This window comes from Euphorbia lathyris, chromosome 1 (genome assembly GCF_963576675.1).
Source record: "Euphorbia lathyris chromosome 1, ddEupLath1.1, whole genome shotgun sequence".
Classification (NCBI taxonomy): domain Eukaryota; kingdom Viridiplantae; phylum Streptophyta; class Magnoliopsida; order Malpighiales; family Euphorbiaceae; genus Euphorbia; species Euphorbia lathyris.
In genome coordinates this window covers 26,963,023-27,107,201 of record NC_088910.1, presented here as the reverse complement: position 1 = coordinate 27,107,201, position 144,179 = coordinate 26,963,023, and the positions used below count along the sequence as shown (strand labels likewise).

Below are 144,179 nucleotides of genomic sequence, written 5' to 3'. Positions count from 1 at the left end.
TTCACTAATTTTCAGATAAAAGACTGCGGTTTACTTTTTGTCAAAACGAGGATTGATGTTTTTAACTTTAACAAAATAAGGACTTTTTCGATTGATACTATTAAAATCACCTTTGACGACTTTAAAAATGACATATTTTAAGAAGTACTAATATTTTAAGCAACTTTAATTCTTCAACTTTTTTATTTTGAGATTGTTTAGATGATGTTTGGTAAAGAGAGAGAAAGTTAATGTTCAGAGAGAGAAAGTTAATGTTCAGAGAGAGAAAGTTCCAAAAAAGATGATTTTTCGAAAATCGAAAATGCAGTTCCATAGAAAATATGACATTGAACAACTTTAATTCTTGAAAATTTTCATTTTCAGGTCGTTGAAGATGGTTTTAATAGCATTAATCCAAGTTTGAAACCTCAATCCTTGTTTTGACAAAAAGTAAACCATAGTCCTTTATCTGAAAATTATTGAAACCACAGGGGTTTTATTTGAACTTTACCCTTTCTTTTATTATAGTTTCAGTGTGCTCTACTCTGCTTGTCTTCATTTTAGCAACTTTATATTCTTAATGCTTTTTATTATTACTATTTTATTCATTTACTTACTATACAAAAAAGGAATCAGCTTCCTATAATGGATATTATAATTAGGAGAAGTTCTACTATGGATCAGGATTAATACTGGTCCTTCCACTCAGATAATACCACATCAGCACTTAGACTGATGTGATATCATATGAGTAGATATGATGTCCTCACCATTGTAGAAATTTTCATATGATTACTTAGAGGGCACAATTACTCAATGTTTATATTATAGGTTAAACATGACCTTAATAGCATTGCCTCCATTAGCACTAGTTTCAAAGGCCTCTTCTACTTCCTCCTGTGAGAACTTATATCTGTGAGTTATCAAAGGCTTAACATCAATCTTCCCAGTCCTCAATAGTTCAAGGCAGAGCGGCCATGTATTCCGGTAACGGAATATGCCAACAATGTCAACCTCCCTGCAACCAACAACACAACTTGTTCAACATCTGAGTTGCTTAGTGTGGTGACATTCCAAGTCAAAGTTAGATGCTTTCTTGCACAATTGAATGCATTAGAATTAATTACCTCGCAGCAGCAGGAGTAAGAGGGAGAGTCATCTCGCTCGATGCCAATCCGACTAGGCAAACTTTCCCACCTGAACGTGTAGCATTCAAAGCTGTAGTAGTAGTTTTATCATATCCTACACAATCAAAGCTCACATCAATTCTTGATCCCATAGCATTTTGTATCTTTCTCACTTCTTCACCTATGTCCTGCAATTCTCAGGCAGGGTGGAAGATATTAATTCGGGTTTAGTTAACGAAACAAATAAGAGATTTCTCTAGTATAGGCAACCTCAATATTCTTGGAGACTTGCAGAATCTTATCTGCACCAAGCTTCTCTGCAAATGATAAACGGCGAACATCAACATCAGCAATGACAACTCTAGGAGCACCAAATGCACGAGCAGCTAACAGGGTGACGAGTCCAATTGGTCCTGCTCCCATGATCAAAACGGTTGTATCAGGACTAATTTCAGCACGACGACACGCATGAACACCAACACTGAGTGGTTCACACATTGCTCCTTCTTCTAAGCTCACATTTTCAGGCAATTTGAAGCACAGATTAGCAGGATGCACTACCTGGATTACCAAAATTTCAGGTGTTGAGCAACAAAAGAGACAAGTTGAGGATATTGCAGCAAGATATAGGGTTACCTTATTGGCAAGAGCACCATTAGTTGGTGGAGATCCGAAGAACTTCATTTGAGGGCACAAATTGTATTGACCATGTTTGCAAAGACTGCAACTTTGGCAACTAATTCCAGGCTCCAAAGCTACACGGTCTCCTACTGCTAAAGTCTTGACTTCACACCCTACTTGTTCTATGATTCCAGCACATTCATGGCCTATGACCATAGGCTTTTTCACTATAAAATTTGCGCATCTCATTGTCTGACAATCAATTGGACATTTTTACCAACAAAAAGGATAAGTAATCAATGCAAGTAAGCTATTATGAGATAGTTGAACTTGCAGGAATTAGGGAGGTTTTCACCTTGAAGTGATGAACATCACTTCCGCAGATACCAAGAGCCTTAATCCCAACCTTAACATCATGAGGACCTATAATAACAGGAACAAGAATATTCTAACAATCAAAGGGTTTAGCACTATTTATACATGAGAACTAAAGAAAAGCTAGAAAAAAAAAGTGAGACATGAACATGATCGACTATTATAGGTAAATTACACCTAAGGTGTAACATCCTAGCCCAATACCATGTAGATATTGTCCGTTATGCCCAAATCCAATGGCTTGGACCTCATGGCTTTAAAACGCGTTCACATATATTGGATTCTCATTTTTCTAATAAGCCCCGGTCACTCTCTCTCTCTCCGTTTCCGATATAAGATTTAGTTCATCTCTGAACCCATCGACATCCCTTAGGCCACTCCTTGCTCAGCCCTTCTACCCCGGTGCCACCCACTCCAAACACGGTCCTTACATGTGGCACCTAAATTTTGGCTTTATTTTCCTTCTAGCTGTTCAAAAAGTTTCTGAAGTTTTTTCATAATGAAAGTAAATGAATTCGAAATGTCTAAAATTTAAAGTTATTTAGAAGCAACCAGGTTGTCAATTTTTCAAATTACTGCTTTGTCTCTCTAAACAACAACTTGCTCTATACTCAACAAACAATATCTAGATGATCCCAAAACCTGGAGAATTATATACTATTGGAGGGTCAAAGGTAATAAAGGGCAAAATCCATCGACTTTTATATCCAATTTTGAAATTAAGAGCTTATAAAGCCAAAGTTGAGGGGCTGCATATAATTTACCCACAAAACGAATGATGAAAAAGCAGATAAAAGGGGGGTTAGCATAGCATGGCATACCAGGAGGAGGAAGGTGATAAGGTTGAATCCGGAGAGTTTTGATCCCAAGAAGCCAAGCAGCTTTGTTCTCTTCTTCTTCTTCCATAGTATTACCAAAACATGCCATCTCTATCAACTGGATGGATTTCTTTTGGAATTTCCAGAGATAACATTCGTGTTAATCGACTTAAACTGATAAATTCCCATGACTTGACTTGAAATAAAACCCCTCCCCACTACAAAACAAACTAAAAAACAAAAATTCCTTATCTTATCTAACCCAACCCCAGAAATTGTCACCTTCCGGAAATCATTTTCACCATGCGAATTTCCATGCCCGTCGGATCATACTGCTGCTGCTACGTGTTTCTATCCAACGGTGGCACTGACACCATTATTATGTATAGGACACATAAAATAACAATAGAAAGGCCCAAATTCATTTCGCTGAAAACTAACGGGAGCCCACTAGTCATGGCACACCCTTGCCCATTGCAAACCGCCATACCTAATAGGGGTTTGTAAGACAAACAGAAAAATTTTGTTTAGAATCAGTTCTTTTTTTTTTTTATGCAGAAACAAGGCCGCAATGCTAAGAGGCTCGAGTGTGGTTGTAGCCAACTCGATCCTAGTGCAAAATATCAACGAGGCTTACAGGAGGCACACTACAATCGTGATGTCTTAATGGGAGAGTCCCTACGAATTTCGTCATCTAATCAGTTACACGATTACCCTCATGAAAAATATGTGCGAAGACTACTTCCTAATTTCGATCCCTTAGAACACGACACCAGTTAATCAACCACGCAAAAGGATGGGAGACGGAGGAATCCCGTTGCATGAACCCAATTGAGGCAGTCGAGTTCAAAGACGACCTTCCGACAACCCTTCGTCCAAGCCAGCTCAAGACCATAGTAGAGCCCTCATAGCTCGGTAAGAAGAGCATTACAAATCCCAATATTAAGAACAAATCCACTAATCCAATTACCATGCGCATCCCTCAGGACGCCACCTGCCGATGCCGCCCTAGGGTTCCCTTTTGAAGCCCCATCAGAGTTGAGCTTAACCCATCCAAAATTAGGAGATTGCCAAGAGACAGAAAGCCTCTGATTGCGAGGAGGGACCCCGATCACGGTGTATTGCTGTAGCTGATGGACTTCAGCCACACGGCACAAAAGGAGGTTGAGCTTGTCCCAAGTTTCTTCCTTACCCTCAATGACCCTGGCGCAGCGCCACTTCCAAATCCACCAAATACATATAGCACAAAATAGTGGCCAAGGAAGCCACGAAACTGGAGATGAGAGTTGATATTCCCTTGCAGCCATTGTGATAGTGAGGTTGAGAAAAAGATGGGTTGCCATTGGGTCGGGACGTAGTGAAGCCAAATATACCTCACCGCCGAACAGTCACGTAGCACATGGATGGTCGTCTCCTCAGATAAGCAGAGTGTAAAATCGCTGACATTAGTAAGGTGGCAACATTTCTGGTTCCAGTTACAAAGCAAACTATCGTGACTCGTCATCTAGAGAAAAGACTGGATTTGTTCCGGAACAGCCAAGTCCCACATAATCCTTCAAGGGCTTTCAGGATCATGTAGGGAGATAACAGAATCGATCTGAGAGGGGCTAGTGCGTAGAGCATTGTAACCCAAACTTACAGTATATATACCAGACGCAGAGGAGGCCCAGAACCACGAGTCTTCTCGGTCTGTCCCGGGAAAATGACAACTGATGCTAGTTTTAGAAGGGAAGCTTGCGGCAAGAGAGGCGAGAGGAGAGACCAGTTCCAGCCGATTCCGTCAATCCAATACTCAGCTACAGCTTTACCACATACGTCATTTAGAACTAGACCGTGCAGAGTCGATGAGAGCGGAGTTAAGTCGCACCACTTATCATTCTAAGAAGAAGTTGTTTTCCCATTATTGATCAGCTTGTTTGCTCCGATTTTTAAAACTTTTGAACCTTGTACAATGCCTCGCCAAGTGGAGAGATCATAATAAGTTATACGTATTTATTTTTTTATCATTATCCAAATCAAAATAATATCATTTTAATTTAAATCTAGTTGTAGCTAAAACCATATACATGTAATTTCACTTATTTTTATTATATTTATCTCATCATTCATTACATCACCAACTTACCATTCTCTTTATACAAATCGCTGTTGACTATACATCTTTCTCTTTCCTAGATATTGTAATCATTTTTCTTCCTTTACTTTATTAAGATATCAGAACAGAAAATTGATTTTCTATTGAGCTTCTTATCTCTTCCTTCTTCTTCTTCAACGACTAACCTAACTTATGGTAGTCCATTAGAAGCTGCGAATGAAACTCCAGTTCTTTGTCTTGTTTCGCAGGTTCTCTTTGGATCTAACTATCATCGATGGTCTAGATCATTGAAGGTTACTTTAATGTCCAAACACAAGTTTGGATTTGTAGACGGAACTATTCCAACACCAGATAGAGATGATATTATGTATTAAAATTGGCAAAGATGTATTACAATAGTGGTTCCCTAGTTTCTTCATGTTGTTTCACAACAAATGACTCAAAGTGTGATATGGATTAACAAGGCTAGTGATATCTGAACAGATCTACATGGTTGTTTCTCGTAGGGGCATTGATTGAGAATTTTAGAGTTAAAGAAGGAGATCCATGGTTTCAAACAAGGTGAACTTAGAATTATAGGGTATTACAAAAAAACTGAAGATCGTGTATGATGAATTAATAATTCTGCGACTATTACCAAGTGCAGTTGTAATCCAGCATGTAGATGTGGAGTAATTGTTACAATTCATAAGCAATTTGAAGCGGATCGTGTAATTGCCTTCCTCGAGTGATTAAATGACTTATATACCACTATTTGTTCTCAAATCTTGTTAATGGAACCCTTACCATATTTAAATCGAGTTTTTGCTTTAGTTTCTCAACATGAGAGGCAATTAAGTCAATCGAATCAACCATTAAACACCACAAAAACTACATCTTTTACTGGAATGGCTAACTTCCAAAACAAATCCTTAAATAACCATAAGCCTAATCAGAGAAGATTCAATAACAATAAAACCAAGCCTTATTGCACATACTAGGAAACACCAAGGCATACAGTGGAAAGTGCTTTAAAACACATGATTATCCACCAAACTATTTGAGTAGAAACAAAAACAACACTAGATCTAGTGACAGGGGAAACCGGGTTGCTGATCTTGCAAATTTTGTGAATGTTGACAATGATTATAAAAATAACATTAAACAGCTTGCCACATGTTCCTCAGATCGACAACAATTCACTCTCACCAAGGAGAAGTATCATCAACTAATGAACTTGTTGCTATCAAGTTCAAATCACAACATCAAAGCTCGTATGCATAGTAGTGCAAATGTCAGCACTAGTCACAATCACTCTAATATTACTTAGTGTTCTAAAAATCAGCCAAGGCGGCCGCCTAGGCAGGGATTTTTAGAACACCGTCCCAATTTCCAGTAATCGAGCAGCATAAATCGGTTGACCGATTTTTGGCATCCTAGACGGTCTCAAGCGGCTCCCAGGCGGCCTTTTTGAAAAAATTGGTCCTTAAATTTTATGTCAATTTTTTTAACTTAAAAAAAATATTAAATAACAAAAAAAAAAAACTTAAACTATTAGATTTATTTTTAAGAATATTAATTTTATTTTATTTTGACACATTTTGTTATAAATGTTATTTTATTGATCTATTTGTTATTTTTTTAAGGACATTAATGTAAATAATATTAAAATATGTATTCTATCCTAAATATTTTATATTATTATTTTTACATAGTATAATTCATATATTAATTGCATTTATATAATACTTTATTTAATAATAAATAAATAAATACAAAAAATACAAATCTGATTAATCCTGATTAATCTTCGACTAATCCCCGATTAATCAGTAAGGGTCATGTCCGCCCGACTAGCGCCTAGCGTCTTTTACAACCTTGCTATTACTGTATGAACAACCTTGAAATACTCTACTGTTAATACTTGGATAGTGGACACAGGTACCATAGACCATATATAACTTGTGATTTAAATTTTTTCAAATGATACAAATCAATTGAAGGTTGTAAGGTTCGATCTGTGACAGTTTCATACATTGGCACAATTGTTCTTCAATATGTCCTCTATGTGTCGATGCTTAGCTACAATCTGATCATGTTCTGATTTTCGGAGCTTGTAGAACCTTTATTCCAGTTGTAGCTTTTTCCCATTTTACCTTTTTTCTCTTCCTAGCTGTTGTAACTGTTTTTCTTCCTTACTTTACTATATAAGTATTAGTTGTGTTAATCTTTTCCGTCAATGTAAGAAAGAGCTTCATTTTTCATTCAGTTTTATTTCATAAATGTTAAAATAATACATAACACGTCATTTATTGGAGTGCAATCAATAGTTAACAAATGAAGATAAGGGTGGACAGGGCCGAAACCAAACAACATAAAAACCATAATATTATATTTACTTTTACATTAAATATTTGAACATGATTTAAAAATAATAATTGAGATAGTATGAAAGTAAAATATATAAAAAAATAATCTATTAAGATTTTTTTTATTAGTTCTATGCTTTATGGAGTTGAATATAAAAATAAGGTAAGATTTGCTTTGCAAATTAGAATAAGAAAAATTTATGAATTTAAAAAATTTAGAAAACGGTAGATGCAGGCTATCCTCACTTTGTTACAAAACAAAGTACGCGTACTTTATATCTTAGACCGTTCATAGAAAAAGAAATCCATCTGGTTCCTTAATTATAGGGTAAATAATTTATCAGTCCTTATGTTAAATACCTAACATATTGTTTGGTTCTCGTATTTTAATAATATATTGTTTAGTTCTTATTTTTTATTTTGATCAACAGTTTTGACACTTAAATATTTAAATTATTGAACAGATTAGTCCCTCTATAAGTGACTAAACTGTTGAATTGAACTAAAATTAAGGACTAAATAATATATTATTAACATATAATGATTAGATTAAAATATAAGGACTAATAAATTATTTACCTTGTAATTAATAACCTTTAAAATTTCCATAATTAAATATTATCTGCTATAGCAGGTTACTTTTTTTATTAATTTTAATTAACATTATTTTTATCAACACATATTCAATTATTACTGGATACTATAACAAAGTATGGTTACTTTGTTTTCCAACAAAGTAACCATAGAATTTACCTATATCTCTAATATAAAAAATGATAAAATTTTATTATTAATGTTTTCCACTTTCAATAATTTTAGACCTAAATCATGAATGTAAAGCAATTTCAGATTCTAATAATAAATTCAAACAAAACTTTTATCTAAACTAAGAAATAAAGACACAAGATACAAAAGTGTGAATACATTACTAATACCACCTCTTATAGGAGTGGTTAAGCACGGTTTCTATAATTGTTTATCTTCCATCTTTATTTAGATGTCGATACATTTTATTAGACAAAAAGATTATACATCTTTTTTTTTATATATATGCTTCATGTTAGAAAGGTCGTAGATAAAATTTTACAATTTGTTAAATTAATAATAGAATAAAAAAAGAGGTATTAGTATATTTGCAGTGGTCTAAAAGGATTAGGAAAAAATTTAAACCAAATCCATTAAGATAATGGTAAAGATATCGGAAATCCGAAAATTGCTTCTTAGTTTAGTTTTAAAATCCACGTAGATGCCAAATGGATGTAATAAAAAAAGAATCTAACAGTGTTTATGCTAAAAATAATAAAAGATCGACATAAAAAGAGACAATATCCACCCAAATAACTTACTGTCTCAACCGATAATTACAGGATATCCTCTATCTTCTTTCTTTATTACTCTGATTATTTCCGATTCCCTTTCTACTTTAAATACAACAACTTGCAAGCTCTCCCCTATTTCCTCATCACCTTGCTCTTCTAAATTTCTGGTGAGTAGCAAAATGGGAAAAGGAGGTATGTCAGTCGGAGATCATAGCAAAGATGAACAACAAGAAAACATGGCTGCTTGGCTTCTCGGTGTTAACACCCTCAAGATTCAACCTTTTCAGCTTCCTTCTCTTGGTACTTTTACCTATCTCTTTCTCTTTTTTCTTTGATCAATTATATCAACATATTCAAATTGATTCTATTAACCAAACTGCTAATTAATCAATCAATCTATGACTTGTTTATCTGAAAACCCTTTTGATCAATTCAGTGAAACTGATACTTTATTTGTTTAATTAAGGACCCTATGATGTCAGAGTAAGGATGAAAGCTGTTGGTATCTGTGGAAGTGATGTTCACTATCTCAAGGTAACATAATTAAACAGCTTATGTGCATTTAACCCCTAATTGTCTGTGATGATGAATGAATTAGGCAGACATGATCATCAAAATTGAATGCGTCATTGTTTTCTTAATATAATCATGTCTTTGTGGTAGACCTTGCAATGTGCACACTTTGTAGTGAAGGAGCCAATGGTGATCGGGCACGAATGTGCTGGGATCGTTGAGGAGGTTGGAGATGCAGTCAAGAATCTGGTGCCAGGCGACCGCGTGGCATTAGAACCAGGCATCAGCTGCTGGCGATGCAGCTTTTGCAAAGACGGTCAATACAATCTATGCCCTGATATGAAGTTTTTTGCAACTCCCCCAATTCATGGTTCTCTTGCCAATCAGGTACACAAGCATAGGTTGCATCTTTGTTTAGAGCCAGTGCTAAGGGTTGCATCTTTACTTAGAGCATGAGCTAAAGGTTGCATCTTTGTTCTTAACAGGTGGTGCATCCTGCAGATTTGTGCTTTAAATTGCCAGACAATGTGAGCTTGGAAGAGGGGGCAATGTGCGAGCCATTAAGCGTCGGTGTCCATGCTTGTAGAAGAGCTAACATTGGTCCAGAAACAAATGTGCTAGTGATGGGTGCTGGACCAATAGGCCTTGTCACAATGCTGGCAGCTAGAGCTTTCGGAGCACCCAGAATTATCATCGTCGATGTGGATGACTATCGTTTATCAGTTGCCAAGGATCTCGGAGCTGATGGGATTGTTAAAGTTTCAACAAATATTCAGGTTTCCATATTTTGAACAAAACTTATCATTTGTTGGTAAAACAAAGTTCTAAAATCAGATGTTTTTCAGGACATAGCTGATGAAGTTGTGCTGATACAAAAAGCAATGGGGGGAAGTGGAGTAGATGTTACCTTTGATTGTGCAGGCTTTAACAAAACAATGTCAACTGCTCTAAGTGCTACTAAGTCTGGTGGCAAAGTTTGTCTTGTGGGAATGGGCCATAATGAGATGACTGTCCCTCTTACACCAGCTGCAGCAAGGTACCTTCTTTTTTATGCCTTTTGGTCATCGTGCTTGGTTGGAAAGCCAGAGGCACGAAACTACCCTGCTCTAGATTATGAATGAACGCCTCTATGTATTGTTTCGTTTTTGCAGGGAGGTTGATGTGGTTGGGGTGTTTCGATATAAGAACACGTGGCCTCTATGTATTGAATTCTTGAGGAGTGGTAAGATTGATGTGAAGCCTCTTATAACACATAGGTTTGGGTTCTCACAGAAGGAGGTTGAAGATGCATTTGAAACTAGTGCTCGTGGGGGTACTGCAATTAAGGTCATGTTTAATCTGTAAAGGCATTTTACATGGTTTTGATTTAAAAAGAATGTGGCTTAATGTTAAATGAACTCAGCATGGATTGTTATAGTTGAAAAGTGAACTTGAGATATGGTTAATAAATTATGCTTGTTGAAAAAGCTTGTTTCAAGTTACAGAGAGATGCATGGTTAAAATTTGTTTGGCCAAAAGCCTACATTTCCTTTGCTTGAATGAATGCAAACATGATTTGCTAATGCAAAGAAAACTAAATATTGCATTTTCTAGCTTATTGCGTCTTAGATTCATACACCCAATTCAAGGCTTAAATTGTGCTCTGGTAATATTTGGCAACATTAGCCTCTTTACCCCCTTAAAATTGTTGAGATCTCAGCTTTGATAAATTTATCAATTAACATAACTGTTAACTTATCATAAGATTTAACCAATTTTTAGATGATGAGACAAATATTATTAAATAATAGGTCAACAAACAAAGAACAACATTTTAAATAAATTTAAGAGGTAAATATCATGAAATGACTAGATTAGATTAAGAAACAAAGACGTAGATCAAGTATTAAGTGACCAATAGTGCTTTATTAAACCCCAAGTCAATCATATGGAATCTTCCATGCACATTTTTTAAGTTTGGCTTATCTTACTTTCACGCAATTTACAGAGTTAAATTGCAGTTTACAGAGTTAAATTGATATTTCACGATCATGTATCGTATTAAGGATCGTCATAATTAAGGTACCGAAAGACAGTAGAAAAGGTATCTCTAGTCACACTCCAAGCCATGTTACAGCTTCAAAAAATCAGAATGAATACTTCAAATACTTTTTTTTTTTAAACAAAGAGAACTTTCATTAATGGAAATCAAAGTACAAAGTATGTTTAATAAAATCTGCAGGACACATAATCCATTCCAAACATTCTGGCATAGAATGTTCTGCTCAAGCTAATAACGAGCAACATCATTCGCAGAACGCCAATAAACGTGATAGCCACATCAGAAAAGGAGTCACAGAGATTTGCAGTCATCAATAATAAGACTATAAGCAGACCGAAAACTAGACTGCCCGTCAAACCTCTTCTTTTAAGCCAACTAAGGGCTTCCCATATGCCAAACCTCTTCAAAGCATTGAGCGTATATTGATATTAGTTAAGTGTTATAATCTCAGTAAATAAGAGTTATAGTCGAGTGAGATAGACAGTCTAGTCTGTCAACTGTGAAAAAACTTTGGTACAAGCCACGTAACTCTTCCTTCTATATAATAAACTACTATTGCACAATCTAACTCTAGGAGCCCAAAACTGGCATTCTTATCTTATTACTCCTTCCTCAGACTATAGAAAGACCCCAAGAAAAGAATAAATTTAAGGAATCTAATAAAAAGGCCCAAAACGATACGTGGAGAAAGGATCTATCAGGCTGTGGGAGTTGGTTCAGCTACACATTTCCACACTCTCACTTGACCAGTTCCATCTCCAGTAAAAAACAAACCGGCAGGACCAGTCTGAATTGCACGAATCTCCTGTTTAGCAAATATTTTACCCCGTTCTTGAAACCTATTTGAGAAAATGAGGGAACAAAAGTATTAGAATAACGCATAATGATAATCAATAGACACTAACCTTCAATTGCTGAAAACTTACGATGGTAGATCAAATAGTCGGACTGAGTTATCATTACAAGAGCATAGCAATATCGGCTTCCCTTCGAAATCATGCAGCCCACACAAGGTAAGCAGGCCCTGCAACATGCAAATCATAGATACTAATCACAATAATATATTTGACATTTCAAAAAATGCAGCCGCAATGGAGATACTGAATCTACCTATACTCCAAGCGACCAAATGGATTAGCCACATCGATTAGACAGTCATAAGCCATAATACTAGAAGCAGACAGTTCACATCTGCCAACCATTAACATAGTTCTACAGAAAACTAATTTAACAACCTTTAAGGCATAGTCAACAGCACAGCAATAACCATCATTCCCCCAATATAGATTCGGATAGAATGCCAACCACCAATTTTACTAGAGGAACTATGTTCAAATTCCATACCACTGCTTACATATAACAAACTAGAAGCAAGGAATGCATTTGATAAAATGAGTACGTGCAAATAAACACTTTAATAGCTAGAAAGAACATAAAATATCTACTAGACTCCAACATCATCCAAACTTCAAGCTTCCCTCTAGTTCAACAATACACTTCATATCAAATGTTATCACTGCTTTTGTCGCATTTCATTCTAGACCAATCAATTAATTTAGATGATATACATGAAAATGTATGCATTCTATATTCATGTTCATGACATATACGGCATCTCACAACTTGCACTTGGAACTGGAGGATATACCAAGATGACTTAAGAGAAGTTCAAAAATTAGAAACAAACCCATATCAAAAGCATAACAGTTGAAAGTACGCCTAAACTCAAATTCATTAGCATTTCAACAAATTAAATTAACAGCACCGTTCAAAATGCTATATGCATCTCAGATTTTATGAAATAAAAAAAACTTACATGCTCTTCTTTGTGAGTGTATGTTACTTCCAAGTTCCCACTCTCCGTAGCAGCCCATACCTTGAGAAATGTACAAATAGGACCAAATGAATAATATCATCCCAATACCAAATAACAAAGAGCAACATATGAACCGGATGTTATACAAACCTTAATTGTTTGATCCAATGAACATGACAAAAGAAATTGATCCCAACAAAGAACAGACATAACAACTGAAGAGTGATCTGTGAGTGTTTGTACACATTGCAGCGTTTCAAGATTCCACACCTAATAGAAGAAGCGGCCATTAAAAGAAAAGCATGAAACATATTAATCTTTAAAAAATAAAAAATAAAAGAAGCATGAAAGCATATTAAGGAAAAAACTAAGCATAGTAGCATAGTTTACTATAAAGAGCATTTCAGATATTATATCAAGTAGTATGCTTGAATAGGAAGATGTGATGAATGATGATGCCACCAGCTTACCTTAATAGTCTTGTCCATGGAACCAGAATAAAGTCTATTAGCTCCAACAACTAATGAGACAACTGAAGCGGTGTGACCTGTAAGTGATGCAGCTGGTTCAAAATTGGAGGTAGCTGGATTATATTTCCATGCCAATATTGATCCATCCTGCATAAAAAAACATGTAACTAATAAGGGTGAAATGCTGTTTTTGAAACAAGAAAGGAATATCAAGCACAAACAATTTTCATATGCCATAAAACCATGAACATATTTCATACGATGGCAAGGCTAGATAAGTGGAGTTTTTCTTTGTCAGAAATTTGTATCTAAAAACTTTGGTAATAAGTAATATTTAAAAAAAAAAATGCTTTTACATGAACAGCTTACCTGTGTACCCGCAAAGAGCAAGTCATTACCCACAACCAGAGCATAAACTTGTCCTACAGGTCCAGTAAGACTTAAATCAGCGTTAGTTTGTGTATTCCACGCCTGCAAAATCATCATTTAAATCCAAATCAATGACAGAAAAATCATTCCACAAAGTTTACGCCTGCAAATCGATGATTCATGACATAAATATCTCAATTATAATCTATAAGAGCCAATATATATGAGACAACATATCATTGCTATACAAGAAAGTGAAGGTATTTAGCCTGTAACCAACCTTAACATGATATGGTACACCAACAAAAATCCAAGGACCTTCACTTATCATGCAACCGACATCGCCTCCGAGCTGAATAACACCCATACACTGTGGAGAAAAAACCAGTCAGATAGACATAACTTGCCTTCGTCGAGATACAATTGATAAGGCATAGAAAAACTCAAGAGAGAAGAGAGAGAAAGATCCAATCAGAATAATGAAATACTATGAGCCATAGTTGCTAAATCGAGATTCGACTCGTGACTCGAAATCATCATTTTGTGAATCTGGACTCGTGAATCGAACCGAATCGTAAGATTCAGATCAAATTCAAAATATTATAAAAAAGTAAAATATTAACCATTTTTAACTTTAAATACAACAACAACAACAACAACAACAAAGCCTTAGTCCCGAAATGATTCGGGGTCGGCTAACATGAACCATCATATAAAACCGTGAAAATCAAGTCGTGTCAGCGACACAGATTCGCTCCCTCCACTCCGTCCTATCCACTACCATATTTTCCTCAATTCCCAATAAACTCATATCACTCTCGATCACCCTCCTCCAAGTTTGCTTAGGTCTTCCCCTACCCCTCACCACTACATCCCTTTGCCACTCTTCGGTTCTCCTAACCGGCGCATCAAGCGCTCTACGTCTCACATGGCCAAACCACCTTAGTCGGTTTTCTCTCATTTTATTCTCAATAGATGTAACCCCTACTTTTGTCCTAATTATTTCATTACGCACCCGGTCCTTTCTCGTGTGACCACACATCCATCTCAACATACGCATCTCCGCCACCGACATCTTATGGATGTGGCAGTGTTTCACTGCCCAACACTCCGTACCATATAACAATGCTGGTCTAATTGCCTTCCGGTAGAATTTTCCCTTCAATCTATTAGGCATGCCGGGATCACAAAGGAAACCCGTAGCACTCTTCCACTTCGACCAACCAGCTTTAATCCTATGGGCAACATCTCCATCTACTTCTCCATCCGTTTGGATAATAGATCCTAAATACCGGAAGCAATCCGAGGCCTGAACAACTCTCCCATCTAGGGTGATTGTCCCTGCCTCCCTACTCCTACGGCCGCTAAACTTACACTCCAAATATTCTGTCTTACTTCGACTCAACTTAAAGCCTCTAGATTCTAGAGTTTGCCTCCATAGTTCCAACTTCATCTCCACTCCTTCTTTCGTCTCATCAACCAACACAATATCATCTGCAAACAGCATGCACCATGGTATACCATCTTGAAGTGAACTTGTTAGTTCATCCATAACGATGGCAAAAAGAAATGGGCTTAGTGCGGAACCTTGATGCACTCCAATCGTAATAGGAAACTCTTCAGTTTTCCCAACACTAGTACGTACACTCGTGCATACTCCCTCATACATGTCCTTTATGATGTCAATATATTTCCGCGAAATGCCTTTCCTTATCAAGGCCCACCAAAGTACTTCCCTTGGTACCTTATCATATGCTTTCTCCAAGTCAATGAAAACCATATGCAAGTCTTTCTTCTTATTTCGATAGTGCTCCATTAATTGTCTCATTAGATGGATGGCTTCCATAGTTGATCTTCCCGGCATAAAGCCAAACTGGTTTTCCGAGATCTTCACCGTCCTCCTTAGCCTTTGTTCAATCACTCGCTCCCAAAGTTTCATAGTGTGACTCATTAATTTGATTCCCCGATAGTTGGCACAATCTTGGACATCGCCTTTGTTCTTATACAAAGGGATTAAGGTACTTTTCCTCCATTCTGATGGCATCTTATTGTTTCTCCAAATTTTGTTGAAGAACGTCGTCAACCATTCGATTCCTCTTTCTCCCAAACATCTCCAAATCTCAATAGGGATGCCATCAGGTCCTACTGCTTTCTTCAACTTCATCTTACTTAATGCCATTTTGACTTCACCCTTTTGAATTCTCCGCAGGCATTCATGATTTATCATATCGTGATGGATACTTATATCTCCAACATCTTGTTGGCGATCTCCATTAAATAAGTCATCAAAATAGGACCTCCATCGTTCCTTGATATCCTTATCTCCAACTAGGACTTTCTGGTCCACATCCTTCACACATTTAACTTTTCCGAGATCTCGCGTCTTCCTATCTCTCATCCGAGCAATTCTATATATGTCTCTTTCCCCTTCTTTCGTATCCAATCTTGTATACAGATCCCGATTCACCTTTGCTCTAGCATCTCGTATGACCTTCTTTACTTCCCTTTTAGCCTCTTTGTATTTTTCGTAGTTCTCGTCACTCCTACATTTCCCCAATAGTTTATAGGATTCTCTCTTACTCTTTACTGCTTGTCGTACTTCTTCTGTCCACCAAGATGTGTCCTTACCCGGTGGCATGCTACATTTTTAACTTTAAATATTAGTCTAAAAATGCAATTTTAATATCCAAATAGAAATTATATCAAGTTATCAACCAAGCAGTTAAAATTCAAATCTAATGCCATCCTAATAAAACTAATTTCCAAAGAATTCTTCATCAGAGATAGAAAGTTGAAGAGAACAAAAAGAATAGAGAAGGACAGTTGAGAAGAAAGAAAAAACGAAAAGAAAAGAAACAGAGAAAAAAGAAGGAAAGAGTTGGAATTTGTAGAGCCTAAAGAGTCCCCTACTTGTATTCCATAACTTCTTAATTAGTTTTAGTTCTGCACACACGTCTTTTACTCTTTAAAAATTAAAACGGTTTTTTTTAAGGGACAATTACAAAACTAGCACCTTTTAAGGTGTTAGTTTTCTTTTCTAACTCCTTTTGAAAAACTAACCAAAACTAACACATTTCAATAAGTAACTTCCAAGTTTACCCTCATCTTCTTCCTTAATATAACTGTCTTTGTCTTTCCCCCTCTCTCTCTCGCACTCTCTCTCTCTAAAGAACAAAACAATCTATAGAACGACTACGAATACTACAACAATCAATCCAACCGACAATTCCTATAACAAAATTTCTATAATCATATAAGTTTTTCATTGGGTTTTAGTTTTATTGAAAAGATTTAAAGCTTAGTACATTCATCATTAAGGTGAACGACGAACGGCGAACGGAAGAGGAGGAAGAAACGACCATTTTTTCCGGCAATCTCGTCCCAATATATATTGTTTCTCTTCCCTTTTCATGTTTTTCTTGATCGTGCGAATCCAAAAAACAGTGGCATTGTTATCTGAAAATGGATTTGAGTTGGAATATCAATTTCAGATTTTTTCCCCGACAGCTGTAGATATTTATCTGTAGATATTTGTCGATATCTGTAGATATATCGACAACACATATCTACAGATATCTACAAATATATACAGATATCTACACATATCGACAGATATCTACACATATCTATAGATATCTACAAATATCTACACATATCGACAAATATCTACATATATCGACACTATCGGGGGAAAAATCTGAAATTGATATTCCTACCCAAATCCATTTTCAGATAACAATGCCACTGTTTTTTGGGTTCGCACGACCAGGAAAAACATAAAAAGGGAAGAGAAACAATATATATTGGGACGAGATTGCCGGAAAAAATGGTCGCTTCTTCCTCCTCTTCCCTTCGCCGTTCACCTTAACGATGAATGTACTAAGCTTTAAATCTTTTCAATAAAACTAAAACCCAATGAAAAACATATATGATTGTAGAAATTTTGTTATAGGAACTGTGGGTTCGATTGATTGTTGTAGTATTCGTAGTCGTTCTGTAGATTGTTCTGTTCTTTAGAAAGAGAGAGCGCGAGAAAGAGGGAGAGGGGGAAAGACAAAGACACAGTTATGTTAAGGAAGAAGATGTGGGTAAACTTGGAAGTTACTTGTTGAAATGTGTTAGTTTTGGTTAGTTTTTTAAAAGGAGCTAGAAATGTAAACTACCCCTTAAAAAGTGCTAGTTTTGTAATTCTCCCTTTTTTTTAATGGAGTTCATGAATCGACTGAATCGATGGACTCGGCCAATTCATGTCCGATTCTGTATGATTTTGAGTCGTCCCATATATACGACTCGAAATCGGATCGAATGGTACGTGTGGACTCGTACCATTCTAACAACTTTGCTATGAGCATATCAACTTATGCAAATACAATATTTTGATATAAAAAAAGATAACTGTTATCAGAGCAAATAAAAGCAAGAACATGGATAACAAAAAGAGGGGGGCATGACATGCCCACAGCGAACAGACTTAGAAGTAACAGCTCTAGCTAGAGTATGGGCCGCCCCATATTTGCTGAAAGCTAAACAAAAGATATAGAACAGTCGGTCTAAATATTTTAACAGACTAACACAATCTTCAATACCATCATGAAAATACTATAAATATAGTTTCCATAACTAGTTGAAGTACACACTTCTGCACAAAAAGATATTGAAGCAAAATTCCTGCAGTATCTTGTTTATATACCAACTCTATTACTAAAGCTAATCAATAACATGAATTTAATTCATTCAATTAATATAAGGTGAAAACTTAAAATACTATGCAAACTTCATTTGTGTCCATTAGAAAACATTGACCTTATTGTGTGTAAATTACAGAAATCTTAACTACACGAACTTATGTTCTATTTGGATGAGAATTAAATGCAAACATGACTAAAATTTAAAGACAAAGCAAATAAAGCAACCTGGCCAGATTGGCAATCCCAAACCCGAACAGTATCATCACTGCTCCCAGAGTAAAGCTTATCGGATCCAGATGGCAAAGCAATTCCAGTTACAGCCTGCTCATCAAAAATTCCATTTGAATCATCTAAACTTAACAAAGATGCGCAAAAATTAGCAATTGAAACTGAGAATGATGATTTTGGAATCTAAATCATCCAGCATACAGACCTTCTGGTGACCATCAAGCTGTGTCAACGACGTAAAACTGTCGCCCATATTCCATGAATGCAAGAACTTGCACTTATCGCCATAAGCACATTTTCCTTGAACCCAAAAATTACAAAGTTTCTCTGTCTTCCTCAAAACCTTGTTGCCCCCTCGTCCCCAAGTTGAAGCGTTATTAAAATTGCCAGTTCTCCTTGTTCCAGACGAGCCAGAAAACCCCGAATCCTTAGCGAACCCACGCTTCGATGTATTCCCATTGGAGCCAGAAGACGGCGGCTGCGGCAATTCTCTGTGAAGGTAGGGGCAAGAGAACCGAGTGCACTTTCCCGCCCGCCAATGGTGACATACCTGTTGTTGCCTATAGTTGTTTCCTGATTGACCGCCTAATCGCTGGAAAACGCGACTGTTGCCTCCTTGAGCATCTAAATCCATGGATTGAAGTGATATAACAGTATATGTAATTCAAGAATTCGAAGAACTTTCTTGCGCTCGTAATTTAAGGAACTGAGGATGCTAGAATCCAATCCGATCATGAAAATCCAGTGCAAAACCCTTAAGTATCTGAGATTTGTCGATGGCAGAAATTTTCCCTCTTATACCGGAAATTGAATATAAGCTACTACTTAGAGTGGATCGAAACCCTAAATAAAAACTCAGTCTTTCTTGATTTAATTTGGAAATTTCCTTTCCTCCTCCATGAGAGGTATAACCAGTGAGAGACGGTAGCGGGACAATATTGCGTCAGCTATCCGACGATGTCTATATTACATTTCTGCCCTCGTCATAAGGTATAAATAACCGCTTACTCCACTCTAAACGCCGCACATGAGTTGCACGGGAATGCCATAGCCCAGGCCCAAGTATTAACTCTTTCATGAATCATGATAGAGTACTGAAAAGAAAAAGGGGAAATTATCCTGTATGTCCTATTTTATGATTTTATTCTATTTCATATTAGACTTAATACATCATTTGCCCCCTAAACTTGTCCAAAATGATTGATTGGCCCTCTAAACTTTCAAAGTGTCTCGATAGCCCCTTGAACTTGTATAAAATATTCAGTTAGCCCTCTAAACTTGCATAAAATGTAATCAATTAATCACTCGGTGGTAAAAAAGTAAGTTAAATGCGGAAGATATGTTGCACGCATGTTAAAAAAATAAAACGACCAAGATTGGGGTATGCAATTATAATATTAGAGAAGAAAATGTGTTATAGTTGAATAAGTAAGAAATTCTTTTTTAACATGTTTTAATATATTTTGTGAAGTATGTAATAACATTCTAAGGCACGTATAACATATCTTCCGCATTTGACTTGTTTTTTACAATCGAATGATTAATTGATTACATTTTACGTAAGTTTAGGAGGCTAACTGAACATTTAATACAAGTTCAGAAGACTATCGAGATATTTTGAAAGTTCAAGGGGTCAATCAACCATTTTGGACAAGTTTAAGGGGCAAATGATATATTATGCCTTCATATTATCAATCAAATAGGATGTTGTTTTTTTTTTATAATACCATGTGATTCAAGTGGCTATTTCTAAAAATCAATTATTTTCTTGAAAGCTACTATTTTTATTTGGGTTAAGGTGCAAAAATACCCTTAACGTTTTGGGCAGGAGCAATTTTACCCCTAACGTCTAAAATGGTGCAATTTTACCCCCAACGTTTATAGCCAAGAGCAATTTTACCCCTAACGTTGATAAATTGAGTCAATTTCAGAAATAATTCATCAAGCTGTCTTCTCGGTCATGAATCTTATCATCTACACTTCATATGTACGTCATTTTATTAGTAACAAATCATAAACATATGTTGGGATGTGAAAAAAATAATAAAAAAATATACTGTCTTTTGTACGAATTAGACAAAAAAATTCAAAAAATCCACCGAATTTATAAATATTAATCTCCAATTCTATTATTAAATTATAAAAAACATGAAATCCTTTTTTTAGAATGAATTGATATTCAATTTGTGCAAAATAATGAATAAAAATATCTGTGTTTTATAATATAATAGTGTCTAAAATTGACCCAAATTATCAACGTTAGGGGTAAAATTGTTCTTGGCTACAAACGTTTGGGGTAAAATTGTACCATTTTAGACATTAGGGGTAAAATTACTCCTGACCCAAAACGTTAGGGGTATTTTTGCACCTTAACCCTTTTCATTTTGTCATTTTCTTATCACAGACTGCTTTTTCTTCTCTTTACTTTTCATTAAGGCTACGGTTTTCTTTTTGGATTTTCTTTGTTGGCTGTGTAAAACTTTAGAAGATTGCAGCCACCTCGAGTTAAGGAATCAACTTTTTCATATTTTTCCAGGACAACTACTCTAAAGTCATGCCATATTTCTATCTTTGATATCTATGATGAAACTGTTTATCACATTCTTATGATTTGCTCGATTGTTAAATAAATATGGAGTTTTTCATCAGGCAATATCATTCCTCTTTTCTTTAATAGGATGGATTTCGTCTTATATTTTGGAACATAAAAATATCTCTAATTTTGCAATGGTAGTTGTTCTTAATTCGGGGTTTTGGCAAAATAGAAATCAAATGGTCCAACAAAATCATCCTTCACCGGCAAGTGTGATTTTTAGTTCAACATTGATCTCCTTTCTCGCTGGTCTCTTTACTATTCAGGGTCCTCTCCAACTTCTCCAATTAAATGGTTTCTGCCTCCTTATGGCTTGTTTAAGTGTAATATTGACATTGCTCCTTTTCCGCTTTCTTAACGAGTTAGTTATGTTTTGTGCTAAGAAACTATGCTGGTTTTATTCACGCACGAAAATGGCAGTCTACCTTTTATGCCTGATGTGCTTATCACTTAGTGCCTTAGTGTCCAAAAAGCTTTGAGCTGGTTGAAAGATAATGGTTTTCAAAATGTCATTATGGAATCAGATTCTCAACTTTTAGTCAATACTATCAACAATTAAGAGAGTGTGAATTCTATGTTATGCCTTATTATTTATGATTGTAAATCCCTTATAAGGGAAATTCATGAGTACTATGTTCAGTTTGTCAAGAGATTTGAGAATCTAGTATCTCATACTTTAGCTAGGGCGGCTAATTCTATGTTAGATTATGGAGATTGAGGTGCTTTATCCCTCCCTTTCTTGTATCGGTTTTGAGAAGTAATTTCTTTTTTTCTTTTAAAAAAAACATAAGAACTCTATGTAAGATTCGTGTAAAAAATAATAGATAAATTGAAAAATATTCTTGTGTATATTACATATTAACTAATAAATTTACACATATTAACTATTGACTATTGACATTTATTTACACACGTCTATTTATATTATAAATGTAACACTCTCCTTCAAGTTGAAGCATAGACATTTATCATGCACAACTTGTTCCAGAAATAGTTTACTCTGATCTCATTTAAGGCGTTAGTGGAGATATCTCTAAGCTACCCATTGGTGTCATTGTATGCCGTAAAAATTATTTTTTCTTCTAGTTTTTCCCGAACAAAATGGCAATCTACTTCAAGTGTAGTCTAGTTATCTGTTAGAAATTGTATCTTATGCCAATAATGGATTGTATCATAATGGTTGTTCTAATCTAATAAAAAATTATAAATTATCATAAGTGTTTACATGTTAGCTTTATAATAATATCCATGAATAACAGTTAGTTATTTGAATTTCTGTAGTCACTTATTATTGTGGGGATGACAATAAATTAAGACTAGTATGTGTGTTAATTAATGTCCATGAGATGAACATAGTGAATGGAGATACAAATCAAAGATTTATGAACAAAGTAATAGACTGGCCACTATGAGATCGCTACCTAGGTTAGTGTCATAAGTGATCTCAGTTATAGTAGTGTCTTTGAATCTTTAAATTTGAGGTCACCATAGATTCCTACATGAAGAGTAATATGTTTTTATACAATCAAATATTGTCTTTAGCCGCATGAATATAAAGGCTGTGATTTGACATTGTACGATTCATGCAAAGAAAGATGAGTGACAGATATTGAATTTGTCCCTCTCGATATGAGAGCGATATCAATGGGCCCCTCGATAAGTAAGATTATGAAATGCATGGTAGTGCTGAAATAAATTGATAAAAATATCAGTTAATTTATTTTAAAGTCTACTTAGAGATCGATGAACTATATGATTGAATAAGATAAGGATGACAATGATCATACCTTATGTTCAATCTAGATATCATGAGACAAATGGATCATGACATAAACTATCAAATATGTTATATTGGATTATCTCATTTTATATAAATTGGGTAGTCATAATGTGTTGTTAGAGATCATTTATAATTTATAGAACAAAATGGTATTTGTCGTATTACTAACATTATATGAACCTACGAGGTCACACACAACGAAATTGACATGTACAGAAAATGACTATATTCATAATATCTGGATTGTGACCAGATTCGATGAATATTGTTTGATTAGATATACAAAATATTATAAGACCCGAAACTAAATTAAATATAAGATAGTTAATTATAAAATTAAGTCATCTACTTTGAAATGAGATTAGTTAATTACAAAATTTATGTTTAATTATGTAATGATGATTCTTAAAATAGTCTCTCCATCTCCTGTGAGAGTTGTGCATCTCTCCGTCTCTCCATGAGGAGTCTCTTTTGTTTTTGTCTTTGGTGTTTATCTATATTGGTCTAATGGAACGAGACATGGAAAATCTGAGCATTGTTGATGATGATCATGAAGCTTGGGATATTTTCAATGCGGGGTAGACTTCGGAGAAGTTGAAGAGCTTGGCATGCTCCTTGTTCGTTGTTTTCTCTCTGATAACCAATAAACTATCAAGCTATGGAGAATAAGATGGTTATCCTATAACGTCTGGAGCGCAGGATTGCTATTAAAGAGCTCGCTAATAATTTGTTTTCTTTTAAATTCTTCCATGTTGTCAATAAAGTGTGGGTTCTCTCCGAGTTGTTCGATACTATAAACATATGACCTCAAGTTCACTAACAAGGAGAAATACAATTGTTTATCACCCTCTCTGAATGTACTTTCTGCCCGTTCTTTATCGACTACAAGTAAGATTTCCAATTTGTATTATTTTTCATGTACTTAATTGCTTTAATTTAAAATTATTATCTGTTTCAATTGATTATTCCCAGAAAACGTATTTTATAAGAATATGACTATTCTGGACCATTTAGTAACAATATGAATATTCTATCCATGTAAAGACAATAATATATTTATCTTTTTATTACTTGTATCCAGTACCTTTATCTTATCTAAAGAGAGAGAAAATACTCCAATTAAAACTATTTGGATATTTAATATATATAAATATATAATAACAACAATGAGAGATAGGATATCCATAAGAGATTGGAAGTGGAATGAGCCAGAGACAACATGAATATTTTCTACACAAATTAATAATTAAGAAAAAAAATAAACAAAAAACCACTGGAGAAGAAATAAATACACATCTAGACTATAATAAACTAAAAAAATATTAATAAATTTAAAGTAAAAAGGATAAATAGATAATTAAAAACATTAATATAAATGATTCAAAAAAAAAAAAAAAAACATTAATATAAATTTTGGTGAAATCCCTTGCCAAAGTAGATTGTTTCTGGTTCAGTCCATATGTCTAATTTTGTCCTCCCATTAGTTACTATGATTCGTTGTTCCATCACTTATTAAAATTTTAATAAAATCTCAACCAATGTGGATAATAAGTCTAACGGTTATATTAAATTTGGATTAAGATTTTGAGGTTATATTAAATTTTAAACAATTCCATTAAATCTTTATGGATCATATTTTCTAACCGTTTTGTTACATTTTTATGAATAGGATTTCTATTAGGTAGGTTAAGGTTTTGACAAATCTATTAACTTACTATCTACATTATCGAGATTTCACTAATTTTAATGATAGATCAGAGAAAAAAGACGATGTCGAGCGCCGCTGATGCGAATCCTTCCTCTTCCTCGCCAACCTCGCCACCGCCTCCCCCGCCCACGCCGCCGGACCCCTCACAACCCAACCAGAAACCTAAAAGCCCGATTCGTTCCTACCGTGACACCGTGGCTGATGAAGTTATGCAAGAACCTCGCCGAGCTCCGATTGATCTCCGAGTAGCCGGGAAAGGCCGTATTGACTCTGTGGATGGTAATCCCCTTTTCCCTGATATCTCTATTGAACCGTCACTTGTGGAGGAGTGGTCGGAAGCCTGGTCCGATGCACTCATTATTAAGGTCCTAGGAAGAAACGTTGGTTACATAGCTTTGAGAAACAGAGCTGCTGAAATTTGGAAAACAGAGGGAGACTTTAATATGATGGATCTCGGGCATGGGTTTCACCTTGTGAGCTTTGATAAACCGACAGACAGGGAGCATGTCGTTCAGGATGGTCCGTGGACGGTTCAGGGGCACTACCTTACTGTTCGAACTTGGGCACCTAATTTTGTCCCTTCTACTGCTACTGTGGACTCTACGTTGATATGGGCAAGGTTTCCCGAGCTTCCGCTTCAATTTTATCAGGAGGATGCTCTCATGCTCATTGGGAATGCTGTAGGCAAGGCTGTTCGCGTGGATAAGAATACGGCGGGTAAGTCTAGGGGAAAATTTGCAAGGGTCTGCGTGGAAATTGAGCTTAACAAGCCCCTAGTAGCCCAATTTCGCTTGAATGGTCGTGTGCTTCACGTGGAATATGAGGGGTTGTATGTAGCCTGCACGAACTGTGGACGGTACGGGCACGGAAAGGAATCTTGCTCCAATCCAAGTGTGTTCCGAGCTCAACCAGCCGGCTCACCATCTTCTGATAGCACCCTGCAGCCAGTCCAGGCTCCATTGGTCAATAGGGAGACAACAAGAGTGTCTCAAAATGGTTTGCAGCAAAGAGAACAGCAAGTTGGGAATGACAGTACTCGATCAACTGAATACGGTGAATGGATGTGCGTCCCTAAAAGAAAATACACCCCGAGATTGAAGAAAGTAGACTCCAACCCCTTGAAACATGTTTCACCTACACCTCCTTCGGCTTCCAAGTCCCCTGCTGAAGCACCAGCACGAACCAGTAAGAATCCCCGGGGCACCATAACTGAAAGTAGTGATCAGGGATATCCTCCAGGGTTCACATTCCTCGCCTTATCCTCGAGTCACCAAACGCCACCTAGAAACCGCACCCTTGACAGTAAAAGGAATGGGAACGCGTTTGGTTGTCTCCTCAACGATGTTACAGACTCAAACCTTGATATGGTAAAGGCAAGCATGGGCAAGGAAAACTTCATTTACACGGAAGGTCCCCCGAATAGAAATAAGCGCAGCAGGCCAGCTCTTCTGATCCGGGAACCGTTGGCTGTTCAGAATACTAATGTGATGCATCTTGAAGCAGGGCAGTCCGCGATGGCGGAGCAATAATCTCCCTTGTTCCCTCTCTACTCTGTTTTTTTGCTGATGTTTATGTCTTGGAATTGCTTTGGGGCCGGTGGTAATGAGTTTCACCGGGCCCTCCGTCATATGATCTCTGTTTTTAAACCTGCTGTTCTAACCCTTCTTGAAACCAGATTACCTGCTTCTCGTGCGGAGGACATTCGCCGCAAGATTAACTTCTCGAATGTTGAGATAATTGACACTGAAGGATTTAGCGGGGGCATTTGGCTGTTTTGGGATGAAACCAGAGTCTCGATTTCCATCCTTGCTAGAAACAGACAATTCATGCATACCAAGGTTACGATCCAGGATGGTTCGCCCCAGGGAAGATCCTTCCTAGCCTCTTTTGTCTATGTTAGACCCCAACTTGGCTTTAAACGGGTCTTCATGGATACTCTTCTTGATCTTCAAACTTCTATTCATCTTCCTTGGGTCTTGCTAGGGGACTTCAATTGTATCAAGAGTGCTGAGGAAAAACAGGGAGGAGCTCCGGGGGTGTTTGACCGTTGTACTCAGTTTGCTCAGTGGATTAATGACATGAATTTGATTGATTTAGGCTACTTGGGGCCTACTTTCACTTGGCACAGAGGTTCCACGGTCCGCACTCGTATTGCTTGCAGGTTGGATAGAGCTCTTTGCAACATCAGCTTTCGCACTCAATTCCCGGAAGCTGTGCTTAAGCATCTCCCTCGTAATCGCTCGGATCACTCTCCAATTCTGTTGGACCTAAGGCTCTCCGATATCACTCCTACCAGGAAGCCCTTCCGTTTTGAGGCGGCTTGGCTCCTCCATGTTACTTTCCCCCATTTTTTTCATGCGAATTGGGACAGCAATGGGGATCTCTCGAGCAGCTTGAAAGCTCTTGCTCTGAACTTGCTTCGTTGGAACCGCCATGTGTTTGGCAACATTGGTTACAGAAAGGAGAGGGTTTTCCGCAGACTTGCTGGGGTCCTGAGATGTCTTGCTTTCCGGGTAACCCGTGGGCTTATTCGTTTGGAGAAGAAGCTCCTTGCTGATCTCAATGCTATCCTGCTTCAAGAGGAAGCTCTTTGGTACCAAAAGTCTAGAATCAACTGGCTTCGTGCAGGTGATATGAACTCGTCCTTCTTCCACACTTCTACCATTATTCGAAGAAGACGGAATAAAGTTGAGGGTCTTAAAAACGATGATGGAATCTGGATTTGGGAGCCGAGCTTGGTTCAGAGAATGGTTGTGGACTACTATGCCGCTCTCTATACGGAGGATTGCCCCTCGCGGCCGCTTCTGCATACTGAGTGCAGCTTCCCTAGGACCGCCACTTCAGGTATGCCAAATCCTGTTGTTTTTACTGATGCTAACATACGAGATGCTGTGTTTGGGATGGGTCCTTTCAAAGCTCCTGGGCCTGACGGCTATCCAGCAGGCGTCTTTCAAAGGCTATGGGATTCTATGGGGGATCGGCTTACTCATGATGTTCGGCAAGCGCTTACTTTGGGAGAAATCCCAACTTCCTGGAATGAAACTTACTTAACAGTTATTCCCAAGACCGCCCACCCGGAATCTATCTCGCAATTCAGGCCAATCAGTCTCTGTAATGTCATCTACAAAGTGGTGACTAAATGTGTGGTGAATATCCTCAAGCCTCTCCTTCGCTCTACTGTTGGTCCTACTCAGAGCAGTTTTGTCCCAGGAAGGCAGATTTCTGATAATATCATCCTTCTCCAGGAGACCATCCATTCTTTCAAAAAGAAGATAGGAAGACGTGGGTTTATGGTGATTAAACTCGACCTTGAAAAAGCTTATGACAGGATTTCCTGGGCCTTCTTAAAGGATACTTTGCACCTTCTTGGCATTGATGAGCACCTGATAAAAATTATTATGGCCTGTGTCACTGGGTCAAGGATGCGGGTCTTGTGGAATGGGGAGCCGTCTAGTGAATTCACTCCAACTAGAGGCCTCCGTCAGGGCGACCCTCTCTCACCCTACCTTTTTGTCTTGTGCCTTGAGAGGCTGGGGCACCTTATGCAGGATGCTGTGAGTAGAGACCAATGGCATGGGGTTAAGCTCTCCAGAGGTGGGCCTGCCCTCTCCCACATATTTTTCGCCGATGATATCATTTTGTTATCCGAAGCTTCCTCAGACCAAGCTTATCTGATCATGGATATCCTCTGTGACTTTTCTGATTGTTCTGGCCAGAAAATAAACCTCGCTAAATCTAGAGTTTTATTCTCCTCTAATGTCGAAGAAAACGTGAGCCGTGAAGTCTGTGGAGTCCTTGGAATTGCAATGACTTCGAATCTTGGAAAATACTTGGGAATGCCAATGATCCAGTCTAGAGTTACGAAGGATACTTACGGGTTTGTGGTGGACAGGGTCAATGCCAAACTGTCAGGTTGGAAGGCAAAATGTTTGAATTTCGCTGGCAGGCTCACTTTGGTCAAATCAGTCATGACTTCCATCCCTAATTACGCAATGCAAACTGCTTTGTTGCCAAAGAGTATATGTGACAGGCTGGATAGATATAACCGCGGGTTTCTCTGGGGATCTAGTGGCTCTGATCGGAAAATCCACCGGGTAAATTGGAACTCTGTTTGTAAAACAAAGAAGCAGGGAGGTCTTGGGATCAGGCAAATGCGGCTTGCTAATCAAGCCATGCTTGCCCGTCTCAGCTGGGGCCTTTTAACTGATCATGACTCGCTATGGGCGAGAGTGATGCGTGCTAAGTATGGGGGCTCACGCGTTGGGTTGGATATCTTTCAGATTCAGGGAGCGCCTTCTAGCACTTGGCGCGACATAGTTGCAGGCGGCGAGGTGGTAGCCAAAGGGGCTGCCAGGGTAGTGTTTAACGGAGGATCAACTAATTTCTGGCATGACCAGTGGTGTGGCTCGGACCCTCCTCTTGCAGCCTCCGCTTTATCGATGCCCTCGGATAACCGGAACGCTACTGTTGGGCAGTATTGGCACCAGGCGACCAACTCGTGGAAATGGGATGACCTCTCTCCTTTCCTACGGCCTGATCAAATTCAGAAAGTCGCTGCTCTAGCCATCTGGCCGGCGTCGGAGCTGGATGATCAATGGTTCTGGCCAGCCGCCTCCTCCGGGAAGTATACTGTCACCACCGGGTACAAGCTCTTATCAGATAGTGACCAAGAAGTGACTTTCGACCGCTATTGGGATCGAATTTGGAAGTTAGAGGCCCCGGAGAAAATAAAATGCTTTATCTGGCTCACCTTGAACCACGGGTTGCTCACTAACTCTAATCGGGTCCGCAGACATCTTGCCTCTGATCCGCTCTGTTGCATCTGCAGGTTGGAGGAAACGAAATTGCACACCCTCAGGGATTGTCACTTAGCTCGGCATATTTGGATTCATCTGGTTCCTCGGAGACTTCAACCCGCCTTCTTCCATGCCAATCTCGCTGATTGGATTTGGACGAATCTTGGTAACTATTCTACCGTTCAAGGGTATCACTGGTCTTCTCTGTTTGCTTTCGGCCTGTGGTGGAATTGGCGCTGGCGGAATAACCAAACCTTCACTCGAACTCCGCCTCCGCCTAATCGAACTGAATTTGTGAAAAATCTTGTCTCAGAGTATCAGCAGGTCCGCCTCTCTGGTTTGGATCGGAATAAAGGGATTAGCCGCTGCCTCTAGATTAGATGGAAACCGCCTGAAAGTGGATGGGTTAAGCTCAATACAGATGGGTCCTGTAAAGGCAACCCGGGAGCTGCTGCAGCGGGGGGCTTAATCCGTGATGATAGGGGAGATTGGTTAGGAGGATTCGGTGTGAATATTGGGTGTTGTACGGTGACGCTTGCGGAAGTTTGGGGTCTGTATTACGGCTTATACTTGGCCTGGGAAATGGGCTTCAGACGAATCATTGTCGAACTGGATTCTCAAACCGCGCTTCATCTTATTAATCAAGTGCTTGAACCACATCACCCTTATGGTTGGCTAATTATCCGTTGTCAGGAGCTTCAGAAGCTGGATTGGATCGTTAATTTTGTTCATGTTTACAGAGAAGGCAACCGTGCCGCTGACTGGCTGGCGAACTTCGCAGGTTCTTGTCCGTTGGGTCATCAAGTGTTTGATGCGCCTCCTGCAGGCCTCCAGGGAATCCTCTCCGCTGATGCTAGGGGGGCTTTACTCAGCCGGGTTGTCCGGATTTAATTTTCGGTTTTTAGTTTCTTGTTCTCTTTTCCCTTTCCCCTGTTCGGGCCTTGTGCCTTCTTTGCTTACCAAAAAAAAAATGATAGATCAGAGACAAAAACCAACAGTTTGACAATACATGAGCAGTAAACCGAATAAACTGATCCTTTGCATATTCCACTCACTAATCAAGTTGTTAGGATGGCTATCTTCTTTCAAACCAATTCAAATATTTCATAAACTTAGCCAAAAGAGTTGAGCTCTATCAGTTTCTCACATAATATTAATACCTCTGTCATTGCAAGCAAATAATGCTTTCCTACTCATATTTTCATTCATTTTGCGGATGCTTATTCTAGAGAAAAGTAAGAAGTTCCGACCTCGGTTGAGGAATTAGGCAGCCACCGATGAATCCAGGATTTCGCCGACAGGGTGCTTGGGGGTGCTCAATTGATAAAAATTTTAGATGTTTTCTGCAAAAACAAATTAAAGCTACATACACAACTTCCATAGCATTTTCCAGCTACCAGTGGGTGTTCAAGCCCCCCAGGCCCCCCTTGGATCTATCACTATAGGCAGAAATAACAACCATTGGAGGCAGTGGCTGTCTCCGGAAGCAGATTAGATGGTTGAGGAACAAAGGAACATCCACACACACGGAGTTGAAAACAATAATAACAAACATGGCCTTAATGAAAAAAACCTCAGAAATGATGTTGGAAAAAGCATCAGAAAGCAATACACATCAAACATGAGAGACAATAGAACTAGAAAAATGATCTTTCAGGGCTTATAGAAACATGAAATGGAATAACTTTACAGGATTCAGTTCCTCTAACAAATGTAGCAGTTTAACTAGCTAACTTGAATGCATCAATGAACAGACCATAAGTGAAACCCATCTTGAAATTGTTGAGAAGAGCAATAGGAAAAGTTACCTTAGGACGGCTGTAATAAAACCTTGTCACGTACTCTGTCAAAAGAACACAAATCACTGCAGCAATAACATCATTTACTCCTAAAGCACCAAATGATAGAGAGATTGTTTGTGCCACATAAAATCCACCCAACAATGAAATTCCTCCAAAAAGTGCTCTTCTTGAAGGACTTCTGAAGTAGTTCCTAGACAGTTCAGGCACAATTCTGATTATATCAACAAGTCTCCGAGGCGCCCCATCCTGCTGCACGGCTCGGACGCGAAGAGCTCCTCTCGATGATCTCGAAACAACTATACCGTATTTCCCACTAGAAACTCTCCTCTGTGGAACAAAGCACAAGTTGAGGGAGCCTGTATTGATTAAATTTGCAGACTGTGCCATTGGAGATGATAATATCCACAAGCTTCAATAAAAATTACCTATACTGAAAAACCAGGAGGAGTTTCCCATCAATTTTTAATAAGAATATATAAGTTAAACATCCAAAGCAACAAATAAACATGGTGATAAAGATTTGAAGGGAAAAAGGGAAAGTAATGCTGGTGAAGAACCAAAACAAAGGCAGAAATATGACCATTTGCAAACTCAATTTTGTTTCAGAAGGAAAAAAGAGCATTGCTTGTGACATTAAATGAAAATAAACCCTACAGTAGATAAGAAGCAGAAATGACAAATTCACAGTATGAATTCAAATTGTTTAGGATTTTAAGCCAATCAGGTGTCTATTGAAAGTTGTGGCCTCCCTTACAGCAGCATGTAAATCAAATTACACCATTATATTATTCAATCAAGCACGAATTAAACCGTTTTATTCAATCAAGCACGAATTTTAAAGAATTAGAGAATAAAAAAGCAAACGAGGGGAAGAAGGTAAGTTAATGTATGAGAGAAAATGAATGGCACAGTTGTGAAAGCCGAAATTGAAAACAATTTAGAGGTTGATTTAGCATATACCAAGTTCCACAGGTAGAAATTTCAATAGCAGTAATAAACCAGCCGCTTAAAATGAGGGTTTTTGAAATTTGAAGTATGATTACCTGCAAATACAAACCATTCTGGCACATCTTCACTAAGATAGAGAGAGCCAACTCGGTAGTAGTAGACGAAGGGATCGATGAATCACTATCAGCTACGCAAAGATTAACGTTATCGACCACATACCGTTTCCCCCTCTTCCAGAGAGACGACAGAATCAAGATAGCTTACAGTCTCTTTCGCACCGGAACGACATGTCGTCCAGCTTTTCTTTCATTTTGCTCTTTTCCTTGGCTAACATATCAAACTACACCGTATTATATTTGAGTGACACCAAGTAGAGACAGACTATAGAGTCTCTGCATTCAGGCCAAGTTTTAATTAGACGTTGTATATTTAGTGCAATTTCTCATTTTTGTTTTTAAACTTCAATTTTCACATATTTCATTTTTGTACAATTATATTTTTATATATAAAATTTGGTTCTTTCAACAAAATTTAGCTTTTATATCAGTTAATAGAATAAGGATTTGTTTAATAATAGTATATTTCAGCATTTAAAATTAGTACCTTAAGTTGGTCGTCTAATTATTGACAATGTTATTTCAGCTTTCGAATCTATTCACTTGATGAAGTGTAAGCATAGAGGTAAAATATGGTTCTATTGTGGGGAAGATTGACATTCGTAAAGCTTATAATAGTGTTCGATGGGATTTTTTGCAAATTATGATGGATAAATTGGGTTTCCATCCTTCTTGTGTTGAGTGGTTGATGATGTGTGTGACTTCGGTTTCATATATGATTTCGATAAATGGAAACAAGGTAGGCCAATTATTTCGGAATGTTGTCTTCGACACGGCGATCCTCTCGTCTTATCTCTATAGCATTTGTGTTGAGGTCTTTCTCAACTATTAAATCAGGCTCAATTATCAAACACTTTATTAGGTTGTCAGGTTACATGCAATGTTATGTCTCTGTCGCATCTTCTATTTGCAGATAACAGTTTGCTTTTCTGTAGGGCTCGTGAACAGGAGGTTATTTTGTTAGAAGCAATTCTGGACAAGTATGAGGCGGCCTCGGAGCAAGTGATTAACTACCAAAAATTGAGCATCTTTCTTAGTCATAAGGTTTTCAAAGGGGGTGTGATTGCTCTCCGTAATATTTTAAAGACCATCAAATTCTATATATGAGTCGTTACTTGAGTTTTCATGCTATAGTGGGTCGAAAAAAAAGAGCTACTTTTAGCTATTTCAAAAATTGGTTGTGTTATAGAATCTTTGGCTGGTATGGTGATATGCTCTCGCAGTCAGGTAAGGAAGTTTTAATGCACAAGTGATTCGTACGTTTTGTATGAGTACGTTTCTAATCTCTATTTCTTTATGTGAGGAGCTGCAATGGATGATGAATTCGTTTTGGTGGGGTTCAAATCCAAAGGGGGGGAAACAAATTCATTGGACTTCTTAGGAGAACTTGTATCACTGAAAGGAGTATGATGAACTTAGTTTCAGGCATCTCCGCTCGTTTAACTTACCAATGTTGGCTATGTTGGTCCTTTGTAACGTTACAAGTATAGTTCCAAGGGGGGGGGGGGGGGTTAGGAACTATTTAAACTTTTTGAAACTTAGGGCAGACTTCTTTTCTTAAGAGAAAAGGTTTTAACATCGGCGCTGAGTAAACAGCAAGATACTGGCTTAGTCAACTGGTGACTAGGTCAGTTTCTTGACTTGAGTCAGGAGATAGCATTTAGAGTCTATTCCTGAGCTCAGATGTTTGATGCGCACAACTCAGCTTGACCTCTTTACTTGGTCAGTTTTTGGTTATTTAAGCAAGCAATATATATAAGGAGTTTAAGGTAAGAAATACGTTACTCAGCAGATTTATCCAGGTTCGGCTTCTTAGCCTACGTCCTGTCCCCGGAACACGTTCCGAGTTTTCGAATCCTCTACTGAGCTCTTTAAAGGTAGAGCCTCAAACCTTTTACAATCTTAGCAACTGAGTATAACAAGAGTACCTTCCCCTATACCTCTACTCAATCCTAATCTCTCGCTGAGTACTATAACCGAGTACTCAGCCTCTCCTTTCTAATCTCTAGAAATGATAAGTGTTTGTCCTAAACAATGATTGCTAAGACACCTTAGATGATTGAATAATCACTCTAGACTTTTACACAAAAGATATGAAATATAGTGTAAGATTGCTTTGCTTTTTGCTTGCAGAACTTGCGTAGAAATTTGGTCAGCGTAATGGCTTGATCAAGTTCTGTGTTGAATGAAGCTTCTGATGGCACTATATATAGAGACGTCTTGAGGCATCGGTCATTTTGAATTTCGAAATAACCGTTGGAGGGAAACGGCTTCCTGTCGTTGTCATCCTGACTTGCTCAGAGCTCTCGGCCAATCAGATTTGAGTATCTTCTGTCCTCGGTCAGCTTTTGGTCAGCTCGGCAGAGTGTCTCTCCAATTATGGTAATGTCAACTAGACAGCATATTGTGTCGTCTGAACTTTACCCAAAGTGGAAACACTTTGTCTGGAAGTTTTCCTTAGCCAGCTGCTGTCTTGTACGCTTTGTCGAATCAACTCAGCAGCTTCGTTCCGAAGTTGTTCCCTAAAGGTCTTCTAGATCCTTCTTCCGCTGAGTTGCGTTTTGTCCACATCGACAACGTTTTGAAATTCATGGGCTGAGTTGCCTTGAACAGTTTGACTTGGGCTTTGACTCTTGTATTGAGCTTGGGCCTTTTAATCCTTATGTCTTATAAGCAATTTTTAACTCAACATTTGAACAAACACATTAGTAGAATTAAATCAAAGCATTTAAACTTAGTGTGTTTAGAATATGTTTTTAATTATAGTTAAACAATTTTGTCAAATCAAAATTATGTGGAAAGGTGTTTCAACAAACTCCCCCATTTTGATGTTGGCAAAACTATTCAGCGAAGAACTCAGTATTGAGCTCCCCCATGATAGTTGACCTAATATAACTTAGCAAACTCCCCCGTAAGGGTTGAGCTACTGACTTAGTTTTACTCTAAACAATTGAAGGTTTAATTGAGTAAGTCTAAGGTCAGTTTTCAGATATAGGTCAGCTCATGGAACATATTCTATATTACTCAGTGTTAAGCGGAAGGTTTTAACATTCAGAGAGCGCTGAGTAATTTGTTGTTCAATGAGTTTTATAAGACAATGTTTTATAATCATATAGGTCAATGTCAAACATGTTATCAGCATTTGGTTTAATCAATAAATTTTATAAGCATTAAACATAGCTGATTTCAATTGAAGATACATAATGACATAATACACAGCATCGCATAAAAAACAATTCATAACTCAGAATTTGAACAGAAGATGCAAGTATTGATATTTCATATAGGTAGTCAGCGTTTACAAACAAAAGTTCAAGACAGGCATAGACATAGAGACTACATACTTAGCCTATACTGAGCTAGCCTATATCTATTTCTTTCTCTTTTGTTTGGACTGACTAGACTCATGATGTGTTCTCGCTTGTTCTTTCTCCCCCGTTTTGTCAGCATCGGGAGGAGGAATCCTAAAGGCATCGGTTAAGACGGCTCTGGTCAGTTCTGTGGACAGCGCTTTAAGTCTATCGGCGCTTTCATTGACACCATCAAAAATAGCCACTCCATTATCTGAGACCTCGGTAGGTATTTTAAGCTCAGCAGCGCTGATCATGCTGATTGTGAAGGCTAAAGATTTGCCTATCCATGTAAGTGCATCGGTCAGACCAGCAATGACTTGATGGAATGTTTTGAGTAAGTAGGTGTCATAGTATTGACGCTGAACATTGCTGTGATGTATGTGGTTGAAGGTTTGTCTGGTGATAGACAGCATTTCATTTTGCTTCATAGCATCAGTATCCATCTCTTGCTTGTTCAGATTCAGCAGTCGAACGGCCTCACCAATTTGCTCCACTGAGCACTGAGAATAGGAGACCATTTGCTCGTTGGTTTTGATTTGCTCGGTGTGAAGCTGAGCAAAGAGCATTTTAACTTCATCAGAAGTAGCATAGCGTGTGTTCGCAGCTGACAAAGTCTGAACTTGTTCGTGAAGAGCATTGAGATGTTGAACTGTTGTCAGCTGGATCTCAGCCAGCTTTGCAATGGAATCCTGCTTAGCTTGCTGTGCTTGAAAGGTAATGATGACATTCAGCAAATCCTTGAATCCCTTAACTTCGTTGAGAAGCTGAGTGACTTGGGAAAGCTGAGTTGTCTCAATAGTGGAAGACCCAGCAGTAGGAGGAGTAGTTTGTTGAAGGTCGTTGATCAATGCTTGCACTGAGTCGATTATTCTTTTGCCAGACTCAGTGGCATTTAAGTAGGTTCGAGAGCCTTCATTAAGTTATCCAGTGACATCAGTATGACCTGTTGGAAGAGGAGTCAAGGGAATGACGTGGTCAGTGACTGGAAGTGTGGTTCCAATCTGCACTTGAGGTTCTGGTAGAACTGATTGATCGGCAGATATGTTGAGTGGAGAAGAGGTAATTCTTATGCTGTCAGTGCTGACTTGAGCAGGAATGTCCTGAGTTAGTGGAATGCTTGTGGTAACAGCATTGACAGGAATCGGCTCAACTTGACTTGTTGAGTTTGCGGAAGCATTCAATTCAGCGTGTTCCTTTGGTGAAGAAACAGAGGCTTGCTTTTCAATGGAAGCCGATGTAGTAGAAGTTGGTTGTCCTTTGAAAAATTTCAGCTTGAGTTTAGAAGGGTCTTGGGTTGGCTTCTGAATAACAAAGTCAGGAAGGGTTGGTGGTTGAACAGGAATGTCACTGACTGTCTTCTGACTTGCCTTAACCAATCTTCTTCTGTGAGGAGGAGGAGGTTCAGCTTGAATAGACTCTCCTGAGTGAGATGGAGAAGTTTCTTCTTGATCAGCTTCTTGATCAGCATTAAGCTGGTCAGCTTGTTCTTGTACATGATCAACATTGTGTTGGTCATGTTCTTATTCTTCTCCAGCAGCCAACTCAGTATTGGCTTGCTCAGCTTCAACCTCACTGGTTGTTTCCTCATTGTCCTCAGCGTCATCTTGACCGCTGGCCTCTTCTTCTTTTTCGTCATCTTCTGAACTGTCACCATCTAGCTCTTCCTCAACTTGTGCAATGAACTGATCGTCCAAATGCACCTCATCTTCTTGATGCTCAGCTACAGTTCCTAGACACTGTGTGTAGTGAGAGTCACCAGGAACAATGACGTCAGAGTCAGTGAAGAAGACTTCTGCTTCTTTTGAGGCAGCACATCAGCATCTTGTCTTTCCTCAATTTCAGGCTCATCTTGCCTACTCCTTTTCTCAGCTGACTTAGGTCTCTCCTGACCTGATTCAGCAACTGACTTAGGCTTCTTTGCCTTAGGCTCTGCTTTTTTTGAAGTGGTCTCAACAGCTTTCCTCTTGCGGGCAGCTGGAGCCTTAGTTCTTCTCCCTTTCTTCGGGACAGCTGTTTCCTCAGCTTGTTGTTCACCAGCAGTAGCAGTTTTTCCTTTCTTCAGAGGCTGATTGAACTTCAAAGCCCTCAGCGAAGCTGCTGTGATTTCAGATCCTTTAGCTTTAACTTCATCAGTTAGGTCTATTTGATGATCAATGGGGATCCTGGTGATGAGCGAGCCCAACCTTAGAGTTCCAGTGCTTCGTAGGAACCCAACAATCAGGAATACTAGCATGTTGATCGGTTTGTATGTCAGCATATGCCATATGAAGCATTGCTCAAAGTTCATTGCTGAGGTGGTGCAGTTGATCTTAGGATAAATGAAGTAGGACAGCAGATAGTGAGCCATCTTTTGATGCTGACCCATAGAGGAACTGGAGACTTCTCCTGAGTGACCTTCAGGTTTACAGAAGGTGACTTCGTACCCAGTACCTTCATGATCTCCATATCTTCTCAACTTTGCTCCTTCATTTTTCAACTTCAGCAAATTCGCCAAATAGGCGGGATTGATGAAAATCGTTTTGCCCCTTACTATTGTTGCCAGACAGTCCTGGTTATCATCAGCGACTTAGAGGTTCTTGTAGAATTCCCTTACTAGGTCAGGATAGGTGTGATCCCTAATAGAGAACAGCTCGGTCCATCCATTTTGCGATATCCATTCGCAGAAGGGTTGCTCGGAAGTTACGAAGGACTCAGAGACCCATCGAGAGAAGTCCACTTTCCATTCGCTAATATTATCGAAAACCTTGGTTTAGGTTCTGGTTTTGGTCGATTTTCCTTTGGAGGAGGTAGCTTGCCCAGTTTTTCCTTTACTCGGCGTAGTGACCTTGGCAGTTTCAGGCACAGAAGTTTGCCTGGAGGGTTCATCGGAGCTGGTCTTAAGGTGACCGGCACCGGAGATGTTGATGGAAACTTTAGTCATAGTTTCAGAACAAGTTTGGGAAGCTTTGAGAGTTTTTAGAGAGAAAGCTTTGCTTTAGAATTCGATAGGTGTAAAGAAAATAAAGAATGGGGATTTACCCATTATCTATAGCGGTGAAGAGTGGATCTTATCGAATCCATGTGTCAGTTTTTCCTTGGGATTGTCAATCGATAAAGATCCTGGCTTTTATGACACATTCGGCGCATACGTCATCCTAGGTGGCTATACGCGTGCTTTTGCATTTAATGCAATGGATCTAACACTCAGCGTTTAGAATACTAAGCATTTTGGATTCTGAGTGGTCAGTAGTATATGAAAAGATGATTTCTCAGTTTAAGATTATTACTCGGTGTGCATATAGACTCAGTATTGATGTGTATTTTGTGTTAAGTACTCAACATAACAATCACTCAGCATGCATTTGCATAAATCATTCAGCATAGTAATTCACTCAGCATAAATTTACATTTTAGAACAGGAATTTACTGAAGAGGATTAAACATACCAATGGCTTCTCTCAGTATACTGAACTGTTCACGAGCCAGTGGCTTTGTGAAGATATCCGCAAGCTGCTCATCCGTTGGGACGTAGGTCATCTTTATCTCACCCTTGAGTACATGGTCTCTAATGAAGTGATGCCTTATGCTGACATGCTTTATTCTGCTGTGTTGGATTGGGTTCTTTGATAGATCAATTGCACTTTTGTTGTCGCATTTGACCTCAATTGTCTTTGTTTGAACACCATAGTCTTCAAGCTGTTGCTTAATCCATAGGACTTGAGCAACACAGTGACCAGCAGCAATGTACTCAGCTTCAGTGGTAGACAAGGCTACTGACGCCTGCTTCTTGCTGAACCAAGATACAAGACAGCTTCCTAAGAAATGACATCCTCCAGAGGTGCTTTTTCGTTCTAGCTTGTCTCGACCATAGTCAGCGTCAGTGTATCCAACGAGTGTAAAGCCATGTGTGTTGGGATACCATAAACCTGCGTTCACTGAGCTTTGCAAGTATCTAAGGATTCTTTTTACAACTATGTAATGAGATTCCTTAGGGTTAGATTGATATCTAGCACAGTAGCATACTGAGAACTAAATGTCTGGTCTACTAGCTGTTAAGTAAAGGAGAGAGCCTATCATACATCGATACAATTTGCTGTCTACTGACTTACCATTTTCGTCAGCGCAGAGGACAGTGTCAGTGCCCATAGAAGTGGATATTGGCTTGCAATTTTCCAAGTCATATTTCTTTAATATCTCCTTGGCATATTTAGCATGACTGATGAAGATGCCATTCTTTCCTTGTTTTATTTGAAGTCCGAGGAAGAAGTTGAGTTCTCCCATCATCGACATTTCAAACTCAGTCTGCATTTGTTTGCTAAATTCCTTGCACATTGATTCCTTAGTTGCACCAAATATTATATCATCAACATAAATTTGAGCCAGCAGGGTATCTTTACTCTTTCTCTTAATGAATAAGGTTGTATCAGCTTTGCCCCTGACATAATTTCTAGTCAGCAGGAAACTGGTCAGCCTCTCATACCAAGCATGTGGTGCTTGCTTGAGGCCGTACAGAGCCTTTTTGAGCTTATAAACGTGGTTTGGGAATTTAGGATCCTCAAACCCTGGAGGTTGATTAACATAAACTTCCTCGTTTATAACTCCATTAAGAAATGCACTCTTAACATCCATTTGGAATAATTTAAAGTTCATGTAAGATTCATATGCACATAAGATCCTAATAGCTTCTAGCCTTGCCACTGGGGCAAAGGTCTTACCGTAGTCAATACCTTCTTGCTGACTGTAGCCCTGAGCTACAAGTCTTACTTTGTTCCTGACTACATTTCCTTGCTCATCCAGTTTGTTGCGGAAGACCCATCTTGTTCCAATGGTCTTCTGACTCCTTGGATGTGGCACTAGCTCCCATACATCGTTTCTTCTGAATTGGTCAAGTTCCTCTTACATTGCGCTCATCCAGAATTCATCTTCCTCAGCATCAGCGAAGTTCTTAGGTTCCTGAACTGAGAAGAAGGCTACATTGCTGAGTTACCTCCTGAGTTGATTCCTCATCATCAGGGTATTCCTAGCAGAATCAAGGATTGCACTCTCTGAGTGCCCTCTTGGAATCCTTATCTCTTTAGGTAGATTGATGTCTTGTGCTGTCTGTGTTTCAACAATCTCTGCAGAAGTAGACTGGTCAGTGAAAGTAATCTTAGGTTCACTCTTACTCTTGGTCAGCCTTTTAGTGAATGACTCAGCAGCTGGTTCTTGGTCAGCGGTTACTGAGTGTGGATCATCCTCGGTCAGTGGCTGGTATCTACCTGCAGGGTTAGTCTCGTCGAACGCAACATGTACTGACTCTTCTAAAACTTGAGTTCGTTTATTGAAAACTCTGTATGCTTTGCTGTTTGTTGAGTAGCCTAAAAAGATAGCCTCATCAGCTTTTGAGTCAAACTTTGCTAAGCTATCTTTGGTATTCAAAATAAAACATTTACAGCCAAAGGCACGAAAGTATCCAATATTGGGCTTTCGTCCTTTCCAAATTTCATAGGGGGTTTTATTTAATATAGGTCTAACTAGAGCCCTATTAAGAATATAGCACGATGTGTTAACAGCCTCTCCCCAAAAATACTTTGGAAGCCTATGCTCATCCAGCATTGTCCTGGCTATTTCAACCAGAGTTCTGTTCTTCCTTTCAACAACGTCATTTTGTTGAGGTGTTCTAGGAGCAGAAAAATTGTGGTCAATGCCGCTGGCTTCACAGAATTCAACAAACTTTTGGTTTTTGAATTCTCCACCATTATCACTTCGGATGTGAGCCAATTTTAGGTCTTTATCATTTTCAATTTTTCTAACCAAATTTGAAAATGTCTCAAAGGTCTCATCCTTGCTACTCAGCAAGATGACCCAAGTGTACCGAGAGAAGTCATCTACAATGACCAAGGAAAATCTTCTTCCACCCAGACTCAGCGGCTGGAGTGGACCGAAGAGATCCAAGTGTAGTAATTCTAACGGACGCTTAGTTGAGACAATATTTTTGCTATGAAAAGATTGTTTGGTTTGTTTTCCAGCTTGGCAAGCGTGGCATAATTGATCTTTTTCAAATTTAAGTTCAGGCAGTCCCTCAACCAATTGCTTTCTTGCTAATTTGGCCAGGAGGTCCATGCTTACATGACAAAGTCTCCTGTGCCATAGCCAAGAATTTTCTTCCTTTGATACTAAGCATGCAGTTTTTGAAAACTTTTTCTCTAAGTCTAGCATAAAGACATTATCTATGCGATGGGCAGTTACAATTAACTCATTTGATTTACCCTCATATATTTTACATCCAGTAGCATCAAATATAACTTTTCTATGTGACAGAGCTACGCTGAGTAAGTTATATTTGAGTCCACTGACTAGGGAGACTGACTCAATAGTAGGATTACCTCCGATGGTTCCTGACCCTACTATCTTACCCTTTTTGTTGTCTCCAAAACTTACACTTCCTCCTCGTTTACGCTCAAACGTGATGAACTGAGTTTCATCACCAGTCATATGCCTCGAGCATGCGCTGTCAATATACAACATCTTTGACTTCTCAGCACATCTCAGGCTTACATGCATTGTAACTAGTTACTTTTAGGTACCCAATTCTTTTTTGGTCCTTGCTTGTTAGGTGCGACAGGTAAAGCATCAAATTTTATTTTATGGCGACATACATAGACAGTATGGCCATTCTTTCCACAGAAGTCACAGCTGACCTTCTGTTTAGGTTGTCTCACTGACTGGTCAGCACCCCAGTGCTGAGCATGCCAGCACACCTTTGTGGTGTGACCTTTCTTCCCACAGAAGTCACACTGGACATTCCGCTGGGGATTCCATCTCTGCTGAGTACCTTGGTACTGAGTTCTCAGAGGAATGTTTCTTTTATTTGGAACCTTTAATTGGTTCTGGATAGTTGTGACGTCCTTTCTCAGTTTCTTCGAAACTGATTGGACTTCAGAGACAGACTCATGCATGATCTTCATGTTATCATGCAAAGTTGAGTTGTCCTGAAGAAGGTATCTGAGGTCACTCAGCTTGACCTCTTCAACCTCATCACAGCGCCTGCTGAGTGCTCTAATTTTCTTATTACACTTTTTGACAAGTGTATAGAGATCACTCAGGGCATTACCCATTTCGTTTCTGAGCTGGGAAAGTGGTATTACCTCATTTGATTGCTCCTCATCGTCAGATGCAACGGAGGGGTCAGTGTGCTCAGAGACGCACGGCTCAGCAAGTTCGTCAGCCATGAAGCATATCTTCGCTGACTCGGTGGCCTCAGCTTCTATTGATGAAGACTCATCACTGTCGCTCCATGTAGCCACCATTGCCTTTTTGCCGTTCTTCTTATCTTTCCTCAGCGTGGGGCAGCTTGACTTTATGTGGCCAGTTTGATGACATTCAAAGCATGTAATAGGCTTTGAGTTGTCTTTCTTGTATTTGCTGTCGCTGGACTCAGCTTTATACTTATCAAACTTTCTATAGGGCTTCTTAGAATATTTGTCATTTTTCCTGAACAGCCTTTTCATCTTCCTTGTGAACATAGCCATCTCTTCATCATCTGTTGAGCTCCCATCAGTGGAGTCAGCTTTCATGACAAGAGATTTCTGCTTCTTGTCTTCAGACTTTTCCTTCACCTCGAAGTTTTTCATTGATATCTCATGGGTCAGCAACGAGCCGATGAGTTCGTCATATTTTTAGGTGGTTAAGTCCTGAGCTTCCTCAACAGCGGTCTTCTTTGCTTGCCAGTCTTTAGGAAGGCTCCTGAGTATCTTTTTGACTTGTTCTTCCTCAGTGAAGATCTTCCCAAGTCTCTTGAGCTCATTTATGATGTTGGTAAATCTTGCATTCATGTCAGATATGCCCTCATCATTGTTCATCTCGAACAGCTCGTACAATCTCATCTGCCGGTTCACCTTGGACTCCTTTACTTTGTTGGTTCCTTCGTAGGTGACCTCCAGCTTCTTCCAGATCTCTTGCGCCGACTCACAACCTGAAATTTTATTATATTCTGCAGCATTGAGCGCACAGTGAAGCATATTAATAGCCGAAGCGTGATTTTGAAGCTTCTTGAGATCATCCTCTGTCCATTTGGCCTCAGCTTTTACAACTGTTTGGCCAGCCACAACTTCGACACGTACAAATGGGCCTTGCACTATAGATAGCTAGGCACTCATATTTGTAGCCTGAATGAAATTTTTCATCCTATTCTTCCAGAAGGTATAGTTAGACCCGAAGAATAGGGGAGGTCGAGTGATGGACAGCCCCTCAGGCAATATCTGAGTTGTTTGGTTTCCTGGGAGAAACCGAGTACTGTTTTCGCCCATAGTGGGGATCAGCTCAAGGTTGTTAAACCTTTTACAGTGAGCTTTTAGGCTCTGATACCACTTGTTGGTCCCTTATAACGTTACAAGTATAGTTCCAAGGGGGGGGTTAGGAACTATTTAAACTTTTTGAAACTTAGGACAGACTTATTTTTTTAAGAGAAAAGGTTTTAACAGCGGCGCTGAGTAAACAGCAAGATACTGGCTTAGTCAACTGGTGACTAGGTCAGTTTCTTGACTTGAGTCAGGAGATATCACTTAGAGTCTATTCCTGAGCTCAGATGTTTGATGCGCACAACTCAACTTGACCTCTTTACTTGGTCAGTTTTTGGTTATTTAAGCAAGCAATATATATAAGGAGTTTAAGGTAAGAAATACGTTACTCAGCAGATTTATCCAGGTTCAGATTCTTAGCCTACGTCCTGTCCCCGGAACACGTTCCGAGTTTTCGAATCCTCTACTGAGCTCTTTAAAGGTAGAGCCTCAAACCTTTTACAATCTTAGCAACTGAGTATAACAAGAGTACCTTCCTCTATACCTCTACTCAATCCTAATCTCTCGCTGAGTACTATAACCGAGTACTCAGCCTCTCCTTTCTAATCTCTAGAAATGATAAGTGTTTGTCCTAAACAATGATTGCTAAGACACCTTAGATGATTGAATAATCACTCTAGACTTTTACACAAAAGATATGAAATATAGTGTAAGATTGCTTTGCTTTTTGCTTGCAGAACTTGCGTAGAAATTTGGTCAGCGTAATGGCTTGATCAAGTTCTGTGTTGAATGAAGCTTCTGATGGCACTATATATAGAGACGTCTTGAGGCATCGATCATTTCAAATTTTGAAATAACCGTTGGAGGGGAACGGCTTCCTGTCGTTGTCATCCTGACTTGCTCAGAGCTCTCGGCCAATCAGATTTGAGTATCTTCTGTCCTCGGTCAGCTTTTGGTCAGCTCGGCAGAGTGTCTTTCCATTTATGGTAATGTCAACTAGACAGCATACTATGTCGTCTGAACTTTACCCAAAGTGGAAACACTTTGTCTGGAAGTTTTTCTTAGCTAGCTGCTGTCTTGTACGCTTTGTCGAATCAACTCAGCAGCTTCGTTCCGAAGTTGTTCCCTGAAGGTCTTCTAGATCCTTCTTCCGCTGAGTTGCGTTTTGTCCACATCGACAACATTTTGACATTCACGGGCCGAGTTGCCTTGGGCTTTGACTCTTGTATTGAGCTTGGGCCTTTTAATCCTTATGTCTTATAAGCAATTTTTAACTCAACATTTGAACAAACACATTAGTAGAATTAAATCAAAGCATTTAAAATTAGTGTGTTTAGAATATGTTTTTAATTATAGTTAAACAATTTTGTCAAATCAAAATTATGTGGAAAGGTGTTTCAACAGGCTAAACAGGGACGGACCCTCGTGTCTAGGTCGGATACTTTATTTTGTCCGATTCTCAAAGCTAAATACTTCTCTAGGGAAGATTTTTTGTCATCTCGAGTAGGTTCGAACTCAAGTTTGATATGGTATGGTATCTGGAGCTCAAAGGACGTGTTAATGTGTGGCATAAGGTGGCGGGTTGGCAACAATCTACAAATAAACATTTGGCATGATCCGTGGTTAGGAGACTTCCTGAACTTTCTGCCTTGGACAACAGTAAAAATGGTCACCGATTTTTTCCAAGCCTTGGATCTTTGAATGGAAGACTTAAGGGATTGGGATTTGAGGAGATCTTTGTTTGATGATGATGATGTTCGGTTACCTTACTATTATTAGGATGTGGAAGTTAATGTCAAGCTAATTTGACATTTCGATAAAAAGGGGACTGTATTCGGTCTATTTTGGCTAGTGTGTTGTATGAGAAAATGGTGTTGGTAGAGGGGCTGCACAAGTTTTGGCTTGGATGAGGATGTGGTCGTTCGCGATTCTGCCATGGATAAAACTATTTTGTTTGGAGGGTCTGTCAGGTTTTTTATTCCAATTAAAGATGTTCTAAGCAACAAAGGTTTGCTGAATGATAATGTCTACAGCCTATGTAAATCTGTGGGTGAACATTATCTCCATTTATTTATGGACTGTGTTTATTCGACTAGGTTCTGACATTTTTTGGGGGTAAATTACATACGTGGTGTACAACGTTTACCCTTTTTCACACTTTGGTGTACAACATTCAATTTTGCACACAAAACTGTACAACCTTTTGATAATCTTCCACTAAAGTGTAGAGCCTGTAATTGTGATCGGTCAACCCAAAGTCAATGCACCACGTTAGCATTTTTTTAGGGTGTTGTTAAACCCAGCCCCAAATTCCCACCCCTAGCCCTGTGAAAGGACAAAAATGCCCTTTCATGGGTTTTGGGGAGGAAAAAAGCTTTTTTTTTTCAATCCGACACGCGGGCGTGTGGATATCACGCCTCACCGCGTGGTCGGGCGTGATAGCCACACGCCTCACCGCGTGGTCGGACGTGATAGACCAACGCCTCACCGCAAGGTCGGGCATTTGGCTATCACCTCCGACCACGCGGTGAGGCGTGTGGCTATCACGCCCGACCACGCGGTGAGGCGTGATATCCACACGCCCGCATGTCGGATTGGCAAAAAAAATAGCTTTTTAAACCCGTCAATAGGCCGTTTAACCCATAAATATGCCGTTTAACCCGTAAATAGACCGTTAAACCCGTAACTACAGAATTGTACTTAAAACCTAAAAATACCATACAATTTTAACTAAAATCAGTAACAATAATATAAGTTAATGAATAAATATTATTAATTACAACATATAAAACTAATATAATCTAGTCCAAGCCTCTCTCCTTTCAGCGTATAGATTGTCCAAGTGACGAACACTCGGATCATGAAATATATGCCATTGGGTGGCAATGGGAGGCACTGGAAATGCAGGATGTAAATAAAGACGTATGTAGTGATGATAACTCCCCAAATGACAAATCACAATCTCTCGCTCTAGTGGTCTTCCATCGTCCGAACACATCGGCAGTATAGTGCAACATCCTAACTGTGATGTAGTAAAAAGGAATATTACTGCATTCAAAACAGATGCAGCAGCATATAAGTCATCCAGACTCACCATCCAGTGGGACTCACTACACCCCACTCTTGCCCATTTAATACGCGTGAGGGCAGCATCAAATCCGTTCCCGTACACTGGCGCATACAGATCACGGTTTGCCCACATCTCATTCTCTATGAGCACTCTCATCAGCTTCCACTCCTCCTGGTTATAGGTGATGGCATCGGCTAGAACACGAAATCCACAGTTGCCATCTGCTACAACATCATGGAATCCAGTAATAAATGGTACGATGAGACCTTGAACCCGATGTAAATGGTGGTAACCGGCGATATCCACATCAAATCCGACTGAAAATATAAATATATGAAATTCATCAATAAAAATATATTTACTTTAACTTCAACATATATATTAATAAAATAAAAAATACCCGACATCTCGTTGTTATGCACAGATGAGGAACGGCCTCGACTATGACTACTCCTCGAACCTGAGGACCGTGCTCGACCTCGTGGTGCCTGACTGCACTCCCATGCACTCGGATTTTGTTTGGTTGATGAATTCCCCTTTAGTCTACCCCTAACAGTGTCTTTGACCTCAGGTTCTTTGAAGCCACTTTGTTCCGGGTTTATCTGATCATGAATCATCATCGATATGCTACGCACCATTGAAGGATCTAATTTTTCAACCTTTTCCACAAGAGAGTGAAAATCCCGGTGATCCTCAGACCCGTCAGCATGTACGGGAGCAGTAACTGGTATGTCACTCAACCCTTCAAAACACAAGAGATCTCCAAAAAGGATGGATGCGGTCAGCACGGACCGATTCATCTGTGTCAATATACGTTTTAAGCTCCATGCACACTGAATGACATGAGTCATGGGCAACACGCATCCGCATTCACTTACCACATCCATACTCAATATGTGCATACGCTTGAGCTCCTCATTTAGTACACGCAAGCAGTAATGTGAAACGTATAAGTCGAGATACTTGAAAGGTGCTCCATAGTGAGCCACCGCAGATCTTCTTCTCGAGTCCTCGAGTGAGTATCTGATTATATATAGTAAAGGATTACAAAACTAATGTATTACACTTTAAAAGATTAAAGCAAATAACAGAATAAATGTCTTACTTGATCGCCTCGATCTGAGCCTCAATGTCCTTGTGCACCTTCGCCCACACTGTATCGAGTGCACAAGTAGATGAATTCAACCACTGTTTCAACTGTGCATGTGAACTCTCCACTCGATAGGTTGTGGTGTTTCCTAAGTGTAACACCTTGTTCGTCCATGCTCGACAAAACTTCTCTTTATACACTAGCCATGTGGTCTCCACGTACTCTATATGACACGAGGCCAGTTGGCAGTAGTATCCTTCATGGCATCCATTGCCGCCTCATATTCGGCTACTGTCGGGGCTTCAATTATACGTTTTCATTTGGAATTCTTAAAAACTTCACCAAAACTCTTCACTCCACACAACTTGCCTACTCTATCCTCCACATCTTTATTAATATGCCATGTGCACAATAAATGATGACTATGAGGAAATACCTCACGAACCGGCCTCATCAGTCCTAACTCCCGGTCTGTAGCAATGGTTGTAGGATGCACATAAGGTTGGAGCAAAAGCTTCAATTTTTGTAACACCCACATATAACTTCCCTCAGTTTCATCCTTCATGATTGCATAGGCGATCAAGAAGTTTTTGTTTGAAGGCGTCATTCCAATGATCTCAAAGAATGGCATCTTATACTTGTTTGTTTTCTATGTTGAATCCATACCAACAAACAAGTAATAAAATCGGAACAGTGTGATCGATGTACCATGTGCCATAAATAAGTGAGTCACAACATTGCTGCCCGGCACCGCTTGCGTCCAATATACATATTCCTTATTTATAGCAAGCTGATAAAATTGGCCGATTACATCCCGGCCCTCAAAGCTCTCAGTCCTAATTTTCTCCCTGTAGTTATAGATATGTCTTTGTGTTGGGCAATCCTCCGGATGTTTTTCTTTGATTGCAGCAAAAATTGCACAAGGCTTAGCTTGAGCTGAACTCATTTCACGAACAAGTTTTTTGGAACCCGGGCTTAGTCCGCTCATTTGTCTATAGCCCTGACGATATACAGCCAACTGATGACAGTGATGTCCTCTATCTCCAGCAATCCCATTCGCCACCCAACCGCCTAATTCAGCGATTTCCAGAATCTTTATCTGGAATTTGCAACCACGGTACTTTGTTTTTGTATCCCTCCGTAGTATAGCATCCGTACCCATATCCTTTTTCCTTCTATAATTCTTAATACCACGAGCACATTTAACCAATATCCACTTTGACTTGCCCCTTGTCTTGTGCGACGCTGTGGTTAACTCGAAGCCGATCCTAATTGCCGTCTGTTTTGCCCAGTTAACAGCTTCATGATATGTTTGAAACGTTTGTTTGGGAAAAAACTGCAAACTGTAATCAATGCCGTTTTTGCCAAATTCTTCCCATGAAACCACCTGCAAATGATAAATAACGAATATTACATGCCAAAACGCGATATTTCTATAGCGTTTCGGTGTCTAAACCCGAAAAAGCAGCCACAAATATGCTCGGGCGTGTGAGCATCACGCCCTACCATGTGGTGGGGCGTATAAGTATCACGCCTCATCATGAGGTGGGGCGTATGAACATCACGTCCCACCTCATGGTGGGGTGTGTGGCTATCACGCCCCACCACATGGTGGGGCGTGCCGAAACCAGCGTTTTTTTTTTAAAAAAATTTACAGAAATCAAATGAAGTTCAATCGGAAAAATACCTCAACTTCAGACACAGCATCACTCCCGTCTCTTCCCGGTGATAATGGATTGCTCTCCATCAAACGTGTTATCTTTGATTTTGGATCAAAATGTATTTGGGAGAGTTTGGGAGGGTTTGGAATTTTTAATTTTTAGTTAAAGGGCGATTACATCTTTTTTCGGGGCTAGAAGTGTGAAATTGGGGCTGGGTATAATAATCCACTTTTTTATCCTAACAATTTTAAAAATTAGGACCCACTTCTTATTTAACTACTAAAATAACCTTATTCTTATGTAATTACTAAAAGTCCTCATCTTCTTCCTTATTTTCTAAGACTGCTACTCTCTCTAACTTTCATTGTCTCTCTCTTTCTCCTCTCTCTAACTCCCACTTTCCCTTTCTCTCTGTACCTCTCTCTCTAGTTTTCATAATCACGGCAAATCATGCCCAATAGCAGAACCTCACAAGCGAAGACATAAATGCTTATTAATATATGTCGTCTCCGGGTGCTCCGCCGCTGCAATTGAGAAGTCGAGTAGGTGGTGTGCAGCTCATAAGGTGGCCACTTCCTTGCCGACCATATTTTAAGGATTTTTTTCTGTTCTTATGCTCACACAAGCAGGAGATGTTCTAGTTCTGTTATTATGTTCACTCAAGCAGGAGATTTTCTAGGTATCTAAATTCATATGTTAGGGAAGAAGACGGAGAAGTGATTTTGAAATTGGGGCATGGACTTGGTCTGTTGATATTCTGTTTGGAATGGGTTGCTTTGACTCTTACTTTTTTTTGTTGAGGTATTATGCTTTTGTTGAAGAAAATGGAAATTGTAATGGCGATTTTGATTCCAGAACAGGAGGAGAGGAATTCAAGAACAATTTCTTTATTTTTTTATTTTAATTATTCACCTGAATGCAAATTCTTGTACTGATGCGGACATCCTAACTGGGACCAATAATAACACGCGCCTTGACGGATCTCCTCTCAGCGTTCCCACAGAGGTTGTATCTAAGGGGGCGGATCCCCTGGACACGCGAGCGGGGTGGATCTAGGCGTACGCCATGAGGCGTACCAACAACTACACTGGGCGGATCTCAAGTTTACTTCCTGCCGAAGGAATTCACCAACCACCTCTGACGCCCGTACCTGCATGAATGTACCTGTTGTTTGGGCGTATTACCTATCTTACCCTCTTATTATTAACTGTATTGTAACCCTAGTAGGGGTAGTCCCTGTCCTTTGGTTATCTTTTAGATGTTGTATTTAAACCCTCATTTTGTAAGGATATGGCAACTTTTATCAATCAAATATCATTTCTCTTTGAGAATTCAAGGTTTAATACCTTTTATCTTGGGATTCACTCCTTCTAGTTTAGCTAGAGAAGAACATCTTTATGGGTTTACGATTAAAACCTTCCTTATCGCCTTCAATCTGTATCAGTTGGTATCAGAGCCAATCGTTTCCTGACCCGAAACTTCTTTTGGCAATGGTTCAACCCCGACAACCGCAAGATTCCATGGAAACCGGTGACCGGAGATACGAGGAGCTGAGAGAGCACCTCACGGAACAAATCCAGGCCAGCCTTGAGCGGCAGAAGTAGAATGACCAACGGTTCCAGGAGCTAACCGCTTCCCTGGAAAACCTCAGATTAGAGATTCGTGCAGTGGTCAGACCAGCCGCCGGGGAGTCCGACCAAAGGAGGGAAGGAGTCCTTGAACAACGACCCCAAAGGCAACCCACACCACCTCGACTGCCGTTGACAAATGTCCAACTTCCACAAATGGGTCCTAGGGATCCTGAGGTAAGAAGACCCAACTTTGTCCTTGTGCATAACGCTGATAGCGATAGTGATGATTTTGAGGATATTGGGAATAATGGTGCCTTTAGAAATATGAGGGATGTTGGTCCGATTGGTAACAGGCGTGTGGGTATGGCTAGGGCAGAACCAGACCTAGGAAACTTTGACAGAGATGATGCCTTTAAGCTAAAAATAGATTTACCATCTTTTGGTGGCGAGCTGGATATAGAGGGATTCTTAGATTGGTTATCGGAAGTTGAACGTTTCTTTGAGTATGTTGGTATTCCTGATGAGAGGAAAGTTAGACTGGTGGCGTATCGCCTGAAGGGTGGCGCATCAGTTTGGTGGGATCAGATGAGGGAAGAAAGAAGAAGAGGGGGTAGAGATCCGATTAGATCTTGGCTACGGATGAAGGCGATGTTGAGAGAGCGGTTCTTACCGCCGGATTATGAGCAGTATATTTACAGCTCCTACAGGGGATGTTCTCAAGGGACCCGAAGTGTCCATGAGTATACTTCAGAGTTCTTGAGGCTTTCGGCGAGAGCCAACTTGTCTGAGACTGAAAGCCAAAAGACCTCTAGGTATCTAGAAGGGCTGAGATACAACATCCAGGATCGTATTGGCACACAGATGGTGGTGCGAGTACAAGATGCTAGGAATTTAGCCCTCAAGGCTGAATCCCAACTGACCGGGAGATCCAGGAGACCTGCCACTACTGAGTATACACCAGGAGGGCGAGATAACATGAAGTCGTATGACAAAGGCAAGCAAGTGGCGAGTGCCAGTGGGGTCAAGGTTAACAGTGTGGGAAGGGGATCCGTTGGAGATACTAGACCATACAAAGAAGCACCTATACCACCTAAGAGCAACAATCCGTATGCAAGGCCAGCACCTTTCAAATGTTTTCGGTGCAATGAGCCAGTACATAGATCCAACGAGTGTCCTAGAAGGAAGAGCGCCAACATGGTGGAGAGGTATGAGGATGACTATGACGAAGAGGAGGAAGTATTTTGTGAACCCTTGGGAGAAGATGATGAGGTGGCGGGTGAAGAGAGGTATGCCATTCATGTGGTACGGCATTTGTTAGTCTCCAGCCGGATAGAGGGCGATCAGAGGCACCGACTATTCAGGACCCGCTGTCTTGTGAAGGGCGGGCGATGTAATGTAATAATAGATAGTGGGAGTCAAGAGAACATTGTGAGTAGCAGCGCCGTTTAGAAGTTTGGATTGTTGGTAGAGGCGCACCCTGATCCCTACAGGGTGGGATGGATCAAGAATGTGGGCGAGTTGAGGGTGACCCAGAGATGCAAGGTACCGATTGAGATTGGTAACTATCATGATGAAGTCTGTTGTGATGTGGTCGACATGGACGCATGCCACCTATTGTTGGGCCGACCCTGGCAGTTTGGTAACAACGCCACCCACACCGGAAGAGAGAACACTTACAGATTTGTGAAGAATGGGGTGAAGTTTGTCCTTACACCAATGGTGAGAGAGCCAAAGGCCGACGAGAAGTCTACCTTGGTAGTCTGCCCTACACACAAATCGTTCGTCAGCGAATGTGAAGAGAGCCAAATGGTATATGTGGTAATGGTTAAGGCGAATCACGAATCCGCCCAAAGGGACGAAAGAGAGATGCCGAGTGAAGTGACCCGCCTACTTAGCGAATATCAGGATATGTTCCCTAACGAACTGCCAAGTGGGTTACCACCTTTGAGGGACATCCAACATCATATCGATCTTGTGCCCGGAGCTAGTTTACCAAGCCTCCCACACTATCGAATGAGCCCAAAGGAGAATGACATCATGAGACAGAAAGTGGAGGAACTCATCGAGATGGGATACGTTAGGGAGAGTATGAGTCCTTGCGCCGTTCCAGCGTTACTTACACCGAAGAAGGATGGGTCTTGGCGGATGTGTGTTGACAGTAGGGCTATTAACAAGATCACCATCAAGTATAAGTTCCCGATTCCAAGGTTGGATGACATGTTGGACCAACTTGGCAGATCTCGAGTCTTCTCCAAGATTGATCTCAGGAGTGGGTATCATCAGATACGAATCCGATCTGGGGATGAGTGGAAGACTGCCTTCAAGACAAGAGATGGATTGTATGAATGGTTAGTTATGCCCTTTGGGATGACCAACGCCCCTAGTACTTTTATGAGAATGATGAATCAGGTGCTTCGCCCAGTGATTGGGAAGTTCGTAGTTGTGTATTTTGATGACATTTTGATCCATAGCCAGACCTTGGCGGAACATGAAGAGCACTTGCAGACAGTGTTTGACCTGTTATGGAAACACCAGCTATACGCCAACACCAAGAAGTGTGACTTTGTCATGGAGAGCTTGGTTTTCCTTGGATTCGTGGTCAGTGGGAATGGAATCCAAGTTGATGGGGAGAAAGTAAGAGCCATCCGAGAATGGCCTACTCCGAGGAACGTGGGGGATATCAGGAGTTTTCATGGGCTAGCAACGTTTTATCGCCGATTCATTAAGAACTTCAGTTCCATAGTGGCCCCGTTGACGGAATGTTTGAAGAAAGGAAAGGGGTTCGAGTGGGCGGACGCCCAAGAAGAGAGCTTCGCCTTGATCAAGGAAAAGCTGAGTACAGCGCCAGTGCTGGCGTATCCCGATTTTGACAAACTGTTTGAAGTTGAGTGTGATGCCAGTGGAATTGGGATTGGTGGTGTCTTGATGCAAGAGAAGAGGCCCATTGCATACTTCAGTGAGAAGCTCTGTGAGGCACGGCAAAGGTGGGCAACGTATGATCAAGAGTTTTATGCTATAGTGAGGGCGTTGAAAGTATGGGAACATTACTTGGTGGGAAAAGAGTTCATCCTCTACACTGACCATCAAGCTCTCAAGTACCTGGGAAGTCAGAAGCAACTTCGAAGCGCCATGCACGCCCGGTGGTCCGCCTTCATAGATAAGTTCCCCTATAAGCTTATCCATAAGGCGGGAAAACAGAACATAGTGGCGGACGCCTTGAGTCGGAGGGTTGCACTAATAAAAACAGTCAACCTGGAGACCGATTGTTTCGAACACATCAGAGGAGAGTACCTGGCGGATCCTGACTTTGGAAGTATCTGGGAGAAGTGCCAGCGCCAACCTGGGGATGGGGCGTATCACTTGATGGATGAGTATCTAATGAGGGGCAACCAACTTTGTTTACCCTGCACCTCTATCAGCGAGAAGGTGGTCAGAGATCTACATGGCGGATCCCTGGGGGGACATTTTGGGCGAGACAAGACATATGCAGCAGTGAGTTCCCACTATTTCTGGCCAAAAATGAGAAGAGATGTGGCGTACCTGGTAGAACGATGCTATATCTACTAGACCGCCAAGGGACACGCTACAAATACTGGCTTACAGCTACCCTTGCCTGTACCAGAAACCATATGGGAGGATCTGTCCATGGATTTTATCCTAGGGTTACCCAGAACTCAGAGAGGCATGGATTCCATCTTTGTGGTTGTTGACCGGTTTTCAAAAATGGCACACTTCATACCATGCTTTAAGACTAACGACGCCTCGGCGACTGCCAAGCTATTCTTCAAAGAGGTTGTCAGACTCCATGGCGTACCAAAGAGCATTGTCTCAGACCGTGACACAAAGTTCCTGAGTCACTTCTGGCGGACCTTGTGGGCTCTTTTTGATACTTCTCTGAAGTTTAGTACCACCGCCCACCCTCAGACAGACGGACAGACAGAAGTGGTCAATCGGACGCTGGGAAACTTACTGTGCAGCAAATGTAAGGATAAGCCCAGGATGTGGGACGTGGTTTTGGCACAAGATGAGTTCGCCTACAATGGATCTGTACACTCGGGAACTGGGAAGTCACCCTTTGAGGTGGTATACACCAAGACCCCGAATCACGTCCTTGATATAGCCCATCTTCCCAAAGGAAACGTGACTACAAACCAGCTAGCCAAAGACTATGTCCAGATGCACCAAGAGGTGAAGGAGACTCTTGAGGAGAGAAACCAGAAACTAAAAGCTAAGGCGGATGAGCACCGCAGGGACCTACAGTTCGAAGTGGGAGATGAGGTTATGGTTCACTTGGGAAAAGAGAGACTCGCCAATGCCACAAGCAGCAAGCTTTGACCGAGAAAGTACGGGCCATATAAGATCACCAAGAAGGTCAATGCCAATGCCTACCACATAGCTTTGCCAAATTGGCTTGGAAAAGTCTCACCAGCGTTCAATGTTCATGACCTTAGCCCGTGGAAGTCAGATGGCCCTTTGGAGAACAACACAGACCCGCCAGTGCCGAATTCTTTTAAAGAAGGAGAGAATGATGTGGACATCCTAACTGGGACCAATAATAACACGTGCCTTGGCGGATCTCCTCTCAGTGTTCCCACAGAGGTTGTATCTAAGGGGGCGGATCCCCTGGACACGCGAGCGGGGCGGATCTAGGCGTACACCATGAGGCGTACCAATAACTACACTGGGCGGATCTCAAGTTTACTTCCTGCCGAAGGAATTCACCAACCACCTCTGACGCCCGTACCTGCATGAATGTACCTGTTGTCTGGGCGCATTACCTATCTTACCCTCTTATTATTAACTGTATTGTAACCCTAGTAGGGGTAGTCCCTGTCCTTTGCTTATCTTTTAGAGGTTGTATTTAAACACTCATTTTGTAAGGATATGGCAACTTTTATCAATCAAATATCATTTCTCTTTGAGAATTCAAGGTTTAATACCTTTTATCTTGGGATTCACTCCTTCTAGTTTAGCTAGAGAAGAACATCTTTGTGGGTTTACGATTAAAACCTTCCTTATCGCCTTCAATCTGTATCGTGTATTTACTTGACTACTTCATATTAATTTATCAAAATCCAAATTAAACATTGGAAACAAGACAAATAAGGTGTTATTTGTAGAGAGAGGAGTGGATCTTCTTCGTATTTGTTGTAAAATTTTGAATAAAATTATATATTAATTTATATATCAATAAATACCTCCTTTCATGAACAGTTGTGTCCGTTGTGTACAGTCATGTTCATACGTGAACAGTCGTGTTCATTCGTGAAAAGACATATCCTTTCAAGTTCTATTTATATAGAATGGATTGTCAAATTCAGATACTGTTAGAGAAAATATTCTCTGGAATTTTTACTGCTCTGTCTGTTCATAATGTTTTTGTTTTCCTACTCCGGTGATAACTATGCTACACACGGTTTGAGTTCGCTTGCATAATCTGTTGTATCCTGGGAGACGATCGTCAATAGCGACGACATCTGTCTTAAGGAAAACTGCTAATACATGCCTCAGATTTGTCTATCTCTTTCCTTTTAATTTCCAATTTTACTGCTAGTATTTTTTTTCTGTGTTCGTTTTGTTTTTTTGGTTAATCACATCTAACATTTTTAAGAAAGACGTAAATGTTTGTCTAACATTCTTAAGACAGAGACTGTGTTGTGTGATTTTCAAAAATACACAGAAGAAAAAGTAAGAGAATACTAAATATTTTTTATTTGTATTTTTAACATGCTGCTATATGTTTTTTATTTTATATATGGAAAAAGATTCTTTCATGAAGAGTGAAGAAAGGAATCAGAAAATGTAGAAAGCAAGGACAATACCTACCATGGCAAGCATTTATTTTTTCTAATATTGCTTTCAAATAACATTATACATGCTTATTTATTGAGCATGTAAATGGGAGGCTGCATTTCAAGTAATTGTGGCCAGAGTAGGTAGCCTCCTCGCCTGTAAATATATAATGGAGAAAGCTCACATGGGCACTTTAATGTTTGATATAGGTGCATATAATCATCTTGTTAGTTTCTTCATTTTTCCTATTGCCTCTGCTATTTATATCATGGAAATAAATCATGTGCTAATTGTTTTTGGATTGCTGTACCTGTGTTCGGTTGATATTTAAAGATTGAAAAACGTGATTGAATAATATCATATCTAGTTTTGCTTGTTGGTTTATTTTGAACATAGAAAGGTTCAATATGTAAGCAGCAAATTCAAAAAAAAATCCCAGCATGGCTTGAAGAGGCAAGTTTATGGTTTGCAGAAAAAATTGATTAGTTTGGATCCTGGTGAAGGAAAGTTTTCTTTCCGCAAATTTATAAGTTGATTCTATAACTTTGTTATGTTTTCACTTTTGATCCCTGCATTTTTCGTAGTTATTCTTTTGTTTGAACTGTGATCCTATTTTGGCAATAACTACTACACAATGTGTATAACAGAATATAATTTTTCTAAAGTTAACTTGTTTTGTTTAAAATTTCAGAAAGAAAAAGTTGTTGTCATATTTCTGTTTGCCTAAACAGATTAATTTTTGATATGTGTTGGTACATATATGTTTTCTTTAGATATGATTATGATATGCGAAAATTCCATATCTAATATTCTCGCGCGTAAAGATGGATTTACATTAGAAATGTGAAATGTTATAAATTGACAAATTTGAGTAGTAATGTTATCTAGCCGAGTTAGACACTGGTAGATGAACATTAGTTGGCTAGATTTAATTTATGAAAGTCACTAAAAATGTAGAATTCAAATTGCCTTAAAATAAGTACGTCTCAATGATGGAATCGAAGAAAAATATCATATCAGTGGGTGAATATGCGGTATAAAAAGCTTCCGCGTGATAACACCGTTAGTCAATTGATCTCAACGAGTGTCATCCTTGTTGATTTTGTAGAATCAAAGGATAACAAAGCGGATCCGCTAACCTAGAGGTTAACCCGAGATCAAATTGAAAAATCATCGAAAGGAATGAGACTAAAGCCCATAGAGAAGATGCGTTATGTGAAGGAAAACCCTACCTAGTTGACTGGAGATCCCAAGATCTAGGTTCAAAGGGACAACCTAATTCCATAAACCTTGCGCGTTCACTGTGGGGGTTAAACCCTCGTCCATTCCTAGATGTAAACAGTGACACCAACGGAAAAAGGTTAAGCTATATGCTTTTAATGATACATTGTGCGTCAGTATTCTGAGCAAATAAATCACCTATGTCAGAGTGAAATGGGGTCGCTTCGATGGAGACTAGTGTGGGGCCTAGTTCTCTTAAACTCTCGCAGAACCATGCGATGTTCATGACCATAATGAACATAACCATGAGAACCATACCGTGTTATGTTGGCATCTGTGTGGGGTATATCATCATTTACACAAACAGCAAAATAGTTCAAAGACATCGCGTCTACTAGTCAGCCAGTAAAGTAAATATACTTTCACAAGGGAAGGTTCAAGGCACATTAGCTACCTATCCTATGCAGATATCTCCTGTAGAAACTTATCACCATTTCGTAATCGTTTCGTTTCTAATTTTATTCATGTGGGGGATGGTTGGAAAATTTTGAATAAAATTATATATTAATTTATATACCAACAAATACCTCCTTTCATGAACAGTTGTGTCCGTTGTGTACAGTCATGTTCATACGTGAACAGTCATGTCTGTCCGTGTACAGTCGTGTTCATTCGTGAAAAGACATATCCTTTCAAGTTCTATTTATATAGAATGGATTGTCAAATTCAGATACTGTTAGAGAAAATATTCTATGGAATTTTTACTGCTCTGTCTATTCATAATGTTTTTGTTTTCCTACTCCGGTGATAACTATGCTACACACGGTTTGAGTTCACTTGCGTAATCTGTTGTATCCAGGGAGAACGATCGTCAATAGCGACGACATCTGTCTTAGTGTTCGTTTTATTTTTTTGGTTAATCACATCTAACATTTTTAAGACAGACGTAAATGTTTGTCTAACAATATTTTCCTTGTGATCTACAAAACATCCACGACGCAAATGGTGCCGACAGTTTCGTGTTTGGTGCAAAATCGGAAATAGCTTCACTCCTCCATCAATGAAAAGGGATCCTTATTAATGAAGGAGAGAGAGAAAGGAAATATGAGAGAGATGTGTTACAGGAGAGAGGATTTAGAGAGAGAAAGGAAAAGAGTGAGAGAGAAGTTGCAAAGGAAGGTGACAAGGCTATTTTAGTAATTTCATAATAGGATATCAATTTTTGACTTTTAAAGTGGTCAAATTGCTGATGTGGCAATGTTGACTTGCGTTGACCGGTCATAAATACCGACTGTACACTTTAGTGGGAGGTCACCTGAAAGTTGTACACTTTAGTGTGCAAAATTTAAGGTTGTACACCAAAGTGTGAAAATAGGTAAAGGTTGTACACCACGTATGTAATTTACCTTATTTCCTGGAGATTGATCATCAGGTCTCAGGGACATATTTCTTTATTAATTGGTTCGAAGGCTTCATATCTTCTCGGAATCTTCAAGAGTGTCATTTACTCTATATGGGGTTGTAGGAGATTTGGTATTAACGAAACTCGAGCTATTGGAAGAAGACTTTTGTTCCGCCAATGTCTGTTGTGCATCTGTGTAAGGACTTTCTTCAGCAATTTCAAAAAGCAACAGTCTTGACTTTAGTGAGTGGTGGTATCCGACGGGTGGAAAGATGGATAGTGTCTACAGGTGGCGGTCTGAAACTAAACATTGATGCTGCGCATATACTAGGAGCTGACTCTATCGGGCTGTGGGATGTTTGTCACGGTGATGCTGGATTTTTTCTTTGTGCTTATGCATTAAAAAAATATGGTATTTTTTTTTCTCCAATGATGGTTGAGGTATTGGGCCTTCATCAAGCACCGATGTTTATTGCTGACAATGGGTGATCAAATATTATTGTTAAGATGGACACAAACTAATTAGTTCTTGCGGTTCAATCCAATACGTAAGATTTATCAGAATTTGGTGCAATCATTAACTCATGGCATGGGCTACTTGTTAATCATTTTGAGATTTCTGTTTCTTTTGTTAAAAGGTCCACCAATAAAGTAGCGTACTGTTTAGCGAGTATTGGTTTATTTATGGCTACGCCTACAGTTTGACATCCCCACTTCTATAAGTGGTCAAATGCTTGCTGATGTTTCGTTTTTATCTTTTTTCTATAAAAAACTTTAAGTTAAACATTATCAACTAATATTTTTAAATTTGTAATTTATTTTTTATATTTATTAAATAGTTACACTATTGAATATTTTTAATATTTAAAATTCAGTACTTAATTTTTAAAACTTAATTTTAGTCTTATCAAATATCACCGTTGAGTTCAAATTTTCTCTCAATAATTAGATTTTATTTAAAATTAAAATATATTGGTTAAATTTACTAAAATATAGGTATTGAAATGACAAATTATATACTATAAGAAATAACGATTAGCTTGGATTAGGGTATTTATGGTTTGATATTTGACTAGAAAAGATTCATTTTGTTGTAATTTGTTCACTAACTCTTAAATTTTCAAAAAAAAAAAAAAACTGTTAAATTTTAAACTTTATTAAAACCTTTTGGAACATATGATAATAATAGTGGATTTCTATATACCGCCTCCAAATGACCTTTTGGACACTTTTACCCTTTTCATTTTTTTAAACTCAAAAACTGAAATTCTCTCCAATTTCTTCGAAATTCAAAAACTCGAACAACATTCATGGAATTTAAACACGGTAAAGGAAAAAGACTAACAATTCCCTGGATAAGTATTTTTATTTGAAAATCGAATCGAAAACACGAGTTCCATTTCCGGATTCGGGAAAAAAATTCATCCAAAATGTACTAAACTGGTGATTCACACCATTCCGCCTAGACAGAAACGGGTAGGTGGAATGGTGTGAATCACCAGTTTAGTACATTTTGGATGAATTTTTTTTATATATTGATTGGATTTGGATCAGTTAGTTTTTGGAGACAAATTTCAATTAGTGTAAATAGGAACGATAGTTATTCGATTTCCTCAACGTTCTCGGGTTCATTTTTTATAAATTCAATTTTTGACTTTGGAGACAGAGGATATTAAGTTTTGGTTATTGTTATATTCAGCCCCAATTTCCCACCCACAGCCCCGTGAAAGGACGAAAATTCCCTTTCATGGGTTTGGGGGTGAGAAGGCTATTTTTTTTTTTGCCTTTCCGTCATGTGGACGTGTGGCTATCACGCCTCACCGTGTGGTCGGACGTGATAACCATACACCCTACCGTGTGGTGGCGCACCACACGGTAGGACGTGTGGCTATCACGCCCGACCACACGGTGAGGCGTGATAGCCACACACCCGCCCGCACGGTGAGGCGTGATGGCCACACGTCCGCATGACGGGAAGGCAAAAAAAAATGTTTTAGTCCATTAATCCAATTAAACCCGGAAATACCTGTTACCTGCTCAAACTACACAATTGTACTTAAAACCTATAAATACCATACAATTTTAACTAAAATGAGTAACAATAATATAAGTTCATGAATAAATATTATTAATTACAACACATGAACTAATATAATCTAGTCCAAGCCGCTCTCCTTTCAGCGTATATATTGTCCAAGTGACGAACACTCGGATCACGAAATGTATACCATTGGGTGGCAATGGGAGGAACTGGAAATCCAGGTCTTAAATAAAGACGTATGTAGTGTTGATAAGTCCCCAAATGACAAATCACAATCTCTCGCTCCAGTGGTCTTCCATCGTCCGAACGCATCGGCAGTATAGCAACATCCTAACTGTGATGTAGTAAAAAGGAATATTACTGCATTCAATACAGATGCATCAGTATATAAGTCATCCAGACTCACCATCCAGTGGGACTCACCACACCCTGCTCCTGTCCATCTAATACGCGTGAGGGCAGCATCGAATCCGTTCCAGAACACTGGCGCATACAAATCACGGTGTGCCCGCACCTCATTCTCTATAAGCACTCTAATGAGCTTCCACTCCTCCTGATTATTTGTGATGGCATCGGCTAAAACACGAAATCCACAGTTACCATCTGCTACAACATCATGGCATCCAGTAATAAATGGTATGATGAGTCGTTGAACCCGATGTAAATGGTGGTAACCGGCGATATCCGCATCAAATCCGGCTGAAAATATGAATATATGAAGTTCGTGATCGATAATATATTTACTTTAACATTAACATATATATTACTAAAATAAAATATACCCGACATCTCGTTGTTATGTACAGATGAGGATGAGGTTCGGCCTCGACTACGACTACTCCTCGAATGAGAGGACCGTGTATAGGGGTGAGCATGGTCCGGTTCGGTTTAAAAATCGAACCGAACCAAACAAAACCGAACCAAATAAAGGAAAATTTTATAAACCGAACCAAACCGAATTTTAATTCGGTTCGATTCGAACCGAATCAAACTATTTCGGTTTGGTTCTATTCCGAACCGAATTAGAGGATTTATATATATTTTTATGAAGTGTGCCAATTTACCAACATCCTGCATAATAAATTAGAAATCATCAAAATCTTAAAAAATTGTTGCTGTAACTTTTTTTTGTACAACTTTTATTTCATAATTTTAAACCAATTCATATATAATAATTAAAATTTTATACCTATACCAATTCATGTAGTGTTGATGTAACTTTTAGAAGTTTGAGCTCCTCTTAATTTAATTCTCTGCTTATAATGTTCTAAGTTTTTTTTTAAATACACAAAAAAAATAATAAATGGATGGGCTTAATTAAATACTACAGAATTAATTTGATTTGTCTTATTTTTTCGGGCTATATAAGTAGTGGGATGGGCAGTATGTTATGTATAATTCGGTTTGTTTGGTTTTTTCGGTTTATATCCAAACCAAACCGAACCGAACCAAAAACCAAAGTTGTAAAAAAAAGAGAACCGAACCAAACCGAATTACAATTTGGTTCGGTTTGGTTCGGTTTTTTTAATTCGGTTTTTTCGGTTTTCGGTTTATGGTTCGGTTTTGCTCACCCCTAACCGTGTATGACCTCGTGGTCCCTGAATGTACTCCCATGCATTCGGATTCCGCTTCGTTGATGAATTCCCCTTTGGTCTACCCCTAACAGTGTCTTTGACCTCAGGTTCTTTGTAGCTACTTTGATCCGGGTTTATTTGATCATGAATGTACATTGATATGCTACGCACCATTGAAGGATCTAATTTTTCAACCTTTTCCATAAGAGAGTGAGAAAACCCGTGATCCTCAGACCCGTCAGCATATACGGGAGCAGTAACTGGTATGTCACTCAAACCTTCAAACGCAAGAGATCTCCAAAAAGGATGGATGTGCTCCACGCTAACCGATGTGGTCGTATCAATATAGTTTTTAAGTTCACATGCACAAGGAAGGCCATGAGTCATGGGCAACAACACACATCCGCATTCACTTACCACATCCATACTCAATCCACACATACGCCCTATCTCATCATTCAGTACACGCAAACAGTAATGTGAAACGTGTAAGTCGAGGTACTTGAAAGGATCTTTATTGTGAGCCACATCTAATCTTCTTCTCGATTCCTCAAGTGAATATCTGGTTATATACAGTAAAGGATTCTATAACTAATGTATTACAATTTAAAAGATTATATTAAATAACAGAATAATTGTCTTACTTGATCGCATCGATCTGAGCTTCAATGTCCTTGTGCACCTTCGCCCACACTCTATCGAGTGCACCAGTAGATGAATTCAACCATTGTTTCAACTGTGCATGTGAACTCTCCACTCGACAGGTTGTGGTGTTTCCTAAGTGTGACACATTGTTCCTCCATATTCGACAGAACTTCTCTTTATGCATTAGCCATGTGGTCTCCACGTACTCTATCACACGAGGCCATTTGGCAAAAGTATTCTTCATGCTTATCACTGTCTCCTCATATTCGGCTACTGTCGGGGCTTCAATTATACTTTTCCATTTGGAATTCTTAAAAATTTCACCAAAAACCTTCAATCCACACAACTTGCCTACTCTATCCTCCACATCTTTATTAATATGCTATGTGCACAACAAATGATGACTATCAGGAAAAACCTCACGAACCGGTCTGATCAGCCCTAACTCTCGGTCCGTAGCAATGGTTGTCGGATGCACATCAGCTTGGAGCAAAAGCTTCAATTTTTGTAACACCCACATATAACTTCCCTCAGTTTCATCCTTCATGATTGCATATGCAATCAATAAGTTTTTGTTTGAAAGCGTCATTCCAATGATCTCAAAGAATGACATTTTATACTTGTTTGTTTTATATGTTGAATCCATACTAACAAACAAGTAATATGATCGGAACAGTGTGATCGATGTAGGATGTGCCATAAATAGATGAGTCACAACATTGCTGCCCGGCGCCGCTTGCGTCCAATGTATGTATTCATTATCTATAGCAAGCCGATAAAACTGACTGATTACATCCCGACCCTCAAAGCTCTCAGTTCTGATTTTTTCCCTGTAGTTATAAACATGTCTTTGTGTCGGGCAATCCTCCGGATGTTTTTCTTTAATTGCAGCAAAAATAGCACAAGACTTAGCTTGAGCTGCACTCATTTGACGAACAATTTTTTTTTTTTGAACCGGGACTTAGTCTGCTCATCTATCTGTAGCCCTGACGATATACAGCCAACTGATGATTGTGCTGTCTTCTATCTCCAGCAATCCCATTCACCATCCAACCCCCTAATTCAGCGATTTCCAGAACCTTTATCTGGAATTTGCAACCACAGTACTTTGTTTTTGTATTCCTTCGTAGTATATCATCTGTATCCATATCCTTTTTCCTTCGTGTATTCTTAATACCACGGGCACATTTAACCAATATCCATCTTGACTTGCCCCCTGTCTTGTACGACTCTGTGGTTAACTCGAAGCCAATCTCAATTGCCGTCTGTTTTGCCCAGTTAACAGCTTCATGATATGTTTGAAACGTTTGTTCGGGAAAAAACTGCGCACTGTAATCAACGTCGTTCCCGCCAAAATCTTCTAACGGAACCTCCTGCAATTGATAAATAACGAACATTAGATTCCAATATGCGATATTTCCACAATGTTTCAGTGCCTAAACCCGAAAAATCGCCAAAATTAGGCGCGGGCGTGTGAACATCACGCCCCACCATGTGGTGGGGCGTAATAGCCATACACCCCACCACATGGTGGGACGTGATGTTCACACGCCCGCGGGTCCGAATTGCGATTTTTTTGAAAAAAAAATAGTAGAAATCATTAAATGTTTAATCGGAAAAATACCTCGACTTCAGGGACTTCATCATTCTCATCTCTTCCCGGTGATAACGGATTGCTCGCCATAAAACGTGTTGTCTTTAATTTCGGAACCAAATGTGTTTGGGAGAGTTTAATAGAGTTTGAGAGGGTTGAGAAATTTCAATTTTTGGCTAAGGGGCGGTAACGTCTTTTTTCGGGGCTGGAAGTGGAAATTTGGAACTGGGTATAGTAATTCACTAAGTTTTTTAATGGAAAAATGTAAGTTTTTTAATGGAAAAATGAAAAGGGCAAAAATGTCCAAAAAAATGGCGGTGATAAGTAATTTGAGAGCGGTGAATAGCAAAACCCTAATAATATTTGCATGTTAATAAATATGTTTTGGCAATGGAAAAAACCCACAAAACTATAGAATAACATTCCGAAATGTACATTTAGCAGAAGTCCCATCAGGGGCCTAGTAAGATAAGGTCCAAACTGAACAAAAACCAGCCTCATATTTTATGGTGTGATTTCAGTAACTTGTGTGCTTTTGTTCACCCCACACACATCTATTTCTCCCACCACACCAGTACCAAAACTTCAATTCCTCCTTACCACTTAGAACAAAAATTTACAGAAAAATGGGTTGCAGGATAAACACCTCTAACCCTCCGATTCTGTGCAAAATTCCCACAACAAGACCAACTTTTAGATTTACAACAGTTGCTGTATCATCTTCTACTCCAAACCACCGTGAATCCATTTCTACCTCTACAATGTCAAATTCTGATGTTTCAACTGTAAGCTTCAAAACGCTGGGAGCTTGCAAGCTTGGAATCTCCAGATATCCTGATTTTGAATACAATGCTCAAGGGGGAACAGGAACTGGTACGGCTACTGCTACGAAAAAGGATGACATGAAGGACCAAGTTTCGGTTTCTTTTGAGCTGGATACTCTGTATATTCCACCATTAACAAGTGCAACTACCAAGTTTCTGGGATTACCTTTGCCTCCAGGTTTGAAGATTGACATCGTCCCCCAACTCTTCCAAGGAAGCATTGATAGAGAGACTCGTAAGGTAATTTTGATTCCCACATTATCTAATTAGTACAGATAGTTATACAAATAATAAACACTAACAAATGCTCAATACCTTTATTTGGCGGTGCATATCTTGATAGGTTGATCTTGAATTCACGGCAAAGTTCCTGTTTTCGGTTGGGAGTTTGTATAGAGCTCCTCCCCTGCTAGTAAAGACAGTATTAACATCTGATGAGTCAAAAGGAGTTATTCGTAGTGGACGAGGAGAGAGGTTGAACGGAGAAGGTAAATGCAGACTGGTTGGAGTGGCGACTGTTGAACCCATTGATGATTTCTTCATGAACACCTTTCTGAGCCTTCCTACAGAATGCCTTGCTGTCCTCAATGCTTCTATTTCCTTTTCTGAATCTTCTTGATGATGCAAAGAAACACCGATCCTCATACTGAACACAGTGTAGCTTTTCCTGCAGACTGAAATAAAAAAACAGCAACGGGATATTGTTTTAACCTGATACTTAATATTGTAAAGGACATCCGCTGGAGTTCGAACTTCATTACAGATTATATTGATACAAAAAGAATAATGTGACAAAACTCCTACTTATGTCAATGCAGCAATTGCAGATTACTTCTATTCCATGTATCACTGTGAAAATAATTATTCTTAGATAACTGATATTGGTTGAGTTATTTTACAAATTTGATTGCTTCAACATAATTGATTGACACAAATACTTCTATTCGCGCCAATATTCTGTGCCCTGTAGTTTAGTGAAAAATAATTCAATGGGAGAACTATGGAGGCTCTTGTTTACTTCAGCTCAGCACATGGTTTTTCCAGTTTTGAAATGAAATGTTCAGCTTCGCTGCAGAATGTAAAGGAAAAATCAAATTGCAAAACTCTCATAGTAATGCTATATTAACCAAGTAACATCATCAATTCCAATCAGAAAACTAATACTAACTTGCTGATTTCTGTGTCCGACTTTTGCCACATATAGCTTCTTTAACGTCACTCAAATGCCAATCTTTGGGTCCCAACCAGTGATGCATATTGGCCCTTCTTATTCAACAGCTCAAAATGGGTCCCTAATTCAGAAATCCTCCCATCAGAACAAAGGGCAATTTGATGGGCATTCTGGACCGTGCTTAATCTATGAGCAATGACCAAAGTTGTCCTGCCCTTCATTAACTGGTTCAGAGCCTGCTGGACAAGACGTTCGCTGACTGCATCCAATGCACTGGTAGCCTGAAATAAAAAGAAAATAAGTTCATGGTGGCTTTCGGACACTCTTGCATCTATAGCTCTAACCCAATATCTCAACGAGCTTACCTCATCAAGAATCAGGATTGGAGCATTCTTGAGCAGGGCTCTTGCAATAGCAACTCTCTGGGAAACAAAAGTCAGATGATAATATACAATTAGTCATCCGAAGATCATCTCAAACCTGCCTCCTTCCATTCTCTCTCTCAAGAAAAAACATCAGAGATACAAATGAATCATTAATGTCACTCATCCTCACTGAAAAATCAACTGTATACCTGTCTCTGACCTCCACTCAGTAAGCCTCCACGCTCACCAACAAGAGTGTCATAACCCTTCAAAATTTGATTGAAGGTTCAGCCTTTTCAACAAACAATATGACAAGATAAAGTGAAAAAAAGAAGCAAATTTACTAGACAATGAACCTGGGGAAGTGAAATTATAAATTCATGGGCATTTGCTGCTTTAGCTGCTTTTATGATATCATCCTTGGACACATTATCATCTGGAAGCCCATATGCAATATTTTCGCCAACAGACACAGAAAAAAGAATAGGTTCCTGTATATATCATTGCTCAAATTTAGGAAATAAATAATTCTTGAATCAGGTAATAATTGAATTTCCCAGGGACATGTATTATATACATGCTAAGGATTGGACTGGAGATAGCATCCAAAGCCCCATCACTAGACCCAATTCCATGATTGCTCGAGTCAAGACCATTTCAAGGTACCAGGAAACTGAATTAACTCAACCATTTGCCAGTCAATATAATCATCTATCATGATGAAATTTCAATTTTCCATTAGTAGATTTCAATTTTATACATTTCAATAGGTGATCCAGTTACCTTTTAATCGATCAACAAACTTCTAAAAATAAACTTAACAACCAATTTATTCACATTTTCTCAACGAAAATCCAGGTTAATCAAACACAGCTAGTTAACAACATTCCTAGATGAGCTCAGTTGCCAGGTATTTCTTAGCATTTTGTTTAGAACAACTTCATCAAATTGTATCTGGCTAGCAGTTGTACCTATTAGGACCTGTCCATAAGTAATTTTTAATGGAGATTAAAAAATATTGACATCCCATATATGGTACCTGATTTACTATGGAGACAACTCGAGCCCATTCAGTCTTTTCAAATGTCCGGACATCCTCTCCTGCAATTGTTATCTGACCACCAGTTGGCTGCAGAAAAGAAGAAATGCCTATGATATCCCACCATTTTTCTTCATGAAATAAATAAAAGAAAAAAGAAGCTCAACAAAAAACAGAAGTTAAGATTTTTGAAAAAGAAATGAACCTCATAAAAGCGTGCCAATAGCTGAACTATAGTACTCTTGCCTGCACCACTAGGGCCCACTAAAGCAGTAACAGTTCCACATTTTATTTGCAAATTAAGACCATTTAGAATTTCCACATCAGGTCTCAAAGGATAAGAGAAATGCACATCTGCAGAAGAAATTGAGAGCATCAGCTGACATAAGGAAATGGCTTATATGAATCAAGTGAATTTGGATATATTCTTCGATCTACTTCATATAAATACATCACCAAGAAATCTATTACCAGAAGACAGTGTTCAACCACGGAGAGAAGGAACTTCTGCCTTCAAGTTCTCAAAGTTTTTTAATTGATGTTTCAGTTCACAAAAAAATAAGGGAAAGGGCTCAAAGCTGTGGACGGATCCTGCTTCTCATGCTTGATTGCTTTCAATGCACCTCCAACAACGACAACTGATCCAGTGAGACCGCTTTCACCATTAGGGGCGTGTGGGCAGAGTACGGGTTAAATTAAATAAAGTTAATGTTCCGCGTCTTCGGCTTAGCTTACCGCTATTGGAGAGGTAAAGAGCTTACTATTTCCAGATCAAACTCTATCCTAAACTGAGACTTTGGGTTTGTGTTCCTCGAGAGGTTTTTCTTTTGTTTTGTTTTGTTGATTGCGTGCAGCTTGACTAGGCGGAATTCCTTGCTTACAGTTTCTTTCCTAAAGTAGGTGTAGCCCCGAAAGCCGAACTCAGCAGCTTTATTGTCGGGGGAGGGAAGGAAAAAAGAAGGTAGATTTTTCGATTCTATTTCCTCTTGTTCAAAATATTTACTAGCTTGATTTATAATAATCAAGTTAATCTTTTATTCGTTACTTTGTGTACCTTTTTATTATTTTCCGGTGCAATTGCTAAATCGGCGCAATTTCCCCGATCTTACCCGGGACCTTTATAGATAGTGTTCAACCACGGAGAGAAGGAACTTCTGCCTTCAAGTTCTCAAAGTTTTTTAATTGATGTTTCAGTTCACAAAAAAAATTTGCAAAACCTCGCTTTTCAGTTCATCAATGAGGATTCTTTATGAAATAGCAATAGAACTTCCCCAGATATTTGTAATTATTTCTCAAATATCAATATTATGCAATTATTTCATTTGGAAGAAATTGCTTCTATTTCATGGGAAATCATTAGCAAGTAGTACTGCAGAATCATGAAACGGTACAACAATGTAGTTTAGTAACTACAAGATTGAAAAGGTGCAGGAAGTATTGAATCAATTCATGCGAAAATAATCAAATGAAACTACATTTGGATACCTTCAAGACAAACATCGCCGGACCAAGCATAGGTGCTAAGATTGCTAGCTGATTTCAAGGCTGACATGTAAGGTGTGTCCATATGATGATTCTTTCCACTGTAACCATTGACAAAAAACAATTTACTGATCTCATCATGCTTAATTTTTTCCTGAATTTCTCTTTCTAAACCATAAGCAAGGGCTTCATCAATTTCTACTCCGGACAGAACAGAGTTAATCCTCTCAACAGCAGCAAGTGCTCCTCGAAGATCTCCAAATGTATTGACTAGCCCTTGAACCTGAAAATTTTAGTGTATCCTAAACCATAATGAAGAGAGAAGGATCATTGTAATCTGAAAGAAAGAAGTAAAACCAGACTCACTGCAAATGTTAATGTGAAAGTGTATCCAATAAAAGATGCAACAATTCCAACAGAGAGTTCACCCTGCAAGCATTATACAGAATGGGAAAACAATTAAAAGCGAAAAAGATCAGTCATCTATGTAGAGCATGGGTAGAATCAGGGCGTGAGCAGAAAAAATGAGATGAAGATCAAGGGTATGCCTGAAATTCACAATCTGAATTTATACGAATCCTTGTTGGTGTGTAGTTTCCCCTTTATGAACACAATGTACAAAAATGGAGGCAATTACAGTTTGGCCAGTGGTCAAGTAGTGTTCTACTGTCCAGCTTGGCACAATGACACACTGACCTACTAGAGGGTTAGGAAAATACAGAGGAACTTCCTCAAATAAATTCGGAAAAGATGCAGTAAATGGGGCATTCACATCTGCAAACACTAATATAGAACTAACAAAAGGGAAAAAAACGGGAAGGAAGAAAGAAAGTAAAGCACCAAGACACTACAATAGAAAATCTGTCTAGAACGAGCTCCATTAAGTGAAATACCATACGAGTTGCCTTGTGTTTTTTTCTTAACCTAGAGCTAATTCTTCAGCTTTCTAGAACTCTTAAAAAGTAACAAAAGGGAGAAACTTCTCCAGCCTTAACAAATGCAAACCATACTGCAAGAACTTTCAAAATCCTTATCCGTAGAACTATAATGACATATCAAGTGGATAATACTTTTATCAGATAAACTAAGCAAGAATCAAGAGCATGGATGACATATGAATTTGTTGTTACGAAGTAGAAGCGCTTACAGCCTTCACTTTGCTTCCTCCAAGACAATATAAAGCCAACAAAGAAACATAAACAGCGACTCTTGTCAATGATTCATTCACAGATTTGTAGGTCCCAAGTTTTATACCACTGCTCTGATAAGCAAGAACCTGCAATGAAATAAGTTCCATAACTCCATATCAATGGCTTACTGAGAACAACCTTTGGCTAGAATATTAGTCCATATCTTACCTGCTTACCAAACATTGACATTTGGCGCTTTTCACCACTGAAGGATCTTACCTGAAAACAAAAATCACTATTTCAGTATCATGCATTGATTTCTACACCATATCACAACCCAAGTCCACATTTGAAAAACATAAAAGGCTGACCCTTACAATTTTAGGTTTTTTAATTTCTTTCTTTTTTTACTGTAAAATATATACACAAAAATGAGTACAGAGCATTTTGAAGGCTTACAGTGCGAATAGCAGAAAAGGTCTCCGTCACACAATCAGCAATGGATGCTTGGGCCTTTCCATGAGCTTTAAAAACAGGTATAGTTGACCGCTTGTATATGGCTTGCAAATTTATTTATTTTTTCAGTTAATGATAGATAAAAATTGCACAATGCAATTAAAAATGATAGGAAGACCTATAAAATAGATATGAAATGGCAATTTCCTTGCATCTAGTAAATTGCATGTAGAAAAAAGAGTTTAGGCATTTAATGCTTTAACAAATACAAATGTTTGTGAAACATGTCAGACATGTTAAAGGGCAAATGACAGAAAAAGCAAAACCTTCACATAACAAAATTATATTCAGTTTTTTAAATACTAGTTCTAAAGGAGCCTCAGTTGAAAATTTCATCCAACTACTCATGATTGAAAAAAAATAAACAATATTGTTCATAGATTAAATAAATAGCCTATAAGAACTCATTCCTTTTCCTCTCTCCGCCACCCTTAATGTTTTCTTTTTACTTCTTTCCCTTAGCTGGTCATTTTCCCTTTCAAATTACACAGTAATCGTTCTTATGTAGAGATTTTTTTTTTTTTTTTTGCTGATACATTGCCAAAAAAGTTTTCAAAGGGATTTCTTAGAACTACGCTAGAACATTCATTTGCAGCTCAATACCATCTAGAACTAGTGATTCTATAAGTGCATTACTGGACTTTATGGTTCCCCATGATTTTACCAGAAGTGATGATGATGGAAAATTTGTATATTTCGCAAATAGATTTCAATTCTTAAAATTCTTAGGCCTTCATTCTAAGGATACTGCAGCCTGGTGTCCAAAATATGCAAAAAAAAAAAAAAAAAAACAAAGACAGGCTAAACTGACAATCCTAAGCCAATTAGAATCAGCAGTTAGAGAAAATACTTACCAATTAAAACAGACACACTGAGCATCAGAATGCCCAGAATTGGCGCCAATTGGGGGGCCAGAGAAAACAGTATGCATATAGTTCCTATGACCTGCAGAAAAGCAAAGATATTGGATATCTAAAACATCAGAATTTATTCAAACTAAAGGAGAAAATATAAGCTTTGTGTAGATTAAAAAAGAGGGTGAACTGCATCTAAATCAGAGATGACATACAACATGACTAGGTAACATAAAGCTCACTTTTGCTCAAGTATAGAGTGGCTTGCCTCAGAAAGTGCCCTAAATCCACGATCTCTTGAAATGTTCTCACTGACAATATCTTTGAGGGAACCCAAATCAGAAGTTAACAAAGCAGTGAGTTCACCAACCTGCCAAGAGTTTTGAAGACAAAGTCCATCGACTCAATTAAGAAATGATACATTTGCACACAAGTTCTAAACTAGAACTAGGCCGGTCCTCAGTAAATAGTACCAACCTTGTACCGATCAAAAAACTCCACCTGCATCCAGGACAGAAAAAAAAATGTAAGGAAATCAATTAATTTTAGAATGAAATATATTGAAAGTAATTAATGGATAACAAGTTTTTACCTTCTGTATCAAAACTCTTCTGAAAACATGACCTCTCAATGTTGACATTACCTTCTCCCATACAGCGTTCATGTTTACAACAAAGATGACGGTGAAAATTGGTTCCAATGAGTATAACAGTCCGATCTTACTAAGCAGCCTCCACAGAGGCTCTGGCCTTACGCCTATAAGCACTTCGAAGAATCGACCTAGCACCAAAAAACGACCAAATTAAACTATTATGCTGATTAATTGTATAGCATCCTCATCTGCTTCGACACATTCAAATTAAATAAAACACGATTTTCAACGATTTCTTTTTTTTTCCCTTTCATATTCTCGATAAACAAACTGAAAGAATTCAGTCGACTTGGTACCTGAAAATATAGGCATCGAGAGGGTGCAAGTAGTGCAGCCAACGAGAGTAAGAACCAAAGCCCCAATCCTGAGTTTATGCTTAAGCAAAAGACTCCACAGAAGACCCGACGAAATCAATTTAGGAGACTGCGGCTTCTCGCTGGCGGCCTCGGAGGCATCGACCTTGGGGTCGGGGTCGGTTACAGGCGGTGCCCCCGACACGTAGGCGCAAGAAATTGTAGAAATTTTGTTGCTGCGTCGGCTAGCAGCAGATGATGGAAATGGCGGGAAACGACATGATTGGCGGAGACGAGAGGAGAGACGGAGTTGCTTATGTTGGAAATTATAAATTGGACGGAGTTGAAAGTTAGGAGGTGGAAAGCGAGTGGCATTGGGTTGAAGAAGGAGAAGAGAAGAGGCAGACGCCATAGATTTAGTGGCTGTGTAGATGGTGGAACAAGGAAGACCAGGAAGAGGAAGAATAAGATATCATATCATCGAGTTAGTAAAAAAATTTGGTCCAAATACATTCGCAAATTTTTCTTATTAGGCAACAGTAGGTTTACTTACCCCGAAAAGGCGCTAAAACATTTTTTTTTTCTTTTTACAATGAATTAACGAGCTTGATTTTATAAGTACAGATGAAAAGTGAAAGAGTAACCATCCATTCGAGAGTCGGACATCGAACCATAAAAAAGAGTTATCCAGAAAATGATAATAAAAAAAAAAATCATTAAAATCAATAAAAAATGAAAAATTCCTAAATCTTTTATGGTGATTTCATTTTAATCATTATTGTTTTAAGATTTAATGTTTCTCTAGTTCCTTTAACTTGTCTAAATTGATCATTTTACCCCCTCAACTCATCGAATGTTCTATTTACCTTCTTAATTCCATAAAAGTGGTATTTCTCACCCCCTCAACTTCCATTTATTCCTCCAACTCATAGAATATTCTATTTACCCCTTTAACTCTATAAAAGTGGTATTTTTCACCTCTTACAATCTGTTATCGAAGCCTAAATTGATAATTTTTTTTAAACGTTAAACCTATATTTATGTTATTTTGTAAGTGGAATCTAATTTGATACTTTTCCAAAAATCATAGGCCTATTTTGGTACATTATCCCTACATATAATGTATATAACTTGTTCATATTAATGTTCTTGTTATTTGTATTTTTTATTCGTTTTTTCCCTTTTCAACTTTTTTGACTACTATAAAGGGATAAGAAATACCATTTTTATGGAGTTAAGATGGTAAATATGATCATAAGTGGTGAGAAATACCACTTTTATGGAGTTAAGGGGGTAAATAGGATATTGATGAGTTGAAAATGGGTAAAATGACAAATTTGGACAAGTTAAGGGGGTGAGAAATACCATTTTTATGGAGTTAAGAGAGTAAATAGGACATTCGATGAGTTGGAGGGGTAAAATGACCAATTTGGACAAGTTAAGGAGGCTGGAGAAGCATTAAGCTTTGTTTTAACTAGTTAAACTTTTTGTAGTAGAGCTAGGAATCCAATAAAGATTCTTATTATTTTTACATCATTCGCTCAATCATTTCGTTTTCTAGAAGTCAAGTTTAAAGCGCATTTTTACACTCTCAAAATATTAAAATCAATTTGATAACATCGAGATATTATCCTGATGACCAAAAGGGATATTCACCTCAAAGTACGCCACGTAGTGATCCCCAAAGGGAAGCTGGCTGGCGGATCTCCACGGATCAGCTCTAAGAGATCCGATGGCGGACCTATAAGGCGAATCTCTCCATTCGCCTCTATAACGGCTGGCCGCCGACTCGGCCATAAAAGATCATTAATGAGTTATTAATTAGCTAAACCGCCAGGTTAAGGATAACTCGTAACCGCCATTAATGAAGCATTAATGGAGACTTTCTAGTTACCTGAAGGTTACAACTTCTCAGCTATATATAGCCTGGTTCCCTAGGCTATCAAGGTACACACACACATTCTCATAGTCTTTGTCAATTCAGTTTGTTTTCCTTGAATCACCTTACTGACTTTGGCATCGGAGCTTCCCCCCGTCGAACCCAACGACGCCCCCCACAGGGACGGACGTTGATCGGAATTTCCCCACCTGTTATCAATTGGTGCGGTGATCGTAGAATCCTTAATCAAACAAAGGGTTTTTCGTTCACAGTAAGAAACTATGACGACGGGAGATCAGAATCCCTCTTCAGGGATCGAAACACCATTAGTTACACCATCTAGTGCTGGCCGCACAGACTCAACTGCTCCTGCAACACACGTTGAAAGTAGTATGAACCCTGATGCTTTCATCAACATGTGTGCACAAGCCATTGGTGAGCGGTTTGGAGCCGAGACAGGGAATCGCCTGCGGTCGTTCATGACTATCCCTCCACACTGGAGCATGGCATCCACATCGACTGTATCATCCCGGCCCTTGTTAAACTTTGGACCGGGTGCCCTGAGTTCTTCATTCCTCCAAGCTCACATCACGGATTCTATGATAACCGCCACGACATCCGGTGGCGAGCGACCAATTAATCGGGAATTATTCCCTGGTGAAGGAAGTCAAAGAAATGATACGACCCTTCCTGGCGGATCTGGGGGTCCACGGTTGAATCTTGGTGGGTCCAATGTACCCAGGCGTCCACGGACGAATTTATCCCTTGGCGGATCTAAAGGGCCAACTCACAAGAAGCATAGAAAAGAGAAAGGTAGACGGACAAGGTCACCTTCGCCCTGACGAGCGAGATCCTCCCGTCGTGGCAGATCGCCCCCATCTACTGGCCGTAGACGAAGTAAAAGGCCAGAAAAGACATCCCATGCAAGTGGACCACCACCGCCGCCGCCTTCAGGAACTGTTGGGCATATCCCGTCAGGAGGCCAGGGGGGAGGAAACGGTCCGACTCCCCCAGGTGGAGGAAACGGAGGAGGAGGTGGTGGTGGAGGAGGAGGCGGAGGAGGAAGTGGACGCGGTAATGGAGGAAGGCGTTCGCCATCAGATCCATCGTCTGATTCAAATTCTTTTTCTTCTCCAAGCAGATCGCCACGAAGAGGCCGCCCCAGGGCGGATCCGGAAAATTTTAATGATAGAGTAAGGGCCCTGGTGCTCTGTATGAATGAAGAAAATGCCAGGCACAACCCGTTCGCCAATAGGGATTCGCCTTTCGCAGCTTGGATTGAGGCGGATGAGACGGAAAGAGCTTTTAAGATTCCCAATCTCGCAATATACACAGGCAAAGATAATCCAGAAGCTCACGTTTGAAAGTATCGAATACTGGCTAGGCTCAACCGAGCTACTGAGCCCGTGCTCTGCAAAATGTTTGTCACCACGCTGGGGGGCCCAGCCTATTTGTGATTTCAATCTCTACCTCCAGGCTCGATAAACAGCTTTGATCAGTTGAGCAGGGAATTTTGCGCTAAATTCGCCGGTTGTATTCCTGCAGTGGTGAAATCTGGGAAGCTTTTTGAGTTAAAGCAGAAGGCGAATGAGTCCCTTCGGGAGTATGTGGACACTTTCAACCAGTTGTGCATACAAATCGTTGATGTGGATATCTCCGTAGCTGTGGAATGTTTCGTAAGAAACACCACCTGTAAGAGTTTGCAGGAAGATCTCATTCGAAAGAAACCCACCAGCATGGCAGAGTTGATGGAGCGTTGTAAAGATTTCATAGAGGTGGATGACATTCGCCGAGGTTCACCATCATCGCCGAAAAGGGACAAGGGCGAATCTCGTCCTCGAGATAGAGACAGGGACAAGCGTCAGGACTCTTCCTCTAGAAACAGGCGAAGAGATTCTAAGGGCAAATCAACGTTTGTCACCTCTTTCACACCTCTCAATGCTTCTAAAAGTGAAGTTCTTATGTGGATCGAGAACAGTCAACACAAACGGAGCATTTCATACCCCGAACCAAAGGGAGGGGAGTACACCAATAATGGTAAAAATCCTAAAAACTATTGTAAATATCACAGGAAAAATGGCCATGACACTGACGCATGCTGGGAGTTGGCTCGAGAAATAGAGCGTCTCATAGAGAGGGGCAAATTGGATCAATTCATCCAAACTGAGGGCAAGAAAGGAGATGGTGATAGATCCAAGGAGGACCCAAAGAAGAAGGGAAAGGGTACCATTAATGTCATAGCAGGCGGACCTGGATACCAGCCAATGCTAAAAAAGGCAAGGACTGCGGCCCTTGACAAGACGTCGTTAAATCGCCCCTTTTCCGATATAGGTCCTGAAATACCTCCCCATGCGGATGCACTGGTCGTCACTATGATGGTGGAAGGCTGGGAGATGAAAAGAGTAATGATTGATACGGGAAGTTCGTGCAATGTCATCACTAGAGGTGCTTTCGCTAAACTCATGATTGATCCTGTTCAAGTAGAGCCAACTATGGTCGATATCTTGGGAGTGACGGGACATACTATTCAAACAAAAGGCAAAGTCACTCTGGATTGTGAGCTTACAAATGATGATCAAATCTGGAAAGGAGATCTAGAAATTTCTGTCTTGGATGGTCAGTTAGCTTACAATATCATCCTCGGACGGCCCTTTATCTCCGAAGTTGCAGATCTTATCTCCATTCACCACTTAACACTTTACATTCCCACGGCCAAGGGAGGTGTAATGATCAGAGGTAGCCAAAAGGTGGCCCAGGAGACATATTCGGCATCACTAATGATTCGCCCACAATCTAAGGAGGAAGATGAAGAGGAGCACGTCACAATGGCCTTGGGCGAGACCGAAATGTACCTTATGGCGGATGAAAAGCAGGTGCGAATGGCTAAAGGGCTCAAAGGCGAAATTAAAAATGCAATCACCAAAGTGCTTTGTGAGGCGGAAGATGTCTTCGCATGGAAAGATGAAATTCTCCCTGGAATCAGTCCAGACGTGATCACTCACAAGCTCAACATTGATAAGGATGCAGTTCCTGTGGCTCAAAAACGGAGAAATCATGGCCCGGAAAGGCAGAAGGTGATAGAGGAAGAGATCGCCAAGCTCCAGAAGGCGGATGCCATTGAGGAAGTGCTTTACAATCAGTGGTTGGCGAACGTCGTTTTGGTGAAAAAGGCTGGCGGGTCTTACCGCATGTGCATTGACTTTATAGATCTCAATAAAGCTTGCCCCAAAGACAACTATCCTTTGCCATGTATTGATATGCTTGTAGATGGAACTGCCGGTCACGCAATGTACTCATTTACTGATGTAAAGTCAAGTTATCATCAGATCCCTATGGAGCCCTCTGATAGAATCAAGACCTCGTTCGTAACACACCAAGCCACTTATTGTTTCAAAGTTATGCCCTTTGGGCTAAAGAACGCAGGTGCAACTTATCAGAGGATGATGAACAAGATATTCGCAGATAGTAAAGGGGATAACTATTCTGTCTATGTAGATGACATAATCATCAAAAGTACGACTATAGAAAAGCATGCGGATGATATAAAGGAGGTATTGGACGTACTCCGATGCCACAACATTAAGTTGAACCCAGAGAAGTGTACTTTCGGGGCAACATATGGAAAATTCTTAGGGTTCATGATCAGCGAAAAAGGAGTTAGCCCAAATCCTGACAAAGTTAAGGCAGTTCTGGAAATGCAGGCACCACGGAATATCAGAGAAGTACAACGCCTTAACGGGCGGATCATAGCCTTGGGCAGGTTTATCTCTTGTTCAGCCCGCAGATGCCAGCCCTTTTACGAGGTCATTAAGAAGCAAAAGGCATTCGAGTGGAATGAGGATTATGAAAGAGCCTTCGAAGGAATCAAGCGGTTCCTCACGGAGCCACCCATGATGAGTCGGCCTTTGAAGGGAGAAGACCTCTACATGTATGTATCGGTTACGGACAAAGCCGTATGCATGGTCATGATACAAGAAGAGGATGGCCAGCAGTTTCCAATTTATTACGTGAGAAAGGTTCTGAAAGACGCCGAAACCAGGTATTCAAAGCTTGATAAAATGGCACTGGCTGTTGTAACCACGGCAATCCGCCTTAGGCCATATTTTCAGGCGCATACTGTAGTGGTTCGAACAAATATACCAATGAGAAAGGTGTTGCAGAAACCAGACACTTCGGGAAGGCTGATGGAATGGGCAATCCGCCTGGGCGAATTCGATGTGAGGTACGAAAGCAGGTCAGCCTTAAAGAGTCAGGTCCTGGCGGACTTCGTGAATGAATTCACTGACGAAGGGATAGATCATCCCAAGCCACCGATAGAGGAATGGTCGATGTACACCGATGGCGCCTCCTCGGCGGATGGAGCTGGCGTAGGCGTTGTGATCAAGGGTCCCCAATACATAAAATTACGATATGCAGCAAAATTAAATTTCCATGCCACTAATAATGCTGTCGAATATGAAGCTCTGATATTGGGATTACGCCTACTCAAAGAAATCACTCCGGAGCGGATCGTGATCTATATCGACTCTAAACTAATGGTCAACCAAGTAATCAAGAATTACGAGGTGAAAGACGAAGTTCTGGCCAAATACGTAGCGGAAGTCAAAAAGTTGCTGGATCATCTTGAAGCTAAGGAAACTAAATGGGAACTGATTCACGTACCGAGGGAGTCCAACACAGAGGCAGATCATTTGGCCAAAATGGCCTCTTGTGAGGAGAGCTGGACGGATCCGGATTGTCCCTTTGAAGTTAAAATAGCTCCAGCATTCGCTTTAGAGGAAGTTTCTCTACTCACAACAGTGGAAGATGATTGGAGATCAGTCATCCGCCAATATCTGCTGAATGGAACCTTACCTGAGGACAAAGAAGAGGCACGACGGATAGTTAGGAGAGCGGCTTATTTCTCCGTGATCAATGACTGCCTCTACAGAAAGTCCTTTAGCCATCCCTGGTTGAAGTGCATTATGTCGGAAGAGGGACAACAAATCCTCAAGGAGCTACATGAGGGATCATGTGGGGCTCACGAAGCATCCGCCACCATCTTGAAGAAATCCAGGTTAGCGGGTTTCTACTGGCCCACGGCTGAATTGGATGCCCAAAAATTGGTAGAATCTTGTCACAGTTGTCAGATTCATGCGAATGAATCACATACTGCCAAACATATACAGAGGCTAATCATAGAAGGACGTCCATTCGCCCTTTGGGGAATAGACATTGTTGGCCCATTTCCTCCGACTCGCCGACAAAGGAGGTACGTGGTAGTGGCAGTGGATCATTTCACCAAATGGGTAGAAGCCGAAGCTGTTTCCTCCATTACTGTAGAACGAATGGTGGAATTCGTCAAAGACAACATCGTAGGAAGATACGGTGTTCCACATACCATCATCACCGATAATGGAACACAGTTCAACTGTGGCGAATTCAAAGCTTTCTGTGAAGGGTTGGGCATCCTGAACAGATTCGCCTCCGTTTATTATCCCCAGTCCAACAGGATGACTGAAGTTACCAATCGAACGATCGTAAAGGGGATAAAGAAGAGATTGGGAGAGCATGATAAGAAATGGGCGGATCATCTGACAAGTGTTCTATGGGCTTATCGCACCACCCCAAGGACGGCCACAGGGGAAACACCATTCGCCCTTTCTCATGGTGTTGAAGTCGTGATCCCAGTTGAAATATAGGTCCCTAGTGATCGAGTGGCCTTTTATTGTGAAGAGGACAACGACAAACGGCTAAGGGAGCATCTAGATCAGATAGAGGATCGCAGGGACCAATCCTATGTGCGTATGGCGCCGTATAAACAGCGGATTGCAGCTTACCATGATAAAAATGCCAAGCTTGTGGATCTAAATGTGGGTGATCTTGTGCTCCGAAAGGCGGACAAAGTCCAGTCTCGAGAAGGCAAGGGCAAGTTAGGGCTCAACTGGATGGGTCCATATCAGATAGTGGACAAGATTGGATCCGCCACATTTAAAATCCAAGACATGGAGGGCAATACATTGCCACGCACATGGAACCTCCAAAATCTCCGCAAATATTTTGTCAGAAAATAAAGTGTATATACGGTCTTGAGTACTCTTTTTCCTTTAATAAGCTTTTTTCCATGTGGTTTTTCTTATTAAAGGTTTTAACGAGGCTCACCTATAAGACCTACTTGCTGTAATAAGGCATTTCTCCCATTAATAAACATCATTTGTTCTATTATCTGTGCTCTTTTATTGTTTACTGCAGCAATATCAATATTCCAGTCTTAAAAAGAGGGGGGCATCCAACGCTCTCCACATTTACAATGTATCGCTATCTTAGAGATACGTCCTTAATGCCTTAAAAACACAAGAAGATCAATCTTGTGGGTGGATCTCAATCTCCAATAGAGTTAAAACGATCCTTGGACGCAAGGTGTTTACACTCTTTTATCCTTTCCAGAGAAGGATTCGTAAGTCCTACGGGCGGATCATTTCACCTCAAAGATAGGTAGCAAATTGATCCCCTGGGCAGCTTTACTTCCTCTAGAAGGAATAGAACAGCTTCTAACCTTCACAAAGGTTCATAAAATGAAGTATGGCTGGCCACCTACTTCAAATCCTAGATGCCTATATATTTCCTTACGCAAACGTAAAGGTAAAATAACATAGCTTCCATAAAGGATCAAAACAAATTGTACTTAAAAATGTTTTTACAATGTCACAAATAAAAGCAAGCTAAACAACAATAGGAGCATCCTCCTTTGCGCTTTCTTCACCCACAGAGCTTGCTTGGAGATTCTCCTTCTCCACATCCGCAGACACGCCATCAGGAGATACCTCCTTATCCACCGAAGATGTGGGACCAAGGGGAAGAGCCTGATCAGGGATTGGTTCTGCATCCACCTTGAGGGGCACTTCTTTAAGCTCATCCGCCAAGACCGTAGTAGAGGGTTTGGTTTCTTCCACAGGACCCTTCATCCATCTCCGAACGTAATCACGGAGGTACTCCTTAGCGTTTGACATTTTATTGAACTTCACCACATCTTCTGGTTCGGGGACGGCGAATTGCGGATCGGTGAAGTTAGTCTCAGGATGCGCCAAGGAGAAGTACGCCATAAGCATCTCGCCATAATAAAAGGCTTGTTCGCCCGCCATGTATTCAGCTTCTCCAAGGGCATCTTCATGGTTTTTGGCATCAGACACAATCTTTGCCTTTAACCTCTCAATTTCCTCATCCCTGAGAAATAGGGCGGCTGTGGCGGAAGTAAGGTTTGCATTCGCGGAAGCAAGACCTGCATTAATAGAAGCAATAGTGGAATTGGCTTCCACTATCTCTTTCTCTAGCCTCTCGATAGTTGCCTTATCCGCCACATTCTGAAGGAGCTCAGTTTCCATGGTACGTAGGCGAGCATACAACTGTCCCAAAAACAAACGATTCAATCAAAAGACAAAAAGGATTAAAGAACTAGTATTGTCTGCATCCTTTCTAAAGAAACTCACCGAAAGAAGCTCCGTCTTCCCCTTTTGGGCATGAATTGAACCAGGAATCTGGTTATAGTTCCTCTGTACTTCGCCCACCTGACCCAAGGCATCATCCAAATCATTTAGGATGGATTCGTTCTCGAAAGAACCTTGGGCTCCCAATTTGGCGGACCAGTATCCACCAATATCGGGCTTCGCCGTCTACACAAACATGAAAGAGTCATACTCCGGTCCAAAGCTTGATGAACAGAAGGAAATCAAAGGTAAATCTACCTGTGCAATTTCCCCTGCAGGCCTGGCGGACCTCATGGCATCAGCCATAAGCTTAGGAACTCCAGTGGTGTTGGGTTTCCTCCTTTTCAATGGCGGATCAACCCCTGTTTCAGCCGGATGTTTGCCAGTAACAATCTGGGGATTCGTCGCTTGATCCTTTTTGCGTGCTTCAGCCTCCAAAAACTTCCTGCGCTTCTCTGCAAGAGCGTGATTGGCCTTAGATAAACCCCTGCCAAAGAAAACATTAAAGTAATCAAGGTTCATGAAGAAATGGAAGGTACCTTGGTCAAATTGTGTAATCTTTGAGTAAACGAATTGATCCCCTTCCCGGCGAATCAATGGGATATCACTCATCATGAAGGCTAAGGCATCAGCATATGTCCATGCATCCGCCTTGATTTGCTTCATGAGCTTCGCCACCTTCTCATCACCATCCGTTAGGATACGCATGTCACCCGCCATATGTAGCGGCCTGGGATTCCAGACTGAAGGAAAACCCAATGGTTCGCCATCCTTTATCTTCACGTAGAAGAATCTCTCATCCCAGCAATGAACATTAGACATTTTGTCGCTAAAGGGCGAATATACCCCGAACTTGGCGAAAGTGAGATAAGATTCGGACTTCCTTTTTGAGGGTTTGTGAAAAGCTCTAAAGATACGACCCGTATATACAACTCCTAAATTCAAGGCAAGATAGCAGTCTAAAGCGATGTCCAACCAGCAGTTAGGATGTAGCTGGCTGACTGTGATGTCAAAGTAAGAGAGGATGTCCGCCATCATCTTTGGAAGAGGAAGTCGGAACCCTCTCTCCACATGACTACAATACACTGTAAGGAAGCCGCTAGGCGGACAGGAAGGACGTTGATGAGATGCGGCGAGCTGAGTCTCATAATTTTTAATCCAGGGAAAGCGATCCGCCAGATCCATTAGATCCGCGGAACTCATACGAGACGGAGTGGACTCCGCTCGGGGATTCTTTTTCCTAGGGGGAATCGAAGAAGAGGCCATTGATCCCGTAAACCACCTATGGGCACCGGCCGGAGCGGCGCCGGAGATAGAAGTAAAAAGGGACGGATTCCTAGTGGAACGAGTCTGATGATGATTACACGCCGAGTTATTAAACTCGGCTAAATCGGAATTAACCGTGCCTTCGGAAGAATGGGAGTTCTCCGACGACGAGGTGGTCCAACTAAAATCGACTTCTATTTCAGGATGGGAGGTTGAATTAAAAAGTTCTGAAGTTGATCTAGAAGATGAAGACGAACTTCTAAACATCTAGGAAAAAGTTAAGCGAAAGAAAATGAACTTACATGAGAAATCGGAAGCTTGGTGCAAAACTCTGAAGAAATCCCAGAAAAAGCTTCGAGCGCAAGAGAAAAATGAAGAAATGAGGAAGAAAGAGAAAGCGTAAGAAGAAGAAAAGAGTTTTCTCCTTCCTGGGATAGTGTGTCCACTACACGTGTCGATCGTCCAATGGCATCGAACAATGTGATCATTAGTGCAAGTGTTTATAACGGCGCGCGGAAGTTCAAAAGCCCTAAAGGACTTTAAGGGCATTTTGGGGGGGCTTCTGATAACATCGAGATATTATCCTGAGGACCAAAAGGGATATTCACCTCAAAGTACGCCACATGGTGATCCCCAAAGGGAAGCTGGCTGGCGGATCTCCACGGATCAGCTCTAAGAGATCCGCTGGCGGACCTATAAGGCAAATCTCTCCATTCGCCTCTATAACGGCTGGCCGCCGACTCGGCCATAAAAGATCATTAATGAGTTATTAATTAGCTAAACCGCCAGGTTAAGGATAACTCGTAACCGCCATTAATGAAGCATTAATGGAGACTTTCTAGTTACCTGAAGGTTACAACTTCTCAGCTATATATAGCCTGGTTCCCTAGGCTATCAAGGTACACACACACATTCTCACAGTCTTTGTCAATTCAGTTTGTTTTCCTTGAATCACCTTACTGACTTTGGCATCGGAGCTTCCCCCGTCGAACCCAACAACGCCCCCACAGGGACGGACGTTGATCGGAATTTCCCCACCTGTTATCACAATTGGAAATTAACTTCCTTAATACGTCCGCACAATCACTCACAAAAACCAATGTTAAAATTATCAATATTTGCAAAATATTGCTAACAGGTCCATTACTAAATTAATATTTAAAGATAACCGTAACATAAGAAAAAAAATTAAAGATACTGTAACATTTTACTAAAATATATTGTTACATTTTATACTCTTTTTTACATAGTTTATACCATTTTTACTCTACATATTTATAATTATAATATAGTCCAAAATCTTATTTTACCAAATGAAATAACTTTCTTCCAGTATTCCTTTAATCATATTTTTTACATGCTTAGTTCAATCTTCAATGGCATCATTAAAACCAACAATATCCCTAAAATACAGTTATAGCCTTTAACATAATATCAAAATTAGAACAATAATTAAATTAAATAAAAATATGGAAAATAAGAGTGAGCATGGAATCAACCTTGTATGACAATACATGATAATGATAATAAAAAGGATAAATAATTATAAAGTCCCTATGTTTTTACCTAATACACTACTTAATCCTTGTGTTTTTAGAAATAATTATATAGTCCTTCAGTTTTTGTTTTTGTTAAATCCTTAGTCCTTATGCTTAGGTCAATGGTCAAACTATACTAAATAAATTTTAAAATACCAAAATTACCCTTTATTTTATGTTTTTTTTGGTAGAAACAGGAAAGAAAACAAACCAACACCGAGACAAAAGCTAACATGGGATCAGCCTAGGAAAGCTAACCCCAACTCTTTCCTCTAAAAGGAGAGAAGAAAGATAGATAGGAGGATCAGAAAGGGTGGAAACACCTAACATCCCCTCGTGCCCAGCCGCCGCCAAGCGATCCGCAATTCGATTTTGTTCTCTGTAGATGTGGCTGAACTCTAAGGACTCAAATGAGGAGCCAAGACTTCTTATTGCTTTGATAAGGTTCTGGCTACTAAGACAAAAAGCATGATTATTAGAGATCATACTAATAGCCTCCATATTATCAGACTCCACAGCAAGCCTTTTAATACCCAGATTTCTGGCAAGCTTGACTCCAGAAAGAATACCCCAAAGTTCCGCTGAAAAGGATGAGCCCAAACCCAGGTTATGGGTGAATCCAGACAACCAGGCACCTCCTGCGTCCCTGAGCACGCCTCCAGCCGCGATCTTTCCATTGTTGAGACAAGAGCCATCCGTGTTCAACTTAACCACCCCATCCTTCGGCCTACACCACCCAACGAGATGAACCTCTTTATTCTGGGTAGAATTGGCAAGGGGGTCCCCTTTGAAGCTCCTCGTAATGGTAAGGAGCTTTTTAGAGAAGAACTCGGGTAAGTTCTGAATAAAAACAGTCTTCTCACCAAAGATCTCCTCGTTTCTCCACCTTTATTTTATGTTTTAATAATAAAACATCTATTTTTCCTACTTTATATTTTTTTCTCTTTTTTTCCTACATAATCACAATCTTTCCAATATAAAATAATTGATTTATTAATTTTTATATAATTATAGAACTTTAATTGACTAAAAAAATGAATGAAAAATATTTCAAAATTATTAAAATAGGAGTAAGACTATCATTGTAAAACGTTTTTACAATTCTAATAAATTTTACTGAATAAAAAATACTCATATATGATTTTTTAAAAATTTATAACGATATTTAATGTTAGTTTAAAGATATTATATTAAAAAATAAAGAAAATTAATTATAATTTAAGAAAATTAATAATAATAAATTTCAAGTATATTAATTTCGGTGTATATGTAGTTCAAAAACTTCAATAAAATTAATTAGATTAAATTTGAAAGTAAAAGATAATTTTTTTTATGTATATAACTAGGGGCAATTTTGGACTTTCATTTACAAAAACAAATGTAAGGACTAAAGAATTGATTAAGATAAAATTTAAAGACCTTATAATAATATGATGGACTTACTAGCGTGTTAAGTAAAAACATAAAAACCTTATAATTATTTACCCTAATAAAAATAGTAAGAAAATATTATATAAAATCAATATTTAAAAAGATCATGCTATCTTTTTTTTTAACTCAGGTGAAAAGACAGAGAATGCAAGTAATATACTAAGAAAAATCAAAGAGAAAAAACTTATAGGAAATCTAAACAATTTTACTTGATCGGATCAAAACTATGTCGTTGAAAAAAATCGGATTATGATTATCTAAAGCATATATAGCGCATTACTATCAACCAAAAATTCCTAAATTGAAATCTTCAACTTGATTAATAGATGATAGTTGTTCTATTATATTAAATTCTGTTTTGGGGCTGCAAATTCTAGTGATCTTGGAATCGATGGTACAGTTGATATTGGAGAGCAATTGGTGTTAAATAAGTAGAGCAAATAAAGATTGGGCAAGAACAAATTAAAGATAGTTTCAAAAAGATCAAAAAATGAAGGAAATTCAATACACAACATAACGAATTTACAAGTGTCTCGTAAACACATGTAAACTCTATATGTGTTACACGTATCATAGGCTAATGAAACAATTTCATTATCCCAAACCAAAGAATAAAGAATGACCAAAAAATGCACATGAAAAACTCATATATTAAATGTAACAAATATGAATAAAACAAAATGTTTATGTCTAGATATTTGCAACAAATAGAGCTTGTGCAGTGCACTTATAGTCGGGTACAAAAAAAAAAAAAAAAAAAAAAAAAAATCTCAATGTTGCCATAACTTAATCCAACCAAATTAGTTGTATACTAAACTGATTGCAAGAAAACCAACCAAATGGCTTATTAGGTTTCATAATATGTATCAAAGAAAATAGGCTAATGCTACTCAAATATTACCATATATTTGCATGATAACGTTGCAACTTGCAATTTGTCATACTTATAATTTACAAAACCAAAGTCGGTATAATATGTAACAAAATTAAATGTAACACAGACTCTACAATCTTTGGTCTAAATAACAATACAACTTACCTTATCAATTTGATAAGATCTTATCATTGAAACCTATAAAACATTGATACTTCTAAGAGGTTAACATACACGTATCCGCTACTCCGAGGATGGGGATACAGCGTGGATACGTACAAGATATAGCTAGGAAATATCCCATTTTTTTCTTTTTTTAATTAGAAATACGGCCGGAATACTTTTCTTAATTAATTAGTTAAATTGTAGGGGTTTTTAAAAAAACTTTGAAAACATAAGGACTATATAACAAATTAAATAAAGTAATATCAACTCACCACCCATTAGCAAATTAAGAAAACTTTAAAAATATAAGAATTATGTGACTTATTAGTTAATATTATAGATATTATTTGTGGTCTTATAATGATTTATGAGTTTTATCTGTAGTTTTATAATTACTTTATGAATATGATTTATGGTTTATATATTTATGTATCTTTTAAATTTTTCATTACAAATGATATATATTATTAATTAGGGAAATGTATAAAAAATAAATCTTATGGTTACATCTGTTTTCGATCGGCACCATTGTTGTTTAAAAGTTTACAAAATGGTACATTGAGGTTCATTCTGTTAACAAACACATACCAAATTGACTATTAGGGTTAAAAATCAAAGAGAAAAGAATGAATTTGATCCTTATATTTGTTTACTTTATAAATTAACCTCATTATTATCTAATTATTACAAACAAACCTCATAATAAAAAATAAAAATCAATTGCACCAATTTTTTCCATCTTCCTTTAGTTTTTTTTTCTTATTTCTCTCTCTTCTTTCTCATCTTTCTTAATTTTTCTCTCTAACCAAATTCACTTCACTTTTCTTCATCTTGTCCATTTCCCTCTCCTTCATCCATGGAAATTCCTCAGTGCAAGCTCACATCTTCGTCTACGCAGGTTGCTCTCAAGAAAAATACCAAAAGAATTCACAATTCGAATCAAATCTCAACTCTTTCCTTTCCTCAATCGTATCCTCTTCCTCTGAAGCCGCTTACAACAGCTTCGCAATCGGAAACTCAACCTCATCCTCACCGGAATCCGCCGTATTTAGCTTATACCAGTGCAGAGGCAATTTGAAGACCATCGATTGCTCAAAATGTATCCAAAGCACGGTTAATCAGATCAGCCTTTTTGTCCTTACTCTTATGGTGCTGCTCTTCAACTTAAGGGTTGCTATTTGGGATATGAACATGGTGATTTTTGGGAAAGATTGATACTGGTGTGAAATTTAAGAAATGTAGTAGGAGTGCGAATAATGATGTTGAGTTTTTCCGGCGGAGAGATGATGTTCTTGTTAGAATAAATGGCTTTGGTGATTGAATAAAATGGATTTGAAGTGGGGGTATATTTGTCTTTAAGGATTTTGCTTTCAAAAGCACTTTCACAATCCCACATAGGAAATTTACAAAGGTTTGAGTGGGTATATATAGAGTTGGGCTTTAGAAGCCTTTAAATTGTGTTAAGTGGTTTTTAGCAAATATACCACTTGCTCGTTCGCGCGACGCCCGCCCGTCCCGACTGGACCTGAATTTTATTTTTCTTTTTATCCGTTTTAACTTCTTTGAATTTTTCTTCAACTTTTTATTTAGTCAAAAACAGAACCTTATTTTTCTCCTGGTCTTACTCCACGTTCTATCGTGTATATGAACGTTCTAACGTTCATATTTCTGACCAGTTTCCAGCTTTGGAAACACAGTTTTTCTTTCAATCATTTTTTCTGGACAATTAAAATACTCTTTTGTTGTTCTACAATCTTCGACTTTGAGTGAACAGGTTCGAAGGTTTCTGTGTTAACTTTGGGGAGCGACCGGAGTTACAGATTGCACCTCGGTCTGCCGAAATCGCTTTCAAGGCAGTGTCCTCCGCCATGGCACAGTTCGATTTCCGTTCTTAATTTCAATTCGGCTTTTTCTGTAACCCTCGTTTGTTTCTTACAGTTCTTGCTGATTTGCAGACGGGGATTGGGTTTAGAGTTAGTAGTTCTGGTTTGGTTGAAGGTTATGCTCAGTGTTTGGGGATTTGAATTCAGGTGATTGTTCTTATTGTTTGGCTAATGCTTGGCTAATGCTGTTGGTATGTTGAATTTGTGTGGATCGGCGGAGACCGCCGATGCTTTCCTGGAATAGTGCTATGCTCGGTCTTCACTCAGGTTTTACTTCTTTATTCATTTCATATAATAATAAATTCTTACATTATACTCGTCGGGATGTTTTTTTTTTTATAAGGCATCAATACATGGTTCAACTTAATTTAATGTTTATAAAATGGTACGAAAGATGAGAGAGAAGAGTGAGAAAGAAGAAAAAAATAACAAAGATGAGAGAAGAAAAAAAACAAGAAATTAAAGAGAGAGAAAAGATGGTATAATTAATTTTTATTTTTATTTTGGAGTTTGTTTGTGATAATTAGATAATAAGGGGGTTCATTTATAAAATAAATAAATATAATAACCAAATTCACTCTTTTTCTTTTGACTTTTAACACCATTAATCAATTTGGTATGTGTTTGCAAACGGAATAAACCTCAAAGTACCATTTTGTAAATTTTAAAACTATAAGGGTGCGATTGAAAACAGATGTAACCATAAAATTTATTTTTGTACTTTTCCCTATTAATTATATATAAAGTTTATCATATCCCCGTCGTACATATATCTCATATTTGTTTTTTAAGTATCATTTTTCGTTGTTGTTGCTAAATGCTGAACTCTAAAAGTTAAAATGACACAAACACATAAATGAATATATATTAGATGCATAATCCACTCTAACTTGACAGTACCCAATTAATGAATAATCTAATTTTAACTAAAAGACACATAAACATAAAAGAATATGGAGGTACTCTTAACAAATTCAATAGTTAACATTTGAACAAAAATAGAGATCTCAATCGCCTATTCATCCCATCAAATATCTGTTCGCTTAATTGAAAGAACAATCCATCCAAAAAATTCTTAATACCATATCAACTTTCTCGAAATAACTCATATTCGGAGAAGCCAATCAAGAGAAAATCAAGCCTTCATCCTATTGGGTCAGGTTATTATAATTGGTATTATAGCTGACTCTCCACTTAGGATGTGTGGTTCGAGGATGAACTGGATGAAAGCTGGTGAACCTATAATGATCCAGTCTGGAGTGGGTGACATTGGGGTAGAAGGCTTAAGAAATGAGCAACTCTAAGGGATGATGATGAGGGGCATGAATGAACTGAATCACACATCGAAATTGGAGAGAGAGACTGAGGCTTATTGGTAAGGTGAGAATCCAATCCATACAGACGCATTTTAAAACCGTGAAATATAGAGTGTTGGATTTCAGTCAAAGTGGACAATATCTACATAGTATTTTCCCAGATTGTTGAAAATAGATTGCATAAATTTTGCAATATACTCTTCTTCCATATATACTCAAAGGTATGGCACACATCTCTCTCTTGTTTGTTTTTAATTAATCTAATTAATTAGAATAAGTTTTGGTAACTTGTATATGTGTAAGTTTACACATGCTGTTACTTGGTACAAACATTCCCAATGTGTTCCTAGGTCGCCCAAGAAGAATTATCGCAAACTGACTTTTCTTATCGTAGATGGACTTAATTTTTGCATGTATGCTACCATGCGTATGAGGGATTTCTCTCTCCTTTCTTCAAAGAGATCCAAATAGATGCATCATGTTGGTCTCATTGTTGGCTTCACAATAGAAAGCTTATCGAGGACTGACCTCTCCCATCTCAAATGGGACGAAGGATCCAATCCCATATATGAGTGAGAAAGGCATTTCACCCATAGCTGTTATGGATGGTGTTCTGCAGGCCCATAACATAGTGTATAATTGTTTGAGTCAGTCGGAGTCAACTCTTTCTAATATTTTCTTGAGGCCTTGCACGATGATTCTATTTGTGACCCCAGTCATTCCGTTTTTCTGAGCGTGCGAGATGAAGGAAAAATGGAGTTTGATCTATAAGTTTTTACAATAGGTTCTGAAAGCCATACAGTTAAACTGTTGTGAACGCTCACGAAACCTGATTATCCTTTTTCGGATGCTTTAACCTCGACAAATAGGGTTCCATGTTTGGCATTACTAATAAGGACGTTTTATCCCCTATCTTTTGGGATAATTTACAGTTTATTCTTGAGCTAAATAATTAAGTTTAGTATGTAATGTCATGTATATTTTGATAAATCAACCAGAAGTAATAAAAAATGTACTTTTAGTTAATTTTAATAATTTTGAATCTCATTTCGTTATAAATAAAGTAAATAAATAAATCAAGTAATCTCGAGTTCAATGGTTGTATTTTACATGTTCAAAGAATGCATGCAAGATGCAAGAGGCAGACAAAAAGCACAAAAGTAACACATCACACGATATGTGAAAGGAAGAAAATACTATTTCAGAGTCCCACACAACGTGTGGGTGTGAAGGGAACAAGAATGACAATCAACTGGAGACTTTTTCGATAAGTTCCCTAGTCAACAGGCAACCCACACGGCGTGTGGATGGCGCACACGACGTGTGTGTGTGTGTGGGGGGGGGGGGGGTCCTAAAATAGCTTTTCGAACGTTGAATTTTGCCCCATTTTGGCCAGAAGCAAGCCACACGCGTGGGACCATTTTGAAGTGTGAAAAGACCGAAGATGAATGTAATTACGATTGTGCCTGAGCTTTATTTCTGTATAAATAGTAGTGTTTGACACTCAATTAGAAATTCAATTCATTAGGTACAGTTTACATTTTAGTTTGAGAGAGTTTTGATACAATTTTCATGTAATAAAGCTCCTTACACCTTGATAGCTTATTGTAATTCTCTCGTTCTCCCTACAAAGTTACGTTCCATCCTTGTTCCCCAAGATTGAGAGTTCAACCTACGAATCTGAAGCGACAATTTTGAGTCCGGATAGCTAGTTCTAAGGGTTGATTCTTCTTCCCTTTTACCTTGTTAACTAGTTTGTACTCTTCTTATGTGCTAGATTCGGTTGTATTCCACATTTACACTTTTCATCAGGGACGGAGACAGCCCAGAGCCCGGGGGGCTGGAGCCCCCTCGGTCTCCAGCACCACTCCTGAGGAATAGTGCTTCAGTCTCGAGTAACCCCCATGAAAACTAAATTACTACCTGTAGTATATAATGTAAACATTTGTCATTGAAATAAGATAGCCTGGATGGTTTAAGTGGCATGTAAGGCTTTCATATATTTTTAGGTTGTGTTCGAACCTCCTCATCCTCATATATTTCCCTTAAATCTTTTTTTTTTCATTTTGCCTTAAATCCCTTTTCTTTTTCATTTTGCCCTAAATCACTAATTTTTTATTTATTTTGATTTTCCCTTAAATCTCAAGTTGTGTTTTTATCCAATTACAATTTTTTTCCTTTAAATCTTAAATTTGAATATTAAATTTTATTATTTTTTCATCATTACTTTTATCTAATTATAATTTTTTTCCTAAATTAAAATATCAATATTATTACATAATTTAATTATCTTTTTTATCATCATTATTAATTAGTTTTAATTTTTTTCCTCTAATCAAAATATCAATGTAAATATTCAATTGATAAATAATAATATACTTGTTTATGAGTTTTAATTTCAGAAATTAGCATTAAACTTATAAAAAAAAATTAAATATGTCTAAACTTTTTACGTTAGACACTTTTAATTTTTTAGTCAATACATTAAAATGAAACAGTTTTTATCATTGTGGAGGCTAAAAAAAATTTGCCAGCCCTAACGAGCTAGACTTTAGAAAATTAGTCAACCCGTAGACTGAAATTAGCCCCCCCCCCCCAGATTGAAAATCCTAGCTCCCCCACTGCTTTTCATAGTTATAATATATGGTTTACGGTTTTCGATTTCACTATACTTGTTGATGTTTATTACTTGCTTTGGTTCTCATAATTGATTATTGTGTAGGTTGATTACAAACTCCGAAATCTATTAGGATTCACATAGGTGTTGCCTTATCGGAATTGACAACCTGGAAACCATAGGAATTGACAAGCCACAGAACTTATGGACCCTATTTTCTTAACCTAAGAATTAGAATCACCTTAAGAGGGAACCATGATCTAAGAACTTCACGGAGTTGGTCGGTTCGCATATAATCGTTTTTACAAGATTAAGTTCAAAATATCCTATGAATTTATTAATTGAAGCAAGCTGATTTGTAGTATCCTTTGAGAGAAAATTGTTTGTCTGCACCGAATATTAATTAATCACATTTTTTCCGTAAGATGCACTTCAATTCTCTAAAATTCTTATGTGTAACTAAGAATTTTCTGAACCAACTATTCTCAATGCTCAAATAATAACCGAAACAAAGAAATCATATATATTATTATATTGATAAAAGCCACGACAAATAAAAGGAATTATTTGGTATATTTTTTTAATGGCTGATCAAAACACTTGCTTGAGATGAAAACTGAACAAATATTTATAGTTTTAGTTAGTAGTTAGGAAAATAAGGTGGAATAGTGACAGAAGAATAGGAAAGTAATTAGGAGAAAAACTTGGCACTAGATAGATTAATAGGAATAAATTTGATTAAGTCAAAATAATAATTAAAATAAAATAATGATTAAAATTTTGGTGGTAAAAATATCTAACAAATACAACATATTAACGTATATTAACGTATACGTGGAAGTCGAGTTAGTATAAGGAACACTATACACGACAAAGATACTTTGGATTGGATCTCCGGCACCCCTGGGTCAGTAATCGGTACTAGTTTAAAAGATCGAACCTAGATCGTTAGGAACTAGGAGAGCCGATCATTCGATTTTCGTGAAGAGAGACGAATGTCTCCATGGAAATAGCTCATAGTGTGTGTCCCTTATAAGATAAGGTTTATATACAAGACGTATTGGCAGGACCTAAAAAAGAATAGACCCCTTTAGTAGGAGTTGGCTGACCCCGACTCAGGAAAGTCTTGGCACGAAACGGCGTGGTTCAGACACAAAACACTGTTTAGCTACATTTTTGGGTTTAAGGACAGCAAAACCATGAGTTAATTACCTATTGCTAGAGGAAGAAACATTTGGTTTTTTTTTGGATTGAGACCAGGGCCGATCCTGGACATAGGTCCGGAGTGCGCCAGCCTAATGCTGGAGAGGCCAAAAAAAATTTAGCATTTATATTTATATGTATATATGAAATTTAATTTTTTTAAATATAAATAGTGATAAAATTATATAGTAGAATCTATTTCTTTTCAAAACCCATTGATAAAAAAATTAAAAGGCACATTTTATTATATATAAATTTTTTACTATTAAAGAAATCTTTATTATTTATTTTACCTAACGCACCTAAATTGTCAGTACAGACTCTGATTGAGACTAGTTTGATGTGTAAGGTTCTTTAAACCGTGATAATTGATTGTGAAATTGAATTACTAGATGCTTTTAAGATTGTATCCATGGAAACTTGTAATTTAATGTTGTTGTGGTAGAAAAGTGGGACTCTGAATTTAGGGGGTGTTTGGTGGAGTTTTGAGTATGTTTTAAGAAGATAGTGTAGTCCACTTGTTATTTCATTTATATTTCATTTAGGCTTAATATATCATTTCAATCGTGATCTTGTTTAAAAAGTTTGATTGATCTTTAAACTTTCGAAATGTTTCAATAATCTCCTTAACTTGAATAAAATATTTAGATAGCGTTTTCAACTTGCATGAATTATAATCAATTAATTACTAAGTTGTAAAAAAGTAAGTAACATGTGAAAGGTATATTGCGCGCATCTTGAAAAGGTAAAACAACCAAGTCGGGTATGAGATTTCAATATTAGAGAAGATAAATTTTACAGTTGAGCAAATAAGAAATAGCAAGGGTCGGTCCAATCCGGTCCATTTATTGATATTAATCTATAAATTTTATATATTTATATATTAATATTTATTTTTAAGTATAAATTTAATTTTTTATTTATTAAAAGCTATATATATATATTTAGTGGGTTTATATGGCTTGACTTGAGATTTGATTTTTGAGCCCGAATCTAATCCGGTCCGAACCTGCCTAAATTAACAACAGACTGGACTGAATATTTTTAGACGAAAGCCCACTTAGCTTGGCCCGAACCCGGTCCACGAACATGTCTACATTTTAAACAAAAACAAGTTGGGAAAGTCATAGTAACATTTTAAACAAATTAAAGAACTATTAGAATATTTAAAAGTTCTTAGGGCTAATTAAATATTGTGGACAAATTTAGAAAACAAATAATTTATTGAGCCTTTTAAACGCAAACTAGTAATCTTTTTCATTTTATTTATTTCAACCATTGATATTAAGGTATCTTGGTTACTTTGTTTTTGACAAAGTTAGTTTATTTTGTTTTTTTCACCATTAGATGATGGTAGACTTTAACAAAGTAAGACTTACTTTGTCAAAAACAAAGTAAGCATAGTCTAACCTTTGATATTAATAACAACCGAGAAGTAAGTTTTATTAAAATTAACCATTTGACTTCCAATTTTAGGAAAAATTACAAAACTAGATATTTGGTGAAGTCCATTTACATATTTAGACTCACAGTAGTATTCACATGGACCTTAATGATCACTGTGAATTTGGTCACTCACCGTTAGATGTAGGCTGATTAAAATCTTAAGGTGGTGATTCAAAACATCTTAAAACGTAGATTTAATCAGCCTACATCTAATGATGAATGACCAAATTCACGTGGTCATTAGGGTCCATATGAAAAATAATGATTTAGACTCATTTCATCACATGCTACTAAGCTAGACTTTTCCAATATATTCTTGGGTCAAATACATGAATATCATAATTAACTACAAAATGACAACTAAGTCATATCACCAAACTTAATTCTTAATATATCATCATTCTCAATATATTTATGATTTTATACCATAGTTTAAAAATACTAGACTCCAATTCATAAATCATAAATCCTATAAAATATATTGTAGACTTCTAATTTATAAATTCTAGTCATTAAAATATATTAAAACTACTGATTTTACTAGTTTGGCATAATCAAAAGTTATGACTTGATATAGTTGTAAATAGTTTTTAAAAGTTGAATTTCTGTGTAATTTTTCCTATATTTTTTCAAAAATACCCTTACAAACCTTTCATCTTCTTCAACCTAATCTTCTTCTTCATCCTTCTTCTTCCTAATCTAGTAGACAATTTAAACTAAAGAAGAACAAACAACACAATCATGTTTAAATCTAAGAACAATGAAGAAAACAAAAAGAAACTAAGAACAATAAAGAACAAGTAGAAGTAAATTTTGAATGTGAATATCACAACTTCCATGGGTTCTCATACTTAATAAAAAAAAAAGCTTTGATTGATAATCTAAATTCCCACGAGGTTAGCATTTTATGAATTTAGGATCGCATTTCATAAAATGTTATCCCATGGGGTTAGAATTTTATGAATTTGGATCGCATTTCGTAAAATATTAACCCCATGGGGATACCATTTTATGAAATGTGATCCAAATTCATAAAATGCTAACCTCATGGGGATAACATTTTATGAAATGCGATTCATAAAATTTACTTTAAAATTTAAAATCATACAAAAGATAGGTTGAAGAAGAAGAAGAGATTGTAGAAATTTACTCTAAACATTCAAAATTTACTTGTATTTGTTCTTCATTATGCTTAGTTTTTGTTTTCTAGTTGTTCTTAGGTTGAAATAATATTTGTTCATCATTGTGTTTAGTTTCTGTTTTTTTATGTTGTAAAAATTAACTCTAAACAATGAGAAGATGATGTTGAAGAAGATTCGTTGATGAAGAAAATGAGGTTGAAGAAGATGGGTTGAGAAAGATGAAGAGTTTGCAAGGGTATTTTTGGAAAAATATATGAAAATATCTAGTTTAATAGTATGATAACATGTGATGAAATGAGTCTAAATATGTAAATGAGCTCCACCAAATGTCTAGTATTATAATTTTCATCCAATTTTATTGTTTGGTTAAAATCAAAAACAATATAGAATGAGAATATGATTGCCCCATACTTTGGGAATTATTGATTCTTATCTTCTTTCTAACTATTATTTTATTTTTACTTTTTATAATAATTCACAAATTTCTCATATATGAAACTTTTACCAAATTGAACTGAAATTTTATTGTACAGCTAGTTTTGGTGATTATTAAATTAATCAAATATGGAAAATTGGAACTTAAGAATGCATTTCATATTAAGTAGGCATGTAGACCATATATATAATTTTTTTTGTTTAAGAAAAAAATCAGACTATTATTAAGAAATATAAATATTGTCAATGTAGAAAGAGTATCGTCAAAGTAAACATCATTAAAAAAAAATTAGCATGTGATTAAATAAGGCACTTCATTTGCTAATCTAGGAACAAAAGCCACATAATAATCTGAGGATAAGATAAGTACATATCTTGAATTTCTTCTAAAACAACCTCGAACCCTGTAATATCATGGATATTTATTAACATGCGATCCACCATCCTCTTAACATCAGTTTCGAACTGAACATTCTGAAATTGGAGAGAAATTACCTAGAGTATCGCGTCACGAAGAACCAACACCTCAGCTAACATAGCCTGAATATTACCTACCGCAAACGAGCTACAACACGTAATAAAAGTGCTGGTACAACTCTGAAAAACGGCTCTCATATCGAAACTATTCTTTGATTGGAAAATGACCGCATTGATATTACACTTAACATAATCCGTAGTTGGTTTCCGTCATTGAGCCATTGTCTATCCCCTTACGTACTAGACCTCTTGAACTCGGCCAACACCCTCCGTATGGCCTGCACTTGTACTGCAGCCACATTATTAATACTTTAGGGAAGTCTTTATTATTATAATACTAGTACTTTAGGGAAGTCTTTATTATTATTATTATTATAATCATAATAATAATTATTATTATATTATTAGTTTTGTTAAATTCCTTACTGTCATTTGAAAAATATATTTTAACATTTTATCAAAATATATATTTAATAAGTTTGATATTGTTTATTTATAGAATCAAATAAATAAATAACAACAGTGATTCTAATTTCATTATTTAGAATTTTAAATGGTATTTCGTTACCTACTTTTAACCTCATGCTTACCTTTTACATGAAATATGATGTTAAGAGGTTTTGTAACGGATTGGTGGATCTAGTTACTAAACACTTTATGTCTTGGATCACACTGTTTCTCTCACAGTGAGACGTGCTATGTGGTCCCGGATTCACTTACCATTGGAACTGTGGTTAGGTGATGGCAAACCTCTTCATCCAATCGCGTAACAGAGTCCATTCCAACATGTCTTTAATCCCGATTTCTTCAAAGAACTCATCAGGAATTGTAACGACCCGGTTCGGAGTGGGTGGCGCCGGGGTAAGAAGGCCTGAGCAAGGAGCGGCCCTAAGGGATGACGATGAGGACAGGAATGAACTGAATCCCACATCGGAAATGGAGAGGGAGTGATTGAGGCTTATTAGTAAGATGTGAATCCAATACATGCAGACGCGTTTTAAAGCCGTGAGGCCCAATGTGTTGGAATTGAACAAAAGCGGACAATATCTACATAGTATTGGACCAGAGTGTTACAGGAATGACACGAAGGACTGATGGTTTGCACTCCTTTTCGTTGGAAAACCATTTTAAGTGTTTGGTTAGATATCTAATATTTATCTTTTATGGTTGAAAAGTAGTTTTTCACAAAATCATAATCCATGTTTTTATATAAAAATTAACTTTTTGCAGCAGCAAACCATAACAGTAAACAATAGAGGTAACCAAACGTCCCTAGTTTCAATTGCAATTTCAGAATTTTGGTTTCATTTTTTTTTAGATTTTTTGTTTTTGGTCTCAAACGGGTATAATAGTAATTGCAGTTTTGTAGCTACGCCAGTGAGACAGAGACACAATCTATCGTCTATACTCACATCACATTCAACTTTATGAGCAGATATCGTGGCTCACGTTCTCATATGCGCAATCTCCACTCCAAAGGTGTTTCCGCTCAGACCTCTTGTCCTGTCCACCACCCTTGTCGCTGTGGTTACATTCTTACGTTGGTGGTTGTCGCCTCCCCACCCAGTTTATAATAATTTCATCTACATCCACCAAATTTCTTATTTTTCCTACTTCTTCTCAAAAAAAAAAAAAAAAAAAAAATATAGTTTTCTGTTTATGAAGAAGATATTTATTTCATCATCTAATTAATATTTTTAAATCAGATTTATTTCATCATATACAGTTTTCCACATTTTATTTATTTTAGAAAACTACTATTTTAAGAGCCAATTAGGGGGAAGTCATAAAAATGGAAAGTAGGAAATTTTGAAAATTCAATCAACAATGATGTATACATTTGAAAATAATAATAATATGGGAAAGAAGAAGAAAATATCTCGCGTCTTTTTGTATAAGTTATAACACGTGGGTAGGTTAAATTATACTTGCACCTTACACATCATAATCACAAATTGAATATTATCAAAAAAAACAAAACAAAACAAAAAAGGAAAATTAATCACACATTGATACAAGAAAAAATACTCCACATATAACTTCACATTAATTATAGCATATGGTTTCACCATAAATGCCAATACAACTTCACATTCATTATAGCTTATGCTTTCATCATAAACCTATGACTTCACTAAAGCCATTCTCATATTAGAGCATGCTTTTAGTCATATCCAATTCTATATATAATATTCTATCTGATTTTTCGGTTTGAAGGTCGTTGCATACTTTTTAGATGAATTCTCTTCCAATTAAAACTTTTTGTCTACATTACAATTCGAACTCTAGATATAATTTAAGCGATTTGAAACTCTTAACCACTCAAACAAACTTTATTTGTGATAAAATATTATACATTTATTATTTTTATTTAATTGATAATCTTTTATTTAACAAAATTATTAATTGAATAATGATTATTAAGTGATTAATAATTATTAATTGACTAAAAATTATTGATTAGTTAATAGTAGTTATTATTAACTGAAAAAATACATCGTGAAAACTAAATGTAAAAAACGCGTCACCAAACGAATGAGATTACATACGATAAAATAAAAATAACATTTTACGATTACTAATTATAAGGTCCACCAGATCATATATGAGTTTGTTATATTTCGCTCTATCACAGATGCTTAAATCTCGGGCAAGAAAAATGACAAAATCAGGAACATGTTTGTGTTCGAGGTCTTCACTAACGCTTGATTCGAATAATTATTCACGATAGGTTCTGGAGTATGTGTGTCAACCATTTTCAATAATCATGTTATGTAATATAACACAAGCTTCCATAATATCGTGGAGTTTATTTTTATGTCAACTTCTTATTGATCTATGAACGATTGCAAAACGGGCTTTAAGTACCCCAAATGCTTGTGTGACATCCTTTCTTTCATTCTTGTGCTTTTGTTTGAAGTAAAGTCGCGTATGGTCAGTTGCATGTGGAAAGTTTTGGACAAATGCAACCCATTCATGATAGATACCATTTGTTAAGTAGTATCTAGTGTTGTACGTAGTGTTGTTAACTTTGAATAGAACTTCTGAAAATGTTCTTTGAAATTTGTCTTGGAACAAATTCGATATGCTCAACACATTAAGTTCGTTGTTGCATGTCATATGCATAGATCCACTAAAACGGCTACTTCAGGCATTATTGATCATGAAGAGTAGACATTGGTCAGAATCACCTGCTTCAAAGAAAAGGAAAACATAAATTATAGGAATGAAAAGAAGGTCACCTTCTATAAAGGCAAATCTTTCAGATCCTAGATACGCGATTCCTTTGGTTTTACTGAAAAAGTTGGTGTATCCGTCTGTTTGGATCATTGCTATCATGTCGTGATACTTCCACTAAAGTATGTATGTTTCAATCCTTTTGGCTCCCACTTCTTCTTCGGGGCTTAGCGCTCTATTGGTTTCCAGAAGGACTACTTCATAGTGGGATTTTCATTGCATTTTGTGACGAAGGGAAATCCCCGAATGTAGGGATTGTTTGGATCATCTCTGTTCACCTAAAACTACTTAGGTTTAAAGTCTTTCACGCTTTAGACCTTCTCATTCAAAAAGGTTCGTCTTCGAGAAGAAAGCATCTAATAAACCATGTCCTCATCTGTCTTCATTATGGGACGCTAGTAGTTCCAAAATAATGGGCCGGTCAATTCAACATTCAAATGTTCGCAGACTTTGTTGGAGCTGAAAAGTTCAAGCCATGCGTTCAGAGTAATTTGACAAAGGCACAGGGCGAACTCATTCACAACATCTACTACGCCTTCGGGAAGAGGAAATCCCATCTCTCATTCTAAATACTGAGTAAATATGCCTAGTTTTGTTGAGGATGGGGGAAGATGAGCCCTCTCATTACTTTGAGGAAGGGAGATGCTCATTCTCCGGAGTCAGGCATGTTGCTCTTCAATTGATCTAAGATGGTCAGCAGTCAAAGTTAAAGGTTGCTCATAAACTCTAGGATTCATCTGGTGCAGTTAGCGTGAACGTTTTTCAACCTGTGATTCAACCTAACCATAGAGCTGAAGATATACCAAGTTCATCAGCCGCATATAATCGTGCCTTATTGGATTCAAGTAATCATCCAAGTACACCATAGAGCTGAAGCTATACCAATTTCATCAATCGCTCCATGCACTCTTCATGGTGCCTAATGAAAACGTGATATAGACAACCAACCAGGGACGTGCATGTCGTTTACTCTCCTCCGTGCGCCTTCTCTTCCATCAATCTAGAATCATATGGAGGATACAACCAATTTTGGTTGTCTCTAGCTTTTTGGTGAAAAAAAAGTCTCCTTTAATGGTTCAATACACTCGACCAATTGTTAAAAATTACTAATAAGTCTTTCAATCTTACCATTAGAGATGATCTTACATCTCTCTTGGAAACACATCAATACCAGAATTAATATATTATTTCTTGAGTGATCTAGAATTAATTGATTCCAGACCACACTACAATTAAAAATTAACCGTATCAGTCAAAAAATAATTATTGAGTACGGTTCTTAATTATCGTATCTTAATTAATTACCCCTAAAACCAGAATTTAATTACCTATGTAGAAAAATTCCATAACGGCAAATCAGCTTCAATGTCTGTTTCAATACTGTTATCTCGACTTTCCGAAACACAATGTGGTGGAGACAATAGCATTCCTTCAGCCATATTTGCTAGTAACCCCGGCATTCCAAAACCCGCCTCTTCTTCATCCATATAAAACGCATTATCCGACGTCGTTGCATCAGTTCCTGCTGTGATCTCCATCTCCATATTTTTACTTCCGGCCTCTGTCTCCTCCACCGGAGCAAATGCTTTGGCCGCCTCAGCCGCCGCCTTTTGAATATCTCTCGGATCAGTAGAATCCGGTACCGGAAGCCGCCAAGCCGAATCAGCAAAGTTCAAGCACGCTGACTTTCCTCTCAAAGCGAGAGCTGCCACGTCATGAGCACGAGCAGCCATTTCCAGTGTCGCAAAAGTACCCAACCAAATCCTTGTTTTCTTGTTAGGCTCTCTAAGTTCACAAACCCACTTGCCGGAGTTCCTCCGGCGAACCCCGCGGTAAATCGGATGCCTAGTTTCCTTAAATTTCTTTCTTCCTGCTCGCTTCTTGGGGTGACTTGAAGCTAACATGACGACTTCCTCATCGGAAAAATTAGCTCGGGTGGCACTCCGACTATCCGATAGCGGCGAAGAAGAAGATAAAGGATCAAACTGAAAACCTTCTAAAGGAAGTGGGTCGGAAAAGTGAGAGGAACCATCATCCATTTGAGTAGAGTAGAGTGAGTGAAGTAGGTGAAATTTAATTTACTGAATTGAAACATAGTTGCCATGACATGATATTTGAATATATATAGTGTTTATGACAATTGCGAACACGGGGTGTGAAAACGAGCCAGCCTGGCTATGTGGGCCAGGGAGCATATCCAGGGTCTCCATTGTGCTTGTACCAGCTGGATTAGATGGGGGCACATTTTTCTTCAGGTCGACACGTGTGATTTTGACTTCTGATAGACTGTACTATTAATATTTCTTTTTCTTAGGCGATAAGACTTGAGAAGAAGATAAGAGGGTGAATATGTAATTATAATATTCAGGGCTGTCTTAGTCAAAGGAGGACAATCTCAGTTTCTTTTATCGGTTTCTATAACGGGTAATCTCACTTAGTTTAGTTACACACCTCCTTTTAGTTAGGTTTTGGAGTTGCTATCTTGGATGTTCAATACAATTCATTAATTATATTTTTTTATTTAGTTAATTATTGTAGGATATAAACTAGTTGTAAATGAATCGTTTCGTTATCGTTTGTTTTATAAGATATAGTATGTTTGACTATATAAAAACATTTATCTTTTATCAGAACTAATCAAGTTAAATAAAATAAATCTCAAAGTTTATTTAAGTGATCATAAAATGTTTATACAATCATGAAGTTAGACTGAACTTTATAATAAACTGATAAACTTAAAACAATTTCAACTCAAGTAATGTGTTTATGAGATTATCATAATACTGTTGAGATTTGCATGTGATAATGTCTTCTATTGTGAACGGAGAGCTGATCTCACGAGCTTTAGGTATTAAGATATCTAGGTAGTCATATGGATCCGGTGAAAGAGTTCATTAGGATTGGGGACTCGACTTGAGATAACATGATGAATGAATTTATCTAGTGTCACATGTTTCATCTCAAATGGTATTAGTAGGTATAAGTAATCATCAGACTCAAATAAATATTAATTAGTGATTATGGATTATGGAGTGTGATGTTTTGACTCTGTGCGAGTACGATCCACTACAGGGGGCCCTAGGGTGTGTGAGAGCAAGGTTGGGTATCACATAAAGTAATTGTATGATAGGTAATGTTAGATTGGTCATTCGTTACTCCTGATAGAGAGGAGATATATCCACGGACCACTTGTGGAAGAATTAATTGGAATCCTTGCAAGGTAATAAGGTTAAGAGTAGAAAGAGAGATTTCACTTAACCTATCTATTCGGAGTTAATTTTACCGGAACAAGTAAAAAAGACGTCTCATTATATGTAACTTGACATATTCCATAGTTACAGATTCGTCTAAGGATATAGCTGATGAATGATCGAATTTATATTAGACCTAATATGGAAAGGCAAATGTCGGAATCAACATGACTTCTTATCGCTCTTGAGGAATGTGACAATTCTAATAAAACAGTTTGCGCACTCATTCTGTTATATGTTTAGGTTAAATTAATTCAGTAAAATTAATTTAAATAAACATATATACGACTAACTGCGGTAAGAACCTAGTGGGTCACACACAAAATTAATATCAGAGGACGGAACGGTAATTTAAGAGAGAGATACATGGGGGCCGAAATTTATAGTTAATAAATTAAAATGGATAAATTGATTTATTTAGATAAATGTAATTAGATTATATTTATGGTTAAATCAATTAAAGGGATACTGTTAGTTAGATAGTATAATGTGATTATATATCTATACTGAGCAAAAAGAGGCCCTAAGGGATGGTGATGAGGACATAAATGAACTGAATCCCACATTGAGAGTAAATGTGGCTTATTAGTAAGGTGAGAATCCAATATATGAAGATGCGTTTTAAAGCCGTGAGGTCTAATGTGTTAGATTTGGATCAAAATGGACAATATCTACATGGTATTGAGCCAGGATGTTACAATTAATTTGCTTGCAACCATACTTCTAATGTTATTCGTCTGTAAACGGACATTCAGATCATTAAGAAACTTCTATTCAAACATTTCTCCTATAAGGGAAATCCCCATACAAGTTACAACTAGAGTTCTACATTGCAAAGGAATTCTCTTACGACTAGACTCCTAATACGAGAAGGAATCCTAATATCTAAAGGACTTCTAGACAGGTATTACCACACCATACGGTACGTTAATTATGATATGACAACTAGTCCATACCCTTCAATCATTTCTAAGCACTTTACTGACTTAGGCATCAGAGCAGGTTCACCAGACTCCAACCCCACTCTAACCTTAGTTTTGTTTTACAGGTTAATATACGGAAGAAACAACAAGACATTCGGACAATTAGTCAAGATTCAGATACTTGGATATATATATATATATATATATATATATATATATATATTATTTTGCTTATTTTCATTTTCTAAATTCACATCCAATTCACTATATTTTGAATAAATATTACAGGGGTAACTTAGTTAACAATGAAAACATTTTTAAAAGGCTTAATATACCAATTGTCTTCTGAACTTGTTCAAAAAATTTGATTGGTCTCATGAACTTTTAAAGTGTCCTCATAGCCCATTCAACTTACATAAAATGTTCAATTAGCCAACTGAACTTGCACAAAATGTAATCAATTGATCACTCGGTTGTAAAAAAGTAAGTTAAATGCGGAAGATGTATTGCACAAGTCTTAAAAAAAGTAAAACAACCAAAATCGGGGTATGCGGTTCTAATATAAGAGAAGACAAGTTTTATACTTGAGCAAGTAATAACTTCATTTTTAAATCTATTTTTGAATTATGTAATAATATTATAAGATACGTGGAATACATCTTCCGCATTTAACCTATTTTTTTTGCAACCGAGTGATCAATTGATTATATTTTACGCAAGTTCATAGAGCTAACTTAACATTTTATGCAAGTTGAGACACTTTAAAAGTTCAGAGAACCAATCAAGTTTTTTGGATAAGTTTAGGGGCAAAATGATGTATTAAGCCTGTTTAAAAAGTTGGGAGAAGCCTTAACTAAAATAGAAAAAGCTAATCTGTTTTTTTCCCTTTAAACTTGAACAGTGGCAGAATCAAGACCTCGGATGACCCGGGACTCAAACATATCAGTAAAAAAAATTTCAAAACGTAAAAAAAAATCGAAATTAATTGTACGGTTGATGGTAAATTTTTAAAGTCCAGAGCAAAAAATTTTTAGCCTTCAACGCATTAAAACTGTAAAAATGTTATCATTTTTTTAGAAACTAGCATTGAACTAATAGAAAATCAAACATGTTTACTTTTTTTAATGGCAAAGACATAATAAAAATGAATATTAAATATGTCTATTTTTTTTAATGGTAAAGACATATTAAAAATGAATTCAAAAGTACTAATCGTTGGTTGGCGCAGTGGTATCATGGGGCTACGCTTAGTAGGGCGGTCTCAGGATCGATCCCCCACAATGGCGATTGGGAACGGTTTAAATACCGTAATCCTTGGACCCGTCCCGAATCCGGATTAGTCGGCTAAATGTGGTTCGGAGTGCCGGATGGTTTAACCCAAAAAAAAAAATGAATTCAAAAGTATTATCAAAATAAAAAATAAAGAGTCCATTTCGGTTTAAATACCGTAAATACCGTAATCCTTGGACCCGTCCCGAATCCGGATTAGTCGGCTAAATGTGGTTCGGAGTGCCGGATGGTTTAACCAAAAAAAAATGAATTCAAAAGTATTATCAAAATAAAAAATAAAGAGTCCATTTAAATTAATTAATAATGGTAACATGTTTTTATAATTATTGAAAAATAAAATAAAAATAAATAAAAACTTTTTGAAAGAAAATGAGGTTGAAAAGAGCCGAACATAAGAACTCTTAAATAAAAATAAGTATCCTTAACCATCTCATATACCTTTAAACATTGATATAATACTACATAGAGTCAATATAATTCTCTCCAAAATATTACCAGACACCATTACTAAAAAAATTCTCAATTCTCTGGCCGCCTGCCGGGGCTCGAGATTTTTTCATTATAATAAATGAAATATTAATTAAATTATTAAAATAATTAATTTGGGTTCGTAAGTGTATCCACCGCCGACAGGCGTGACTATTCACTTTCGCAGATGGTTTGCACCTCTATGGGTGGAACTGCTGGCCACGAAAATTCTTTCCATTCCCAAAGGTGAGGATCAAACCCTGGACCTTTGGTTAAGGGAGGAGTAGCCTTTACTATGTGGACCGTTTTTTCTGATGTGTATAATGTGTGCAGGATCGCTCTTATGACCCTAAAAAGGGTAGGAAGACAAACGACTGCTGAAGTAAACATTGTTAAATGAAATTTAACATCCATAATATATTAAACCTTTAAGTGTAACTAATGATAACAAATTAATTTCATTAGAACAAGAGTTATAGAGGAACTCTAGTATACCTTTCAAAGCAATCCTCAGTGGAGACTTCTGAACTCTGCCTGACACCCTCTCATCATCATCATGGGTTATGGCTGTGTTCCAGCATCTCTACACACCTCTTGGATTTGTCTGAAGGCTAACTATTGTTGCTTTATAACTCTGGATCTTTTTAAACTAATATGCTATACGGAAGTTAAACTTAAGTAGTTAACAACTATGGATGCTAAAAGGGGAAGTTTAGAAAGCCATGGATATAGAGAGAAAGAAAGCTTTTATTGCTCAAAGCAAGTTATATCTCATACATCATATGTCTTCTCCTTATATAGGTAGAAGATCAAAGGTGAAATTACCAAAAAGGAGATTACATCATCACAAAAGTTAAAAGTACAAACTTTTAGGTTACACGTGTCGAATGCTTCTTATTTTGCTCTTCCACCTCAAGCTTTACATCTTGCCACTAATCTCTAATGTTTCCACCTCATGCTTCTTCTTTGGACACATGTCTCTTCATATCTTCATGTCTTGCCACGTGTTGATCTTATTGCCACCTTTTCTTTAGGTATTGACACCTCGTTCTTATATTTCTTATTTTTCTTATCCATTTTTATCTCATTTTCTAAATAAATGGATCCTCCTCTTTTCTTGGATGGGCTTCTTCTTTGGGCCTTATGGAGTCAATATTCATGGGCTCAGGTCTTATGGGCTCAATTCTAATTAAACATGATTTTCTTGGGCCATATATAGATTCATAATGGGCTAATGTATCTGAACTATGTTTATATTTCTTATCCATCAATTTCGTATGCATTTCTATCAAAATTTGTTGACTCGTTTCATCACCCATTTCCATTAAATAGTTGATAGTTATCATTTCTTCAACTTCTCCATGATTCGATCTGGCTATTATAGCCACCTTTTTATTTCTAATATAGTCTTCGAGTCTACATTTGATCGTATGGATTCCATGTGCTCGTTTTTCTCCTAACCAAGATTTAAAATTTTCTAATTTGCATGGAATGTCCCATTGATGGTCGGAATTATCTACATCAATCTTAGTGTTTCTACCAGTCTTAAAAATCTGAGCAATTATTATCGGTTTCCCTTCTAAGTCCATAGCAGCATCAAAAATTTGAACACAAAATATTCCTCTTCCAAATCTTAATCCAAGTTCGTCAATGGATCTGGGTATGATAGATGGGAGTTTTGAAACACTATTAAGGCTCTCATCAGTCATGACTTTGTCCAGAAATCCATATCGAAATAGTTTCTGAACAACATCTGGACTGCAGTCTTCTGAGCATATATACCTAGGGTATTTGGTCATCTTAATGGTTCTATATACGGTTTGACTCTTCTTATATGTAAAAAATTTCATGATATTCTTATATGCTTCTGTCATTTCTGGAGGGAATTGTATAACCTGGGAGGTTGTGATTTCTGATGAGTTCTGATTAATCAGCTTAGAATGGTTCAAGGTGGTGGCTCCTGAGAGTCCACTAGATGAAGTTGGCAGCTCAATTGGCTTCTTATGAAGATCTCCTAACAACTCATAAGATGATCTAGGAGTCATGGTTCGTATATTCTGATTGTTCTGAGACTGGAGTTTCTTGAGTTCTTCCTCAAGGTTGTCCAGAAAGTTCTCATGATTTCTGATCATTGCCAGCATCTGGCGGTTCTGATTTCTGATTTCTGATATTCGCTGGATCATTATCTCCATTCCTGCTCAAAAAATCAGCTAAGATATTTCGTTTTCCAGAGATAGGTTTAACAACAAAATTATAGCAATTGAAAAAACTTTGCCAATGCCTTCTTTTGTTCAATTCTGGTAGGGGATCTATTTTATTTCTGATAAATGCTCCTACTTGTGTATTATCTGTTCTTATGATAAATTCTATAGGTAACAAATGATACCTAAATCCTTTAATTCCATTTTTAACAGCTAGTAATTCTTTTTCATTGATATGATAATTTTTCTCTGAGGGTTTCCAAGTTCCTGATCTATAGCCACATATTAAAGGAGTTTCTTTGTCTATATCTTCTTTTCTATATGCGATGAGTACTGCTCCCCACCCGATATCACTAGCATCTGTATATAATTCTAATTGATCATTATCTTTAGGTAGTCTTAATTTTGGGAGAACTTTTACTGCTTCTTTTATTTTTCTTATAGTATCAGTGTGAGTTGTCGTCCATTCAAATACTTTATGTTTCTTAATTAGCTCTTGCAAGGGTTGTCGTAATTTTGGTAAGTCTTTTATATAATCTGATGCATAATTTATTATTCCTAGAAATTGTTGGACTTCTTTCTTAGTATCTAATTTTTCTTTAAAATTTTCGATTCTAGTTACGATATGATCTTGTAGTTGTAATCCTTCACTATCTATTATATATCCTAAATATTCTATTTTATTTTTAAAGATTTCTGATTTCTTTTCAGATAAAAGGATTCCATGTTGTCGTACTGTTTTTATAAATGCATCTAGGTGCTGTAAATGGTCTGCTATATTATTGCTATAGATTAATATATCATCGACATAAACTACACAGAAGTCATTTAATTTTCTAAATATCGTATCCATTCGTCGTTGAAATATCTGGGGTGCATTTTTCAAACCAAAAGGTAACACAATCCATTCATAATGTCCTTGTGGTGCACTAAATGCTGTTAAAGGTCTTGATTCTTTAGTAAGCTTAATTTGCCAAAAGCCACTTTTACAATCAAATTTACTAAACCACTTTTTTCCTGATAATCTATTAATTAAATTTCTCTTATAAGGTAAAAAATATCCATCAAAAATCGTTTTTTTATTTAGTTCTCGATAATCTATTACCATTCTTGCTTTGCCTCTCTTTTGTTCGCTATGTTTTCTTACTAAGAATGCCGGGCTACTATGAGGGCTTTTACTTTCTTGAATTAATTTTAAGTCTAATAATTCTTTTATTTGTATTTCAAATTCCTTTTGATCATCAGGACTATATCTTATTGGTCTAGTGCGAACAACATCATTAGGGTTTATGAGTTCTATCTTAGCATATATCTTTTCTTTTTCCCACAACGTTATAGGGTTTTCTCCAAAGTTGATCTTTAAATGGTCTAAATATTTTTGTTTTAAAAGTTCTAAATTAGTATCTCTATTTGTTTTGATATTATGTATTGTGAGTGGATATAAAGGTAGGACGCGCTTAAGGATAATCCATTTATTACAAGGAGTTAAAAGACTTATGGTTTCAGGTTTGATTAGCTGGACTTTAAAGAAATCAAGAAAATTATTTCCTAATAATATATGTTGTTTCATATTATTTTCTTGATAAATTATGGGTAATCGAAAGATTGTCTTGTTAAGTATTAATCTCATATTTTCGGCTATAATATCTAATTCTTTCATTTGTTCATTAAATCCTGTAACTCTGACCTTATGTCCTTTAGATCTTTTCCATTTATGGGAAACTAGTACATCTTGCTTCGCTAAACATATATCAGCTCCACTATCTATAAATATGCGGCGTTTTATAATCTTATTAGGTTTATATTCTACCGGTGCTTCTACATATATGGCTACCATTAGTTATTAGTTTCACTATCTTCATATTCTATTGGTTCTAATTCTTCTGAGTTCTCACCTTCTGTTTCAGTAATATAAAATTCATCTTCTTTATGCCATTTATCATCGCTGGCTCTTATTTGTTCTAGACTCATTATAAATTCTGTTGTTCCTATATATTTGACACCTTTTTGTTTTAATTTAGGGCATTTATTAGCATAATGTCCTTTCTCATTACAATTCCAACATTTACATTCTGTAAGTTTAGTATTTTTATCCCTTAGTGGTCTTTCTCGTCTTTTCCTAAATTTTCGTTTATATCTAAATCTGTTCCGATTTTCGGGATTATTTTTATATCGTCTAAATCGTTTTCGTCGAAATCGTCCATTATCATACTTGTTAGTATAAGACTTCTTATATGTCGGATTATGTCTATAAGTGCGATTAGGAGTATATCGTCTATATTTTCTCCTAATTTTATCATCACAACCAAAAACTAACCGTTTTTCCGTGAATCCACATATTTCTCGTAACCCGAGTTTCTTATCCTTTTTAACCTTTTGTTGAACTCTATATTCTTCACATTTTCGCATAAGATAAGCTCGTAGTACTCTAATTCTTTCTCCTAATGTATTTTCTTTTGGTTCTAATTGAGTATATTCTTTTGAAACTTCTACGTTGTATGGGTTTGGTAAGTGGTCATAATATAGTTGTTGGTATATCAATCCTTCTTGTGGTAAAAACCTAGCTTCATAAAAGAACTTAGTAAAACTGATAGTATATTCTGGTAATTTACTAATTTTACAACATTTCATGTTATTCAAATTCATTATTATTTCAGCTTTTCTTTCAGCAAATACTGTTTCTCTAGCCACTAACCATCTTTCTCCTAAAAATTCTCTTTTTAATACCATATCGAATAATAATAACATTGATTTCCAATCATGAGCACAAGCTTCTATTTGTGGTCTTAACTGATGAGTTATTGATTCCATCCAAAATCCTACTTTTCCTATCATTGTTTTAGATATTAGGTCATACATATAGTCTAAATTTTCAGTGTGAGATGAATTCATTAAGGCTATGTACATTCCTAAATTCCAATCATTTATTCGTCTACTTATTTCTTGTTCATCATAGACATTATCTAAGTCTAAAAAATATCCATTTGGATTTAATCCTTGAGACATAGATCCTATAAATTCTTTAAAGTCTCCTTGTTGGCCTATAGGTATATGTTGTGGAATCGTAGGTACTCTTTTAGTTACTACGTCTAAATTGGGGTCTATCATTTCTTCTTCTGGATAATTATCGGCATCTTCGTTTACTATATTTTCTGATCCTATATCTGATTCTTCATACCTAGTGTATTTGTTGTTGTATTCGTTGTTTTCTATATCACTTTCTGGTTCTTCTTCTATTATTGCATTAATGTTCTTCATTTGTTCTAATGCTTTCATTATTTGATGATTTTCTTCTATTAATTTTGTTTCATCTTTATTTTCTTCTTCTATATACCCAATGATTTTTAGTTTATTTTCACTTTGAGTATCTGAACTATCTGAACTATCACTACTACTGTTACTGATGTGAATAGTTTTCCCTTTTACTTCTTTAACCATTGTTCTTAAGACTCTTACTTCTTCCTTTAATTCTTTTAATTCATCTGTAATGTGGATTAGCTCTGTTTTTGTTTGTTTTAATTCTAGCTTTGTTTCTTTTAATTCTTTTTTAGTATTTTTAAATTTGTGTTTATATTTTTTATATTTTTCGACCCATTCTGTACTCGAATTTATGACTAATTTTATGTTTTCTTTTTGTAGGTCTTTGATTTCTTTATGTTGTTTTTCGATTTTTAGTTGAAGGTATTCGGCTTCGGTGCTTACGTCTACATTGGATGGTTTAGCATCATTGTCTTTGAGTTTGCTGTTTTTTAGCGGTTCATATTTGTATTTTTCCTTTTCAATAATTTCTTGGGCGTGATTTTTAAGAAATGTTATTACACTATGTTCTTGTTCGGCCATTAGATTAGAATTGTCCTTTTTTGTGTAAATCGGTTAACAGATCTAAGGTTTTATTTACGGTTGTAGGGATTTTAGGTTTTATTTCACTTATATCCATCATTATTGGGTCCTTGCTTCGTCTCCAAGCATCTATGGGTACTATTTCTGGAGTTTTAGTTTGTGTTATAGTAATGTTTAGATTTTCTTCTGAGGTAATGCTACAGCTTTCTTCTATGGGTCTTTTTCTTTTGTCTATATTAGCTACTAACATGTTTAATTTTTCCAAAATTATCTTAAACGTTGGTATTTCCGATGTATTCCACAGTTTTGTTAATTCATGTGTTATCATTTCTTGGATTTGAATATGGTTTTCTTGTATTAAACTAAGAGTATTCTTTAATTGTTATTTTGCTACAATCTCTATCCATATTTGGTCCAATTTTTGGTTAGGATCACTCATCTTTGTAGATTCTTTTTATCCATCCGTCTTCAAGTTTGATCCATTCTTTCTTAGGTGGTTCTAATAAAGAGTTTAATTGTTTGATTTCACATTCTAGTCTCTGTTGTTTAGATTCAATTTCTAAATATTTTAGTTGAGATTCTATGATTGTCTCTGCCATAATAGTTTTTATTATTTGTAATTTTTTCTCTTTTTTATCAAGTTGTTGTCGTATGTTCATATTTTATTTATATACCGTATTTTGTTTTGGTCCTCTATCGTAATTCCTTCATTATTTATCTTATATTTTATTTTATTTAAAAAGTCGTATCCTAATAATAGTGCATATGTACTATCATATTCTGTTACTCCTACAATTATCTCATATTCTAGATCTTGAATTTTAAATCTAATTCTTATGCTTTTAGTTATGATTATTTCTCTTGTACTATTTGGACAGTTATAAGTTTGTGGTTCGATTAGTTCACATTTATTCTCATTTATTTGGCTAATATGTACTAAACTTTTGGTTCCTGTATTAATTTCAGCTATACAGTCAGTTGCTCGTAGCTCATTAAATAATATTACTTTTATTCGTAACTTATCTTCATAATATGTATGTAATAAATCTAATGTTCTCGGTTGTCTTATTATGTCTTTCTTAAAACTTAACCTTCCTCCTTCTATCCTAGGTAATAATTTCTGGATTGGTTGTAGTTTTCTAGAATTAAAATCTATACATATTTCGTCTGGTATTGTTATGATGGAATTTTCCTTATGTTCTAGTGGTTCTAATATTTCCTGATATAATTTTGGTACTAATATATCCCTATCATTTTGTTTTCTGATATGATGATTACCTGTAAGGGCATATATCATTTTTGTTTCTATACTAATTACTTTACTTCCTGGGGGCATTCTTATTCCTTCTAATTTATAATAGAGTGTTAAAGCTAGATCTTTATGTTTATCTTCTAATGAGATACTAAAATCTGGTTGAATTGTGAATTTAAGTTTCTGATAAATTAAGTTTCCTCTTACTACTGCTATTAAGGCATCTTGGATATTATCTAATATTCTATCATCTAATACATATATTTGAATAGGAGTATCGATATTTTTCTGAAAATATGCTTTTATAGTGAATTCTATTCCTCCAAAGTAAATATTCCTATATTTCTTTGCTTCTTTATGTGATAATTTGGATAATTCTCTTTTTATTACGTCATTTGTTATTAAATTTATCCTTGCTCTACCATTTATAGTAGTTGTATCTATAATATTCTCATGCTTCTGAACAATATATCGTATATTTTTATTTCTCTCAAACCATTTTGTTTTAAATATCTTATTTACAGATAGCTCTTCAGTTTCATCTTGTATTTTCTGATAAATATCTGGTTTAAAACTTAAAGTTTGAGTTATACCACCTTCATAAGTATCCATTTGATAGTAGATATTAGTATTTTCTGTATGGGTTTGTTCTGTTATTTCTTTATTCTCTTCCATTGATTAAAACTTGAATATGTCTGTAACTTTCAGTAATTATTTGTTTTTGAATTTCTATTGTCTCTTCTTGCTCTCTATGTTTTTCTTCTAATCGTTTTACTTCATCTTCTAAGTCAAAAACTCTTTTTTGTAATTTTATCTTTTCAATACGCTTAGCATCTAAAGCACCTTGTGCTACTTCTAATTGTCTATCTTTTAATTCCATAATTTGTAATGCTCTTCTACAACTTATAATATGTTGATTGATATCCTGATTATAAATTAATGGTTTTTCAGCAATAATCCTAAGACTTTCAACTGGTATATCCATTATCTAGTGTGTATAATTCTGAAAAATCACGATTGTGAAATTAATTAGGCATTTAATCATTTCTACTTTTCTAAATATTTTAGTTGAGATTCTATGATTGTCTCTGCTAAAATATTTAGAAATTGAATCTAAACAACAGAGACTAGAATGTGAAATCAAACAATTAAACTCTTTATTAGAACCACCTAAGAAAGAATGGATCAAACTTGAAGACGGATGGATAAAAAGAATCTACAAAGATGAGTGATCCTAACCAAAAATTGGACCAAATATGGATAGAGATTGTAGCAAAAGAACAATTAAAGAATACTCTTAGTTTAATACAAGAAAACCATATTCAAATCCAAGAAATGATAACACATGAATTAACAAAACTGTGGAATACATCGGAAATACCAACGTTTAAGATAATTTTGGAAAAATTAAACATGTTAGTAGCTAATATAGACAAAAGAAAAAGACCCATAGAAGAAAGCTGTAGCATTACCTCAGGAGAAAATCTAAACATTACTATAACACAAACTAAAACTCCAGAAATAGTACCCATAGATGTTTGGAGACGAAGCAAGGACCCAATAATGATGGATATAAGTGAAATAAAACCTAAAATCCCTACAACCGTAAATAAAAACTTAGATCTGTTAACCGATTTACACAAAAAAGGACAATTCTAATCTAATGGCCGAACAAGAACATAGTGTAATAACATTTCTTAAAAATCACGCCCAAGAAATTATTGAAAAGGAAAAATACAAATATGAACCGCTAAAAAACAGCAAACTCAAAGACAATGATGCTAAACCATCCAATGTAGACGTAAGCACCGAAGCCGAATACCTTCAACTAAAAATCGAAAAACAACATAAAGAAATCAAAGACCTACAAAAAGAAAACATAAAATTAGTCATAAATTCGAGTACAGAATGGGTCGAAAAATATAAAAAATATAAACACAAATTTAAAAATACTAAAAAAGAATTAAAAGAAACAAAGCTAGAATTAAAACAAACAAAAACAGAGCTAATCCACATTACAGATGAATTAAAAGAATTAAAGGAAGAAGTAAGAGTCTTAAGAACAATGGTTAAAGAAGTAAAAGGGAAAACTATTCACATCAGTAACAGTAGTAGTGATAGTTCAGATAGTTCAGATACTCAAAGTGAAAATAAACTAAAAATCATTGGGTATATAGAAGAAGAAAATAAAGATGAAACAAAATTAATAGAAGAAAATCATCAAATAATGAAAGCATTAGAACAAATGAAGAACATTAATGCAATAATAGAAGAAGAACCAGAAAGTGATATAGAAAACAACGAATACAACAACAAATACACTAGGTATGAAGAATCAGATATAGGATCAGAAAATATAGTAAACGAAGATGCCGATAATTATCCAGAAGAAGAAATGATAGACCCCAATTTAGACGTAGTAACTAAAAGAGTACCTACGATTCCACAACATATACCTATAGGCCAACAAGGAGACTTTAAAGAATTTATAGGATCTATGTCTCAAGGATTAAATCCAAATGGATATTTTTTAGACTTAGATAATGTCTATGATGAACAAGAAATAAGTAGACGAATAAATGATTGGAATTTAGGAATGTACATAGCCTTAATGAATTCATCTCACACTGAAAATTTAGACTATATGTATGACCTAATATCTAAAACAATGATAGGAAAAGTAGGATTTTGGATGGAATCAATAACTCATCAGTTAAGACCACAAATAGAAGCTTGTGCTCATGATTGGAAATCAATGTTATTATTATTCGATATGGTATTAAAAAGAGAATTTTTAGGAGAAAGATGGTTAGTGGCTAGAGAAACAGTATTTGCTGAAAGAAAAGCTGAAATAATAATGAATTTGAATAACATGAAATGTTGTAAAATTAGTAAATTACCAGAATATACTATCAGTTTTACTAAGTTCTTTTATGAAGCTAGGTTTTTACCACAAGAAGGATTGATATACCAACAACTATATTATGACCACTTACCAAACCCATACAACGTAGAAGTTTCAAAAGAATATACTCAATTAGAACCAAAAGAAAATACATTAGGAGAAAGAATTAGAGTACTACGAGCTTATCTTATGCGAAAATGTGAAGAATATAGAGTTCAACAAAAGGTTAAAAAGGATAAGAAACTCGGGTTACGAGAAATATGTGGATTCACGGAAAAACGGTTAGTTTTTGGTTGTGATGATAAAATTAGGAGAAAATATAGACGATATACTCCTAATCGCACTTATAGACATAATCCGACATATAAGAAGTCTTATACTAACAAGTATGATAATGGACGATTTCGACGAAAACGATTTAGACGATATAAAAATAATCCCGAAAATCGGAACAGATTTAGATATAAACGAAAATTTAGGAAAAGACGAGAAAGACCACTAAGGGATAAAAATACTAAACTTACAGAATGTAAATGTTGGAATTGTAATGAGAAAGGACATTATGCTAATAAATGCCCTAAATTAAAACAAAAAGGTGTCAAATATATAGGAACAACAGAATTTATAATGAGTCTAGAACAAATAAGAGCCAGCGATGATAAATGGCATAAAGAAGATGAATTTTATATTACTGAAACAGAAGGTGAGAACTCAGAAGAATTAGAACCAATAGAATATGAAGATAGTGAAACTAATAACTAATGGTAGCCATATATGTAGAAGCACCGGTAGAATATAAACCTAATAAGATTATAAAACGCCGCATATTTATAGATAGTGGAGCTGATATATGTTTAGCGAAGCAAGATGTACTAGTTTCCCATAAATGGAAAAGATCTAAAGGACATAAGGTCAGAGTTACAGGATTTAATGAACAAATGAAAGAATTAGATATTATAGCCGAAAATATGAGATTAATACTTAACAAGACAATCTTTCGATTACCCATAATTTATCAAGAAAATAATATGAAACAACATATATTATTAGGAAATAATTTTCTTGATTTCTTTAAAGTCCAGCTAATCAAACCTGAAACCATAAGTCTTTTAACTCCTTGTAATAAATGGATTATCCTTAAGCGCGTCCTACCTTTATATCCACTCACAATACATAATATCAAAACAAATAGAGATACTAATTTAGAACTTTTAAAACAAAAATATTTAGACCATTTAAAGATCAACTTTGGAGAAAACCCTATAACGTTGTGGGAAAAAGAAAAGATATATGCTAAGATAGAACTCATAAACCCTAATGATGTTGTTCGCACTAGACCAATAAGATATAGTCCTGATGATCAAAAGGAATTTGAAATACAAATAAAAGAATTATTAGACTTAAAATTAATTCAAGAAAGTAAAAGCCCTCATAGTAGCCCGGCATTCTTAGTAAGAAAACATAGCGAACAAAAGAGAGGCAAAGCAAGAATGGTAATAGATTATCGAGAACTAAATAAGAAAACGATTTTTGATGGATATTTTTTACCTTATAAGAGAAATTTAATTAATAGATTATCAGGAAAAAAGTGGTTTAGTAAATTTGATTGTAAAAGTGGCTTTTGGCAAATTAAGCTTACTAAAGAATCAAGACCTTTAACAGCATTTAGTGCACCACAAGGACATTATGAATGGATTGTGTTACCTTTTGGTTTGAAAAATGCACCCCAGATATTTCAACGACGAATGGATACGATATTTAGAAAATTAAATGACTTCTGTGTAGTTTATGTCGATGATATATTAATCTATAGCAATAATATAGCAGACCATTTACAGCACCTAGATGCATTTATAAAAACAGTACGACAACATGGAATCCTTTTATCTGAAAAGAAATCAGAAATCTTTAAAAATAAAATAGAATATTTAGGATATATAATAGATAGTGAAGGATTACAACTACAAGATCATATCGTAACTAGAATCGAAAATTTTAAAGAAAAATTAGATACTAAGAAAGAAGTCCAACAATTTCTAGGAATAATAAATTATGCATCAGATTATATAAAAGACTTACCAAAATTACGACAACCCTTGCAAGAGCTAATTAAGAAACATAAAGTATTTGAATGGACGACAACTCACACTGATACTATAAGAAAAATAAAAGAAGCAGTAAAAGTTCTCCCAAAATTAAGACTACCTAAAGATAATGATCAATTAGAATTATATACAGATGCTAGTGATATCGGGTGGGGAGCAGTACTCATCGCATATAGAAAAGAAGATATAGACAAAGAAACTCCTTTAATATGTGGCTATAGATCAGGAACTTGGAAACCCTCAGAGAAAAATTATCATATCAATGAAAAAGAATTACTAGCTGTTAAAAATGGAATTAAAGGATTTAGGTATCATTTGTTACCTATAGAATTTATCATAAGAACAGATAATACACAAGTAGGAGCATTTATCAGAAATAAAATAGATCCCCTACCAGAATTGAACAAAAGAAGGCATTGGCAAAGTTTTTTCAATTGCTATAATTTTGTTGTTAAACCTATCTCTGGAAAACGAAATATCTTAGCTGATTTTTTGAGCAGGAATGGAGATAATGATCCAGCGAATATCAGAAATCAGAAATCAGAACCGCCAGATGCTGGCAATGATCAGAAATCATGAGAACTTTCTGGACAACCTTGAGGAAGAACTCAAGAAACTCCAGTCTCAGAACAATCAGAATATACGAACCATGACTCCTAGATCATCTTATGAGTTGTTAGGAGATCTTCATAAGAAGCCAATTGAGCTGCCAACTTCATCTAGTGGACTCTCAGGAGCCACCACCTTGAACCATTCTAAGCTGATTAATCAGAACTCATCAGAAATCACAACCTCCCAGGTTATACAATTCCCTCCAGAAATGACAGAAGCATATAAGAATATCATGAAATTTTTTACATATAAGAAGAGTCAAACCGTATATAGAACCATTAAGATGACCAAATACCCTAGGTATATATGCTCAGAAGACTGCAGTCCAGATGTTGTTCAGAAACTATTTCGATATGGATTTCTGGACAAAGTCATGACTGATGAGAGCCTTAATAGTGTTTCAAAACTCCCATCTATCATACCCAGATCCATTGACGAACTTGGATTAAGATTTGGAAGAGGAATATTTTGTGTTCAAATTTTTGATGCTGCTATGGACTTAGAAGGGAAACCGATAATAATTGCTCAGATTTTTAAGACTGGTAGAAACACTAAGATTGATGTAGATAATTCCGACCATCAATGGGACATTCCATGCAAATTAGAAAATTTTAAATCTTGGTTAGGAGAAAAACGAGCACATGGAATCCATACGATCAAATGTAGACTCGAAGACTATATTAGAAATAAAAAGGTGGCTATAATAGCCAGATCGAATCATGGAGAAGTTGAAGAAATGATAACTATCAACTATTTAATGGAAATGGGTGATGAAACGAGTCAACAAATTTTGATAGAAATGCATACGAAATTGATGGATAAGAAATATAAACATAGTTCAGATACATTAGCCCATTATGAATCTATATATGGCTCAAGAAAATCATGTTTAATTAGAATTGAGCCCATAAGACCTGAGCCCATGAATATTGACTCCATAAGGCCCAAAGAAGAAGCCCATCCAAGAAAAGAGGAGGATCCATTTATTTAGAAAATGAGATAAAAATGGATAAGAAAAATAAGAAATATAAGAACGAGGTGTCAATACCTAAAGAAAAGGTGGCAATAAGATCAACACGTGGCAAGACATGAAGATATGAAGAGACATGTGTCCAAAGAAGAAGCATGAGGTGGAAACATTAGAGATTAGTGGCAAGATGTAAAGCTTGAGGTGGAAGAGCAAAATAAGAAGCATTCGACACGTGTAACCTAAAAGTTTGTACTTTTAACTTTTGTGATGATGTAATCTCCTTTTTGGTAATTTCACCTTTGATCTTCTACCTATATAAGGAGAAGACATATGATGTATGAGATATAACTTGCTTTGAGCAATAAAAGCTTTCTTTCTCTCTATATCCATGGCTTTCTAAACTTCCCCTTTTAGCATCCATAGTTGTTAACTACTTAAGTTTAACTTCCGTATAGCATATTAGTTTAAAAAGATCCAGAGTTATAAAGCAACAATAGTTAGCCTTCAGACAAATCCAAGAGGTGTGTAGAGATGCTGGAACACAGCCATAACCCATGATGATGATGAGAGGGTGTCAGGCAGAGTTCAGAAGTCTCCACTGAGGATTGCTTTGAAAGGTATACTAGAGTTCCTCTATAACTCTTGTTCTAATTAAATTAATTTGTTATCATTAGTTACACTTAAAGGTTTAATATATTATGGATGTTAAATTTCATTTAACAATGTTTACTTCAGCAGTCGTTTGTCTTCCTACCCTTTTTAGGGTCATAAGAGCGATCCTGCACACATTATACACATCAGAAAAAACGGTCCACATAAAATGGTAATTTATTCTTAATAGTTTTTTCTTAAATCTCTACTTTCTAAACAAAAATTATTTTCCTTTTAATTTTTAAAGTTTAATTAGAATTATTTATATTGATATTAAATTTATTTATTATCATAAATAAAAGTAAATTATAGATTTTTTTTTTATCAAAGTATATAATAATAATAATAGAAAAACTGAAAAAAGGATGGCCAGATGTTTTTATTTGTGAATTGTACTGGTGAAAGTGAAGTAGGAAAGGAAGATGGGAAATAGTGACGTCAGACATTTCTTAAAAGGGGCAAAACGTGGTTGACATCCAACTACTAAAAGTGGCTGACTAAGAGGTTCGAAACGCGTTAAAGGCGTGGGCGCTTTCCATTAAGTTTCCTACCACAAACAAAGATAAGTGCCAACTGGCTAAAGCTTAGCATAGCAATCTTGCGTCCCACATGGTTGAAAGTAACGGACAAAGTTGTTATGTAATAAATACTACTTACCATTCACAAATCACAAAGTGACTGTAATTTTTTTTTTTTTTTTTAAAGTGACTGTAATTCTTGTTTCAAGGTTTCTAGAAATTAATGAAATCTCTACCATGGAATTTCAACAATTTTATATAGCTTATAAATGTTAACTATATCTCCAACATATTCATTTATTAGATTTTTAACTTAAAGAAAAGTTTATAACAAAATCTATTTTTTAATTTATCATCAAATTACTAATAAAAGTTTATATTTCATCTCAATTATTGAGAAGTTTCTCCCTCTAGTTTTTTCTTATTTCAATTTTTATTAATAATTTATTATTGACGAATTTATCTCCTCTCACAATAATTTGAACGATAAAAAATAAAATAATGATAGTTATACGTTTAAGATAGAACATTTACTCTGATACCACTTGTTGGTCACTAATAAGGCAGAATAGTTCTAAGGTGCGTGAATAAAAGTATTGAGTACTTTTATGCCTTTATTTTTTTTACTTAAGTCAATACAACATGAAGGGTAATTTAAGTATAAGAAGAAATTTCAGTCTACTGAACTATTCAGCAATTCAATCTACTGAGATTGCTTCAACTTTGAATAATTCCAGAGGATGCCTTTTTATTAGAGGCTCTGAAGAATGTAAAGCAATTGATATGTAAAATATACACAATGTTAATAATATTCAGAATGTTGATATATGAGATAAAGTTCAGAGCATAAATAATCCAGTAGAAGTAAACGACAGTAGCAAGGAAAGAAATACTTAATAGATTTATACTAGTTCGACCACTTGCCTGCATTCTCTTGAGCTATAATCCACTAACGATCTCTTTCAGAGGTAGAGAACCAAATTTTTATAGAAAAGCCTAATTTTGAATGAGATACTTCCTTCACTCAACACTCACACTAATTCACACTTTGCTACTTATGACCAAAATAACAAACAACTAACTGAATACAATAAAAAAATTACAAATTTGCAGATAGAAAAATGTATTTGAACTAATATCTCTCAAATGTTTACGCAGATATGAACTTTGATTATGTTTAGCACTTTGCTCTGTTTTTGCACTTTTCGGAATATATCTCGTATATGACTTTATGCGCTTGAAAAATCTTTTTCGAACTTGTTCTTGAGCTATGCTTATACAGGAAAAAATTCAAACTAGCCGCTTGAATCTAGAAGATGAACGAAGAAACATCCTCTCTTTTTCTCTGGGTTTCTGGTTCTGTCTGACTATTTGCCTATTTGGGAAACTAGCCGTTTCTGACGTAGAGGATCAATGACCGTTGAAAAGCTTCATACAATTATTTTCTCTAGTTTTTGATCTTGCAGGTTGGAGCGTTTCCATTATTGTGTATGGAAAGAGAGATGGGCTATTTGCAAAGAAGACTGTCTTCTACGATGAACCAAAACGGGCAATCTTTGAGGAAGACGATATTGTTGTCTGCTTCTGAATTCGATATGGGCTTATGTCTTCTAGTTCATTGGGCTTTTAGGCTTTGCTTCTGATTGGGCCTTTAGTTGAATAAGGCCTTTTATTGATTTTTCTTATTTTACTTAGAAGCAGCTAATTACGTTTAATTAGTTATTAACACATGAACACAATCGTTAGTACATAAAGCAATTAATTAATCTTATAGAGGGTTCTTATTCCTTAATATAATGATTCGAAATGCATCAATGTGAGATATCTGTTACGGATACACTATATTAAAGACCCAACCCCAAATGGGCATGAGACTCCCCAAAAGGCTCATCCCTCTATAGATCTAGAAGCCTCTCATTTTGTACACCGACTTACCACCATACTCTCACCTGAGGATAGTAAGATAATGTCACCCTTTTGGAACCCCAATTAAAAAAGATATTTTTCTCTATTTTTAGGACAGATTGACATTCCACTGCAGTACTTTTTATGGCAATTTTATTGAGTTTGACATCAAAGTGAACCAAGAGGCACACTCCAAAGCATATCAACCTCTAAAGATTGAGTTAGCGATTGCGCTCTTGAACCAGATACACATGATATATTATTTTTTTATTATTAATTTAATTTTTTTGTGATATATATAATTATTTTATAAAAGAATGCATTTGAAATATGTAATATTAATTTTTTTAATATATATATATATATATATATATGAAAATAATTAAAGTGGCCAGTGGTGAATACAAGATTACTTGGTGGGGGGGTCGATTTTACATGTGCGTTCGGGAATTTTTTTCTTCTGCTAAATCGAACTTGCTTATTTTTTTTTTTTGTATATATTCGTGTTATAATTTGAATGGTCAAGAATCAATTTTAAGTATTAATATACAATTTGTCAAAATTAAGCTAGATTTTGTTTAATAGTCCTAATATTTGAAATTTTGAATTTTGGACAAACTTAACACGTAATGGGATATCTTTAATTTTTTTTATTAGTTCAATACTAGCTTTTAAAAAAATTATATTTTTTTTTACATTTTTCTTATTTTTAGTTTTAAAATTTAATTTAAAAATTCAGTTGTTTGAATCTCAAAAATAAGAAATTATTTTTGTTAATTGAAAAGACATAATAAAAATGAGTTAAAAAATCTTATGAAAATAAATAAATAAATTAATAATGGTAACATAGTTTTATAATTATTGAAAAATAAAATTTAAATAAATAAACACTTTCTAAAATAAATTGAGGTCAAAGGAATTGAACCTAGAACCTTTAAAAAAAAACAAGCTTTTTTAACCATCCAATCTATTTTTAAACAATAAAATATTTCTAAATAAAGTCTATATAGTCTATATAAACCCGCCCCCTGTATCTGCCTCTGAAAGTGGCACTCCTAGGGAGAGCCATTTTAGTGTGGCGTGGCTTTCCTTTGAAGGAGAGCCACTATGCTCTTCGACAGATATGCAGGTTCTGGTAAACGCGTCCCCCGTTGGAACGGTTTTACCCTGCACGCGTTTGCCTAAGTTCTTCGACTTCAGAAATTGTTAAACGCGTTTATGTTCGGAACGCTTTTAGCACTACCTGCATTCTATGGAAGAGCATAATAATATATGATAATTTAATAGTAATTTACATACACAAATTTAAAACATGCATCATCTTTTCGAATAGTCTTTTGTTTTGAGAACAATACCAGCAGCACCCAAGTTACCGGCCAGTTCTGACTGCGGCCTCCTCCGCTATTGAGAGGTTAGTTAGGGTTTTCTTAAATTGGGAATCGATGCTCTTTGTCTTGTATTTCAATTTCATTTACACTTACAATTTATATTTCAATTCCAGAAAAAGAAAGGATTATTGTTTATGTTTCTAAATTCTCATTGATTTCTGTTTTTGCGTAATTTTTCTTCTAGATTCAGATGGTAATTTTGTTTATAATTCAATTCCCTTTTTTCAGTTCAACTGGTTGAATTTATATTGCTCCTGATTTTGAATTGCATTCACCATTAGTTTTCGGGCACGTTGCCCTAAATATGCATATAGGAAATGTGTTTCTGGTTTAGTAATCTGTTTTATACCGAACAAACAGAAACAGAAACACAATCCAATTCCTATTCTGATTATAGTTTAAGGTCATACATGATACGGCGCAGCTATATGAAGGCCAAATCAAAGAAAAGGAGTGGAGGAAAATGAAAGATTTTGATTTTGATGCTGATGTTGTGACTTGTAGCAGCTTCTCTTAATTTTGGATATTTTGTTGGTGCCTTAGAAATTTCTGAACATTTTGTATATTTAGCTTAGCTTCTTTTATTGAAATAATTATGTGTTTGTTCAAAAAGAGGATAATCAAACAAAAAAGGAGAAATCCTCCATAAGAATTTTCAAATATGGGTGGGTCGACACATTAGAATGCGTGGAATGATACCTGATCAGGTGGAAGGTGTTTGAAAGAGTAACTTGCATTGGAGTAACAAATGTTGCTTAGATCCGTTTGTTTTACCCACTTTTTGTTATTTGTTGTTACGGTTTGCTGTTGGAAAAAACTCATTTTCCAAAAAGCGGGACTTCGCTGCTTTTGTAAAAGGCTACTTTTTATGTGTAAAAGGTAAACATGAGGTCACTAATTAAACACTTAAAACTCATCATTTTGAAGTGAAAAGGCAAATAGGAGCATAAAAATGAGCAATCAAACGGGTTCTACATGATTATGGCAATGTTATCAAAAAAAATTGCAGCCCTTTGGCACCTTTACTTTTTTTTTATTTTAATATAAAAAATGATTTTTTTTTTAAATACGGATCTAGCCCAATGATTTAATTACCTACTATTTATTGAATTATATGGCAATATTTATAATTATAGTAAATTATATATAAAATAATGATTTGTGGGAATATAATGACAACTTTTATAGTTGCTTAGCATTTGAGTTTTTTTTTTTTAAAAAGTTGCCAGATGTGAATAAGAGAGAAAATAAAATAATATATTTTAAAATAATGTGTTAAGTTTTAATAATTTTGAAAAGTGCTTACATTGGAGATGCTATTAATTGATCTTGTTCTAGTATCTAAAGACATCTAGAGCGAACGCACCTATCTAGAAGAAGCTTGCATCACGAGCCAAACAAATACTATGAAAAATAACTTGAAGTTTCGCATATAAAGCTAAAATATAAGAGCTAATTGGACCGTCTCCCAGAATCAAAACTATGTTTGAATTGTGTTAGAACTGGAAACTTTTCTTGCAAGGAATCCAATCCTGCAATACCTTCCATTTACACTCATCATACTCCTTCAAATAAAGCTTGTGTTGTATCCGATTTTGGTTTCATGTTGTTGGTTTTTTTGTTTTTTTTTTTTGATAGAAATAAAGGAAATGGTAGAGATGATATTAATCAAAACATTGCTCATTCCCTACATTAAGAAAATGTAAACAAATAAGTCTATATATAGTCTTACAAAAGAATCAACTAGAATAATATTATCCACTAATACATGAACTAAAATATGGAAATTTAATTAATTAAAAAGCATAAAAACATGATTATTACTTAGACCACTAAAACATTATCAATAATAATAAAAACTAATTATGAATCATTCTTTCAACACTCCCTCTTGATTTAAGGTTGTAAATTTTTTTTATGACACATGATGTACTTACCATCACCACTTCAGTATTCGGAGTATGTCTCTTTACAAACTTCTTATCAGTACACTTCTCACCAATTCAATTTGTTGATATATATTTCTCACTAACTTTAAATTATTGGAGCACATCTCTCCAATATTAAAACAAATTTTCTTCTTTTTGTTCAGCAACATTTGTCAAATTGAAACTTTCTTCTGTTTTGTTTCTGCAATTCCTTTGCACGTGTCCAAACTTCTTGTATTTGAAGCACCGAGGAACTTCTAAAGTGAAAATGGAACATGGAGGTTGGAGAAATGTCCTTTATATCCGAGTTCTTTGAGTTCATGTGAATGTGAAAAGGTTTTAAGCAACTCAATCCAAGTCTATATATTTTTTCACCATCAAGTACCTATTAAATTATTACAAGCAACGTCCATTAACTCTCCAAGGAATGACAGTTACTTCTTGGGATACTCATATCGATGGATGATACGGATTTTCTCTCACATAAAATGATTCACACGAAGTAACGTGGGGGGGGGGGGCATCTATTTCGTGTCCACTCTTGCTTAGTCCCATTTCGCCTCAAAGGGAAGTCCAATTGGAAAACATGCCTTCAACAAGGAAAACGGGCCTAGAGCGTAAATCGCTCACATCACCACCACATCTAGAACTACCTCACTTAGGGGCATAAGGGTACGTTCACCCTTAGATGTCAGTATAAATGGGGTAACTCTCTCTATCTCTCTATTCATTATGATCTACTCAACTACTTTGGCATTGAAGCTTACAACGGGGCCACCCAATGTAGGTCAACCATTCTAGAGAAAGTCAACCATGAGAAGTTGGACCAGACCCAACAATAGGTTTGGTTGTTTCTCCTTTATATGAAGTGTATTGTTTTTTCTCCCTATATGAGAGGTATTTTCCCTATATGGGTGTTCTGTCTCCCTATATTTGTGTTATCAAGTTTTCATTCATGGTAAAAGAATAAGAGTTTTGTCTATTATCACATAGATTTGACTTATTAAAAGATAATGAAGTCATTTGTGGAGAAATAGATTTTGAAGTCGATTCTGGGTCGAGCCGGTTTCTTAACGTTGTGCCAAAAAAATTTCAACCACTATCTAGTATTGCTTTATTACGATTTATGAAATTGGAGATGCAAAATGAAGCTCCTTTAATGTAATTTTAGATTGTAATTTTTTTAGTTACTTATGTCGAGATGTATTTTTTTTTTCTATGAATGAAAAAGAGGACACGTGTAGAAAAAGTATAAGTACACTCGGGAATATAATCTCTAAAAATGATATTTTATGTAAATTTTCTATTATTTAATCGAGCTAAAATATCAGTTTCATGTAAAATTAATTCATGGATTGGTGAATCATAACCAATCTAATTCAATTCTATAAAATATCAAATTCCAACTAATCTTTAATTGAATTAGATTGTTTTTTTATTCAATAATTATTGAATTGACCTATAAACATTTCTAGGTGTGTAACGTTGATGAATTTTTTTTACCTTTTCATAACCATTTTTATATGCCAAATGATGATTTTTTTTTTAATCTTATGTCGTTTTTCTTTTGGTTTTGATAGTGCAAGTTTTCTAAGTATTAAGCAATTTTTTTGAGAGATTTGTTTTCTCTTTAGGTAGAATATATATATATATATATATATATATTATATATATATATATATATATATATATATATGTTTTTATCCTCTATATATTCATCAGTTGATTTAATGAAGATATTCTTAAAAAAATTAAAATAATACAAATAAGTTAAATCATAAGACATTTGAGCAGTCACTAGATATTATTAGACATGACATGACAGGACTTGGGGAGAAGTTTAATTACTTGAATGATTCTTGTTGATATTTAATGGAAAATTTTAATGGTGGAATGCGTTTAATGGATCGGATAAATGAAAAATGAAGTTATTATTTCACTAAAAAAAAATAATTAATGTAAAGAATAAAGTAACATAATTATCATTTTTGTATTAGTAAAATTATTGTACTAGAACTATATAATAAAATTTCTCGTGTTTCATGTTTTTTTTTACTATCAAGTGGCACACGATATTTGGGAGATTTTTTTTTTTACTCAAAGTTTGACGATTTCTATTACTACTATTGATGTTCACGTTGATGGACGGTGAGCGTAGAATTCGATTATTCAACTGGAGGTGAGAGGCAAACCATGAAAAAGGAAATAGTTGTAGTATGGATAATTTGGGTAAAGGATTGAAATTCTTTCAATTTGAGTTTAATTTGAAAGGGTATGTTTACAAAATTAATAATTTATTTTTATTGAATAACTAAATCTCAATTAACATATATTTCAAGTTGAAAGTATCGAAATACTTAAATAGGGTAAATTACACCCATGGCCATTGAACTTTATCATTTTAACATTGTGGCTACTAAACTTTAATTTTTAATGGTATTGCCACAGAACTTTACACTTTTTAACACCGGTGGCCATTCAACTTTAACTAACTCCTCAAAATAACCGTTAACGACCTTAAAATGAAAATATTCAAGAATTAAAGTTATTCAGAACGACGGTTACCATGAAACCGTATTTTTAATTTTCTAAAATCACATTTTATGGAGATTTCTCTTTCTAAAAATTCATTTTCTCTCTCCTAACCAAACAACACCTAAATAAACCTCACAACAAAAATTTTCAAGAATTAAAGTTCTTTAGAATATCATTAAATCTTTGAACTTTGAGATAGCCAATGGTCGTTTTGATGCTTTGAGTGACCATAAATATTAAAAAGTATAAAGTTCAGTGACCATACTGTTAAAACTTGAAGTTCAGTGGCCATGGATATAATTTACCCGTAAATTTTGAAGTTTAGAAAGGGAAGTTAGGGTTGCATCCCATCTGGTACAACATGGGATTGATTCCTTCGTGAATGACAAGTTTCCAATAGAAAAATGGATTAGTGAAACATAATATATATATTTTATATATAATCCTTAAAAATCATAACTGCTTTTGTTTTATTTTCCCATTATTATTATTATTATTAGTAGAAGTTCATGGAAGATATTAATGATTAGCTTTGGAGTAATATAGAAGCCAACATAGGAAAGAGAAAAAATATCTCAAAAGAAAGAAGTGCAGGATATACCTCTAAATATAATAAATGATAAAAATTTATCTATAACGTTGAATATATTTTAGGGTGCCTTCTATAGTTACTTTGTTTTTGACAAAATAAATCTTATTTTGTGTCTTTCACCATTGGATGATGAGGTGCAAAATTTCATCTAATGATGAAAACACAAAGTAAGGCTTAATTTGTTAAAAATAAAATAAACATGTCTAATCCTATATTTTAGATCTAAATAGAGCAAATTAAGGTAAAGATAAGGAAGTCCATAAATGGAAGGAAGGAGACAGATGACCCAGATAGTTGGAAATGGTGGTTCTTCCTTGCCTACCATTTCATCTTTATTTGTGAGATATTGATAGCACCCCCAACATAGAAACTTGTGCATCTTTTTTTCACCCATTTCATAGTAAAACAACATCGTTTTAGCTAGGTAGGGACAAATTTTAGTGACTAACCTTTTAGGCTCATAAACTAAATAATTGTAACAGATTTTACTACATGGAACATGATGATGTTGCAAATATCAGAAGACACATATGTGTGATGTAGATAAAAATGAGTTAAATATGTTACAATTGTTGTGTTTAGGTGGTAAAAAATAGACAAGTTTAAAGGGCCGAAGAGATATTAAACAACAAATATTAGGAGAAAATTTCAAAGTTATCCTATTTGAATTAAGTAACGTTTATACTAATGAAATCAGCCGGATTTGGGAAAAGAAAAGGCATATTTTTTTTAGAAGAAGTTTAGGTAATGCTAGGTCTATCCACTTTCAAAGTCAGAGCAAACCAGAGACATTGATGAAAATTTAAAGTGGAATTTACAGATCATCTACCAATAAGAACGAGATTTTGACGTAGTGAAAAATCGAATATCAGAACAGATAAGCAGAGATTTTACTCAAGAAAAGGCATATAAAGCAAGTGAAGTGAACCTATCCATACCATATTGGTAGAATGAAAGAGAGTGAAGTGATGGTGTTAATTTCTAGCTTAGAACCATGCCAATTTAGGCTTTCTTCTTATTGTGTTGAACTACGCTTCGAACGATCAATCAACCACACAGAGAAACAAAGTACACAAAGATCACAGATTGGATCTTGAAACAACAATCAAAAGAATACACACAGAATTTACCCTGGTTCGGCTTAACTGCCTACATCCAGCAACTTCACTAATCAATGGAGATTACAACAAGATTGAAACAGTTTCTCCTTTTCCAGAAACTCTCGTGTTTTCCCAATCCCCAATTCAGATTATCACAGTGTACACTTATGACTTAGTCTAAGAATCTCTCGTATGAAACTACTTCCCAACCCAGACCTTTTATAGCCTTTACAAAGTTGTGAAAATACCCAAAATATCCTTACTCAAAAATGTAAAAACTCAGCAAGACCTACTGACCAGTGGTAACACAGCAAGACCATGTTGACCTGTATTATCACCTCAGTACCATGCTGATCACAGCTATGCTGACTTGATAACTCAGCATTCCGACTTCTTGATTTTACTCTTGCTCACGGGTTGACTTACAATTATGCTGACTTGATTACCCAGCATCATTCTTGTAATAGAAAACAACAACGACTTACAATACTGACTTGTTGACTCAGCATCATCATCAGCAAGTGATAGAAAACAACGACTTACATATTGTAATCAGTGTAGTGTGGACCATCCTCTTTTCGGAAAGGAATCTTAATCATTTTCCTTTTCTTCAAATTCACCGTTTCTAATTTTAATTTCTACTTTATATCATGATATTACGTTTTTATGGTAAAGAACTCTTTGGGGGTAAAATTAAAAGTTTTGACTAGTCTAACCTCTAATAGTAGTGTTTAGTGAAAAGAGATGTGAAAGAGCTTATTGGTCCAAAAAAAAAACTAATTTTGAAAAAGTTCATTTTAAGAGTTTTTTCAATTAGCTTATTGTCTCATCTTTTTTAATGACATTTTTACCTTTAATTACTACACTTTAATCCTAAATAAATGCTTTATCATATCATTATTTGTCATTTACTCAAACAATTATTAACAATCAGCTAAATTTTACCAAACAAATTTACACAATCAGCTAGTCAAACTAGTTGGCCAAATCAGCTAAGTAAAAAGGTAATCAACTATCCAAATCAGCTAAGTAAAAAGGTAATCAACTAACAACTAATATAATCAGCTAACAGCTAACAACTATTTGCCAAACTGAGCCTTTAGCTAGCTACTTGTACGAATGAGCTAACTACTCTTGAAATGTATATATATGCTATTTAAAAATTACTATAAAGGATAAAAAAAAAAGAATTAATGTTAAATAGTTTTTAGAATAAATAATTTTTTTGTTTATGTGTTGTAATATATGAAAATACCCTTATCATTTTAGTTCTTAAATTTAATCAACATATCCATAATTAAATTTGTATAATGCATACACACTAATATTTCTATACTTGTAGTTTTTTTTATTATTTTACCCATGGATATTATTAGAGATCTAGAGGCTTTAAGTTGAGTCGAAGTAAGACAGAATATTTGGAGTGTAAGTTTAGCGGCCGTAGGAGTAGGGAGGCAGGGACAATCACCCTAGATGAGAGAGTTGTTCAGGCCTCGGATTGCTTCCGGTATTTAGGATCTATTATCCAAACGAATGGAGAAGTAGATGGAGATGTTGCTTATAGGATTAAAGCTGGTTGGTCGAAGTGGAAGAGTGCTACGGGTTTCCTTTGTGATCCCGACATGCCTAATAGATTGAAGGAAAAATTCTACCGGACGGCAATTAGACCAGCATTGTTATATGGTACGGAGTGTTGGGCAGTGAAACACTGCCACATCCATAAGATGTCGGTGGCGGAGATGCGTTTGTTGAGATGGATGTGTGGTCACACGAGAAAGGACCGGGTGCGTAATGAAATAATTAGGACAAAAGTAGGGGCCACATCTATTGAGAATAAAATGAGAGAAAACCGACTAAGGTGGTTTGGCCATGTGAGACGTAGAGCGCTTGATGCGTCGGTTAGGAGAACCGAAGAGTGGCAAAGGGATGTAGTGGTGAGGGGTAGGGGAAGACCTAAGCAAACTTGGAGGAGGGTGATCGAGAGTGATATGAGTTTATTGGGAATTGAGGAAAATATGGTAGTGGATAGGACGGAGTGGAGGGAGCGAATCTGTGTCGCTGACACGACTTGATTTTCACGGTTTTATATGATGGTTCATGTTAGCCGACCCCGAATCATTTCGGGACTAAGGCTTTGTTGTTGTTGTTGGATATTATTAGAGATAAAAAAGTTCACATTTACTAATTTTATTGTTCAAACACTCTCTTTTTTCTTTTATTTATATATTTCGGGTTTGACAGTTCTTGGGCCATGATGCTCACCCCGCTTAAGTTCTGTCTCGTCCCAATTTCTATCAAAAAAAAAAAAAATATGGCTCTATTCTAAATTTATGGCTTTTGAAATTTTTCTTTTTATCTATTCTTTAATAAAACAAATTCTGCAGCGCTAAAATAGTTAAAGTTTAGGATTATATAGAAAATAATAAATAATAGATTAGGATTAAATAGGAAAGTAAAAAAAAAACATAATATATAAAAAAAATGAATGTTGTATAAAGAGTTATTTATTATTTTTAAATTTTATTTAATCTTAGTTTGAACTTTAATATTTAAAAAAGGCTTAAAAGGCACCCAACCTCCTAAACTTGTAACTTTTTTCACCTGGCCCCTTCAATTTAGGGGACAACCTCTCAACCCCTTCAACTCTCCAAAAACATAACAAACAGCCCCTTACACTCCTATGTTCGGTCAAAATATTGACCCGTGTAGAAAACGCGCTTGACTGTTGACCACACCAATATCACGTGTCATTTTTTTTACTAAAATTTTCCATTCTGGCATAAGAATTCTGATCGAAATCCATCTCTGGTAGTTGCTCGCCGAGCACAAATGGGCTTGCTTGCCGAGCAGGGGTCTCAACGGAAAAATTTAATAAAAAATGACACGTGGCATTGGTGTGGTCAACAGTCAAGCGCGTTTTCTACACGGGTTAATATTTTGACCTTACATAGGGGTGTAAGAGATTGTATGTGATGTTTTTGGAGAGTTGAGAGGTTGTCCCCTAAGTTGAGGGGGCCAGGTGAAAAAAAGTTACAAGTTTAGGGGGCTGGATGCCTATTAAGCCTTTAAAAAATGATTAAAGAGTTGACATGAATAAAAAAGGGTGTTGTTAAACTCAGCCCCAATTTCCCACCTCTAGCCCCGTGAAAGGACGAAAGTACCCTTTCAGGCTTTGAGGTGGGAAATTGGGAGAAAAAACCTCTCCCGGCACGCGGGCGTGAGGTAATCACGCCTCACCCTGTGGTGAGGCATGAGGTAATCACGCCTCACCACACGGTGAGGCGTGGGACTATCACGTCCGCACCTACGGTGAGGCGTGATAGCCTCACGCCTCACCGTGTGGTGAGGCGTGATTACCTCACGCCCGCATGAATAAATCACAAAAAAAATAGTTCATAATTGTGGTAACTCGAATTATCCGTTTAGAAATAAAATTACGGCATTTTAACTCGTATTACCCTTTAACAAATTAAATTTAAAAACATAAACATTAAAATAAAAATTAATAAACATAAAAATTTATAAACATAAAAGAGTAAATATAATATCAAAAGTGTTAAAATGTATGAAGTTCTACAAAAATAATTTAGCTCGCCCGACGCCACGCATCCATAAACTCATCCATCTCCCTCTTAATGCGTGGAGCATCCTCGTCAGATCGGTGGGTAGCCGATAGTTGGGTGACACGCCACAACCAGCTAACCCACTGAAAAAAAATAAATATTAAAAATTAAACACATATAAACTAATACTAAATAATAATATTAAATAATAATAAACTTATAAATTCGCTGTTGACGCGAGCATGCTGTACCGGTCCAGCCTGTGGTGCATGAAGGAGATGAGGATGCGAATATCGCATATACCAGTCCATATAAGCAGGATCACAGGCAGAAGGATCGTATCCAACTGGTCGGCATCTCCTCCGATCAATGCCCTGAGCCGATGGAAATCTCCGCCAGGTATCCTCAACTGTGATTAAGGAATGCGTGAGCTTATACGCTATAGATCTCCATGGTCGTACTGCTTTATCAGGTCTAATACGCTCAGCTGGGATAGGCTGAGTATATCCGACCTGTCGCAGCGCTCGATCGGGCATATACGGCTCGACGATGTCTCTACACCGTATCCAACCAGCGTAGGACACTTGAAGCCGATCATCATCGAGGATAGGACCATAAGGCAACCACGTCACCTGAAAAAAATAATAATATACTATAAATAATACTTAAATTAATTCTAAAATTTTATAAAATACCTCTGCTGCCGTCATACGGTCCAACTGCCCGCGTATGGTATCTAGTCGGGTGGTCGTCCTGCCTGGTACCCCGACCTCCCATCTCAGTGCACGGACATGGTCAGCTGGGATCAAGTGAGCTCCTCTATGCGGCCGGAACACCGGAAAATACTCGTATATCCATGCCTGCAGTAGGGTCAAACATCCGCATATACCTGAACAGTCTCCTCTACTCGCTATCCCCAGCTGCCGGTACAACATGGCAAGTGTAGCAGACCCCCATGATAGTCCAGCTGCCCCGCTGTAAACCTCAGCAAGATGGGCCGACCTAATCCTATCTCCACTCTTGTCAACAAAGAGAGTGGATCCAAGCATAAGCCACATACACGCTGTGGCCCGAGTAGCGTCATCCCTACCCTGGATGATAAGCCTGTGTACAGCCTGAACAAATACACCTCCACCACCCCATAAATGTCGGTCCAGCAACAGAAGCTGATCCTGATCCATCAATATCGGGCTGCTCCACAATCGGTCCCCTCCTCAACTGGTCCGTCGCAGCCCTTCTACGCCTACGACCGGATATATCAATACCACGCAATCTCGTATGGCGTGGTGTATCATCCCCGCCGTCCATATCTAGACGACGAGCAGATGACGGGATGGATTTCCCACCCCTAGTAGGCCGCTCCGTCTACAAAAAAATTACATATAGTTAATAAAAAATGGTAACATATAAATTATAAATTACACTAAATTAATAAAATTGTAAATAATGTAAATTATACTAAAGTTATAAAATTATGCTAAAATACTACTAAATTAATAAAATTGTAAATAATTGTAATTATACTAAAATTATAATAAATTATACTAAAGTTATAAAATTATGCTAAAATTATATTAAAATTATACTAAATTTATACTAAGATTATAATAAATTTATACTAAAATTATAAAGTTACACTAAATTAATAAAATTGTAAAAATTATGCTAAAATTATACTAAAATTATACTAAAATTAAACTAAAATGATAAAATTACACTAAATTAATAAAATTGTAAATAATGTAAATTTTTATAAAAAAAACTTGGGCGTAAGGGAATCACGCCCGCACCACTGGTCGGGCGGGCGTATGAACATTACGCCCGACCAGTGGTGCGGGCGTAAGCGCATCACGCCCGACCTATGGTTCGGGCGTTCGAGCATCACGCCCGACCAGTGGTGCGGGCATGTGGCTATCACGTCCGCACCACTGGTCGGGCGTGATTCCCTTACGCCAGAACCACAGGTCGGGCGTGATGTTCATACGCCCGACTGCGATTCCGGCGATTTCAGAAAACGAACCACTGATTTCAAATCAAAGCTAAAATCAACGAAATAAAACGGTAAATCTTACCATTTTAGCTTTCCCTTTACGGCTTTTGTCACCATCCATGATTCGGTTCACTAATTTGTCCGGATTTGAGCAAAAATCATATAGGGTTCTTGAAAGGTTTTGAGTTTTTTCAAATTTAATACAAAGGGTAGTTCGGTCTATTCCCGGGGCTAGAAGTATAAATTAGTGGCTGAGTTTAGTAACCCACGTAAAAAAAAATTGAGAAATTTGTAAATTATTTCTAAAAGCATAAAACTAGTGTGATCTATAAACTTATAACCACTAATAAATTATGTATCCTAATTTCTAGTGCATAATTAATAATAAAAATATTATTTATTTTTTATATATTTAAGCTAGCATATGTACTTTTCAGTTAAGCTATAAATATTCTGAAATGCCATAAATTATTTTTAATATCTTGGTAAAAGACAAAATACAATAAACCAAACTAGCCAAAGCACATTTTAGGCCAAATATGACTAAGAATATTGAAGTTGAAACTAATTAGAGCCCGATTTAAATATCGAATTAAAATATCGAAAAACTAAGAATAATGATTTTTTTTAAGACTGTTGGTTCCGCTTTTTCTTCATTTTGCATGTTTATTTTTATTTTGTTTTCTCTTCTTTCACTGCGAGAAAAAACTAATTCTCGTTTTTTAAAACCTTGTTTGATAACTAAGTTAATCGCTTAAATTAAAATATTAAATGTTTATTTAATTTAAATATGTTTAATAAAAGTGATTTTTTATCGCTTAAATTAGTCAATTAAGTTAAAAATTATTTATTTTAATAAGTAAAAATATTTAACTTAACATTGTAAGTTAAATATTACTATCGACTAATATTTTTGTATTCATCACTTATTTTTAGTATTCATCAAATATTTACATCATTCAATACTTCCAACAATTATAATAATCAACATTTAAAATTAAATACTTATTTTTAATATTTAATTTTTAATTTTACCAAACCGCACCAGTATTTTAATATTTGAGTAGAAAGGTGTGCACCAAATTTTGGACCTAGTTTAGCGATAAAATTTTGGTTCTCATTAGTTGCAAAGTTAAAGACCATATTACTTGACTGAATTGGTCGCAAAATATTACAGATTATTATTCCATGGTCAAAACGACGTTTCACGTTTTGTCATTTTCCACTAGCGTTTCCAGTTTCTCCTATTTCTGTGATTTTACTGTATTGTTTTTTATTATATTTTCTTTTTAATATGTGTTTGTATATTTCGTTAGATTTCTTTATCCGTTTGAATTGTATCTACTTTCTATTATTTTGCTATTTATGCCTTTTTGGGATTTAGCAAGAGCGGAAACGATTTATTTTATACGTGGATCAATATATCTGTGTGATTGTAACAAAAGAAATGACTCGGATCCGAATGTTCGGAGGGCCTAAATGATAAAGATTCGATTGCAGTTGCTTTTCTGCGGATTAGGATTTCAATTAGGTATATATGTTATTGTTTTTCTATATGTTTTATGGATTTTATTGCTCTTTGTAATCGTTTTCGTTCCATTGTGGATTTTATAAGGTTTGTTACCTTTTTCTGTTTCTTGTTGTACTTTTTCTTTTCGTATATAATGAAGATGTAGATATTTTCATAATCTTTTTTTATCTTGCTCCATTCCAATAATTAATACACCAATTATAAATACTTCCGGCCATTTCATAGAAAAATATTGCTCATTTTGTGTTGATAATTTATATTTTATAGGTTATACTAATTATATCTTATTTTAAAATATTTTATCGTCTATACATACGTAAGAAAAAAGAATTTTTTTTAATGAAAATGCTTATAACTTCATTAGATTAACACAATAAATACAACAAGAAAACAATGGTAAGTAATCAAACCTTACAAGATCTACAAAGAGACTAAAACGACTACATAGAGCAAAAAAGCCAATAAAGGCATAAAAAACACAAAACAACAATGAAACATATATTTCTCGTAAATCTAAATCTGCAGAAAAGTAGATGCAATCCAAATTTCATCATTTAGGCTATTCCGAACATTTGGATCTGAGTCATTTCTTTTATTGCAACCACGTAAATTTATTGATCCACGGATAAGATAAACCATTTCCGCTCTTTTTTTTTTTTTTTGGTAAGAAGGGAAGAAAAAAAAAAAAACAAACAAAAACCTAACCCGGGATCAGTCTAGGAAGACTGACCCCAATCCTATCCTCAAGAAGAGAAGGTAACAGAAAAGAAGGAGGAACGGAAAGGGTAGAAACACCTAACATCCCCCCATGCCCAGCAGCTGCCAAGCGATCCGCCACGCGGTTTTGCTCCCTATAAATATGGGAGAAGGTAAGAGAATCGAAGGCAGGACGAAGCCTCAAGATGGCTTTAATGAGATTCTGACTCTTAAGACAAACAGCCTGTCTATCCGAAATCCTGTTGATAGCCTCCAAATTGTCAGACTCCACCGAAAGTCTTTTAACACCCATGCGAATGGCGAGTTTAATGCCAGACAAGATCCCCCAGAGCCAGACAAGATCCCCTATAAACCATTTCCGCTCTTACTAAATCAGAAAAAATTATAAACGACAAAATATATAAACACAGATTAAAAAGAAAAAAACAATATTAAAAATGTAGAAATCTAACTCGGTGGGAGAAAGAAGAAGGAAGACGGATTTCCTTTATCCTCCTCTAAATAGATCAGCAAAATAAATTTTTTTTTGACCGAATTAGGGAAGGTCATCAAAATGATTAGCAAAATCTATTTGATGATCACAGTTTAATATTATAGCTTTATTGATATACAAATGATTAGTAAAATCTAGTTGATGACAATAGTTTAATATTCTAGCTTTATTTATATATGGGGAAAAAGGTCAATGACATATATACTATATATTAATAGCTTTCCATTCCATGATCCATCCATTTATCTTTCCGCTTCTATATTTAAGTGTTGACGGATTTCTAATGACAAAAGAATATAATGCATTCATGACAAATGGTGTTTGGAGTTTAGTTCCTCTTTCTCTTAGGCCATCTCTAACCCATTACGCTATCTCTATCTCCATTTTTTAAACATCAAATTTTATTTTTTCTCCAACCCACTACATCATTTATTACACTAAAAACAATATTCTCCACTTTATTCTATTTTACATAACACTTTTATTACTTTTTACATATATTATTATTATCATCAATAATCTATATTAAAAAAATTAATTCAAAAATTAATTAAAAATAAAAAATAATATTATTTAATTTTAAATTATTAATAATATATTTAACTATAAAATATAAAATAAATAAAAATAAATAATATTTAAATAAATTAAATAATTCCTAAAACATAATTTGAATTAAAATAATAAATAAATATATTTATATTAAATTATTAATTTCCACCAAAATAAATTTTGGTGGAAAGCAAAATCAACCAAAATTGGTTGATTTTGCATTTCTATGCCAAAATGGCATAGAAATTTAGTGGTGGTTGGAGAAGCCAACCACCACTAAAAAGACATTTCCAACCCTCATTTGGTGAGGGTTGGAGATGCTCTTAGAGCCTATTTAATACAGTGGATTGGTAAAAAGTTTGTGCAGTGCGCTTACATTAAAGAAGAAAGAAAAATCCCCACCAGACCCGGATGTGATTCGAACCCATGACCTCTCAAGGCATAGGTAAGCTCTCAACCACTAGGCTAAGAGCTTCACCACCATTTGAATTTCTTTTTTACCATTTTTATAATTTTGATGAAAAACTCTCCAAAATCACAAACCCGAACAACAATAATTAAAATTATGAAAATAATTAATGCGTGAACCCGAGAACCCTGAAAATGGATGATTACGAGTCGGAAACATTAAAATTTACGTTTTCTATCAAAGAAATCATGAAAATAATACATATTTTTTTATAACAATTTTGTATTTTTCGTCACAAAAAATTTAACGATTTTTCATAATTTGTTTTTAATGCCTAGGCGGATGAATCTCCCGTCTGGCCTATGGGTAGGCGGGAGATTCATCCGTCTAGGCATAAAACATGCGGATTCTCTACAAAAAAACAAAATCAAATTTGAATTTTTTTATATGAAAAGGGTAAAATTGTCCAAATGGGGAGATTCATTTGGAGGCGGTAAATAGCAACACCCAAAGGCCAGACGGAAGATTCATCCATCTAGGCATAAAACTAAAACCAAGACAAACGGGGATGTTTAATAGTGTAAAGTTCGTTTGGTAGCTAAAAGGTTTCACCAACGACTCTGGAATCGGTTTCACCGACACATACAATCAATTTTATTAGAAGTCGAAGATGGAGGACTGCAAGGTTATCGGTAGTTCGACATGTTCAAGTTAATATTTGTATAATAATTCATATGTTTTCAATGATCTAATGACGTATCACAATATCGTTGGGAGCCTTCAGTATTTGACATTTACGTGTCCTGATATATCATTTCTAGTCAATAAGGTGTCTGAGTTTATGGATTCACCATCCAATGTTCATGGGGGATAAATAAAATGCATTTTGCGCTACTTGACTAGAACTATGTCTCATGGCATCTCTTTCATGCGTAGTGATAATATTTGATAGTTACATTATTTTTCTAATGCGAATTAGGGTGGGGATCATGAACACTGAAAATTTACAAGTGGTTATGCAGTCTTTTTGGAACCTAATTTGATCTATTGGTCGTCTCTAAAGAAAAATATTGTCTCGTGGTCATCTACAAAAGCTAAGTATCGTACACTCGCCTCGGCTACATCTAAACTCAGTTGAGTCCAAATGCTACTATGTGAGATAGGTTTTTCGCTGTTGTCTCCACCTGTGTTATGGTGTGATAATCTCAGTGGTATACTTATCTACTAACTTGATTTTTCACAATCAGAGTAAGAATTTGAAAATCGATTTTTATTTTGTTCGTGATAAAGTCCGATCCTAAGCATTTGTTGTTCGGTAAATTTCCACTCATGATCAAAGAGTCGATATTTTCACCAAACAGTTGGTCAAATGACAGTTTGTGACTGTCTTGTTGAGCTTGAAGTGAGTAATAACATAATTAATTCTAAATAGGATATACTAGCCGATATTTATATATTGTTTGGATTAATCCTAAATATGATATTGTTGAATTGTATATATTTATTCATACTAAATGATGTAGATTAAATCGATGTGGACGGTTTTAATCGTAAACCGACAAAGATTACAATCTTCTCAAGCTAAAACTTGAAGGGTGAGTAACCCAAATGGATAATCTAAGCTCTCAAAGGAGGCTAATAGTTTGATATTCATAAAAGTTACTCTTCTTGACAAAAGCTATTATCCAGTCAATACCAACTTATATTATGTCTTGTTTTATGCTTCCTGACAGTTTATGCAAGGAAGTCTAGGGGATGACTAGTCGTTTATGGTGGGGTTGTTTCGATTCAAAGCGACTAATCTATTGGCTAGCCTAGGACGCAATGTGCAAAGCAAAGTATGAGGGTGGAATTAGCTTCTGATGGTTACTATCCTTCAATATGGCACTTTTGGCAAAACAGATTTGGCGTCTGCTGAAGAACCCCAATTCTCTTTGTGCCAGGATTCTTAAAGCTAAATATTACCCCA

At 36.7% G+C, this 144,179-nt stretch overlaps 7 protein-coding genes and 1 pseudogene across 7 annotated transcripts; 3 read left to right on the top strand and 5 right to left on the bottom strand.

The window, feature by feature from the left end:
* Positions 1 to 598: 598 nt before the first annotated feature.
* Positions 599 to 3,151, bottom strand: LOC136226127 (L-idonate 5-dehydrogenase-like). Its single transcript, XM_066014459.1, has 6 exons — positions 2,924 to 3,151; positions 2,083 to 2,150; positions 1,743 to 1,979; positions 1,377 to 1,667; positions 1,107 to 1,294; positions 599 to 997 (listed from the first exon to the last, which is right to left on the bottom strand). The coding sequence occupies exons 1-6, from the start codon at positions 3,027 to 3,029 to the stop codon at positions 805 to 807; spliced, it is 1,083 nt and encodes a 360-aa protein (XP_065870531.1). The 5' UTR covers positions 3,030 to 3,151; the 3' UTR covers positions 599 to 804.
* Positions 3,152 to 8,720: 5,569 nt separating this feature from the next.
* Positions 8,721 to 10,672, top strand: LOC136226120 (sorbitol dehydrogenase). The gene is made up of 6 exons (XM_066014452.1): positions 8,721 to 8,982; positions 9,149 to 9,216; positions 9,346 to 9,582; positions 9,681 to 9,971; positions 10,041 to 10,231; positions 10,347 to 10,672. The coding sequence occupies exons 1-6, from the start codon at positions 8,862 to 8,864 to the stop codon at positions 10,537 to 10,539; spliced, it is 1,101 nt and encodes a 366-aa protein (XP_065870524.1). The 5' UTR covers positions 8,721 to 8,861; the 3' UTR covers positions 10,540 to 10,672.
* Positions 10,673 to 11,636: 964 nt separating this feature from the next.
* On the bottom strand, positions 11,637 to 19,780 carry LOC136226112 (zinc finger CCCH domain-containing protein 63-like). Its single transcript, XM_066014444.1, has 9 exons — positions 19,013 to 19,780; positions 18,805 to 18,900; positions 14,172 to 14,261; positions 13,892 to 13,993; positions 13,523 to 13,669; positions 13,203 to 13,322; positions 13,053 to 13,112; positions 12,163 to 12,260; positions 11,637 to 12,075 (listed from the first exon to the last, which is right to left on the bottom strand). Exons 1-9 carry the CDS (start codon positions 19,439 to 19,441, stop codon positions 11,934 to 11,936), a joined length of 1,284 nt encoding a protein of 427 aa, XP_065870516.1. The 5' UTR covers positions 19,442 to 19,780; the 3' UTR covers positions 11,637 to 11,933.
* An 11,490-nt stretch (positions 19,781 to 31,270) lies between these two features.
* On the bottom strand, positions 31,271 to 32,766 carry LOC136226104 (uncharacterized). The gene is made up of 2 exons (XM_066014436.1): positions 32,530 to 32,766; positions 31,271 to 31,916 (listed from the first exon to the last, which is right to left on the bottom strand). Exon 2 carries the CDS (start codon positions 31,871 to 31,873, stop codon positions 31,406 to 31,408), a length of 468 nt encoding a protein of 155 aa, XP_065870508.1. The 5' UTR covers positions 31,874 to 31,916; positions 32,530 to 32,766; the 3' UTR covers positions 31,271 to 31,405.
* Positions 32,767 to 66,378: 33,612 nt separating this feature from the next.
* LOC136226102 (uncharacterized) lies at positions 66,379 to 67,450 on the top strand. The gene is made up of 2 exons (XM_066014424.1): positions 66,379 to 66,887; positions 66,991 to 67,450. Exons 1-2 carry the CDS (start codon positions 66,450 to 66,452, stop codon positions 67,264 to 67,266), a joined length of 714 nt encoding a protein of 237 aa, XP_065870496.1. The 5' UTR covers positions 66,379 to 66,449; the 3' UTR covers positions 67,267 to 67,450.
* On the bottom strand, positions 67,389 to 74,686 carry LOC136226097 (ABC transporter B family member 28). The gene is made up of 17 exons (XM_066014408.1): positions 74,153 to 74,686; positions 73,797 to 73,984; positions 73,682 to 73,705; positions 73,473 to 73,574; positions 73,205 to 73,295; positions 72,294 to 72,394; positions 72,063 to 72,113; positions 71,852 to 71,980; positions 71,071 to 71,133; positions 70,708 to 70,987; positions 69,428 to 69,576; positions 69,223 to 69,312; positions 68,540 to 68,674; positions 68,393 to 68,449; positions 68,184 to 68,240; positions 67,816 to 68,099; positions 67,389 to 67,716 (listed from the first exon to the last, which is right to left on the bottom strand). Exons 1-16 carry the CDS (start codon positions 74,559 to 74,561, stop codon positions 67,863 to 67,865), a joined length of 2,163 nt encoding a protein of 720 aa, XP_065870480.1. The 5' UTR covers positions 74,562 to 74,686; the 3' UTR covers positions 67,389 to 67,716; positions 67,816 to 67,862.
* An 11,616-nt stretch (positions 74,687 to 86,302) lies between these two features.
* LOC136217410 (plasmodesmata-located protein 8-like) lies at positions 86,303 to 90,086 on the top strand (annotated as a pseudogene).
* A 13,603-nt stretch (positions 90,087 to 103,689) lies between these two features.
* LOC136224783 (dehydration-responsive element-binding protein 1A-like) lies at positions 103,690 to 104,592 on the bottom strand. Its single transcript, XM_066013231.1, has one exon. It carries the CDS (start codon positions 104,558 to 104,560, stop codon positions 103,850 to 103,852), a length of 711 nt encoding a protein of 236 aa, XP_065869303.1. The 5' UTR covers positions 104,561 to 104,592; the 3' UTR covers positions 103,690 to 103,849.
* Positions 104,593 to 144,179: the final 39,587 nt, after the last annotated feature.

Bases quoted from the DNA above. Each gene is read 5' to 3' on its own strand.
- LOC136226097 (XM_066014408.1), bottom strand. From the start codon at position 74,561: ATGGCGTCTGCCTCTTCTCTTCTCCTTCTTCAACCCAATGCCACTCGC. The intron at 69,577-70,707 runs GTATCCAAATGT...TTTCTTCTGCAG, and splicing joins CGGCGATGTTTGTCTTGAAG to ATGTGCATTTCTCTTATCCT. The intron at 69,313-69,427 runs GTTCATTTCTTT...TCTTTTCTGCAG, and splicing joins TATTGGCACGCTTTTATGAG to CCAACTGGTGGTCAGATAAC.
- LOC136226127 (XM_066014459.1), bottom strand. From the start codon at position 3,029: ATGGCATGTTTTGGTAATACTATGGAAGAAGAAGAAGAGAACAAAGCT. The intron at 1,980-2,082 runs GTGAAAACCTCC...ATTGATTGTCAG, and splicing joins GTGATGTTCATCACTTCAAG to ACAATGAGATGCGCAAATTT. The intron at 1,295-1,376 runs GTTGCCTATACT...TGAGAATTGCAG, and splicing joins AAGTCTCCAAGAATATTGAG to GACATAGGTGAAGAAGTGAG.
- LOC136224783 (XM_066013231.1), bottom strand. From the start codon at position 104,560: ATGGATGATGGTTCCTCTCACTTTTCCGACCCACTTCCTTTAGAAGGT.
- LOC136226112 (XM_066014444.1), bottom strand. From the start codon at position 19,441: ATGGATTTAGATGCTCAAGGAGGCAACAGTCGCGTTTTCCAGCGATTA. The intron at 13,670-13,891 runs GTAAGCTGTTCA...TTTTTTATGCAG, and splicing joins TGCTCTTTGCGGGTACACAG to GATGGATCAATATTGGCATG. The intron at 13,113-13,202 runs GTTTGTATAACA...ACATTTCTCAAG, and splicing joins CATTGGATCAAACAATTAAG to GTATGGGCTGCTACGGAGAG.
- LOC136226104 (XM_066014436.1), bottom strand. From the start codon at position 31,873: ATGGCACAGTCTGCAAATTTAATCAATACAGGCTCCCTCAACTTGTGC.
- LOC136226102 (XM_066014424.1), top strand. From the start codon at position 66,450: ATGGGTTGCAGGATAAACACCTCTAACCCTCCGATTCTGTGCAAAATT. The intron at 66,888-66,990 runs GTAATTTTGATT...ATATCTTGATAG, and splicing joins TTGATAGAGAGACTCGTAAG to GTTGATCTTGAATTCACGGC.
- LOC136226120 (XM_066014452.1), top strand. From the start codon at position 8,862: ATGGGAAAAGGAGGTATGTCAGTCGGAGATCATAGCAAAGATGAACAA. The intron at 8,983-9,148 runs GTACTTTTACCT...TGTTTAATTAAG, and splicing joins TTTTCAGCTTCCTTCTCTTG to GACCCTATGATGTCAGAGTA. The intron at 9,583-9,680 runs GTACACAAGCAT...TGTTCTTAACAG, and splicing joins ATGGTTCTCTTGCCAATCAG to GTGGTGCATCCTGCAGATTT.